General features: G+C 35.8%; 9 protein-coding genes across 14 annotated transcripts; 7 read left to right on the top strand and 2 right to left on the bottom strand.

Annotated features, from left to right (window-relative positions):
* The first annotated feature begins 3,870 nt into the window (after positions 1-3,870).
* Positions 3,871-14,822, top strand: LOC137958690 (peptide chain release factor PrfB1, chloroplastic). Of its 2 annotated transcripts, none has more exons than XM_068805790.1 (7): positions 3,871-4,062; positions 4,697-4,756; positions 6,134-6,312; positions 6,632-6,835; positions 7,486-7,701; positions 7,882-8,068; positions 14,524-14,822. In XM_068805790.1, exons 1-7 carry the CDS (start codon positions 3,891-3,893, stop codon positions 14,820-14,822), a joined length of 1,317 nt encoding a protein of 438 aa, XP_068661891.1. In that variant the 5' UTR covers positions 3,871-3,890. The 2 variants fall into 2 exon arrangements, with proteins under 2 accessions (XP_068661891.1, XP_068661882.1); XM_068805781.1 differs by having other exon boundaries at positions 6,134-6,354.
* Positions 14,823-20,344, bottom strand: LOC137958702 (uncharacterized). Its single transcript, XM_068805799.1, has 12 exons — positions 20,174-20,344; positions 19,973-20,028; positions 19,831-19,864; positions 18,458-18,556; positions 18,168-18,310; positions 18,001-18,039; positions 17,808-17,900; positions 17,620-17,718; positions 16,769-16,870; positions 15,659-15,742; positions 15,396-15,461; positions 14,823-15,097 (listed from the first exon to the last, which is right to left on the bottom strand). Exons 1-12 carry the CDS (start codon positions 20,247-20,249, stop codon positions 15,008-15,010), a joined length of 981 nt encoding a protein of 326 aa, XP_068661900.1. The 5' UTR covers positions 20,250-20,344; the 3' UTR covers positions 14,823-15,007.
* A 14,876-nt stretch (positions 20,345-35,220) lies between these two features.
* LOC137944791 (uncharacterized) lies at positions 35,221-45,547 on the top strand. Of its 3 annotated transcripts, none has more exons than XM_068790554.1 (5): positions 35,221-35,475; positions 38,567-39,691; positions 40,588-40,860; positions 41,087-41,178; positions 44,302-45,547. In XM_068790554.1, exons 2-5 carry the CDS (start codon positions 38,762-38,764, stop codon positions 45,176-45,178), a joined length of 2,172 nt encoding a protein of 723 aa, XP_068646655.1. In that variant the 5' UTR covers positions 35,221-35,475; positions 38,567-38,761; the 3' UTR covers positions 45,179-45,547. The 3 variants fall into 3 exon arrangements, with proteins under 3 accessions (XP_068646655.1, XP_068646663.1, XP_068646646.1); XM_068790562.1 differs by lacking the exon at positions 35,221-35,475 and adding an exon at positions 37,802-37,854; XM_068790545.1 differs by lacking the exon at positions 35,221-35,475 and adding an exon at positions 37,912-38,258.
* LOC137944826 (uncharacterized) lies at positions 45,547-46,106 on the bottom strand. Its single transcript, XM_068790594.1, has one exon. It carries the CDS (start codon positions 46,053-46,055, stop codon positions 45,660-45,662), a length of 396 nt encoding a protein of 131 aa, XP_068646695.1. The 5' UTR covers positions 46,056-46,106; the 3' UTR covers positions 45,547-45,659.
* Positions 46,107-46,637: 531 nt separating this feature from the next.
* On the top strand, positions 46,638-53,071 carry LOC137944812 (calreticulin-3-like). Of its 2 annotated transcripts, XM_068790574.1 has the most exons (15): positions 46,638-46,782; positions 47,513-47,620; positions 47,998-48,190; positions 48,419-48,677; positions 48,793-48,849; positions 48,946-48,993; positions 49,153-49,239; positions 49,334-49,391; positions 50,285-50,362; positions 51,112-51,179; positions 51,677-51,772; positions 51,950-52,006; positions 52,113-52,214; positions 52,632-52,664; positions 52,819-53,071. In XM_068790574.1, exons 1-15 carry the CDS (start codon positions 46,665-46,667, stop codon positions 52,828-52,830), a joined length of 1,374 nt encoding a protein of 457 aa, XP_068646675.1. In that variant the 5' UTR covers positions 46,638-46,664; the 3' UTR covers positions 52,831-53,071. The 2 variants fall into 2 exon arrangements, with proteins under 2 accessions (XP_068646675.1, XP_068646682.1); XM_068790581.1 differs by lacking the exon at positions 50,285-50,362.
* Positions 53,072-65,528: 12,457 nt separating this feature from the next.
* Positions 65,529-71,957, top strand: LOC137958674 (probable hydroxyacylglutathione hydrolase 2, chloroplastic). Its single transcript, XM_068805762.1, has 8 exons — positions 65,529-65,665; positions 68,295-68,462; positions 68,633-68,836; positions 70,041-70,164; positions 70,699-70,799; positions 70,990-71,064; positions 71,179-71,277; positions 71,624-71,957. Exons 1-8 carry the CDS (start codon positions 65,618-65,620, stop codon positions 71,768-71,770), a joined length of 966 nt encoding a protein of 321 aa, XP_068661863.1. The 5' UTR covers positions 65,529-65,617; the 3' UTR covers positions 71,771-71,957.
* Positions 71,958-73,113: 1,156 nt separating this feature from the next.
* Positions 73,114-78,760, top strand: LOC137958659 (3beta-hydroxysteroid-dehydrogenase/decarboxylase). Of its 2 annotated transcripts, none has more exons than XM_068805750.1 (13): positions 73,114-73,818; positions 74,087-74,176; positions 74,260-74,393; positions 74,520-74,690; positions 75,929-76,045; positions 76,159-76,238; positions 76,323-76,521; positions 76,914-77,031; positions 77,232-77,406; positions 77,502-77,655; positions 77,783-77,849; positions 77,941-78,426; positions 78,517-78,760. In XM_068805750.1, exons 1-12 carry the CDS (start codon positions 73,566-73,568, stop codon positions 78,123-78,125), a joined length of 1,743 nt encoding a protein of 580 aa, XP_068661851.1. In that variant the 5' UTR covers positions 73,114-73,565; the 3' UTR covers positions 78,126-78,426; positions 78,517-78,760. The 2 variants fall into 2 exon arrangements, with proteins under 2 accessions (XP_068661851.1, XP_068661845.1); XM_068805744.1 differs by having other exon boundaries at positions 77,499-77,655.
* A 10,539-nt stretch (positions 78,761-89,299) lies between these two features.
* On the top strand, positions 89,300-102,207 carry LOC137944782 (flowering time control protein FPA-like). Its single transcript, XM_068790535.1, has 6 exons — positions 89,300-89,729; positions 95,026-95,271; positions 95,438-95,527; positions 96,015-96,916; positions 97,019-98,326; positions 101,836-102,207. The coding sequence occupies exons 1-5, from the start codon at positions 89,427-89,429 to the stop codon at positions 98,307-98,309; spliced, it is 2,832 nt and encodes a 943-aa protein (XP_068646636.1). The 5' UTR covers positions 89,300-89,426; the 3' UTR covers positions 98,310-98,326; positions 101,836-102,207.
* Positions 102,208-137,548: 35,341 nt separating this feature from the next.
* Positions 137,549-143,177, top strand: LOC137944775 (probable transcription factor PosF21). The gene is made up of 4 exons (XM_068790525.1): positions 137,549-138,967; positions 141,022-141,154; positions 141,354-141,438; positions 142,589-143,177. The coding sequence occupies exons 1-4, from the start codon at positions 138,300-138,302 to the stop codon at positions 142,921-142,923; spliced, it is 1,221 nt and encodes a 406-aa protein (XP_068646626.1). The 5' UTR covers positions 137,549-138,299; the 3' UTR covers positions 142,924-143,177.
* Positions 143,178-143,511: the final 334 nt, after the last annotated feature.

Here is a 143,511-nt window from a genome sequence, read left to right as displayed (position 1 = left end):
CATATTGAATGATTTTATCTTTTTACCAAATTGAGTGAAAATCATGGCATGAAATGATTTTAAAATATGAAGGATTTCAAACATGTCCTTGAATAAAAACAACCATGTTACTCAAGTAAAATCATTAAAAAATGTAACAAAGTACATAACTTGAGAATTATTTGAGACACTCAATGAACCCCATTCATCCGAATGAACCAAGGAAAATGAACAATACCTTTAAGTTCAACTCTAGGAGAGTATGTAGTCATTTGGTGTTTGCCTAACCGACACACTTCACAATTCAGACTAGATAGAGTTTTCAAGGAAGGGAACAAGTGCTGAAGTGATGATGCTTGAATCTGTTGTGCCATATTTGTGCCCCTGACTGAGAAGTAGAAACTGCAGTCACTGGAGGCAAGTCTAAATAATAAAGGTTGTTCATGGCCTCCACCAATCACCTGCTTCGTTGCTAGATCCTGGAAAACACAAGAAGAGGGTGAGATGGTGATAGAATAATTAAACTTCTTTGTTAACTAATTGACAAACAATAAATTGAACGGGAATTGAGGAACAAATAAGACATTAGTTAACTAAAGTGTGGGAGTAGCGGAGGAGAATCCCTTCCCAAGAAATTTGGTTTGAGATACATCTGTTATGGTAACAAACTTTTCTGGTAAGCATGGAGACATGAAATGTAAAAGACTCTTAATACCTGTAAGATGGTCGGAGGTCCTTGAGTCGATAATCAAAGATGAAAAGGAGGAAGTGGTACAAGTCATACCTGAGATAGTGGTAGTGGTAGCAGTAGTGGAGAAAAATGTAGAAGTAGATACCATCAAAGTCTTTATCCTTTGTAATAGTTCAAAATCATCATATAAGATAGTCTTTTTTCCTTTATGCCACATGGTTTTTCCTTTATTCTTTCCAGTGTTATGAACCGAGTCCTGATTGGGAGTAACCCAATCTAGCTTACTATGAAGTTTTCAACAAGTGTCCACTAGATGATTCAATCGTCCACAGTGAATGCACACCTGGTTATTGGTCCTCGAAGGACCAAAACTAGCTCTACCACCTCTTCTTTTGCCTCTTCTATAATTTTTACCCGTATTCATATATCCTTCAACTATCAATTAAGGAGTATTTAATCCTTCTATGAACAATATCAACCCAACAAGGGAGAGAGGCAACCATCCGGATCTTAAAACATAATAAAGATTCACCAACCCAAGCCAAAGATGAACTAACTCGAGAGAAGAAAACTAACCCAAGCTTAACTAGCATTCATCATCAATCATACATCAAATAAAGATTCCACATGTTGGCCCATATCATGTAAGGTAGATCTTATGCCTTTCTTAAACACAAAATAGTCTTAAAGGACCAAATCAAATCTCAAGGTAACCAAAAATAGAACCTTAAGCTGAGTGAGAAAGATTGATGAAAAAGCAATCCAAATCCAGCCAATATCCTTCCTTAATCATGCACTAATTTAAGAAGGTAATTACTCCACTGGTGGGTCCACATCAGTCAAACAAATTTTCTATCTTTCTTAATTAAGAAAGGAAATCAAATCTTGCTCAAAATCAGCCTATTTCAAATAAAGGAAACTTTATTCTTGAATAAAAATGCCACTTGTACCAAAATAATTACAATCTTTGACTTCTCTTTTTGCCTTATTTATTTATGGTAGGGAATAAAGAAAAAAGGCAAGTGAGATTATATAAAAAAACTCAAGAGATCTCGACCAACTTAATGATCTCCCAAACAAGGAACTTTCCTTCTATACCTTTGGCACCAACTAGCAATAAATTAGGAAAGATATACCAGAGAATAGATTTATATGAGAAGTCTTCAAATAGACAAAAAATGCAGTACTTCTTGCTTAAAAAATCTTTCCTTTCGGCATGCAATTTTTTTAGGAAACTTTCCTTCTAAAGACAAAGGCGCCATTGTGTGTATCTAAATCAAGGTTTTCCTCTTTATTTTTTTAGAGAAGATAATCCATGAAATATCTCAACATGCAAGGTTTCCAATCTCTTCTTCACAAAAAAAAAAATTGTGGCAATTCACAAATCCTTCGTGAGTTGAACAAATTGAAACTCATCTTGCAGCCATACGTTTAGTCTTTGAGGAAAAAAAAGAACAAACATATGCACCACATTTGATCACAAAGCATGGACATAGTTAGAGAATAGCATGCCTTGATCCACAAAAAAATTTCACCAAGCTTTATAGCAACATTAATCATAACAAATTGATTCTTTTCCAAAAGACGCATGAGTTGAGCATACCAAAGATAACAAGAACTTAATTCATAAGGTGAGATGATCCTAAAAAATTCTGAATGACTCATATCATTACCCATCTACTTTTCCAAGATCCATAAAATTAGTTATCTCTAGCAAAAAATAGAGGAAAAAAACTTTTCTCTTACGAGACAAAAAAACTCGATATTGAACCTTTGTTCAACAACACACCTTTACTGAAAGAACTTGATGAAGAGCTTAATTAATCCAACAACATAATTTTGGGATCTTAAACCACTCTGATACCATGTTAGATTTAGGATCCTACGAAGAGTATAGTAAATGAAATAAGTTAATAGAGAAGAAGGCAACGAGTGAGAGAAAGGGAGAACAAGTGGGAGAAGAAGATGAAGAAGGAGAAAAAGAGGAGAGGGAGTTTGGCTAAGAGAGTGAGAGAGGAGGGAAGGAGGCTCAGGTTAAGTGACATCTTAATCCTCCCCTCAATATACTTATAATAATGAGATAGTCAATAATTACATCATTACCCTTTACCCTAAAAGGGAAAAAAAAAGGACAATACATCATGCGTCTACTCAGAGCTTATCTTCCAATAGTTTGGGGTATCTTAAATTTGGTTGAGAGCTAATAGTAAGAGAGAGGTTGAGATAGATAGGGGCCAAGAGAGCCAGTGAGAGAAAGAGAGGGGCCGAGAGTAAAGATAGATAGAGAGTGGAGAACTGAGAGAAAGAGATAAACTGTACAGGGGCTAAGAGAGAGAGAGAGAGAGAGAGAGAGAGAATGGATGAGGGGCGACGAGAGGAAATCAGAAGCTGAAGGATTGAGAGTAACGAGCGATGCTAAGAGCAAGGAGAGTGCAAGAGCACAAGGAGATAACAATGGTGAGAGAAGGGAGAGAGTAAGTGAAGGAAGAGCGAGCAAGCTAATGTGGATTATGATAGGGAGCAATAGAATTTCACTTTCCATCATTCTTCACAAAAACAAGTGAAAGTGAATTTGCTAGGTGGTCTATTTTCCATCCTAACTTTCCTTACGCACTAACACTTTTTATCATTTTCTCTAGAGAAAGCCTTTTCCCCCTCAACACTCCCGAATTTGAGCCAAAATTATCATTCTTATCAAGTTCGGATGGGTGTTGTTTTCTGATGATTCTCTCACATTTTCATGTTGATTAATTGGATTAGCTTTCATAGGTATTTTTACTCGTTGAGTTGATTCACAATGTGGCCGAGTCAAGAATTACACGAGCCTACTCTAAGGGTGGGACTCGATCCTTTTGTTATGGTCAAGTCCTTTTCGACTAGCTCTAAGTCCGACCATTGGACTGGCAAGTGTTGATCCAACTCGGCCTATTGAACTTGGATTTTAATGTGCTCGAGTTGGATCAAGTTCAAATTGAGAAACCTTGGTTTTAATTGAAATCCTTTTGAGGTACTTTCCTTTGAAATGAAGCAGAAGGGTACATTTGTCTTTTCATGAGGGCATCTACGAGACTCCAATTTGTTGCCCAAAAGAGAAGCTGAGAATTACAAATATCTAAAAAATATTACATAAAATTAAAATCTCCCAGGCAAAAGACAGAATTTGGTCATTACATAAAACTTATCCTCTCTGTGGATTCCTGTGTCGCGATCCACTCTTGGCATGGCAGTGGCCATGGACTGTGTGCAAATCCTTAACTTGCACCGCTTCTTCTATAAACCCAAAATCTCCATTAGAAACATCTGTCACAGACCTAGACTAGCCTTTCCTATTTCTAAGCAGGAAGTCCTTCCATCGAAGAAGACTTCAAATTCACTACTCCTTACTGGTGCAGGTGAGCAGAAGGCCTTTCATTTCTTTTCTCAGGAGATCAACTGTCGTCGTTTTTCAGTAGTTCTTTGTAAATACCACTATTCATTTTTTTTTATTTTTTTTTGCTGTACCTTTTAATTTCTTGTTTATTCTCACATAGAGAACACTTATGTCTCGACTACGTTTTTTTTCTTCCCTTTTTTCTGTTAGTCCATTCAAGCTTCCTTGTTACTGAATCTTCGTCTGTGCATACATTTCTTTATATTGAGTGTCAGTTGATACATTTAACTATGTCATTTGTTTCTTAATTTTGTGTATTTTTTAAAGAATTTGGATTATATATTCCACTGCCACGGAATTTATATGGTTTAGTGATGCAGTACATCCACCGCGCTTCGTCATTTAACCAAATCCTGATTGAAAATATATCGCTAATGTTGCTGCATCATGTATTTAATGTTGGAAATTAAAGTACTCAGAGCAATTACTGTCTTATTTTTTGGTGACTGGAGTAGATTCTTTATATCAACTTTAGTGGGCTTCTCTCTCGCGTATCAATTTTCTGATTGTGTTGTAAAGTTTGTATAGCATTTTGTATTATCTTGCTTTTTATCTATGAATTTTGTTCTTATCTTCATTTTCTGGTTCCTTTGCAGCATCAGGGAGCCAATCAAGCTCAGGGATCAGCACTGGAACAGATGAATGGGCAATGCAAGGTAATGCGACCATCTGATTCTCCAAACGGTTTCTTCAGTAATATAAAGATTTGCATACGTAGTAGCTGGGTCCAGTTTGCTGTTGTTGTACGTGAGTTTCTACCAACAAGAAATAATTCCAGTTGCAAAGAGTCCATCAATTTATTTCTTCAAACGCTGACTTTAATGGTTTAAATTAACCAGAATATCTCACATATCTATGAGGATACGGACTTGGAATATACCAGGAAAATGTCATTAGCGAATTATGGTAGATAAATTGAATCAGGCTTTGAACTTACTTACCAACTGAAGTGGCAAAGTACATTAATCTGTACTGAAGCTTGAAACGAACAAAATTTCTCTACACTTGAGGAAATGACCTTCTCCTCCTCCCCCTTCCCTCTTCTTTTCTCACAATCGACCCTAATGTCTCCTTTGGGACTCTACTACTAAGATATTTCATATTTGTGTAGCAACTTGGAAAGGAAATTGCCCCCTTTGGCCAGTCAGGCAACCCTTTTTAAGTCTATTTTTGTGGACTGCTGAATTGCTTTTCATCCTTGTTATCTTGCCAGTTAGAGCTGCTAATCACATTAAGGCTGTTGAGAGAAGGTTTCCATGGCTGAGATCTTCAACATATTAAGTGAATTGAAAGAAAGCTTGCATACTGAGGCAGATGGTTTCTTTCAAAATAAAAAATAAAATACAGATTGATGGTTTGACAGTCAAACAAAGTAAGCAATTGAACCTTTAGACAAGATGGTTGTGTGTTATAACTGTGGTGAGTCTTTAAGTCTCCTCATTTTGTAATCTTCTTTAGATTTTGCTAATAAAAATCACCTTTCAATAAAGGAAACACCAATTGTTGTTAAATATAAATATTTTGATGACATTTAGCTCCTTCTTGACCATATTCCTTTCTATTTCTATAGCCTCTGACATTTCTATGTAATCATAAGATCTTCAAAGGACATGTTCGTAGAGTTAATTTTTGCATGATTTTTGTTTGGATGTTTGGGGTGGAGAAAATACATTCATCATTTCCCTCCAACATTAGAGCAGCCAGTGACCCTCATGTAATCTTCCAAAAGCCCCTTCGCTCTATGGAGCCATGGATCACAGGACCTAATTCAAGGTGGACTTTGTTTGAGGACTGCTAGTGGGAATAATCATACATAGGTTAATATCAAGGAAAAAACTATAGTTATTAGTTGAGAAGAGGCTTCCTAACTTCAGGAGTCATTTTTAGGATGGGTTACGATCCTACTTTAACATGGCTCCAAAGTAGGGTGTCTATTATATTGGCCCCACTATTATATTGATCCTACTTTAACATGGTTACAAAACTAATATTTTTTTTGAATTTCTCCTTATACATAATGTGCTGTGCAACAGATTTCTATGCCCTGCGCAATGATGTGCAGAAAATTGTCGAACGAGTTGAAGAAGTTAGGTCATCTGTTGGTCTTGAGCAGTTAGAAGCTGATTTTGAAATCTTGGAGATGAAGGCAGCCGATAGCTCTTTATGGGATGATCGCTCAGAGGCACAGGACACACTTCTTTCCTTGACCGAGGTTAAAGATAAAATTAAACTTCTTTCAGAGTTCAAATCCCAGGTTTCTTTTCAATCATGTGCTCAGTCAATTCTTCTACTTTAAAATAATAGTGGTTTCTCAATTTCTTGTATCATGGTACTTGTAGCTGTTAATAAATTCTGAAACTCTGATGGAAGAACGGATGATGCATAGTACACAACATCTCTTTGTTGGCGATATTGTGCATGCTCTTTGCTGTGTCTATTTTTGTAGTTTCGGTTGATTTTTATATTAACAGTAGCAGTCCTTTTCATTTTTACAAAGTTGGAGGGAAATAAGTGAATTGAGTTTTATGCAGGCTGAAGAAGCCGAAACAATAGTAAACCTGACTGAGGAAATGGACTCTATTGACACTGGGCTTCTTGCAGAAGCCTCCAAGATAGTTCAAGAACTGAACAAGTCCTTGGATAGGTTTGAGTTGACCCAGCTGCTCTCTGGACCCTATGATAAAGAAGGTGCTGTTATTACTATCACAGCTGGTGCTGGGGGTACTGATGCACAGGTATTCTTGTCATTTTTCTACTATAGAGGTTAACTTATTTTATTATTAAAAGGACGTACTGTTCTATGGGGGTAAATGGCCATCGTGGCATTCTAATATCTTCAATTAATCATCTAGATCTTTGCATGAACTTGGGTCTTAGACTGCATTGAAATGTATTTAAATGCTTACATGAATATAGGATACTATTTTTTTTGAAAAAAACAGAATGTAGGAAACTTGAAGAACATTTTAGTGCATTTTGTTGGAATGACTGGTATTTTAATCATGACATCTTTTGCCTGAACATGAAAGAGCGTCCTGTGACCCTGTCTTCTCACAAGTATACTGAATGCTTTCAACTACCCTTTGTATGCCAAAGAATCCTACTTTTTGATTCTATATCTTACCTGCAATGTAGCAAGTGAGGCTTAAGGGCATATGTGATGTTAAAAACATAAAAATATGCTGAAGAAAATAAAAAAAGTTACACATAGTTGTTAATGCAGATTTCTGCCTTTTCCAGTTATAGGTCTTCTTGGACAGGAACATGTAATCATGTCTTGGAGCATGTAGATAAATTAGTTATATGTTCAACTACTGTGCTTTCAATGCTTCTCTGTTTCAAGTTGGACTTCTCTTGTAAGACCCCTGCATTATCTCCAGTACAGGATTGGGCTGACATGCTTCTCAGGATGTATGTAAGATGGGGTGAGAAGCAAAAGTACAAGACAAGAGTGGTAGAAAAATCATTGGGAGAGGAAGCAGGAATCAAATCAGCTACTCTTGAACTTGAAGGGCATTTGGCGTATGGATATCTTGCGGGGGAGAAAGGAACACATCGTATTGTTAGACAATCACCTTTTAATGCAAAAGGCCTTCGCCAGGTACTATGATTTCCAATTTTATAGATTGCATATGGTTATATAGTAATTACATTGTATTATTTGTGACATTATTTCAAAAAAATGTGTTTGTAATATTGTAATAACTTTAAGATTATCACATGCAGTTCTTGAGTTTTTAGTAATATTTATCCTAGTTTATTTAGAAATGTTTATCCACAGACAAGCTTTGCTGGTGTTGAAGTCATGCCTCTTCTTCCTGAGGAGTCTATGAATGTCGAGATACCTGAAGAAGACCTGGATATAAGCTACTCAAGAGCGGGTGGAAAAGGAGGTCAGAATGTAAACAAGGTTGAGAGTGCTGTTCGAATTGTTCACATCCCCACTGGCATTGCAGTTCGCTGTACAGGTTTGATTTTATGCTTGTTGACCTAGCTATGTTAATCTGTTGAGCATGATTCTTTAACCTCAGATTTAACTCAAGTATTTAAGAACTGGAAAATGACTTGCTAGCTTTCTCTTGTCATTTCACATAAAAATTGGTAGATATTTCATCCTTTTTTAAAAAAAAAAAAAAAGCCAGAAAAGGCACCTAATAATTGAATCTTACCATAAAATCAACATTGTCAAAGAAATAACTGATTGCTACTCAGGTTCAGAGCAGCAGACTGGTGCTACTTACTAGTAAAGGGTGAGTATGAATAGTACCTATTTGTGTCAGAGGACAGATCAAATTCACCCTCCATAACTGGGAGAGCTCTGATTTGCTTTTCCTTTCAGAACAGCAAATCTGATCTCACAATCAGTCATTAATGGCAATATGTACTGCTTTTTTCTGCTGAACGAAGAAAATGGCAAGGGGATCTCCTAGATGAACTATATCAGTGGAATAAGATGTTAAAAACGATTGCAAATAATGCCACGGTTTGAAGATGAATCTGCAGTGGGGACACCCATGGCATGACCTTCTTCTACCCATAAAGAAATGTTATTACTTTGTTGGGTAGTGTTAAAGAGAAAGAAGCTTCTCTATGTACTCGTGAGTGGCATAGTTGTAGTTTTTGTCTACTTTCAGCACTAAATTATCTATAGATGTGTTATGGCATTTTAGTCCCTTTATAACTATTTTTCTTATTATAAATAAACCTAAGAAAGAGGGCTCAAACACATGTGAGCTATCTCTCTCCCTCTTTGAGTTCTCACTGCTTTCTCATTGTCTACACTCAAACTCCAACTCTACTTCTCTTCTCTTCTAACTCTCAGTTCTTCTTCTCCCTCTCTTCTCTCCTTCTTCGCTTCAACCAGCTCTCCTTAAACATGAAACCCTAGAAATTAACATGGTATCAGAGCAAGTGTTCTAGGGTTTCATAAAGATGCTCTAAAGGAAGAAAACAAGAGGAAGAAAGTTCTCCTCCAAGACGACTAGAAGCAAGTTGAAGGTAGCAACAAAGCTCAGTTTTTTCCATCCTTTATCTTGGTCAGATAACTGCAGCAAGATCTTCTCCTCCCCGTGAAAAAAAATCAGTTTTCGTTTAGCTAAAGTTTTTACGTCCAAGTCAGTCCTCCAAGTATATATGTTGCCTACAGTTGAAACCTTTACAGTACTAGTTTTTTTTTTTGTTTTTTTTTATTTGCATCATTGCTTATCCAAAGTCTGGATTTTTTTCTCTCAAAAAATCACCTATATGAATTCGAAAACTCCTCTTCAAGGGTGTTCTGAAATTTATTACAATTTGAGAGAAATTCCTTGTTTATGGCATTAAAATTTTTAGTTAGGGTTTGGAGGTATTTTATACATTAGTTCTTCTAATCTCTAGAAGTTCCCAAGCAGTTTTTTCAGCCAAGATTCTGTGCCTTCCTAAGGTAAGTTGTTGTTGTTACTTGAAGTCAAGCCATGCATGTTCCATGCTACTTTGTATTTTCACTCAAAATCTGGTTTTACAATGCATTCATGTCAGAATTCATGCATGCGTTCTAGGCTATATTGCTGAGTTCTGTTTGTTAAAATTTGCTGCCTATAGTTGCTGCTATCACACCTGGATTTGTCAATTTGTTTTGCAAGTTTGTCAACATATTTCCTAGTCAAACATGGCTGAAAATCACGGACAAGTCTCCCAATTCCTTTACTGAGTTCAGCAAACATGATTTTTTTAAAACTCTTCACTATATCTCTTAAAGGTGCATCCAATTACTCTTCTTGGTCCCGATCTGTGGAACGGTTTTTAATCCCAAGAGATCTTGTTAGGCATCTGACCCAGCCACTTTCACATGTTAGTAAAGCAGATCTCTCCTACCAAAAGTGGTTGAAGGAGGACAGTCTTGTTATATGTTGGTTTATTAATAGCATGGAAGAGCCAATTGCCAAGAAACAACCAAGGATGTTTGAGACACTTGTGTGAAATTATATTGTACACCTGAATATCTTAAAAAAATCTATGATATTTTTCAGGTAATATATATGAAAGCAAGATGATAATCTTAATTAGTACTTTGCCCAGTTCAAAGGACTTCTACAAGAGTGGAAATTGCTCTGCCCTACTTTATAGACATTGCAATACAAACTAATAGAAAGAAACACTTGTTTCAACCATTTGTCTTGCCAATTTGAAGCTCTATCTTGATGTTAATAACTCACAAGTTCTTAACTCCTTAGTGACACTTTCACTTGATGATGTGCTGCTATGCTCTGAATTCCAGCCAAAAGAACTGACCCACAACCTGATCAGTCTGAGAATTCTGCCATATTCTTCCAATAAAGGGGAGTGACAACTATGGAAGAGGTAGAGGAAGAAGTTGCAAAAATATTTGTTGTGGAAGAGGAAGTAGTGGTGATTCTATTCTCAGAAAGTGCACTTATTGTGGTTTTGATAATTATGTAGTAGAAAGGTGCTGGAATCAACATGGCATACTAGATTTCTTCAAAGCTAATCAAGTTTTCACCACTACCGCTGAAGTCATCAAGGAGTTAACCCCGAAATCCTCTGAAGGTAAGGTAATTTGTGAAATGTAAGAATTTTGGTGGAGGAAGAGGAGAAAAATGAGAGGAAAAGAGAGAGAGAATTGAGAAGAGCCAGAGAAGCTCGTTTCCTAAGAATTTTTGTGGAGAAAGAGGAGAAAAATGAGAGGAAAAGAGAGAAAGAGAGAAATTGAGAAGAGCCAGAGGAGCTCGTTTCCTAGCTCTCTTAAATAATAGGTTTAGGCTGATAATTACATGAATGCCCCTATACACTTAATAAAATGTATTCTCCTTATAGCTCCCTAACTATATATCATATGTACATGAAAATTTAACCACTAACATAAATCAACTTGTAGAACAAGATTACCTAAGAAATTAAATCATGGAGGTGATGAAATGACCAAAATACCCCTGGAGGGTAAAATGACCAAAGTACCCCTGGACGTATTTTCTAACATAACTCTTACAGAAAAATATTATGATCTTTTTCTGAAATTGAAAAGTATGATGATTGCTTCAACTAGTGCTCCTACTACTTGGTATGTCTTTTATCCTTCTTTTAAATAAAAATACATCTTCATAAAAAATTTAAAAAAATACTACTAGGCATGTCTTTTGTTTTCACATGTGCTAGCCCTTCATCTTGGATTATTGATTCTGAAGTTTGTGAACATCTTATTGGTAAAGTTGGGAACTCGTCCTCACCTTCTTTTCAAGATTATTCCCCGGTGCATCTCCCTTTCCTTTACCTGCTTGGGTATTTGCCTTTACCTGCTTGGGTATTTGGCTGCATATGTTTCGTTCAGAAGTTGTCTCCCCAACCTTGTAAGTTTGATGGTCAAGCTCTCAAATGCATTTTTTTTTGGGCTACTCTAAAAATAAAAAAGGTTATGTTTGTTATTCTCCTTCTCTGAATAAGACTTCCATCTCAGGTGATATCACTTTCTTTGAGGATAAACCATATTATTCAAGTACATCTCCTCCTTTCTTTGAGGATAAACCGTATTATTCAAGTACATCTCCTCCACAGTTTCAGTCTTTTGCAAGGATATTTCACTCTATTATTTGAACAGACCAAAATATTTCATTTACATTGGATGAACAAAATTCAGATTCTATTTTAGAATCTCCTCTTCCTTTGGTTGGTCCATCAACTGTGGAGTCCAGTGATGATCCTGAGGTAATTACCTCACCACCATCTTCTTCTATTGTATTTGGCCCTCCACATGATACCTGACCTATTGCTCTTCAGAAATAGCCCCGTCCTTGTGTTAATAAACAACCTTCTATCATTTAAAAAAAAAGTAAAAATAAACAACCTTCTATCTCTCATCTTATTTCCAATTTTCTTTCGACTCATCAATTGTTTTCAAGTTGTTGTTCTATTTAGGCTGCCCTTTCTTTAGTTAATATTCCTAACAATTACGAGGAGGCTTCCAAAGATCCCAGGTGGAGAGCTGCCATAGGTGAAGAGATAACTGCCATGTATGATAATAACACTTGGGAGTTAACTTCTCTTCCTCCTAAAAAAAACTGGTGGGATGTCGATGAGTTTTTACATTAAAGCATAATCTGAATGGAAGCATTACTAGGTACAAAGCTTAGCTAGTTTCTAAGGGCTACAGATAGTCCTATGGAATTGATTATGAGAAAACTCTCTCTAGTAGCTACACTCAATTCGGTACGTTGTTTTTATCTCTTTGGCTGACAATTACCGATTGACACTTTATCAATTAGATGTCAAGAATGCCTGCCTTAATGGTGATTTATATAAAGAAGTTTATATGTTGCAACCACCTGGTTTTGTGGTTGAGGGGGAGAAGGTATGTAAAATAAAAAAATCTATTAAGGGTTAAAGGTGTTGAGGTTGATCATTCTTGTGTTTACCAATAAATCTAACCGATGCATGATTCTTATGGCTGTTTATGTAAATGAGATCATTATCTTAGGCAGTGGCATTAATGACATACAATAGGTAAAAGAGGATTTAAGCAAGTTGTTCCAAACCAAAGACTTGGATTACTCAAGTATTTTCTTGGGATAGAAGTGCTGCAATCCAAACACAGCATAATTCTGTCCCAAAGGAAGTATGTATTAGATCTTTTGGGAGAAACCAATATGCTTGGGTGTAGACCAGCTGACACCCAATGGATCCAAAGATTAAATTGTGTCATGAGGTAGAAATTGGCAAATTTAAGTGGGTGGTTGGCAAACTTATCTATCTTACTGTCACGGGACCTAGTATCTCATTTGTTGTTAATATCATTAACCAATTCATGCATCAACCTCAACAGTCTCACTTGTTTGCATTGGAAAGGGTTCTTTGTTATCTAAAACAAAATCTAGGACAAGGGCTACTCTATAAGTGTTATGGTCATACATTAAAGGTTTTGCAGATGCAGATTGGATTAATTCTCCCGATGATAGGAAATCCACCTCTGGCTACTGCATACTGGTATGTGGGAGCATGGTAACATGGAGAAGCAAAAAACAAAGTAGAGTGGCAAGATTAAGTGTTGCAACAGGATACTAGGTTGTAGCTCATGCATTGAGTGAAATGTCGTGGCTTAAATCCTTGTTGTCCAAGCTTAGTTTTTCAATGAAAGGGTCTATGCAACTTCATTGCAATAATTAAACAACCATTTATATTACAACTAACTCAGTTTTTCATGAACAAATAAAGTATATTGAGATTGATTGCCATTTTATTCAAGAGAAGTTACAAGCTGGCACAATATCTATGCATTTACATTCCCTCCAAAAATCAACTTGTAGATATATTTACCAAGGGCATTGTAGCAAGTCTTCTTCAAACTGCATGTTCCAAGTTAGGTATATTTGATGTTTATGCAACAGCTTGAGGGGAAGCTTTAATGAAAAAAGAAGCTTATCTATGTACTCGTGTGTGGCATAGTTGTAGTTTTTATCTACTTTCAGCACTAAGTTATACATAAATGTGTAAGGGCATTTTGGTCCCATTATAAATACTTTTCTTATTACAAACAAACCTAAGAAAAAGGTTCAAACACACGTGCTCTTTCTCTCTCCTTTGGTTCTCACTCCTTCCTTCTCCTTGTCTACACTCAAACCTCCACTCTACTTCTCTTCTCTTCTTCTTCTCAACTCTTCTTCTCCCTCTCTTCTCTCCTTCTCCACTTCAACCAGATCCCTTTAAGACATGAAACCCTAGAAATTAACAGGTAGAAACATTGAAAAGTAAACTGGAATGTGGAATGTAGTACACTATATAATTTTCAGATGCATATAAACTTGTTCAGCATGCTTATCTTCGTCTAGCAATAAGATTATGGCTGGTTGTAAAAGATATCAATATTGAATAATCATCAATGTTTTTCTCAAATATGATTAAGGAGTGAGAAGTCACATTTCTCTTTGGTCTATTGAGATTTTTAGGAAGAGAAAAAAGACCAGACCCTGTTCCCATAAATTAGAATACACGGAACATAAAATAGCATTCTTCCGAATATCATAATTGGCCAGGTGAACAATCATGTTGTAATTCATGATACTAGCGCCTCATTGCCATACACCTATAAATTTACATTAAATGTTTACACTCTGCATGTTTTAAAAACACTGCATTTAGAATTAATTCCTTTTGAGTTCAACAGATAATTACTGACAATTTACCCTTACCACCTCCATTTGCAAATGGCATCCAGTAGTAGATTGAAGCTGGTTTTGCTTTTTATGTGTGAAATTGCTAAGAACGATCCAGCCTTTTATTCTTAATCAAATGTAAATGGGTCTCATTCGGCTTTACCAGGTTTCATTCTTGACCATTAAAAGAAAACTAGGTTTTGAGGAACAGAAGTTGAATTCTTGTAACTATTGCTTTTAAGATGAAATAACTAATGCCTTTTCGTTTCTTGTTCAAACTGCAGAAGAAAGATCTCAACTATCAAACAGGATAAAGGCTTTGAGCCGGTTGAAGGCCAAGCTACTGGTCATTGCTGAGGAGCAACGGGCTTCAGAAATTAAGCAAATACGAGGTGATGCCGTTAAGGCTGAATGGGGTCAGCAGATACGTAACTATGTCTTCCATCCATACAAGCTTGTGAAAGACGTCCGAACAGGATTCGAAACATCTGACATTGTATCTGTTATGGATGGAGAATTGGAATCATTTATTAAATCTTTCCTCAAACACAAGTACTCCAATGCGACGACTGCTGCCAGCTGATTCTTGAGATAATTTGTATTCTTTTGGAGGTCTTCCTTCGTTCATCCTTTAATAGTTACTGTATCCAACTTAATGTAAATGAATGATCTCCTGAGTTACATGACATTTTTTCTTGAAGAATCCCGAGCTTCCTGACATTTTCCTCAGTTACATGACGAGAATATTACAATTTCTAGCTAAAACATTCACGTGACCTTCTTTTTCTGCCTAAAAAGCAATCCCAATGAATAAACATTGCCCTTATTTGCTGCAGCTTCCACTCGATTTGCGCCAACCTAGAACATGATTGTGATCAATGGAAATAAGGACTCTGAGAGTTCATCATAAAAGGAAATGAATAGGTGGGAAACGTCAAGATTTGAATCCAACTGATTCAGCTGGTAAAGTGGGTAGATAATGAAAAATATTAAGGTTCCATTCCCAGCATAGGATATTATTATTGTACAATTTCCCAATCCTGTCATGGCTTATACTATAAGCAGATAACTTTAAACTAACAAACCATTATGTCATTAGAGTAGTCATTTAGTTAAATCTATGAAAAAGTATTTCAATGCTTGAGGCAACAGATACCTTGTCCAAGAGCCAATAGCCTATAGTAGGTAAGTATTGTACCAAGTACATGACAGCGAGAACAGGCTGCAACAAGGAACAAAAAGTATTGAGCAGGTTTATGAACCATTTTCAATATGTAAATAACTAGATGGCTCTAATGCAGAAATTCAAGATGAATCTCCAAGAAGTAACAGTTACAATGATATTACATTGAAATTCTTAAATAGATTATATAGCATTGAAAACATATTTTGAGAGAGCAAGCTGATTCAATAACCAACCTGGTTTGAAATCCATGCTTCCTTCAGCCCATGTGTTGCAGCAACAATTGTTAGCTCTGCACATCTTTCTGAGGACACACGTTTCTGATAAAATAGTAAATAGAAAGAATGATTCACACAGAATTTATATATACGTCATCTTTTAATAAAGGTAAGTGACCTAAGCAATCATTCAATTGAAAGTGTTTAAAAACTTGCAAACACTGGTTATGAGCAAGTAGTGTACAACTCAAAACCACCAAAAGAATGATTTGGAGTGTACAAAAGTGCAACCTTCCTTTTAGTGAAGTTTACCACCTTTAACAAGGAATTGCAACTTCAATTTCATTTAAATGCAACAACAAGAATCCTGCATAGGACCTATTTCATCATCGTTGTCAGTGTTTTTTTTTTTTTTTTTCTCATTCCCATCTATCATATGCTAGCTCCAACCATATGGTATCCATCTTTAAGTCTCTTAAAGTTTTTGTCCATTTGTCATTTTGGCCTTAATCTACTCGCTGATCCATTAACGAATGTATTCAGAGAGCTACTAGCGAGTATATGCTACCAGGCCTGCATCAAACTTGTCCAAACCATCTGATATGGCCCTCTCTTCTCTTATCATGTTTTGACTACTCTGGGTGCTCTTTGAGATATTTTTTCAAAATCTTATCCTCCTCCTAGGTCACATATCCATTCAAAAATCTGATTTTTTACTGTTCTCTTTTTTAGACCATTTCAACATCCTCATGTCTGCCATGCTATCTTTTGAATATGCGCCTCCTCATTGCTCATCATTCTACTTCATATATAGTGACTGGTCAACAAGTTGTCTAATAGATGTTGATTTCATCTACTAAGCGTGTGCATATCAGCAGAGAAATGACTTCATAATATGAGATTTTCCAAAATGTAACTTGCCCTGTAGTTGCTAGACTTGTTTTTTGGTTAGACTCATATTATCTATATATGGATATAGTACAGTCAAATACGATGAAAACTGGTCCCTCTGACATATGAATGACAGTGTCCCTCACACTACTCATTTAGAAAAAAAAAATATGGAGCTTAGACTATTACACCAACAAAGAAAAGTGGCAAAGGTTGTGGAAGAAGGAAAATACTCACCCCAGAAACAGTATCCTCTGGAGATGATCCAGCTCCAGTTCCATTCGATGTTTCAATGGGTCCAGGACAGACAACAGTCACCTTAATCCCTTTCTTACACAACTGCAGTCAAAAAACTATTTTAGAGGTTCACATCAAAGTGCTCTAAACACTACATCCATGGCATTTGTCTAAAGTTGATCACATGTTGCAGAGGAAATTTTTGAATCACTATAAATGGTATCTAATTATGACTTAGTACAAGTACTCAAGCAAAAAAATGTTCAAAAAAAACACTTGATACTTAGCAGGCTTACCCTGATGGTGAACTCTGATATAGCACCTAGGCCATGAAGTACAACTTTCAACTTGGGGTATTGAAGATTCAGAATAATAAAAGAGAAAAATCGAAACTAAATTGTAGGGACAAGTTTGGAGCTGCAGTAACTAACAACAGGCACTACTTGGAAGCATTTCTACCAGTATCTTTCAGAAAGATAAATCTCTTATGTATTTTCTGTTTGGTCAACATTGACTTATTTGTCTAATAGATGCATTGTGCGTAACACTGTTTTATAAGGGAAAGCAGTGTACTTGAAACCCACGGCAGATATTTCCACCTTCCAGCATCAGTGATAGAAACAAATATTTCATCTCTGAAAATGGAGCCTTTCACCTTTTGCACTAGCTTCCAGGCATTAAAAAAGAACCTCACTTTATTTTTTTCAGCCAAAAATAAGCAACTTGGGTGTTTCAGAAAGAATCCTGGCAAGCAACTACTGTAGAAGTCACTAGAAGAATCCTTTAGATTATATCATTGTCATTATGATATAATATGCCTTCAAACCAGTAAAACACCAAGCTGTTTATACCTCTGATCTTAGAGAATGGAAGTAGCCATTCACTGCATACTTTGAAGCAGAATACACAGCCTGGCCAGGTGAAGGAGTTTTCCCTGCAGCACTACTTATCTGTACATAATATGTATATTTAGTAATAGAAAGAAAATAAATACCAGACAGAATCCTAATGTAAACACAATAAGAGCACTCCGACATACCACAACAAAATGACCTTTTCCTCTCTTCAACATGAATGGTGCAAGAAGACGTGTAAGAGTTATAGTCCCAAACACATTTACATTGAATGTAGCCTAGAAGCACAACAAATAAACAATGTAATTTAATAGTGTAACAATAGTAACACGAGTAAAGATTGTTAAAGAAATGAGAGCAAGAAAATGATCTTTTGACCTTAAGAGCATCCTCAGTTACATCAATTGCTAGTGATTTCTGCAAGCAAATCATGAAACAGAGAACAAAAAATAATATGACATAATCCATAATCTAGTATGATGTCAACAAAGCTACAATCTTCTTTTGTCTAGGGATAAAACCAACAAAAAAAAAAGAGCACTCACTGGGCGCTCATAAGCTGCATTATGGACCAGATAATCTACTCCAGGAAAAAAGGATTCCGCCTTCTTTACAGCTTCAATGAGAGAAGATTCACCCGAAGATAAATCCATCGGCAAAACCTGTATTCCATCAGGCACATGTTTACCTACAAGAGACCAATTAGAAGTCAGAGGAAATAAACAAAGAACAAATCCAAATATATATATATACTTGAAGATAAAGGTGAAATACCCTCGACAGTCATATTAGCTTAAGATCCAATACTTTGTACAATAAAGGCGTCAAAAGTTACCAACAAGTTCTGCTTTGACTCGCTCTAACTCAGCTTCATTTCGTGCAGAGAGTATGAGTTTTGCTCCTAGACGTGCAAATTGCTTGGAGAGAATCTCACCTGATAATCAACCAAAAGAACTTAACAGGTGTTTCCTTGTATTTCAATGAAAAAGTTCCAGTAAGTAGCTTCTGTCCTGCACAGGAATAATTAAATGATCTCTGCGGAGTCTGGTCCCACAAACAATATTACAGCCCTTTATTCATCCACCATTAAGCATGTAAAAGCTACTCTATGCCGTACAAATGAGGAGACTTGAACAAATGAACCTCTACCAAGAATCTCATTGATGGCAACCCTAGAGTGTTCAAAGGACAGCATTAAAAAGTATTCAAAAAAAAAAAAAAGATGGCAAAAGTTATTTGGATTTAGCCATTCTTAGTGATTTCCTTCATTTGCATAATCATACTGCTTAACCCACATTCCACTTACACAAAATAAGCCATTAATATATATGTTAGCAGCTCATTGACAATAACCTTACTCCCAGGTTCTCAATGCATCATGAAATGTTTTACATTTTGAGTAACCAGTCATGGCATCCTCATACATAGAATTAGTAGATTCAAGGGATAGAGTCCAAACATCCACTATTGTAACATAGAATTTAGTTAAGAAATGACAGAATCGTGTCTGACCAATACTGAAGAGAAAGATGAAAAATGAACCATGGATGAACATCAAATGGAGAAGGTCAGTGATACCACAGATATACAATAAAAATTCAAAAGTACAAAAATATGAGTACTACATACATATAAACAACTTAATATGATACAAAATTTAACCGTCCAAATAGCCAAGGTTCCAGCACCATTTGAGATCCTGAATTTGGACGAGAGCTCAACACAGATTGATAGTGAAGCTAAACAAACACAGTAACTAGTTCTATAAATAGCACATTCAACAATCAATAAAGAATGCCAAAAAATACAACGCATATCCAGCGAAGCAGCAAAATTTATCCGAAACCAATGAACAAGCATATTTGAAGTATACAGAAGGGCAACTGCAACATCGACTATTAAAAAGTCTAGGTGCAACATAAAACTGCATAGTTAAGGTAACTTAAGCCCTGAACCTACTCTGGAACAGGATTCCTCTTCTGACTCATATTAGTTGCATAAAATAGGAGGAATACACACTGGGAAACTAAAAAATCTTCAAATTTATGTATGGCAAGGTTGCTTCGAGTAAATACCAAAACAGATAGTTAAACTCAAACATCCAGAACTTCGGGTTTAGGTAACGGACAATCACAGAATAGTCAGTAATCAATCTTAGCTCGAAAAAAGTAAACAAACAAGTTAAAAAACACAAATCAATGTGCTCACCAATTCCTCGGCTGGCACCTGTAATCCAAACAACCTGACCATAATCCAAAGTTCCACCACCAATCAGGATAGCGAAAAAGTAAGACAAAAAGCTCTGTCCGATAAGTAAAGCCGGGAAGGCACGTCCACGCGACTATCTTACCTTATCTTCCACTTCCTCCCGCTTCGCATGCCCACTCCTCATCAATGTAAAATCTCCTGTAGATCAAAGCAAATCTCAGGCAATTCGCAGTTCACCCAAATTTTTAAAAGCCGAGTTACGTCATAAGAACAATTCATAGAGCACGCTGAACAAAATTCTAAAATACCGGAAAACCAGAGTCGCAGGTATTATGAACGATACCATCTGCAAAAGCAAATTTTGCAAGTAAACCGAGGAGTGAAGAGAGTCCTAGAAAGGTCAAGACAATCGAGAACATTTTCAGCTGTCGACGAAGGACGAAAAACGAATTGTCCAAGTACGTTCGCTCCACTCTCCAAGTACGAAACTACAGTTTCCCAGATGAGTATCGGATATCGGGCCTAGGATTATAGATTATATCGAGGCTGAACTCTTGTAACAATTTCTTTTTCCGATCATTCCAAAGCATAATGCAAGTTAAGTAATTAATTTATTAAATAAAATATTAAACACAATTTAATTATAAATCTATAAAATTACACATGGTTATTCAAGTTATATAATTAAATAGAGTAATAATTATAAAAATAATAATTTAATTATATGATTAGAAAATTCCCATAAGGGTAATGCTAGTTGTAGAATTGAATTGGTTTATTTTATGAATTAATTTGCATTAATCCCTATAGCATTAGGTCGGGTGTGGAACAAACTTGGGTGGGGGGGGGTGGGGGGTGGGGGGTGAATAGGTTTGTTAACTTTGTTACTAATTTTGACTTATTTTTTCTCTTAATCCTAGTTGTGTATTTGCACTTTCAATTTTTTTTATGTTTAATACAAATTTTATAATTCAGATGTACGTACAAATTATCAAAGTATATGCAAAAGTAAATACACAATTAACATAGGATTTATAGTGGCTCAGAATCCTACTTCGAATTGCTAGTCCACTCCCATGATATTTTTTCACATTATAGTACCACTATTTGTTAGGTTGTCTACCGACATTTACAATAAATTGCCTCTATTGACCAATTATAATGTTGTTGACATTGGGACTTGCATCATTCAGTTGACTATAACAACCAACTTATATAGTTAGGCACATAACTTAGACCCACAAAGGGATGTTCAACAACTAATTAGGAAATCATACCTATATCCACGCAAGGATTATAGTAGCAGCACACTTGGTAATTGTACCTAGACCCACCCAAGGATTTATAGTAGTAGCTCACTAGGCACACCAAGTCGGTAACTTAGTTGGCAAGGGATTGAAGATTAAATTAAATATTAAATATTTTAATTACTAAAATATAAAATGACAAATAATTAACAAACACACATTAACTAAGTTCATGTTAACAAAGTAGTTAATTTTACCAATTGTTGATTAAGTTCACTTTGTTGTGGTATGACTATATACTAAATTTGAACTTATGATCATGGATCTAATTTTTGAATGTGTTCTAAGTTAAAAGTTCACACAAGTAGCACTAAAAGCAATAGATTCAACAACCTAAACTTAAGGTTTTAGATTCATCTAATCTCTTAATCCACAACTGAGTTGAAACCAAGTGTTATACAAAATTTAGCTAATGTTGAATGTTTAATTTTCTAAGTTAGCTTAATTTCACAATAAATGGGTTCAAGCTTGGTGAGATAAAGTTAATTCAAGCTTTTAATTCTCATAACCAACTTGTTGATTAGTCTCCATAAATCAATTGAGTCATAAATTTTTCTTAAATTTATCAAACTTCAGGGCATTTAATTTTTAGTTTTAGTTTGAGGTTGGAGACACCTAGCTTCTAAGGTCTCAATTATTTGACATTTAACTTAAACCCTTTGATAGTCATAACCTTACTTTATTTCACATGTCTTCACACACTATAAATGAATTCAATTTATTTTTAGGCTAAGTGGTGAAAATAAAGGAACTCTCTTGGAGTGTGGATTATAAGATTTCTTGGATAAAAATACCATGTTGATTTGCACTATATTAACAAATAAGGGATTCTTAGGTAACTGATGTGACTCATAACGAGTCACCTAAAGCTACCTTTATTGGATTGCTAATAGGAATTACCAAATCCAACCACTAATACCATAAGGTAGATGATATCTAATCTCCAAGAGTAACTTCTTATGTTCTCTAGACACTTCAAAAGATAAGATGTATAATCCTTTCTTTATTATGTATTCTTGTTTGAAGCCATGAGAAGTAGGGAATGCATCAACACATGACCAAATAAAGTCACTTGTTTTAAAGAGTTTTTCTTTTTGGTCTTACCTAAGTAGGCCTTATCCCCTTGAGGCTAGTTTTTTTTAGTTGGGTATGAGTGGATCTATATGAATCTTTCATAGTAGGGGTGGCGAGCTGAGCCCGAACTTGCCTATGTTCGAGCCGAGTTTGATTTAAATATTTTGAACTCGAGCTCGAGCCGAGCCTAAAATTGTTATCGACCTCGAGTCTAATAATTTTAACCAAGTTCGAGCCGAGCTCGAGCTTCAACATACATTTAAAACTTTTCAAAAAATACATGTTAAATAAATTATATATAAAATTATATATACATTTTACATAAAATTGGGAATGATCTATACTTAAAATTGGGCATTAGGGTGGCATCGAATCCAGTTGAGTCTGAACCTTGTTCAAGCCAAGCTTGATTTAAGTATTTTGAACTCGAGCTCGAGCCAACCCTAGCCTCGAACATAAAATTATAATCGAAGTCGAGCCTAATAATTTTAACTAAGTTCGAGCTCGAGCTCTACCCGAGTTCAAGCTTAACCTACATTTAATACTCTATATAAAATATATGTCAAATAAATTATATATAAAATTATGTATACATTTAAAAAAAAAGAATGATAGAGGAGGTTCAGGATTGAATTTCAATAATGGATAAAAATGCACCAATATTAATCTTTTTTACTCCAAATGTTGTCTAGCTTGTTTTTTAATTTTTGAATTTGGCCATAAATTTACTATGGCCTCCTTTGTGCCCCTGGTTGAAACCTATATTCTAGGAAAAACTAGAAATATTTTTCTATGATACATATTTCCAAAAAAAACTTTAAATAAAATCCTATTACTATTAGTGACTTATTAGAAAATTACAAGAAATATTTTTTAAAATTTTCTTAGGAAAGTTAAATGGACCTCTTATTGCCTCTTCTAGGGAAATAAATAAAAATTAATAATCAATCTAATATATTACTATACTTATCGATAAATTTTTAATCAAATAAAATATCAAACACAAAATTGCAATAAAAATTGCCTCATGCTAAAAGTATTACAATATCAACTATTAAATACTTATTAAAAAAATTTCTATACGGTTTTCTAGCCCATCTTGGCAGGAAAATGTTCCTTAGAAAATTATATGATTTTTTTAATAAGAATTTTCAATTAAAAAAATATTTACAAAAAAACATGAGACACTAATAGTCCCTAAAAACTTATTTCTACTAAAATGCATTTTCAATTTCTTCAAGAGCCATGAGGAAAGAGAGTTTAAGGATTTTTTTTTTAACTTTATGATCTCGCACGTGCGAAATCATTTTCGCGTGTCGGGGGGGGGGGGGGGGGGGGGGGGGGGGGGGGGGAGGTGTGGAGAGTGAGGCATTATTTCTCCCCTGAACAAGTATTCCACCGAGACGACACGGAGGAAGAGGGTTACAACACCGATGTCGTCGGGGATGACGGCTGTGACGGAGGCGACAGTGACAGAAATAGAGGCGAACGCGAGGGGAGGAAGAAATTCGAATGGCCGGCGACAGAGGTGGCCAACGAGTAGCTGTTGACGGAGACAACAGCGGACAGAAGGGGCTCGGCAATGACGAGGGGAAGAAGAATTCCTCCCCCCCCCCTCGCTCTCGCTCCCGTTCCCCTGCTCCCCCGTTACCACGCTCCCACTCCCGACTCAGCTCATTAACGAGCCAGTTCGCGAGTCGTCGACCCGAACCTGGATTCGGTCAAGCTCTACTCGTTAATTTAAATGAGCCTATTCCGGATCTCGAGCTCGGCTCGATCTCGAGAGATACTGAATCGAATCGAGCCGGCACCGAGCTGAGCTCGAGCCTCTCGCAAGCATGCTCGGTTCGAAGCCACCCCATTTCATAGTGATTAAGATGGGCATGCATTTCAAAGTATGAGTTTAGAAGTCCGTATAGACATGAGTCAATCACTTGAGCCATAACCACTTAATTTACAAGAAGTATGAATCAAAACTAATCACATTACTTCTAATATCCACAACCTTATTGAAGAACAACCAATGTTATTTCCAAGAAAATTCAGATTAGATAAAAAATTAACATAATCTTTCCTTGACATGTCATTGACTAATGAAAATCTAATATTCCTCGAGCCAATGATTACTTAAAGAGATAGTTTATATAGGATTTTGATTTTCACAGAAATTTCAAGTTTAAATAGAATTTTGATTTTCATAAACTTTTAAGTCTACATAAACTAGTCAAGAATTACTATATGAGGTTAAATGATGAAATTTTCATTGAATCATTCCTCAAAACTACGTCCCATTTTAGAATCTCTGAATTGACATGGATTTCAATTATAAAGTTCCATTTGCACTATTCATGTCTCACAATCTACTAGGATGATTTGCAATTTAGAATATAGCTTGGCTTGAAGATTGCACTCCTTGCTCGAAGATCAAGAGACCATGGGTAGCCAAATTTGTTTGGGTCCCACCATCTCAACATTTGAAGACAAACTTAGTCTTCCCTTGGGAATCCAAATTTGCGTCACCCCATTAGCTTTGATCTTCTAGCTTAGCACTCAAATGTATAATGGCCTATAATTCAATATTTTTAACATGCATCATTATGCATTGGTGATGTTGTGACCTCTGGCACACTCGTCCTATGAGAATTTCTAGATGTTCTGATTTATCTAGAGGCGTGGCTTTTCCTAAAGTTAGTTTCTCTAAACCATGAGATAAGTCAGAGACTTTTCTTTTAGCTACCCATTTGTAGAATTGTAGCATTTTATTTTCTTCTTGAAGTTCTAAATCCTAGAGCAACGGTTATTATTTTCATTTATCAACTCATGAATGTTTTAATAATGGAGTTCAAAGCTATCAGATTTAGATATGAGCATTTCATTTTCTTTTCTAAGCTCTTATAGTTTGGAGGAACAATCGGCTTTCAAGGAATCAATCTCCTTTTCTAGTTTTGAAAGCAACCTTTTTAGTTTCTTATTCTTTTTTTTTTTTCATTCTAAGTGTAGCCATGGATTCATCTAGTTGTCTCATGAGTTCTTCCTTATCCAATTCCTCATAACTATCACTCTCTCAAGTCTCATCTCTATTTGAGACGATGTTTCCAACTAAGCATGAGTCTATATAATCTTCAATGCCTATGATGTCTCTATGTGTAGTGCACTTAGAGTGTGAAGATCTACATTCAATATTTCTAGAAAAATTAGATTCTAGTTATCTTGTAAATCCTTGGCTAATTTTTAAGATGAAATTTTTTTTTGCATTCATTGCTCAAAAAACTAAGTATGAGCTCCATAGCTTTAGCGTTGTAATCAACATTTGCAATACCTAAGTCATCCCAACTACAAACTATTATGGAACAGATCTTCCTTTTACATTTTAGGATGGGATGAATGGTCCACTAATGATTGCTTCCCATAATTCAAATAATATGGATTAATTTTTTTTTCTAATTTTCCATCGTTGGTATTGTGAAGTATCAAACATAGGTACAAAAATGGGATCATGACCCTCTTGGAGCATAATTTCTTCTTGGGATGCCATGAAATCAATTGAGTAACATCAAATGTAATTTTGGATTTCAAAAGATTAAAGAATGCTCTGATACCAATTGTTAGCCCATGTAACTTCTCAAAAAGGGGGTTGATTTGAGGATTTAAATAAAAAAATAGGTACTTGGAGTGCTAAAATAAAATATGATAAATAATTAACAAGTGCCCACCACAAAGAGACAATAATTTTTTCTTCACAATGTTCCCCAAGGATCCTTAATCAGGTTTACATTCAAAAGAGATTTCAGCTATCTTTAAGTCAAGTGTAATATCCAGTTACACAAGAAAACTCTCCAAAGAGATTATATCGCTAGGTTATATCTCTAGTAAGTTCTTCCTTTCATGATTAAGGTTCTAAAGTACCTCTCAAAAGATAAATTAAAAATACACGACTAAAAAGGAAAACTTAAACTTTTTTTATAGGAGAGACAACCTTCTCCTAGAGAGATCCAAGCATCTAATCCTTTGAGCATAAGAGAAGATGTAAAGGAGTTTGAGATTGCTAGTTATGCAGTGTGATTTGAGAGAGAATTATGCGATTTAAAGATAAAACTGATCTTTTTCTCTTAAAAATGGTTTGTATAAAAATTATAATTGAAAAATCTTTTGAAGTGCTTTGAATTACCAATAAATGCTCACTTAATGCTTTCAGACGAGTTTTGGAGCCTATTTATAAGATTCCCAACCAAACTAGTTGTTTTTGCCCATTTCCAAAAAAAATGCATAAAGTGTTGATTGAATTGATCAACTATCTATATGATGTTCCCCAATCTTGTTAATCAGTCAGGGCATGATATCAATGAGTTTCAATCTTTCAAAAAACTCATTGACTGATTAATCTATTTTGATTGATCAATCATGCTTTATAGAACTGACTATGCAAGATTTTGTATGATGGATTATGCAACAAAGTAACATAATTGGATGTAGAATTTTGCAGGATGAAAAAAAGGGGAGAGATTAGGGTTTATTGACCTCTATCTCCTATTTATAACTTAAACAATATAAAAATTTATATCCATATCTTTGTAGCCTATAAACCCTAGGAATTCGATTTATAAGTAGACACTACTTTCTTGGAAAATAAATAAAATCTAATTATAGGTTCTAACACTCCTACTCAAGTTGGAGTATATAGCTTCAACTTGTTACATAATTTGTCTCATAGTCCCATTAGCATATGAAGAAAATACAAGTATTTATTCTTCAACAAAAAAATTGGTCTTCAAGAAACTCAGATCTATGTGGCCTCTATGGTCTTAAACCTTCAATATTTTTGCTGCAAAATTTTTCATCTTCTATTCTTCTCTTACTTGGATGTTCTTAACCACAACTAGTGAAAATTTTCAATGTTGGTAACCTAAAAGCTTTTTTCATGGAAGTTTTCTACCAAATTCCTCATTATTTTTACTTCTTCTACTTCTCCTCCTCAATTTGGGGATCAAAAGGACACAAAGACCCAACTTGGACAAAAATATGGGAGAAAAAATATCACTCCTAGCCAAACAACAAAACTCTATACACCAGTAAAAAGAGTTTAAATTACAAAAAAAAACTCTGTTCAATTTCAAAGTAGGAAAAGAAGCCCAATTTTAGGGCATAGGGCATGAAAATGAAACTATTCACTTTTTAAAGGTAGCTCCAAAAAATCACGACTTGGGTGAAAAATAAAAAGACTTGACTTTAGTTGGATATTAAGCACATTCTTGATCTTTGTAGGTAGTGGGTCTTTAAGCATTTGTCCCTAGTGATAAAAATAATGAAGAATTGAAGAAATACTAGAGGAACCTCAAAGATGTATGTAAAATGGTAGCACTCATACTTAGATGATAGGAGAAGCACAATGCAACTCTCATACCTCCAAAATTGACTCTTTAAATAGAAGCTTCAAATGGAAGGAGGTGGATAATGCAACACTCATACTTCCAAATCATATTTCCAAATTTAAAGAAAATAAGAATGAGAAACTCATCAAACCAATTGATTGATGAGAATGACCATCTTTTATATAAGAAAAGGGGTGAAACCATTTGAAAACTTGCAAGATAAAAATAATTCAAGTCAATCAAGTGCTTAAACATTTTGTTGGATATCATGAAGCACTAACATGTTCAAGAGGTATGGAAAAGAAAATAAAACAAGACATATGACAACTTGTAGGGACTAGAGGCACAAGAATGAAGTTTCCAAAAAATAGACAACCATGCTTAGACATTGTTATAAATATAAAAATTAAAATTTTCCTAAAATAAAAAATAATATAAACTTTATTTTGAATTTGGACACTTTGAAAAAATAAACTTATTGAAAGATATAGACAAGCTTGGGAATCATTATTGTAAATATCTTATATTTTTGGTCTCTTCTTCATACCTACTAGGGTGAAGGGTATATCTATAATTTATGTACTCTTGATATCTATAAATAAAGCTTAAGGGGGAGGGTTTGGATATAATCCACAACCCTAATTCTCTCCCTTTCTTCTCTCCTCTACGTGATCACTTCTCTCCATTTCTTTCTCAACCGTCCTCACTTTTCTCCTCCTTCTCTTCTCCTCTTCTCCTCTTCTCCTCTTCTCTTCTCCTTCTTCCTTCTTCTCTCCAACACTCTAAGTTCAAGATATGATAGTATGGAATCCTGAAATCAACAAAACTTTTGAAAAAATGACTCATGTTGGTAGATACTTGCACAAGAGTTTGAAAATAAATAGGAGAGTTTGTCAAAACTATTGAATTTCTAGAAAAGAAAAATAATCTATTGAGCCTTTATTTACAATAGAGGAAACAAGTAGGATCATATTACATTTTAAAACTACCTTTGTCCTAGTTAACAGTCAAACACTAAATATTAAGCCCTAGAACAACTAAACATAAATCAAATACTAACATAGTTGAAACACCTTTAAACTGAACATCTTCTATGAGATCTTCTTCTATGAGACTCCTCGTAGACTCCATATTAAATTTGGCTCAATGAAACTTCTTATTGTGAGAGTCATGTAAGACTCTTCCACACCTGTTCTTCAACACTCCCCCTCAAACTGAAATCTATATCTTCAACATGTAACGAAAATGATTTTAAGTCTCCAAGAAAAAATATCCATATTGTGCTCCCCATGGCTTAGATATTTTGGTAACTTGAAATTTGATTACATAAAATTTGGATTTCCACATACAATAGGCTTCTTGCATGACCTTTGATTTATTTCTCTCTAGAAAAATCAGATTGAGAAATGGTTTGTTGGGATAGAAAAATAGACTATCATATCTATCTTTTGACATACAATGAGGTCTTGTTATCGATAGCATAAATTTTCCTACATTGAAACAAATTTTGATATAAAGAAATGGTTTTTTCACATATAACTAGTCTGATTAGTAGATCAAAGAGGTGTGGAATGCCAAACTGTTGGACAACCTATAATGATGTTCATGAAGTTGAAAACATATCAATTGATGAAGAAAACTTGGGATAGAGAAGTGATTTTAGTGCAAAGCCAATGATATGTCTGTGTGCCTGATCCTCTACCAAATGGGTAGTAGCATTAACAATCAACGCAACAGTTAACAAAACCACCTAAAAGACGAAATATATTTCATTAGCCAGAAGGATTAAATTATTGCGATAATAAAAATATGAACAACTCTTTAAAGTTAAGAGTAAATGAAGGGTCAGATGAATACCTGACATAAAAGTAAGATGTATATCACCAGTTCTAGGGGAAAGGGGTATAACAGTAATTTTAGTTTTGATCACCGTGTGTCTCAATTTTGAGAGAGTTTTTTTCCCTTCTTTTTCTTTCCAAGGAGAGGTCAAACTTGAGGATTTTCCGCTTAGCTATTGTAGTTGCTTTTCTAGAAGTCATTGCACTTTGTAATGGTCGGTGTTCGATTATCAATCAGGATAGAGTTTCGTGAATCCAATTTTTGGGCTTTTCTGCGTGATCCAAAATGGAATTACTGGATTTTTTTTGTGACATGTTTTGGCAAGCTTGGAATTTGTTATTTACCAAATTAGGGTGGGTTTTGTTGCCATATTATACAAATATGAGTTAGTGCAGTGCATCTCATAACTTGTTGTCATGTCGTGTTGGTGCTTTTGTTGTATATTTGGAGTTTGCTAGAATCCCGCCTCATGTTGCTATATATGTTGCACTGCATTGGAGTTAGGAACAACAAGGAAAAAACCTAACTTTGATCAAGAGATCACCATTTGTCATGCAATATAAGTGATTTTTTTTTTTTTTTTTGCTTGGGGCTTTTATTTACATTTTTTAATAGCAATGAGAAAAGAGCCTTTTATATTTTACCCTTCTTATGCTTTCATGTTGGTTTGAAAAAACTTCCCTTTCCAAAGTTTTATTTTGTTTGTTAAAAAGCTAGTAGTATTGGCTTTTAGTAAAAATGGAGGTTGACTATCTATTGTGCTTATGGATCTTTTATCACAAACTAGACTTTCTTAACTTCAAGCATGATTTAGTGAATGTGAAAGAGTTCCTCAAACATTAAAAAAAAAAGCTTTTATGGAAATGATGGACATTTTGAGAGCTGTTTGTCATGCACTTAGGCTACCAGTGGCACTATCTTGAACATGTTGACATGGTATATAATAAATTTGTAAGAGAGAGTGGGAAAAAGCATGGAGTGACACCATGGAATAAAACATTGTTGTGTATGGAGGCATATGCATGCTATGAAAATGATGAAGCAATGCATGGTTCTTTGCATGCATGCAATGAACATTACTTTAAAAAATGGCAAGACATAGTAAGAAAAGCCCTTGAACCCAATCATCCATTTGTTTGTTCAATTGTGAAAGATATTGGATTATCTCATAGAACATGCATGTAAGTGTGGTCTTAATGATGTTGTAGCAATTAGTTTGAGGAGCACCTACATTGCCGATTTATTAGAATTCCTTATCTGTTATTAAACAATCTCTCAAACACATTGTAAAGAATTTTTTGGAGTTTGAGGACAACTTTAAATGTCGATTTAAACGGGGATCGAAGAATCCAAAATAAGCATTCAATTGGTAGATAAAAAAAAATATTTGATATGTGTGTCTAAAAAAGTTCCAACAAATTTGATCATTTAAAGAATTAAATCCAAGTGCATAGGTAGCTTTGTCAATCCAAAAAATAGGAAATAATACGGGGGAAGTCAATATGGTGCATGGGCAAGTGCTTATCTTGTCGTTTCCTATTTTGTGCATGTTTTGTGTGATGAGGTTGACATCATGTGTTGCTTCTGTGGTTGTTTCATGCTACAACTTTTAGATAATACCAGTTATAGATTGGTATTAGATACAACAATATTGAAGGATCTAAAGGGTTTCATAATGACCTCCCTTCCTCCCTATACTCCCAAAGTTAAAGGTCTACAATGTAATATGCTAGTGGGTAGTCTCCCCCTCTATAGGAACTAGAGATGTGGTGAACCCTCTTGCATTAAATTTCTGGTTACACTTGTGGCAACACTTTCTATTTCTGTTTATGCTAGGTTGCACCTGTGGCAAAACACTTTCTAGTTCTATTTATGCTAGTTATTAGTATTGTACTATCTCAAGTACTCATTAAGTGTATTTATGGGTTTCTTTTCACTTTATATTTCCTTTGGGCATCAATATTGAAACTTGCACCTCCTAGAGTTTTACATTTCTCTAAAAATACTAATCTTAATGTATCTCATATTCTGTATGTTTGTCAAGATAAAACAAAGATTCAACTATTGACCTTTTTTATATCTACCTATTCATAAAAAAATAATCTAAAAAATAGTTCACAAGAAACACCAATGTATACGTTTCCTTAATTGGCTTGCCCTCTGTAATCCAACATCATATGGTTTTATTCAAATGACTATATCTTTTGTTCTCAACTCCTTCTCATTAATGTGCATTTCTTCTCTAGGAAGTTGAGAAAATTAACTTGTTCTAGAAGATTGTAGAAAAATTAGTCAGACCTAGTAGGAGACAAATTTACTTCATTTTTTTTGTAAGAGGCACCATATCATGGCAATGCTTTCTGTTACAATGTGAGAAAATTAGTGAAGTAGATATTATCTTCTAATTTTCTAGGTCATGTGCTATCAAGGGATTTTTTTATTTTTTTATTTTTTTTTGTGATCCTTTGGTCAATATGCACAAAAGAAACATGAAGCTTTTAGTTAGTAATTCATAATACACGAAGCTTCTTCTTTTGCAATTATATCTTAAATGACACATGCTTGACTTTGTACTCCAAGTCATATGTCAAATGTTTCCTTTGCCTATTTTCTAAAACATTTAGGAAGTTGACCTAATTATTTTTCTTTTTCCAAACTTGTTTTTCTTACTTTTAATCCATTCATGCCTATTATTTCAATAATGATGGTTTATGCTAAATTTATGAAAAATATAAATATTGCACTGACTTGATTATAATTGAGTACAATGCTCCTCCATTTATAATAGAGGAAACAAGTAAAAATCACATTACGATTAAACTACTCATGTCTCAGTTATAACCAAAGTCTAATACTTAAAGATAACTCCTAACACAATTAAACAACTGAACATAAATAAAAAATTAACATAATGAAAACTCCTTTCAACTAAGGCTCTTCTTTGATACACCCTTCTATCAGACTCTTCTTAGCCTCCATCATATTAATTCTGGCTTCGTTACACTTCTTGTTATGAGAGTCGTGTAAGACTCTTCTATATATGTTCTTCAACACTCCCCTTCAAGTTGGAGTTTATAACTTCAACTTGCAACGAAAAAGATTCTTAGTTTACAATCTTGATCTTCAATCTTCATTGGTTAAATTTTTTTTCATAGATGTCAAATCTTTGTCTTTTGTTCACCCCCTTTCATGAACATTTTGGTCACAAAAAAATTACCACAACATGTGGAATAAAATATTTCTTTCTTGTATTTCTTCTACTTCTCTCACTCAAGTTAGGGATAAAAAAGACATAGAGGCCCAACTTGGATAAAATACAATATGAGAGAAGAAAATCAGTCCTAGTCGTACGATAGAGCTTCACACACCAATCAAAATGGTCAATCTAAAAAAACACTCCGGTCAATTTCAAAGGCAGAAAATGGCCCAATTTAAATCACAACTAAGAGACTACTCACTTTTTAAGGGTAGCTCAAACAAAAAACTCCTCTTGTGTGAAGAATAAAAAGACTTGATTCAAACTGGACGTTGGGCACACTCCTAATTAGTTAGTGGGTCTAGGCATTACTTTGAAGAGATGAAAAGAATATATGGTAAATTGAAGAAGTGCTAGAGAAAAATAACTTTAATTGGAAGGAGCCAACTATATAACACTCATACTTCCAAATAAATCTAGAATACGATTTTCTTCTCTTTTTTGGAGAAAAAAATAGGGGAGAGTGTGACAATCGAACTGTAAAAAATCCGTTCCCAATGAAATTTTTTAATTCACTGGGAAAAACCTACTTCTCTCGCAAAACATGAAATTCACTGTGAGAAGTACATCTTTCCCAGACAATTTTATATTTTGCTACGAAAGTCTCTTCTCTCAACGAATTTAAAAAATTTATTGGGAAATTTTATTTTTACCTACCTTTTTGTTAGTTTATTATTTTTATTAATATCCAATATTTATTTATTTAATTATATATAAAAGAAACTTTTTAGAAAATTTAACATTTACTAGAAAAGTTTCCCAAAAACCTATCCTCAATTTAGATTAAAAGCTACTCACACCATACGGGAGTGAATTCCTTCCCAGGCCTTGCATACACCACTTATCACACTATGCCCGAAATCTTAATAAAAATTTAATTTATTAATTATATTTTTTATTCTAATTTTAATTTAATATCCAATTTTATTTTATATAAAAGAAGGTAAATTAACTGTTCCCAAGGAAAGACCTACTTCTCCTAGTGAAATGTGAAATTCATTGGGAGAAGTAGATCCTTCCTAGCGAATTTTATATTTCGTTGTCTCTTCTCCCATCGAATTTAATAATTTCACGATGAAAGGTTATTTTACCTACCTAATATTTATCATTGTCATTTATTTTTATTTAATATCTCCTACCGAAAATTTAACTTCATAGGTAGAAGCCTCTCCTAGTGAAGACACCAACGATTTTTTTGTTGGGAGAAAGTTCTTGTCAGCAGAATTTTTAACTTGTACTAGTGAAAAAGTTTGTTGTCAAAAATCTTATTTCTTGTAATGTGTTATGAAGAAGTTAATGGATTCTGGTATTTGAATCTCAACACCTTATGGGATTCATTGATGGATATATTTCACCTCCACATAGTCTATCAATGTTAAATTTAACTCTTCCATGATAAATTTGTTGTTTGAAGTATGGGAACTTAGAGATCAACTACTTGTTAGTTGGTTTAATGCTATAATGACTGAAGAGGCTATTTGCGCAAGAGATGGGTGGCAAAAATTCGAGATAACCATTGCAAATTAATCAAAGGTCCATGAAATGCATCTCTGCCAAACATTGCAAACCGTGAAGAAAACTGATGATCAGACATTGAACTATTATATCACACAAATCAAAGGAGTTTATGAATCTTTGATCACAACAATGTTGGCTTAATTCCTGAATAGATGATGTCGTGTTTAATAATCAAAAGGGACATTTATCAAAATACCAAATTTAAAATTTGTATTTACTTAAATAACGAATTTTCAAACTTATTTTCTAAACTATCGGATTTCAAGGTTTTAAAATCCACATGGGATTGGTCAAGTTCCTATTTCAATAAAACTGGTAATGTGCATTCAATTAGACATTGTCAAAACCTGTGACACTCTTTATTCAATGGAGGCAAGGTTGCATACGTGATTGAGAATATAAATTTGAAGGAATTCATCCCAAATCTAAGCTTATTAGTTGGCAGATCACATGAATTACAGTAAATGCTAATACTTAATAGGATTCTCGGTCCACCATTCAATTACATTTTTAATGAATCCCTTCTTTCTTTTCCAGCCTTTACTCTCTTGCCTGGACATCCCGTGCCTCTCGCCATTCAATTGCCCATGATCGGTTCCAGGGTGGACAATTCGTCAGTAGCTAATTGAACCCCATTCTCTGTCAATTCTCTTCTTAAATATCTGTCAAGGGTCTTTTAATCGAGAGCTAATTGTATTCCAATCTCATTACGATTAGGAGGAATCCAACGCCTATCTGCCGATATGTGATTCTTATCCGCGATAACCGATACGTGCACAAAATATAAAACGCCGTCACGGCTTTTCTGGAGTTCGGTTCGCCCGCCGGCTGTCCATAGTCCACAGCACACCTACAACTGAAAAGTGTTGGTTGCGTCTCCGGAGCTTCTCAGTCACGATCTCTTGTTTTATTAGCCGTTGTTAAGGTCTAATCAATTAATCTTAAACTGATGCGGTGACGCGTCTACGGCCGACGGGGTTTGACTGGTCATCTCCACTTAAAATCTCCCAGCCGTGTAAGGAATCAATAAAGTTTCTTAACGATTCCTTCTCCCATCGGGAGGAAAGTAGGATACCGGTTGTCCCGCGCCATTAGAGAAGCCTCGCTTCCTTCCTCTTGGCGTTCTGTTTAGGTATTTCTAAAAGCCCTAACATATGGAGCAAGAACGACTGGTCGTGACGGCTATAAAAATGAAGAAACCAGACACGAGCGCGCGCGCATTTCATCCAGTTACGGCCATCGGCGAGCAGTTGCAGTGACGAAGCTTTTGATGATCCGAGAGGTACGGTCTCTTTCCTTTTTCTTTTGCTGAATAGTTTAGTTTAAGAGAAGCAGATCAGTGAAACTTCGGATTGACGCCATGAATGATTGGAGAAGCCACTTTTTTTTTTTTTTTTCATTATTTCATTCCTTTTTCTTAACAAGCAAGTAGGTTTCTTCGGTTTTTTATTCTTCTGACGGGAGAAAAGCTTATTAATTCCCATAAAGGCAAAATTCAAGAAGAGAAGTTGTTGTTACTAATAAACTGTGTACACAACTGAAGTCCATCTTTGGTGAAAAAGTGTGATTAGGTAATTAATGGGCAAGCAATAATGCCTGCCGTCCTTCATCCGAAATCCTAACGGATGCCTTTTAAGTGGCCAAGTGCAGGCTTTAAAGTCGAGGTTTAATATACTCAGATATACTAGTACATGTTCTGCCTCAGTTTAGAACCCCTCTCTCCCATTCCCTTATTTTGATCTCATCCTGACCTGTTTCCATCCCTAGCTTTATCCTCTCTTTTTTTCCCACAAAACAACTGCAGTCTTCTAACCCATTTTAAACACTCATTTATACAAATAAAATTGTAATTTCTTGCCATCTTTCTTACTGGGGTCGACTGTCAAGTGTTTAATGGTATCCAAACAAACAGAACTCCAAAGTAGTCGTGCTTTTGCACAGGGAAAAAGTAAAGATTTGGAAGAAATGCTGCTAAATGTTTGATTCCTTTCTTATGTCCACCCAACCCAAATGTCTTTTCTTTAGATTAGTTTTTCAAATCATTGCTCTTTCTTTTTTTGCTTAATTAATAAGATAATGTTGTATGATTAAGAGAATAGAATCATCCACTAGCGTTTTTAAAGCGGAGAAGTGAGACCCCCAAATCATCACATACTAATGCTACCTAGTGGTTAGGAAAGAGACAAGACTCGTGGCTTGAGTTTTGTTGGTTTGTGTTTTTTTGGGACTTTTAAGCCCACAAGAAACAACTACAAATGGTAGACGCAATTTTTCAAAGACTTTCTTCTCAACCACCACGAAGGGTCTCTTTTTTGTAACCTAGAAACCGATAACAAAACCATTAGACATTTAAATAGCTCATCTTTGTATTTACTGCTGCCCTTGACTTTTTCCCAAGTGTTTATTAGAAGCAACAAGCCCGTCATGTGGCTTTTATCACCTAACTAAAAAATTAGTGAAAACTGCCTCCTTATCTATCTAGTCTTCTCACATTAACTCCTTTCTCGTCCCTTTACCGTGTGTTTGATATGATTTTGGACTTCTGACCTAACTCTTCACGTTGACGTGCCTCTTTTTGCCTACCAAGCCTTTTAAAGTTCGCTCCCTTCGTGTGGCGATCCCACGAGGATTTTTTATAAAACACTTCGAAATATCCGTATGGGGGAAGTTTCGATATAAAGGGTACTGCATTGAAACCCTTAAAAAATATTCAGTTTTATATCCATCAAAATTTAACATATATTGAACGATATACAGAATTTATGGACAGAACCGCCCTGATTATGATTCTTTCACTTAATGAGTTGACTCATCGTACGTGATGATTTTTTGAATTATGCGCGATTAAATGCTCCTTAGTCAAGTCTTTTCGAGTTTCAACTCAGGTGACCCAACTTGATTGGCCTGATCTAACTCGGATGTTGAAGAGGCCGAGTCGGTTATAAGTCTCGAGTACGTGGGTATTAGTAACGAACTGTGAACCGTAAAGATCGAGAAGTAGGCTTGTGGTCCCAACCATGTGCTTGGCCGCTTCCTCACACTTTATGCTCCTCAAGGAAAATGCATGTTTCGGTTGACTCCGTGTGAAAGCACGGACTCTGCACATGGAATCTATGGCCGCCATTCTTCGATCGACGCGTGTCACGAACCCGGACCCTCAGTTTTCGTAGCCCGCGTTTTTTTCTTTCCTTTTGGCCTCCGTGAGTGTGACACGGAAACCTTACTCTTCGGAGCAGATAAAGTAACCGGCAGTAACTAATTTTATTGATTCTGTAAAGCGCAAGCCGACGGTTCAGAGCGATCTTTTGCAGTAACTTGTAGCCATAGCAGGGATCTAAAGCGGGGGGCCCACTGGGGACCGTATTTAAATACCGCGATTTTATCATTTATGAACCATCATTAGTTTCTGGGATTAATTTTTGGAGCGTGGGAATGAATGTGAGCCTGAGCAGCGACCGTCGACGGGCGCCGGAGATGACGCCTCCGGCGGGATCTAAGGCCTGATTTGGTACACCACTGACCACATGCGCCCAGGGGGGTACCACGCATTAAGGACAATTATTTAAGTAAAAATTCTCCACCTTACGTGACAAAAATAACAGTTAATAAAACAGCTCCAGACGACTTTATTCTTTGTAAAGCTGCGTCGGGATTTTGTAAGGTGAGTTACCTGTCGCTTGCCTGCCTGCCTCCTTCCTGTAGTGTTATTATTCTTGTCCCGTTTGTGTAAAAGTGGGGGGAGGTGAGGAAAAAGACCACGGAGGAAAAAAAAAAACGAAGGGCAAATGGATGTTGTCAGATTCTAAGTTGGCTGTGTCAGATTTCTGTTAGAAGTTATTGTTAATGTACCTCAATCATGGAACTCTTGCTGCAATGATCTCGACTTCTTTTTTTCTTTTCTTTCGTTCATGTGTATCTGAACGGGATGTTTGTTATGGAAAATAACCTGGATTCTTCTTATCCGTAAAACTGATTTGCTCAGCCTGTTCATCTTGTATTGGGGGAGACAGTTGTCTCTGTTCAGCGGAATTTGAAACTCTGCCATTTCCGCACACTGGTCTGCAAGTAAGTTTTCTGCTGTTTAGTTGTCATTTGGAGCGAGTATTTTGGTTCCCACTCTGAATGTATGCTTGTCTATTTTGCGTTTCGCATTATTTCTTATTTTCCGAAATGGGTGTTACGAATATCACTTTCCCGTGCTTGCAGAAATCAGCAATGATCCCTTTCTGCAGTCTCTTGAAAAGTTCTGATTTTGCCTTGTGGGTTTCGAGATTACTGCTTTACTTTCTTTTTACTTTTCTTCCCTGAAATGGTTGTCCTGCAATAAAAATTTCATCGCGGTGTTGATCAAGACTGTCGAATTTTTTACTCAGGTATCTTATTTTTTAGAGTGAAAGAGTACTGAACAGCCGGCGCCACCATCACGAGCTTCCTATTAGAACGCTTCGCTTGTTACTCTTGACTGTGGCCGTTCTTACGGATCTGAGTTTGAAGGTTGGATTTATCGAACGGAATAACTTAAATAACTAGCTACCTTAGCAGAGTGATGCGTTTTGGGAGTCGTAACAATGGCTTCCTTGGTTCCTGGAGTTCTCTTGAAGCTTCTGCAGCACATGAATACCGATGTGAAGGTGAATGGCGAACACCGTTCATCACTACTCCAGGTCGTTGGCATTGTTCCTGCACTGGCCGGAGGTGAGCTTTTCCCAAATAAAGGATTTTATCTGAAGATCTCAGATTCTTCCCATGCAACCTATGCTTCCCTCCCCGATGAGCAGGATGATCTCATCCTCAGTGATAAGCTACAATTGGGTCAATTTATCCATGTTGAACGGCTGGAGGCGGCATCACCTGTCCCAATTCTACAAGGTGTTAGGCCGATCCCCGGACGGCACCCATGTGTTGGCACCCCTGAGGATCTGGTTGCCACTCATTCCCTATGCTTCCTCAACTCTTCTGGATCAAATCCACTTTATAAAACTTCTCCTAAGGGAACAAATGGCAGGTCACAGGCGGACAAGGAGAAGAGCAATTTGTCAAGTAATAAAGCCAGGGATCTGGAGACAAGGACTGAAAATTTTAGCCGATCCAAGTCTCTTCTGTCAAGGCCTAGTGTGCATGCGTTAGAGAAGAAAGAAACAGAGATGAGATCTAAGTCCTCACATTCAAGGTCAATACCTTCATCTCCAACCAGCTGTTATTCACTTCCTACTTCATTTGAGAAGTTTGCAAATGGAGTTAGAAACCAAACAAAGATAAAAGGGGTTTCAGAGAAGCCTAGTTCTAAGCAGGGTTTACTTGAGAAGGCTGCTTCTGTTTTCAAGGCAACCACTGCTGTGAAGAAGGCCACAGCCGGAAATTCAATTGGAAATTTTGTGATTGAAGTAGGGCCCAAGGCTTTGCGAAAAAGCTGGGAAGGAAGTGTTGAAGTAAAGGGGAGGGAGAATTCAAATCCAAGGGCAGCAAGACCTAGTAAATCAGATTCACACAGCACTTCTGTAAGTATTCTCTTTTCCCTCTTGCCCTGCCAGTCATGTTTCATGCCATAGACTGGAGATTTCTGTTAAAGCCAAGTATTTTTTTAAGAATTGCTATTCTAATTGCTTAGCATATTAACATACTTTGGGGAATTGTGCTGCCCTCTGCTCTTACTGATTAAAGAAGCATATAGCTTGCTTTTTTTCAGAAAAAATTTATCCGAATCACTCTATGCAGCCTCCTAGTCACCCGTTGAAAACTCTCCATTTAGAGGGAGTTCATGCTTTTCAACATGGACCTTCTCTGAGATTTTTTAGACATGCTGTCACCACATTTTTTTAGTGGTCTGTGTGGCTTAGAATTGCTTGTTGCTTCAGTATCCATTTTTATGGTGGGTATGAAACCAATAATCTATTCCCCTCTTAAGTGTTTTTATATTCAATTTTTTTTTAAGAAATATATTTGTATAGAAGCAAATAAGACTTCTGTGCATATTAAGTGCTTAAAATAAAACAGTGCCCTGATACTCTACTATCTTATCAGCAGACAATAGATAATATCAGCCTGATAGAGTAATTGTATGCCATGTTCTACTTTTGAAGTATTGGCTTACTTTATTTTATTTTTATGTTAAAAGATTTTCCTGCAAAATTGGTATTTTCACATTAACATATTCTTGTGAACTCTGAACAAAATTAGCATCTTCATATTAACATATTCTAATTTATTTTTTTTGGGATGAAAATCTTTCAATATTATTTTCTTTTCATTCTTGTCGATGTCAAGAGCGCTTGATTATTAACTTCTCATCTTTATCATTTCAGCCCTTTATGGTTAACTGATCCTGTCTGCCCACGTCAATGAACATTTATTTGGAGTTCTGACAAGAGCTTTAATTGATCTTTAAAATGACTAGGCCCCTAAGAAGAAGCCAGAACCTAATGACAAGGTGTCTACTAAAGAGGTAAATAGAGTTCAGACGCCCACAAAGAAGGACAACATGAATGGAATTGTGGATGATCCTGAAAAAGTCACTAAGCCACGGGTTTCTCTCGCAAAGAGAAGTTCAGGAGACGTTGCTAATGGTGCAGTGCCATGGAACTTGGTGAAGGTTTCTACCGGTAAAAGATTGACAGATGGCAGTGTGTCATGGGCTTCTCTTCCATCATCTTTAGCAAAACTTGGAAAGGTAGGCAAGGTTATGCTTCCATTATGCATACTACTAATCGCTATGATCTGCCAATCAGCTTCAGTTGAGATTTCCATGCTCCTTCAGTGGTAATATATGGCTGGTCCAGAGTGGCCAATGTCATGGGTTCTCATTAATTGAGCCATAGGGTTAGATTTTTGGCTCATCGGATCCTCGTATATGTTTTTCTTTCTTTTTTTTAATGCTAGTCATTCATGTATTTCAGGAAGTTCTGAAGCACAGAGATGCAGCGAAGCTGGCTGCAATTGAGGCCGTCCAAGAAGCTTCTGCTGCAGAGAGTTTGATGCGGTGTTTGAGGTAATTAAGTAGCAGTTATAAGTAAATTGCAACAGTGTTACTTAAGGTTACTTATGTTGGAGTTTAGCTCAGAGTGAACATTTCTACTCTTTAATGGAGCACATTTTATGAGTGTGAGATTTTTCTGGGCTCAAAAATGATTTTGTCCGCGGAGGTGATTGTATGAGTTCTCAGTAAGGCTTGCATCTATTCTGGTTAGTCCAAATTTTACACCTGACATTTCTTTCATGCTTGGCCATTTGTCTCTGTTGTTGCTTGTTGTCAACAGCGTTTTACACTTTTTTTTTTTTAATAAACATTTGTGTTTTACCATAATCATTAGATTTGTTGTCTTATCCCAATTGTTCTCTTGGTGAATAACATTATTGAAGTGCTATCTTTAAAGTAGTATGTAGCTTCTTGCCAAGTGTAATTCATGCATTTAAAGAGAAGTTTGGATTCCTTTTGGATTCATTTAACGAAAGCAATTAAGTCAAAGTGACAGATGCTTGAGGATGTCTGGCAATGTGGTTTTCAAAAGTATCATTTATTCTGTCTTATTATTTTCTCTTTCAGACTCAAATTCAAATTGTAATTCCCAGTAGTCATTGAGGATGGCTTCTATTTTTTGGCAACTTGAGATTTGTATCTTATTTGAGTGATTGGAATTACTCACCTTAAAATTGTGATAACTGTATTCATGCAAGCCTAAGATCTTGCCTCATGGACCCAAAGTTGTTTCCAGATCGGATTTTTAAACAATTGGGCATTCCATGTCCGTGCATGTCATGGGCCTTTCAAGCTGGGGCAATTATGGGTCTTATAAGAACCCAAGCAAAAATGTCAAAAAGAGGAAATTGGGATTTTATGCCTTTGTTTTTGCTGTTTATATGCTGTGATGAGTAAAAGTAAAGCAATGTTTCATTCAAGCCAATCTCTTTTTAGTTGTCAGATACAAAGCGCCATTAGTTTCTTCTTGTGGAATAGAATCACTAGATATTTTGCCTCTATTGGAATCTAAAGTGGCTCCTCCATTATTCTGATGATAGCCTGTTACACCTTTTTCATAGGTTAGTCAGCACGTAAAATTTTGGAGGAATAGGTAACTGTGATAATGGATAAGAAAATTCCACAAGGGACTGTTAAGTGTTATTATGGATCATAGAATTCCACAAGGTTGGTTGGAATGTTGCAGTTCTGTTGCCATAAGTATTCAACCTATGAAGGGTCAATTTTTGGTTTCTAAAGGTGCAGTTGATGGTTGTGTCATGAAAAGCAGGGCATTGCTACTCGTGTTGCAAAATATTTCCATGACTTCCATTTTAACAAAGGTTTATGTCAAACCTTAGAAAAGTAACTCAGATCCTGTTGCATGTTATTTGAACTTGTGTATAACGTACATGGTGCAGATCTGCCATTTCAACTTATCTAGTGTCAAATGATTCTTTTGGATGTCATTAGCGATTTATCTGCTTGTCGAAGATAAGCTTGAATTCTCTATAGGTTAGGAGATTTGTTTCATCCTATAGTTAATCTGCTAGACTATGTACTAATGCGTGAATTGAAATTGGAAAGCTCCTAAATTCCTTCAGTTGATTTTGGATGCTTTCCTTTTTGTTTTGGATATTGAGTTGTTTGGAAGCTTATGATCAATTAATTACTCAATTGCACACACCGGGAAGAGACAGGGCTTGTCTTGTCACATTTTTATGTGCTAACAAAAATCAGGAGTCTTTGACTGATGTGTTGTTCTATGTTATTGAATTTAATTATCTGTCAAGTCAAAATAAGACCCTTGGTGAGTATGAAGTTTCCTGTTGTGAATTTTTCTACTCAAGCTGTTTTCAAGGAGCTTGACCAAGGTTAATGGCATAATCAGTGCAGGGCTGGCTGTCTATGGTAGTGAATCTCGACTACGATGACTGTTTTAGCTAGAAAAGGCAATCTGACTTGAAAGGGTAAAGCCAATCTGGTTGTTGAGAAAGAAAATCAGGTAAAAGGAAGTAGAATGTAAAAATGAATCACCCATAATTCAAAGTGTGGGAGAGAGATAAAAGTAGGATAGAGGATTAAAGAGAAGACAAGAGTTTAGGGCTTGATCAACTAATCTGTTGTCCCCTTGCTGTTCCTGATCTTGAAAAATTGTAAAAATTATAACCCTCGCTCTAAACTGTGGTTAAATTATGTTACTAAAATACCCTTCCACAACTGCACTAACATTTCTAACTTTTGGTTGTCTTCAGCTCTTGTCTGTCTAAGCTCTGAAACAAAACTCCTGTTGTTTCATCTCTTTTAAGTAGCCTAACATAATGGGAAAAATCTTGATTGAGAATCCCTTTTCTTGTTTGTTTTTGGGGATGGCAATATAACCACCAATAGTTTTTGGAGTGAAGGTCCCATACAATCTGTACAAAGTGAGGAATTTTGTACAGAATGAGACAATTGTGTGGTACAAAGTCTGGTATTTTTAATTTTAGTGCAACTGAGGTCATTGCCATCCTTTTTTTTTATTTTTTATGTAGAGCTAATTATATACAGAATGTTGCTTTGGTAAAACCTAGTTTCTGTCTTGACGGCCTTTAGTTTACTGAAAAATTAGACATCCAGAATTCTTACCAATTTCCATTTTAAATTGTTGTTCACTTATTGAAGTAGAACCTTACCTTCTAAAGTTGCTGCTTGTGAACATCCTTGAAGGAGGGTGCCGTCTCTTTGATTTGACATGATCTTATGTATTTTCAACCATCGTTGGTAGTGAAAAAATAAAATTGATCTCTTTATGTAGCTTCCAATGTGGGCCACAACATGGGTTCTCACATCCATGATGTTCCTGTATCAGTATGCCAATGCCTTTCTTCTCCACGCCTTTTGATGTGAAAATTAGTGATTCGTTGCCTTACTCAAATTTGTAACACTAAGATCTTGTCATAGACTGATATTATTGGAAAAACAGGGGAAAGTTGAAGCTTTGACATGCCTTGAATGCCTGAGGAAATTTGAAAGTACACTGACATAAATTTGTTATTCTCTCTGAGTGCTTGAGACTGTTTCTTGATCCTAAATTATTATAAAGTTCTGGCATTAGCTGTTAACCAATTCCATTTCTGACTGACAGTGGTCTACATTTTTGGATTTTCTCTGCAGTATGTTTACTGAGGTGAGTTCTTCAGCCAAAGAGGAAAGCCCACAACCTGCCGTGGAACAGTTCCTAGACCTCTTTGCAAACTTGAATAAAGCTAGTCTGATTGCAGATTCCTTGTCAAAAACTGCTCTAATTGGAATATCTCAAGACCAAGAAGGTGATCCACCAGAAGAAGCATTAAGGATTTCATCGGAAAAGCAGAAAATTGCCACTTCTTGGGTTCAAGCGGCATTAGCCACTGATCTGTCACCCTTCTTGGTTTACAGAGGGCAATACACTTCTGCATCAGCTCAATCATCGGCTTCAAGTCGAAGCACTACTGGCAACCAAACAATGGTTGTGTTGGAGAGTCCTAATAAGAACACCACACAAAAGACTCAAACCAAAGGTCGCCCTTCCATCAGTTCTAAACCTGCCACCCCCACAACTCCACGCAGGATTGGGGATAGTTCATCTGCATCACAAAAACAACGGGCTCCGCCTCCGCCTCCGCCTCCACCTCCACCCGAATGGTTACGTGGTAGTGGTCTAAATGAAGCTGCAGTCCTGGCAAAAGCCTTACAGTTAGAATCCCGTGATTGGTTCTTGGGGTTTATTGAGAAGTTCTTAGATGCCGATGTGGATGCTTCGGCATTGACGGAAAAGAGTCAGATAGCAGGGATGTTGTCACAGCTGAAGAGAGTAAACGACTGGCTAGATGAAATTGTGGCTCAGAAGGAGAACAGTGGGGATTGCATCGTTCCAGCTGAGACAGTTGAGAGGCTGAGAAAGAAGATCTACGAGTATCTTCTTACACATGTGGAGTCGGCTGCAGTTGCACTAGGTGGCGGAACCACAACTCCGTCTGGTCGGAATACGGACTCAAAGGGTAACAGATGACTGGTGTTAATATATTGCTCGCAGGCGCTTCTCATCTCTCACGGGATCTGAAGTTTAGGAAAGAATTATCCTGTACTAATTTGTGTGTATATACTAAGTTGGGGTAATTAAGGAGCATCTACCATCATCGTCTCCTCTTGGAGGAAAAAGCCTCAGACGAAGGGGGAGGGTTACATGCTCACGGTAGAAGATGTTGACTGCTGTTTGGAAATATATTTTTGAAGAAAGAGATCGAGGATACAACATTAAGAAATGTATTGGTTTTGTGGAGAGGAGAAGATGTCTCCACAATTATCTAATTAATACTTGTTTTTTATGTCGAATATTAATTGATACATGTCAAATAATTGATTGGCTCTAATCGCCTCTTGATTCCATTTCTCAAATGTTGTTTTTCAGTTCAATTCAAACACCCTAGTTCCTGCCCGTCAACACGGTCAAAATCAACAATTCACCTCTTGGATGGGCTATCAAATTCGAACTAAGAAGTTTCGTAGAACATCTTATGAGCTTCAATCACTTCCAAATACCACATAGCTTCTCTGTCCGCGAAGGGCGAGAGATCGACGATCTTGTGAACCTTGATGACCGGTGGATCAGCCGGACGGATAACGCAAGCCCCGACCACCATAACGTACATTCCAACTTTCCACTCCTTGTGCTTAAAATCGTTGGGCAGGAAAAGCTCAATGACGTCGCTGCCGTCGTCGAGGAGGAAACGGTTTTGCTCCGAGGCTGACACTAGGACGCCCTGCAGCCAAACACGCTGGAAGACGATGCTGCCGAGGGTCAACGACGGCGGGGAAGACGAAGGTCGCTCCCGCGCGCTTTTCAGCTGCAGGCATAGGAGCTTCAGTGCCGCGAGGCTGTAATCCATTATTTTGCCAGTTCCGTCTTGCGCCGCTGTATCTCAGACTCTGCAGTTTGAAATTTTCATAAGGACGCGTTTCAAGTGTGGACAATGGAAAGTAGGAAGACGGAGACCCAGTCTTCTTTCTGGAAACACTCACACTTCCTCTCAAAATTACGTGAATGCCACCTCTCCTTTCGTCTCTGCTTTCATCTGTTTTAGATGGGAAGTCAACAACGAAATACGAAAGAAACTACGTTTTTCTCTATCCAAGTCATCATCTTTCTCTATCAAGTGGAATTCCAGTTTTGATTTTTTTCACATAAGACTTGTGGGTCCCTCCCTCCCCCCATAAGCGGAACGCACTGAACAAGAATTGGTCGACCATTTATTCTCACAGGGCCCACATTTTCTCATGGCTTCGATGAACTTAAATTTAGTATCTTTTTTCTAAAATAAAAAAGTCAAATTTGGGATTTTTCACGACATTGGAATCTGGGAATGGGGGAGTAGCATAGCACTCTTCCAAAAAGGTAAGGGTACTTTTGTAGTTCACTACTACCTCGGGGGCATACATATAGTGAACACCTCTATAACTGGTCTTCTCAGTCGGCATACCAGTCGAATCTGCCGGGGATGGCGGAATGTACCGGAACTTTAAAGCTGCTGCTGCTGCTGCTGATTTTTTCCCTCTGTTTCTCCTTTGTAATTGATCTCGCTCGTGCTGAAGTTATTTTCGAGGAGAGGTTTGAAGGTAATATCCTTGATTGTCATAATAAATATTCGCTTTGCTTCCTTTCCGTTAGTTTCAGGCTCACTTTCAGCTGCCGAAGTGGTGCTGTTTTGATTACTGAGAAATTTGAATGCGACATGTGTAGACCGATACCGATTTTAGTTTTTGTGAAGTTCATTTTGAATTTTTCAGCTCTTTCTTTTGATTTACTTTTTCCTCTCGAAGCTTATTGTAAAAGAACTTCCTTTCGAGTTTAGATGATTTCTTAATGGTGACAGAGACTACGAGCTACTTCCGAGCTGAGTTTTGGAACTGCTGTTTCCTTGTTCAGTTTCAAAATGGCTCGGTTTGGGACTGCTCTGTCTTTCACTGTTCGGTGTCAGAGACCTCTTTCTGAGTTCCGCTCTCGGCGCTAACCTGTATGGCAATGGTGGTTCTCTGCAAGCCTTTTTGTCCACTTAGTGATCATGCTTTCGGCAATATTTCTCCTTATGGCCACCTTTTTGTTCGCGCACTTCAAGCGACATTTATCTCTGCGTAGATTTAAGGCTTTCCTTACATTCTGTGTAGTAGCCTTGCCTTCTTAAGTATTAGAAGTCATTTGTTCGCTTTAAATTTTTGTTGACGCTATTTTTACCCGTCTCCGCCTGTTTACCTCGTACTGGATTTGAACTGTGCTAATGAATATTATATTGGACTGCATCGAAAGAAACTTCTTGCTGACTAAGAATTTTTCATTCCCATGGTATAGATGGTTGGGAACGTCGTTGGGTTAAGTCTGACTGGAAGAGGACTGAAGGGAAAGCAGGTTCCTTCAAGCATACTGCTGGAAAATATTCTGGTGATCCAGATGACAAAGGTATGTTTTCTCTTGCTCTTGAACATGTAACATATTTTACTACGTATTAATCACAAAATGATGAAAATCCTGAAAATTGAAAAAGTTTGGAGTTCTCATCCTTTAAAATGCTCAAGACGAGTGAATGTCCCTTCTAACTAAACAATATGTAAACTTGTTATAGTTCTCATGTGAAACAGGTAAGATATTTGTTTTGACAGCAGGATTGAAGACGCAGGCTTTTCCATTCTTGTTGTGCTCTGATTTGATTAATTAAATATTGAAGGATGCCACCTCTTGCTCCTTCGAACAACCGTGCTTCCTACAGCTGAGTAATAGGACTGCATTCACATCACCACTAGTTCCATGTAAATGACTGTTTTGCATACTTAATGCAGGTATCCAAACAAACACTGATGCTAAACATTTTGCCATATCAGCAAAAATACCAGAATTCAGCAACAAGAATAGAACACTAGTTGTCCAGTATTCTATAAAATTTGAGCAGGATATTGAATGTGGTGGTGGTTATATAAAGCTTCTTTCTGGTTATGTGAATCAGAAAAAATTTGGTGGTGATACTCCTTATAGGTTGGTTACGTTACTTTGATGTGTGATTGATTTTGTAACTGTATCTGTATCCATGCCAAAAAGAAAATTAAATAAATCAATAAAGCTAATATATTGTGAGATGAAGAATTAAGGCTTCTCAGCTTTGGTAGTGAAACTGAAAATGGAGTATAAAATAAGAAGATCACAAATGAAGGATAGTTTTACTGAGGAGAATTACTCACTCACTGCTAACTTCCTTTTGTGCAGTTTGATGTTTGGCCCAGACTTGTGTGGCACACAGATAAAGAAGCTCCATCTTATTTTTTCCTATCAGGGCCAAAACTATCCTATCAAGAAGGATTTACAGTGTGAAACAGACAAGCTTACACACTTCTACACATTTATTCTCAGGTCTGATGCAAGTTATAGTGTTTTGGTTGACAATAGGGAGAGGGAATCCGGTAGCTTGTACACTGATTGGGACATACTTCCCCCTAGGAAAATCAAAGACATCAATGCGAAAAAGGTTCAAGTTTATTATTTTTTAGAAGGAATTTTTATTTGATTACTTGATTCTCTTTCTCATTGTGCTAAAAAAAAAAAAAAAGATAACTTGTTCATCTGACATCTTTCTTCCACAGCCCAAGGACTGGGATGATAGGGACTACATTGATGATCCTAGTGATGTTAAACCAGAGGTATGCTGCTGAATATTGTTAACAAAATTGTTTAGTATCCATAGAAACAAGCTGTCTTGGAGAAAATTTGGCCACATAATCATTTTTTCACTGCAGGGATATGATTCAATTCCAGCTGAAATTCCCGATCCAAAAGCTAAACAGGTCCAACAACATCTTCACTCCTATTTTTTTGTTTTTCATTTTATTTATTGTTTTTTTCTTTTTTTTTTTAGAAAATGTTTCTGTTTTCATTTATAGCTGACTAGACCAAGATTTCTTTTAAACTATGATGCAAAAAGTCTTACTAGTTCTTTTTATCAGCCTGATAGTTGGGATGAGGATGACGATGGCATCTGGAAACCACCAAAAGTACCAAACCCTGCATATAAGGGGCCCTGGAAGCCAAAGGTATGATTGCTTGGGTTCATCTCTGATTCTAAACTTGTTCCCTTATGGTACTTCATCATTTTTGTCAAATGAATTATTTTTATTGTGGTAGCAGAGGATCAAGAATCCAAATTACAAAGGAAAATGGAAGACTCCATGGGTTGATAATCCAGGTATACTGTGGCCCTTTCAAAAGCGTCATGTTAAATCTTATAATTTTAAGTCGGGTGATGATAAAGGATTTCACAAACTAGTTTTGATACTTCAATGTTGTTCAGGCAAAATATGTTGCCTACTAATTGTTTCTTGTGAGATAGAGACTTTATAAATTTAATTTTTACTAGAGTTAGGTCATGTACTAATGGAAAAAGAAAGACAATACTTGGTTCAAAGAGGATAAAGGTGTTAAGTTGTAGAGCCTAATCAATGCCCTACGTTGAGTTGGTTCATGGATCGACCTTCACAGTAAGGTCATTGTGGGGGTTGGAAGGGAGGAGGGAAGCCCCCTGCCACCACTCGGTCCACGATATATTAACTACTGTTTCATTAAGGGCAGTTTGGGAATTTTACTTTTGTATCGCGGTTGCCTAGTTTCCTCTTTATATTTGGGGCACCTCTATTAGGGTTTTATTATCCGAGGAGCATTAGTTGCGGCCGAGAGAGAGGTTAGAGAAAAACAACACTTGTAAGTGTGTGTTCTCTCTTGTAAACTATTTCATCTTCATAGTAGATTACTACAGCGGCGGAAGATAGGATGTAGTCTCACCTTGAGGAAAACCTATATAAATCTTGTTGTTATTTCGTGCTTGTTTTTTTTTTCTTCCGCGATTATTATTATTGATCTTGTTAGTTTGGAATTAGGGCGTCTAATTCCTGACAAAAGGTTCATAAACTAGAAAATTTTGCCCTCTTTTTCTCTTGTGAGCTCAAAAGTCTTTCCTTGAGGGTTGCACGGTTGGTGTGTTTAGAATTGCATATCAGAATATGATTTGAAATTCTATGACCAGGATACAAATTTGCAGCTGGGATATTGAATTTTAGAGTTGGTGTGTTCTTTGGAATTTAGTTGGAAGAGAGGACAAGAAAGGAAGAAAGAAGAGAGAGGTTGGAGGGAAAGAGGAGATAAGAAGGGGAGAAGAGAGAGGTAGAGAATAGAAGTTTTCTCTTTACTCTGGAATTCTATTTCCTTTCTCATCGTGTGGAAAGTATTTCCTCAAGTATTTGATAAAAATACCTCTTCAACTGCCAAAGTAATTCTAATGCAATGGTAATTAAAATAGCACAAGCTGTAGACCTACTCTTTGACAGGTAATTGAATCCCCCCTTCCTTTGGTTTTTTTCCTGAGGTTGACACTGTTTATTCTTCCATTTTTTCTTTTCTAAATTTTCGTAGGTAGAATTTTGATCAAGATTCAAGTAGATAGTCACTTTCTTAAAAGTTATGTTCCTGGAATCTTTCAACAGTCACATGTCTTACATGTTTAAGTACATATGAGGAAAAAAACGACATTTTTTTTTGAGTAATATGTATGTCAAGTTCTGAGGATTGAAAAGAAAAGTTTTCCTTATTGAGTCAATTCGTAAGGTGAATGGTATAATTTTTTTTTTCCAGAAAGGATCTATGTTCAAGTTGTCTAGGATGTGTAGAGTTAGTTGCAGTCCATGGAGTAGATAGAATAGCTTCATGACAAGCCTTGTGTGAGATATAATTGAAGTCTAGCTGTAACTGTCTCTGAACATTTTTGGTTTTTTTTTTTTGGAATGATATATTTTCTTTGTTCGTATCTTTCACTTATATTGATGTGTTTGCCTTGACCATAAAAAATGTTGTATCATTTATTCACACTTTTAAAGAGAAGCGTTCTGCCGTTGACATTGCATTTGTTTTCACAGAGTTTGATGATGATCCTGACCTGTATGTGCTGAAGCCACTGAAATATGTAGGCATTGAAGTCTGGCAGGTAACTGTCTTTACTTTCTGGTTGTTAATCACTTCCAATATCGCTAGTGAATTAGACCTCGATCCTTTTAAAGCAGAAATGTGGCATCAAGTATCACCCAAAATGCATATAACTGCAGTCTATACAAGCTGAGTGCTATAGTTTGCAACAGCATTTTCCCCACATTCTATTGAAATTGATAGAGTTGTGTTCTCAGGCAATACAGTATCCACATCAGTTATTGATGTTATTAGAGATACTCTACTCTTAATGCACTTGCAACACTTCCACCCCTTTCTTGAGCTGACTGAAAGATTTGTCAGGTTGAATCTGTCTGAATCGGCTAGTTACCTGGATTGCAGTTGCCCAATGGGGCAAATTGAGCTTGAAAGAATATAATTTGGGTTCTGTGGTGGTTATTAGGGGATCTCATAAGTTCATCAAATAATCACATAGTGAGTTAAGCAGATTTTATTTCCATCCTCTTGTGAAGAATCTAATATCTCAGTATAATGCAGGTGAAGGCAGGATCTGTTTTTGACAACATTCTAATATGTGATGATCCAGTATATGCAAGAGAGGTTGTGGAGGACATAATGTCCTTAAATAAGGAGGTCTATACGCTTCCCTTGGATACCATAAAAAAAAAAAATTACAACAGGAGCAACTAAATAAATGTTTTTTTAACAAAAAAAAGGCAATGATGCACAGCTAACTTCAATGCTTACAAATAACATTCTGTTTATCTTCAAGATCTGCTTATATTCATCTATTCTACGTTGTTATTTCAGGCTGAGAAAGAGGCTTTTGAGGAAGCAGAGAAAGTGAGAAAAGCTCAAGAAGAAGAGGTGAGTGATTGTTAGGTTGACACAAATGTTTTTTCCTCTCTACGGCTAGTTCTACATTGTTCCCATATTGTCGACCTTTTAATTGTTTAATTTGTCAATCATGCAGGAAGCTCGAAGAGCAAGAGAGGTAGGGGAGCAGCGGAGAAGAGAGAGGGGCCACGATCGCCGGTCCCGTGATAGAGAGGACTACAGGGAGAAATACAGAAAGGTATGTGTATTGCTGTATTAACTGAAGTTTGGCTAGGCTCTATTTTTCAACGACCATGTTTTGGTGCAGGAACGTTTTATCCTCCAAACGTAACCAGCAGCGTCTAATCCATATTTGTATTAGTACATTTATAAAGATAGATAGTTCGCCCATTTCCATAAGCTTCAAATTTTCTTTTATGAAAATTTCATTTTTAAGTGTGGTGTGTTTTTCTTTGAGCTTATTAATGATGGACTGTACCAATTGGAACCTGACCATCCCAATTGGTGTATGGCCCAATTTATGAACTTAGAAGGGATGCTTGCCCTAATACGAAGTGTCCTCATAATGATAACACTTTGTAACACCTATTTTTTGGCAAGTATGACAGTTTGTAACTTGATCTTACGTGCTAACATCAAAGACTCTTCTCTGCAGCGGAGCCGGCATGATTATTTGGACGATTACCATGTAAGCTCCATAGCTTCAAACCTATCTTTTCTACTTGAAGTTGTTCTTATTTTAACAGGTTTAAGAGAGATACAAACCTCTGGTTCAAATAAACCTCAGAAAACCCCACGAGACATATGATTGGTTACTGACATTTCTGACTTGGTAATGGCAGGATGAATTATGAGAAGCTGAGTAGCTGTTTTGGCGCCGTAGAAATTTTTTATTTCCGGAAAATTAAAGAGAAGAAATGATCCTCCTTTATTTGGTTAGCATTAATCACTCATCCTGATACACCTTGATTGTTGTGAGTATCTTATTGTGTCAGTGGTGTCCATATGGTCTTTATGTGGTCTAACATGTTTGTGAGCCCTTAAGGCATAGGCTTTTTGGCCGATTGGACGTGGTTAAAAATGGACTTTTTTTTATTAGAGGTGCAATGTGAAATCTGAACGTTGAAGAGTTCGAAAGCCTTGATATTTGGGGTTGCTAATCATGGTAAAATTTGTCATTAGGAGTAGGTAAGGCATGACAGACTCAAGAATCCCTTGTTGGTGTCCTTGCGAAATAGATATACATTATTTAAGTGGAATAGAGTAAACTCTTTTGATATATTGTTCTATTTATATATGATCTTTTGGTATATCTATATAATCAGTATAGCAACGGGCCCGAGTTTGCTGACCTCGCGATTCCTATAGATACAAATCATGCAAATTGATTGAATCTTATAGAAAATCATGGGATAAAGTTTTACTTAACGAGAAAATTGTTTTCCCAAACTCATCTCCATGTTTCATCTTTAGCATATGGCGTAAAAGCTATTAGCTTTGCTCTTTTCTATTTAGTTTCTCCTTCTCTTTTCTTTTGTTTGAATTCTTTTTCTTTATCACTCTTGATGCCCAACAACATCTGAATTTTGAAGATCCATTAGTATTGATGTTGAATGATCAAGATTTTTGTCTCTGGCATCTAAGGTTCAAGTTTAGTTCCATAAGAAAGTAGTTGTTTCTTCTGAACTTTCGTTTTGTTTTTTTCTTCCTTTTCTTTTATCATCATCGTTTTTGTTTTCTTCGACAACTAATGGTGTAATCAAAGGTCGGTGCATTGATTGGGAAATACGGAACTTAGGGGTTAGACAAGGATATTGGAATTTTATGCTGTGTTCCTCTTATGGTCTTGAAATTTTGTGCATTATCTTGTATCCTTTTTTATTTTAGACTTTTATTTCTTTATTTTGGTTTTTTCTTTTGTTGCATGAATTAAGTTTGATATTTTTTTTTTGTTTGATATTTATTTTCTTTTTTGTTAATGGTTACTCACCCCTCTAAAAAGTTGTTCAAATTGAAATTTTTTTGAGAATAATATGTACAAAGATGTTGCATGAATTAAGTTTTTTTTTTTTTGTTTTATAAATTCTTTTGAATACTTATATCAGAAAATTGGTGTCCCAAGTCATCAAAACATGTTGAGTTTAATTTTTTGTTGTTTTGTTCTATGGATGGAGCAACTCCCGTGCTGGAGGTGAATGCTCTAATGTATATATGTGTGGACATGGATTGACTTATGCAAAGTTTGATTTTCGAGTTTTTCTTTGGTGGGTCTCAAGTCATTGAAATTTGTTGGGTTTAATTTTGGTTGTTTTATTCTATGGATGGAGAACAATTTCCATGCCCATGGTGAATGCTTTGATGTCTATATGTGTGTGCATGCACTAAGTTTGCAAAGTTTGATTTTCAAGTTTTTCTTTTGCTCAATATTTAGTGTTTTGAAATTTTTTTTTACAGTTGTACTTCGACTTTTGGTTTTATGGAATGGTGTAATATTGTTTTTTTTTTTTTATCTCTATAACCCCTAGCCCATATTAAGATCCAAATACAATATAGAGTATTCATTGTGTTGCTGCTTCGACTATGGTGTCATTGTTGCCTGGTTATCCCTCCCCTCCCCTCCCCTCTAAAGGCTTCTCATTCAAATTATTTGTTATGAGGCAAATACCCATTCCTCTTATTGTATTTTAATATTATTTTTAATCTCTATCAATATTTTTCTTTTCTTTTCAATCTACATTTCTGTGCACCATTTTAGCCTTCTATTTTCTTCTCTATGCTCTCTATCCACAGTGTTTAGGGAGTGATTTTTGGAGTAATCAAGTTTGTTGTAGACTATATGTAGGAGCTCTATCTTTCATCGGATCCTTTTCCTCTAAACATTTGCTACTTCAGTTGTAGTAATTATGTCATCGTTGCACTTATATGTTCCCCCTTTGCTCCCTCCAAAGACTTCATTCCAACCATTTGTTGTGAGGTGATTACCCACTTCTCTCATCCCATTTTTTTCGTTGTATTCGTATTTTCTTAAATCTCTAATATTCTATTTTATCTGTTTTTTGTTTATTTGATTCAATCTATATTTGAGTACAACATTTTAACCTTTTTTTTCAACTCTCTTCATCTGAGATTTGGGAAGCAAATATGAGAATTTCTCTTTTATGTATGAATTTAGAGTCTGTCTCTGATTTCTCATTGTTAGTACAAATTATTCACCTAAATACCTTGATCTATACACACTCATTTACACGAAGTATTATATGTACACGTATATTTTTTATTAGCTTTCTCAAATATTTTGATTTACATTTGAGTGCACCATTCTAACTTCTATTTTCTTCCGTCTTCTCTCTATCCATAGTGTTAGGGAGTGGTTTTAGGAGTAATCTAAGTTGTTATGGATTTTGTAGAAACTCTATCTTTGGCCAGGTGTTCTTCCTCTATAAATTAGTGGCATGGTTGTGTTGACTATGTCATGGTTGCTCTTCATTGTTCCCCCTTTGCGCCCTCCAATGGTTGTCATCCCAACCATTCGTTGTAAGGTAAAAACCCACTCTTTTCATCCCATTTTACAATTGTCTTTTTTTCTTAAATCTCTATTATTCTACTTTATCTGTTTGTGTTTCTTTGATTCAATCTATGTGCAACATTTCAACCCTTTTCTTTAGCTCTCTTTATTTGAGATTTGAGAGGCAAATATGAAAATTTCTCTTGTACATATGAGATTAGAGTCTCTCTCTGATTTCTCACTTCCAATACAAGTCATTCACCTAAACACCTAGGACCTACTCACACTCATGTACCACAATAACTATTATATGTGTAGATACTTTTTGTAATTAGCATTCTCAAACTATTTTGATCTTTATTTCAGTGCACCATTTTATCCTTCTTTTTTTCTTGTTCTCTCACTATCCATAGTGTTTAGGGAGTTTTTTTAGGAGTACTAGAGTTTGTTGTGGACTGCATGTGAAAACTCTATCTTCTTCCAGTTCCTTGTCCAAAAAAAATAGCTACTTCAATTGTGGTGACTATGTTATTGTTGCTCTTTGTTGTTCCTCCTTTGCTGACTCCAAAAGCTTCTCATCCTAACCATTTGATATAAGGTTAGTACTTACTCCTATTTGTCCATTTCAATATTGTTTTTTTTCTTAAATCTCTAATATTTTACTTTTTATCTTTTCCTTAATTTTTATTTGAGTACAATATTTCAGCCTTTTTATTCAGCTTTCTTCATTTGAGATTTGGGAGGCAAATGTGATAATTTGTCTTTTACGTATGAGGTTAGAATTTGTTAAGTTGGGTCCAAGGCTCATTCCAAAATGACTAGCCAACTTAGGAAACTTTTTTACCAACTAATAAACTCAAGATCTTTGTGCTCACTGATCTATATGGGACTATTCGTTAACACTCTCCCTCACGTGTAGACCCTCTATGTAGGCCCTCTTTTGTGGCACTACAAGTGGATAATTTAAGTGTAGACCTTCTTTTGTGGTACTATAAGTAGATAGTTTAAGTGCAGGCCCACATATGAGTACCCGCTTTGATACCATATTAAGTTGGGTCTAAGGCCCGTCCCAAAATGACTAGCCATCTTAAGAAACCTCTTTACCAATTAATAAACTCAAGATCCTGGTACTCACTAATCTATGTGGAACTATTCCTTAACAGAATCTCTTTCTGATTTTTCACTTTCAATATAAGCCACTCACCTAAACACCTTAATCAATACACGCTCATTTACACCATAAAAAGTTTTAAATATACACATACATTTTATGATTATTTTTCTCATATTATTTAAAAATATATTATAATTCTATTTGATAAGTTGTTGTTTATTAATACATGGTAACTTGCATGACCCAATTGATATGTTCACTTTATTAGACTAAACATGAGCATTGTTTTTAGAATTTTAATTTGCATATAGATCTACTTGAGAAATATTATGAATAAACGGATATACTATAGTAAAGGAGGTAGACAATCCCAAATGAAGCGAAAGCCGGATTACTTCATTGCTGAGCTTACCACAAATAAAAAAGTAGAAACTTTCTCTTTATTTTAAAGATATATAGCTTTTGTCATCACTACCACCAATAAAAAAGCAGAAATTTTCTCTTTCATCTGTCCCCATTCCTTTTGGAAAATATTCTCTTGCCAAAAAAGATGGAGGACCCCCTCCACTTTTGTATTTTCTTGAATTACCCACCCAAAATAAGAGTTGGGTAGGGAAGGCAATGGAGGCACTCCCCGCATTCCTTTTGTTTTTTACTTTTATTTTTAAACTGTCTATAACATCATATATAATATCTTTCTTATTGATGAGGGCAAGTCCATCGAGAGGCATTGATGCATACTTATGTAGGGTTGCTTTGCAACAATTACATTTATTTATCTCCATTTTTTAAGGTTGTATTTAGAATTTATTGACTAAATAATGGAGAGTTGGGATTAGGGTTCATTTTAATGGCCGGCTAGCTATGCATCATTGCTTTGCATTTTAATTTATTAATTAAAATTATTTTTATTCCATTTTATTTTCCCTATTTATTATTTATTTCTTATTTAAAACTTAATTATCCAATCCCCTTTTTGTGTATTTATTTTATATTCTTTTGTTCATTCATTCTTATTATTTTATATTAATTTTTTTAATTTTATTCTTTTTAGTGTTTTGTAATTGATTTTTATAATTGTCTTTCATTTTATTTTAATTTTTTTAATTATATACAACTTAATTATTCAATTACATCTAGATCATAGTGACACCTCAGATATGATAACACATTTATATTTTCTTATTATTTTATATTAATGTTTTTTATTTAATTCTTTTTAGTGTTTTGTAATTGATTTTTATAATTGTCTTTCATTTTATTTTAATTTTTTTAATTATATACAACTTAATTATTCAATTACATGTAGATCATAGTGACACCTCAGATATGATAACACATTTATATTTTCTATGTCGAATAAAAATCATATTCTATATGTATCTAACATTTCGATTATGAAATTTGTTAGAAGACAGGGTGGCATATTTTGTAATTTAATCTTATATTTCAGTCCTTCATTTTCAGCTTAGGTTAAAGGGTATTTATATAATTATTTAGGTTTGGATCAATATATATAAGTCAAAGGGGAGGATTAAGGATTCATTCGAAACAATAATCACTCCACATCTTTCTTTATACCCGACCTCCTTCCTCTACCTCTCACAACCTCCGACTCTCTTCTTTTTCTCTCCCTCAACTCTTCCTCTTTCCTTCTCATCTTCTCATTTTTTTCTCACACTTAAAAGTTCATAAAGCATTATTAATGGAATCTTATGATTCAATATATGGTATTAGAGCACAGGTCTTAGGATACCAAAGTTTGTTTATGCTTGGTTTATATAAAGTTTGCATGGGACAAACAAATAAGTGTTTATTTTGATCTATTGTTGACTTTTTTGTAACTTGAAGTTTGGAACACACTTTGGCTTGTGTATACTCCAGTTTATTGGCTTGATTATGGAAGCCTATAGGATGATGATGAGGTTGATCTTTGCCCATGCATGCAAATTAGATTGAGTTGGTTGCCATACAGTTATTTATCTCCCCTCCTTCCACGTTAGAAATAACATAACAAGTTGTTTATTTTTTTACTTTCTTCTTGGTTGGTAAAAGAGGAAATATAATGCTAGCTCTAGTTGAAAGTTGAAGCATCTTGATGAAGTTAATAAATAACTCGAAGGATACAAAGAACAGTTTTTTCTTTTATAATTTGCAAGGCCAAGACCAGGTCCAGGTACAAGGAGTTTCTTTTTGAAATTCTTGTTGGATATTTTGCTAGGTTGAGGCTTGGATGAATAGCAGGGTGAATCCTACTTTTTTTAAGTTAAATCTTGATTGGTAAAGGATTCCTAGTGCAACGACAACAATTCTTTTTCATTCGACTTCTTAAGGCAATAGTCTTGGTCGATAAAGGACACTCTTGAATCCTTATTGATAGAGGATTCCAAGGAAGTATTCGACTTCCTTTAAGCAAAGTTCTTGTTGATAAAGAACTTTCCTCAAGTAGAAGTCTAGTGGGAGTTTAGGTAGGAGATCAAGAACAACGACTTGTGAACGTTTCAATCTCCTTGTTTTTTAGCTAAATCCTTGTTGGTAAAGGATTGTATTAAAGTTGGAATATAATCTTGTTGAAATCGACGTGAACAAAAAATGAAAAGGTACTCTTGTTCATATTAAGAAAGGCAGTTCGAACAAAATTATATCAGCCTTTGTCCTCCTCATATTTCTTTGGTGCGATGAAGAAACTGATATTGTCTTTCTACACTAGCAATAAGTGAATACCTTGCATGCATAAAGTAGACATAGGGATTGTTATTGATTCTAGTACAAGATTCTGGAAGGGTGCTAACCATGTTGGGTCTCTCTCTCTTATTTCATTATTCTTTGGTTGTCCTATTGACATTCGAAGGTTGGATTTTGTTCCCCTTCACAATTTTTATTATTGCTTCATTTGTATTGTGCTCGTTGTTGCAGTCATCATAGCTACAGATCATTCAAGTTGTGATTCAAGATACACTATATTTTTTTACTATTGATTATTTGTGTTGTAGTCTAAATTCTAAGTTTTTTATTAAACACATTGTTGGACATCCTTTGTCTAACAAATAATGGCATTCATCTTGAAATGACCAAACTGGTTTGGGACACGTGTAAAACTTTACTCTTGTGCTAACAGTTTACAAAAGTTATATGATGTTTTCCAAACAATGTATAATACGAGACAGGGGAGAATTTTCAAGATCATTTTATTAGATTCAGAGACCTTATGTAAGATTGGAAGCTTTCTTAACCTTATTCCATTGACATTGCAGTTCAACAAAAATAAAAAGAAATATTAGTGGCTTCTATCTATCTTACAAATTTGAAACTATATCTTGACGTGGCTAAGACCCAAATTTTTAGCTCTACCGCATTGTCCTCTTAGATGATATTTGTACCACAATGTTTTGCATCCCTGGTATATTCTCAGTTACATTATAAACAATGTATTCCAAAATAGTGGAGGAGGTACAAACAATAGAGTCCGGGAGAGAAACAATAAAGGTTGTAGAGGAAGAGGTGGCAGGGTGACTCAAGCCTATCAAAAAATTGATAACCCAAATAGACTGTGTGCTTATTGTGGCAAACAAAATCATACAATTGAAACATGTTGAAAAATTCATGGAAAGCAAGAATGGATTATTGCTAATCAAACTTCTATTGACCCAACAGTTAAACGAGAAGGCCAGATTGAGCCTCCAAAAGGCAAGCAAATTTTAACCATTGACAATGTTGAATTACTTCAAAAATTGAAGAATATGTTTTAAACTCCTTAGAACAGAGGATCAACCTTTGTCACTACTGCAACCACCATCACAAGTATGTTTTCTTTTACCTCTCTCTCTTCATCTCCTTGGATCATTGACTTTGGGGCCTCCCAACACTTGACAAGTAATGCTAGTCTTTTCAATTCTCTATCTTCTTGCCCAAAAGAGATGTTTGTGTCCATAGAAGATGGATCCCAAACCGAGTTATATGAGATGGTATCTACTGCTGCTACACCCTCTCTTCAGACCTATTATTTAGACACACCAACAGCTACTGTGACAACAAGCTCATAAGAAATAACATTACTATGGCATAATCAATTGGGACACCCCTCATTCCCATCTACCCAGTCACGGTTTCCAACTTTTAAGTCTATTTTTTATTTACAATATGAAGTATGTCATTTGAGTAAACACCACAAGAGTACATATACTCCTTGTTCTAAAATTAAGGGTGTCACTTCATTTTCTCTAGTTCATAGCGTTGTGTGGAGACCATTATATGTTCAATTATTTCTTAGTAAAAATACTTTATCATTTCTATTGATGATTATTCTAGGGTAACATGGTTATTCTTGATGAAAGATAGATCTGGAGTTTTCTCTATTTTAAAATCCTTTTATACTATGATTTTCACTAAATTTCACTCTAAGTTAAAAATTATTCAATCAAACAAAGCCAAATAATATATTTCTAGTGAGTTTCAATCTTTTTGTAGTGATCATGACATTATTCATCAAACATCGTATGTTTACAGTCCACAACAGAATGGGTGGTGGACCCAAAAAATAGACACTTACTTGAAGTTGTTAGAGCCCTACTAAAATGTATGCATGTAGCTCATTTTTATTAGCCACATGCGATTCGCATTACATGCTTTCTTATCAACCATGTCATCTTTACTTCTCAAAAATAAGTCCCCATACTCTATATTGTTTCCTCATGATAATGTTTTTCCCATTTCTTTGAAGGTTTTTAGTTGTACTCGTTTTGTGCTTTAAACATCTCCTCACATAACAAATTGCAACCACTATCTATTAAATGTATTTTTTATACTCTCGTACCCAAAAGGATATGTATATTATAGTCCTCCCTCAAAAAGTATGCATGTGTTTGCTAATGTGACTTTTTTTGTGGGGCAATTCTTTTCACCATTGGTTTCTCACTGTCTGCAAGTTTTCCTACGCCTACTCCTGCCATTGAAGGATCCACTTGGTTCCAGTACTGACATCATTGTTATCTATCCCCTTGTAGCATCGACTAACTATCCTCTTGTGGAGTCAACAGATTCTCTTGAGTTACGTTCCCCTCCACCTCTCATTTATCTTTGGCCCTCAATATGATACTAAGCCTATTGATATTAGAAAGGAACCTTGGTTTTGCATTCAACTGTTTACATCTCACCCTATGTCTAATTTCTTGTCTACTCGTCTATTTCTTCTACTTGTGGCTAAAATGATATACTCAATGTTATGACATTGATTATGAGGAGACATTCTCCCCTGTGACAAAGTTAAATTCGGTACAAATTCTTTGTGCTCTTACTTCAAATTCTCAGTGGTTTGTATATTAACTTGATATCAAAAATGCATTTCTTAATGATGACATTGAAGAGAAAATTTATATGGATCAAGCACCTAGATTTGTGGTTGAGGGGGAGTCAGTGTGTAGATTAAAAAAATCTTTATCAGGGTTTACCGCAAGAGCATGGTTGGACAAGTTCAACCAAGCAATGCCCCAGTTGGGTTTACCAGATGTAGGGTAGATCACTCATTTTTTTTGTTAAACATACTAAAAAGGGAGTTGTTCTCCTAATTATGTATGTCGATGATATTGTCATTACAAGAAGTGAAATTGAAAGTATTATCTAGGTGAAAGAAAATCTATGTAAGGAATTCAAAACCAATGACTTGGGACTCCTCAAATACTTCTTTAGAATTGAAGTGTTGCAATCCATTTATGGTATCGTTTTATCATATAAAGATTCGGGACTCTCCAAATAGTTGATCTGCTTAATGAGACAGTTATGATGGGATGTTGTCTTACTGACACCCCTATAGACACTAATGTAAAATTATGTATTGATTCTATGGAAGACGTAGTTGTAGGGAACTATCAAAGGCTAGCAAGGAAATTGATATACCTCATTGTAACTAGATATGATATCTCCTTTTCATAAGCCTTGGAGTTGTCATTGGCAAGGCCTATAATGGATCTTGCACTACTTAAATAAGGCTTCGGGCCAGGGATTTTTATAGTAATGTCAAAGGTTTTGTTGATATTGATTGAGCAGGATCTCAAAATGATAAAATGTACCTTTGACTAATGTACCTTACTTGGAGGAAACCTAATAACTTGAAAAAGTAAAAAACAGAATATTATTGTTAGATCCGGTGCAGAGGTTGAATATAGAGATATGACACATGTGGTAAGTGAACTAATATAGATAAAATTACTCCTCATAGAATTGGGTTTTAGTAAATGTATTGTAATGAAACTTTATTGTGATAACCAAGTAGCCGTCCACATTCCCTCCAATCTGGTCTTCCAAGAAATACAAACAGGTGCCACAAACTTTTAGTATGTGTCATCTCAAGGATGTTGCTAATATATTTACAAAGCCCATTGCTTCGAAGACCTTGACTACTACATGCTCCAAGCTAGAAGTATAAGAAGTGTTTGTTTCACAAGCTTAAGGGGGAGTTTTAGAAGACACGGGTGGTATATTTAGTAATTAGTCTTATATTTTAGTTCTTTATTTATAGCCCTTAGATTAAAGGATATTTATATAATTATTTAGGTTTGGTATATATCAGTCAAGGGGGAGGATTAGGGATTCATTTGAAATCCTAATCACTGCACATCTTTCCACTAGAGCTCCTTCCTCTCCCTGTCAGAACCGCGAACTCTCTTCTTCTCTTCTCACTTTCCTCACACTCAAAGGTTCGTAAAACACTAATAATGGAACCCTAAGATTCAACAAACTTCTGTTTACTCACTTTACATTAAGTATTCATTTACCTTCTTCGAAAATTTGGTAATTGACATATCCATATGATTGAGTCCTAAGGTTTCCAAAATGATTTAAAAAAAAGTACTGAAGAGCATTTTGTACATAAGTTACTGAATAGCATTTTGTACATAAGTTATTTACAAATTTATTTATTTATTACTATATGAGATACTTGAAATATAATTTTTTAATTTCTTTTTTATTTTTATAATATATCTTTATTTTATCTTTTACTTATAGGTCTTCAAAAAACATTTATAATAAATTACTTATAATATATTTTAGGCTCTAATATTTTTTTTATTTATAGGTTATATACGAATTATTTAAACATATATTTTTAGTTTTAGTTTATTTATGGTTAAATTATGTTTTAATATAAATTTAATTTTTAATTCTCTATTTAATTTATGTTTTAAATGACATTTTATTAAATTATTTAAATATATTTTTTATTTTAAATTATTATTTTTATTTATGGTTATTGTATGAAATTATTTATTTATTTTATTTAAATTTAATTATAAATTTTTTTAAGAGAAAATAAAATTTTATTTTATATGTAATTAAAAGTTTGTTTTAACATTGTTTATATGATTTTTTATTTCATGGTATTTTAATTATTTAGGTGGTATTTATGGGTTATAATGGGTTCTAATGAAAATTGTAACATTTATTTATATTGTATTTATTTAAAATTATAAAATTATAATGCTACACTATTTTATGCTTCTTCAATTTATTTTTAAATATTAAATATATTTATTATTTTAATTCACTCTCTCTAAAAATTTGTACAAATAAAAGTATACATTTATATTGGATTACATAATTTTTACATGGATATGTTCAGATCATTTTCTCGAGTTAAATTTTTTATCTGTAAAACCATATCTTTAAATTTTTTTGCTTATGTTTTTTTGGCATTTTGGATTGTAAATATTGGTAGTGATGTAGTATAGATTTATAAATATTTTTATTTCTATTTTGAATGCATATATTTTAAGTTTATGATATTCCCTATTTATATGCATTAGTTCCATAGTTATGTTCAATTATCTTTTTATATCAATACTACTAACGTTAATTTTCATAATATGGTTAATATCAAGGATGAACAATTTACCTAGGTTTATAAAAATATATAAAATTACAACACTAAACATAAGAAAAGACCATTCAGGGTTATTAAGAGTACAATTATTATGGTTGAAGCATAGAAAGATTTAAATGGAAAAAGAACAACATCCTTACGATATGAACCAATGTAAATGTAATAGATGATTGATGAGAGAATCAAGATGAAAAGGTTAACACCTGGTAAGTGAGTAAATGGGTAAATAAACAAAAAAATATTAAAAATAATAAACATATATAAAATTCTTAAAAATTAGAAAAAAACACATAACAATATGATTATAATATCTCAAAACATTAAAAAATTATATAATCACATACAAGGTCCCCCTACATACATATAAGAAAATTACAATAATATTCTTACATAATCGATAAACAGGTAAATAAATATGGGATAAATATTATTCGTTTCCTTTCTGTTTAATAAACGGTAAAATAAGGTAAAATTTACTTGATTATATATATGGTAAGTTTTTTTCTTCCATTTCTATTTCTATTTCGGTCAATAAATAATAGACAAAAAATCGGATAATCAGATAAAATTCCCCTATATATAAACTAGTTGGGTCCGCTAGTACTTCTTTGTCCTGTTTTTTTCAGACAGAAAGAATGGATTAATTCAGTCCAAGTGTGATAACACTGGTCCATCAGGTGATTCATTTTGGTTGAATAGAACCAGACAATATAGAAATAGATAAATAAATAATTTCCCGATACTTTACTTTCATTGATACAGTTATTTATAGTTACAAAACGATAAGATGATACGGATTATATCTAAGAGAGTTTACATGATTATAAAGTTATGAATGTAGAGTTACAATTTGAGATTGTCTCAACTTCTCTTATCCATATCTTCTTTATCTTTTCAGACAAGTTCCCATTTTGGGAGGGGACAGGTTTGGTTGTGAACTTAGTGCCTCCATTTTTTGGTGAGCCTCCCCAGCCTAGAGGGGCGACCGGACCACCTCGGGCAAGTCGACCCGGATCACTTACACGGGGTCGCGCTGCTTGGGTATTAAGGGGTTACGGATGGAGTAATCCAGTCGCAGTCTTCTACAAATTTGTCACGGTAGGCTCTTTTCGGTTTCCGCGGGATTACCTGCATTGTGCGTCCACCATGATAGCCAGAGCTTCGTTCTCCATTGCCTCTTTGCCAGGCGCTAAGGTTAGTTCCGGTCCCTTGCTTGCAATGGCGAATTCATTTACTTGAGTTTCTCAAGTAATCCATATTTGGATTTTTCTGTGATGAGTTCGGGTTTTGTGTTTGCTTCTTTTTAAAAAAAAAAAACGATTTATATATTCTGTCTGTTTATGCTTCATAGTTTTCCTTGGAGATTTCCGTGATTAGGAAATAATTTGATCATGAACTTAGTGATCTCATTTAGGAACTTTGAGAGTTTAGTCCATCAGTTTTGGTACCTGAGGAGATATCTGTGTAATTCTATATCTTGGACTAGATAATCTCTTCACATTGTTTTTTTCTCTTCATAATTGCGTAGTTAATCGATCAACGCAGGCAGAATTTACCTATTAATACGTCATTAATAAACCTGTATGCATCGCAGACACGGTTTTTAGAATTATAGCCTTGTTCCACTGTGTGTTGCTGATTCCATATTAACTTTGCAAAAAGCGATGGAGCAAAGTGACTATTTTTAGCAGCTGAGAAAATAGAGAGGCAAAGTAGCAACTTATACATGGAATTTACATGCAATCCTGTTGGATATTGACACTGCCACTGCTACATATTGCACATAGAAGAATAAGATCTCGGTTTGAGGAATGATAATTTAGTCTCGTCCTGAGCTGCTGGTTATAGTTTTGAATTCCTCCATTCTAGTTTAAGTGATTTAACCTGTGCCTTTTCTCCTTTTATTGCCTCTTTTGATGTGCTTAATGTATTATAATGATACCATACAGCAAATGTTCAATGGTAAATACACTGCAAGCGGAGATGAATGAAGTGCTTTATATGGCTGGAATTTGAAACAAAGAAATAAAAGAGGATGCGAACGAAGAGCTGTTGAAAAAATCATCACAACAGCTAGTTCCTGGATTTTCCATCACTTCATGATCTCTGTGATTACTCGAATTTGGAGAATTATGGGAGCTTTTTCATATTTTAAGCTAAAGGAGGTTCATGCTTTCGTCTTCTTTGTGCTTGGTTTAAGAACAAATAGAGTTAAGTAGGACTGGCGGGCACTGGAGGTGCCACACATGATAGGTTGGTGATGTAGGGCATGGCTCAACTGTGGAAGAAGAAAACCATTCAGAACAATTGAAGATATATAGAACAAGGAAGAAGAAAAGAAAACAATTAGATGAAATTCAAAAGTTTCTATTTTTGAATAGTTACTATTTTAGGAAAGTACTCTATTATAGTACTTTTTATCAAGGGAAAGTCAGTAAATTTCTAATTTTGTTAGTTTCCTAATTTCTTAAAAAACCCCAATCGGGAGAGTTTTCTTTAGGAAAGTCTTTACTTAGTCTTTTTTATTAGTCGTCAAGTTAGGAAGTTACCAGGTTAGTAAGTTATTATTAGTGGTTTCCATCTCAAGTAGGTGCTGGAATTCTTTTCCAGCAACTGATTTCGGTATGCAAGGTCACTATTCAATTGTAATTAGGATGTTCAATCTTAGGAATTTTTTTATTGTTGTTATGTTACTTATTTTGTCAAGTCTTTGGATGTATTGGAGTTTATAAATAGGTGGATCTTCTGTAATTTTGAACATGTTCTGAAGATAAATACAAGTTTCTCTTTTTGGTTGCTGGAGCACTGTTATTTCTCTTTCTTTTTGCTGAGAATGACTTCTTAGTGACTTTTCTCTCATACTAGCTACTGCTAGCAACAAAACAGTTATCTGAAAATTCAAGTTCCTCTCTTGAAACTTGAAAAGCAGGAATTTTCTAGAGTTGAGAAGGTAGTGGTTATGTATCTCATATGCCAGCCTGACCTATTTCTCTTTTCCAGAAATTCAACACCTATCAACTATATTTCATCAGTTTTGTGGTGTTAGTTGGGGAGGGTTATTTGGGTTATCTCTATCCTCTTTGATATAGTTGGTCCCACAGAGCCTTGAGCTGAGATTCCTTTTGTAAAGGTTAGAACTTTTCAAGGCCTTTTCCTTCTGTCCACTAATAGTAGAAAGACTTATTGAGCGGTTAACATCAATTGGTTCCTAGAAGATCTCCCCGTCTGTTTGTGTTTCCATAGATTTGTTTTATGAGATCAGGGATATGAATGTTCAGCTCATGTATACATGGATCCACATGCTGTGAGAAGCCTATCATATCACTGGTGAAATTAGATGAGATTTTTAAGGTCCTCTGGATTTTTTCAGTTGATAGTGGGACACCTTCCATTCTTTTGTTGTTCTTCACAAATCTATTATAATTAATAGGGGGCATTAATTTGTGACTCTTGTTGAAAATAATCTCACCTCGAGAGTCTTCAAAGGTCATTGCTCTTGTGTCTGCTTGAAAATGATTTTAGCTTTTATGAACCTGGGAAGTCAGAACTTTGCCAGGATTGATGAGTGGAAATCAAAAGCCAGTCAAACAAAGTTCAGAATATCATGCCTTAGCTACAGTTAAGGATTCTTTGACCAAGTCAAAATGGGTTATTTTGTTGTCTTAAATGGTTTGATCATTTCTTCAAATTACATCTAACTCATTAATCTGCAGTTTAGGAGACATATTTTTTCTCAATTTGATGTAGCTCAACATGTTTCCTACTTCCAGTTACTTTTTCATTTGAACTTACTGGCATTTAAAACAATCTATTTCATTTCTAGGTGAGTGGCCCTCTTTGTGCATGGCTCAATATGAAGCATCCTCAGACAATGAAAAGATCAGCTCGAGGTTTTGGTGCATTATTTTCATTGCCTTTGCATGCTTTGCATAGGGGTACTAGTCTTTTCCACAATATCACCTGTACAGCCTCCTCTCTGGACATCGAACTGGTAAAAATAGTACTTTCTCCTCACTATTTATAAACCGACTATAAATTCAGTGCTTCTCCCTTATAACCTATCATAAGATTTCTATTTTACTATTTACGTTGTCAAATGAATGAGAAAGCTCCGTTTTAGCAGCTGGAGTTACTAATATCAGTCTCAAATGTTTTTCTCAGGTACCTTGTCTCAAGGATAATTATGCCTATCTTTTACGTGATAGGAACACTGGAACTATTGGAGTTGTGGATCCCTCCGAATCTGTGCCAGTGATAGATGCTTTAAGCCGGAAGGAACAAAACCTGATGTATATTCTCAATACTCATCATCATTATGATCACACTGGGGGAAATATTGAACTAAAAGCAAGGTATGGTGCAAAGGTATGCCGATGCTTTGTTGCTAATTTAATTTACAAAGCTTTTATACAATGCTTTTTCTCGTCCTTTTTCTTATTCTTTTTCTTTTTCTTCTTCTTCTTCTTCTTTTTCATTCTTCTTCTTTGTCACTCTCTCTCTAGTGGGGGCACCAGTATGCCCATAGGGTCCCAGTGGACCCACCAATTATGGTCGATATTTTTTATAATCCCTTTTATTCTATTTTATTTTTAGTTTAACTTTCCTGATTTTACTGGATTAGATCAGATATTGATCTTATCTGTTTTGAATTTTAAATTTGTATTTTATTTTTAGTTTTTCTTTCTTGATTTTATTGGATTTGATCAGATAGTGATCTTATCTGTTTTGAATTTTAAATTTCAATTTTAGTTATGAATAGTCTGTAACAGGATGTTGAAACTAGTTTTGAAGATGAATTAATAAAATCTTCTACTGTTTTCTCTTTTTCTCCCTTCTGCTTCTTTCTCCTCTATTCTTCTTCTTCTATTATTCTACTCGATTCTCCTATTTCTCATTCCCAATTCTTCTTTCTTCCTCTCTATTCTCTTCCTTTCTCTTTCTAAATCCAACAGTTAATCAATATTTGCACCACGGCTTGCCTTGCATCACTCTCTTGTTGTATTTGTTGATTTGTCTATATCCGCATGTGCACACTAGAAATGTCTGTGTGGCAAAATGGAGCTTAGTGACCAAAACTTGGGATATTGATGACTATCTGTCATTTCATCTTTTATGGTGAAACATTATTTCACATTGGTGTTTTCTTGTTTGAGATGTGCAAATGACTGTAATAATCTCTTGCAGTAACTGATTGTCTTTTGCACAGTAAAATAAGGACTGGAAAGAATGCAGTATGACAGAAAAGCAGTCTATGTAGGATGTCTTAATTTCATTGTCTTCCTAGATATTTCTCAATGAATTCATGAATTCTTTTTCAGTGACTTGAATAGCATTTAACATTTTATGTCACAAAAAGAAAAAGTCCACTCCCTGTTGTTCTTTGTATTTGCTTTAGTGTGCTCTTGTCAAAGATAAAAAATACACCGTTTACACGAGGTTGAAAATGAAATTATTTTATGCATTTAGCAGAGACTGCAGGTCATAGCTCCAAAAATACAGTGTTTCTGCAACTTTTGAGGGTTTTATGCGTTGCACATCTGTTCTCTAAGCTTCGTTGTATTACATGCAGGTAGTTGGCTCAGGCAAGGATAAAGATAGAATTCCTGGCATTGATATAACACTATATGATGGAGAAAAGTGGATGTTTGCCGATCATGACGTGATTGTAATAGAAACTCCTGGGCATACAAGAGGTCTAGTTCAAGTTCACCCTAATATTAGAATAAATTCTACTTGTTATTTTACAAGAAAATAAGGTGGATTTCAAATTGAAGATTTTAGTGCACAAGGAGCTTGGCGTTTTACATTTCTGTTTGTTTTAAACCCATCAAAACATGATGGGCTATGGAGGTTGTCGGCAAAATATAAGACACCAAAAGGAAAAAATGCTAAGGCTACAGCATCAATAGAAGTTCTAATACACACTAGAACTTCAAATGGGGTATTACAGCATTTCAATTTTGTGAGCAGTCTTTATCTATTATGCTGTCCTTCCAGAACTGGTTTCCATCAAAGTTTTTCTAGCAAATAAGCATGCAAAATATATTGAAGTTGGCATTCGGGCAATCATTGACACTTCAATTGAACATTTTATTCTTTTGTATCCAGTCTTTTATACGGTGATGACCTGTGCTCCTTACAAAATAGATTTTGAAAATATTTGAACATGATTTCTAGGCAGAGGTTTTGCTTAATATAGTTATCTAATCGTGTGAAAATTTGGGCAGGCCACATTAGCTACTATTTTCCTGCTTCAGGAGCAGTTTTTACTGGGGATACATTGTTCAGCTTATCGTGTGGCAAGCTTTTTGAAGGAAGTTCTGAAGAGGTGATGTCTCCTTAGTTTAAAGCTTGTCAAACAAGTCTCTTGTAGCCACATTCATGAAAGATAATTGAAAATGGTTTTCTGGGCTTCTCTATTTTTTGTCTTTCCTTTTTACTGAACCTTTTATATAACTGTTTTTAATAATCACTACATGGTTTAATGGAACCACCTTAATGCAAATGATCTGTTACAGATGCTATCATCGCTCAGAAAGCTTATGGCCTTGCCTGATGACACAAGTGTATACTGTGGACATGAATACACAATGGTATTATTTCCTTCTTTGTTTTTCTTTCTTAAGTTTTTTATAGTGTTAAGTTGTCTTGGTTTAGCAATATGGAATCTTGTAACCTTGAATACATATGGTTTGTACTCCCAACAGAGTAATGCAAAGTTCGCCCTGTCCATAGAGCCTGGAAACGAGTCCCTCCAAACTTATGCTACTCATATTGTGGACCTTCGCAGTAAAGGTTTGCCAACGGTAATTTGATAAACTCATGATAATCCTCCATATTATAACTCATCTGAGGCTAGCTTTGCAATTCTCCCGTTGCAAACTCTGCATTTGCCAGGTATGCCAGCAGTAGTTCTAAAATTATTTGAAACTCTAGCAGTAGTTCTAAAATTATTTGAAATTCTCTTGTTGGCAAATGTGTTTGGCAATTTACAATAATTGTTCTTTGTCAACTACAAATGTTCTTTATTAGTTTTTGTCCTTTGTTGATCATTTGAAAATGAAGCAAGGTGATACAAATTGAAGTACAAGAGTTGAATAGCTGCTTTTTTTTCAATCAATTAAATTGGTTTCTTGAAACAACTGTTTTCAGATACCGACATCATTGCAGAGAGAGAAATTATGCAACCCATTTCTTCGTACTTCCAGTGCAGAAATCCGTAAAAAGTTGAATGTTCCAGACTCTGCCAGTGATGCAGAGACCCTTGGAATCATCCGTAAAGCAAAGGATAATTGGTAAGATACTTGAATTTTACTTGTATAGAAGGATTGGCAAAGATAAATAGGTTTTTCATACTTCTTTTTTAAATTTAACTTGTGTAATGGTTATGTAACTCCCCTTCTATCGAGTGACTGAAAGAAAGGCTTTCCTTGTGGGTGTGACTCTGGTTTGTCATAATCAGAACTACACAACTATGATGATCTGGTTTTGTGATAATATAATTGATCGCTTCAAATCCGCACAGAGTTAATTCTTTATTTCCTCTCCTCTGGGGTATATTTGTGCATTGCATTTAAGTCCTCGATCATAATTTATTAATGAAGAGCAGTGGGCTGGAAGAAGAACAATCGCAGTGCCCTTTCTTTCCCATTTAAATTTTCTCTCACATATTTACTTTCTTTCTTCAAATCCTTTTTCTCTTGCTCTCACTTCCTGTAATCTGAGTTTCTGATATTGTCTAGTTGGTTAAACGAAGAACTTCTAAACCTTTGGCAAGGTTTCAGATCCTACTGTCTGCTTGTCTTTTAGTTTTGGACTGCCAAGAATTATCTCTTTGAATAATCGGTTTATTTTAGCTAGTGTTTTTTAACAGCTCCTTGAATAGCCTTCAGGTGGGATTTAATGATATCCAGCATTTGCCGGCAGCTTACTAATAACGTTATTTGCATCAAGCTTGTCTAAAGAGGTGGTTGTGCAACACCCTTTCGCACAAAGTCATTGCAACGTCATTTCTTCATCTTTACGTCTAAATCATTCTCGTGTAATACTTATTTGGTAAAGGTGAATGGGCTGGTCGCATCATTAGGTCCCTGATCGGTAAATTGTTGTTTTTGTCCTTGAATTTTTCTAATTATTATTATCGTTATTATTATTTTTTATTTCATTAAGGTTGATTTTTCAATTCTAACCCTGTTCTAGCGATGGAAAAATCCATCCCCACCCTGACTAGTGTGGGTTTTGGGATCAGCCATTTGCTGTAATTCTAGACTGTTGAGTGATGTAACAATTCATGCCCTTCGTTTAGCAGGTGGGGCATGTCCATGGGCTACAGTTCAGCATCACTAGAAAACCTTCCAAATGCAGTCAGTATCGTTAGTCTAAGATAAGTTCAAACCCATCTTTTTGGTAGGCAACTGTATGATCCAACACCTATTCCTTTAAAATTATCATCAGGTTTTAGTAGAAAAGCTAAATTAAGGCAGGTTGGGGACAACTTGAAGCCTTAGTCGTGCCCTGCACTCTTCAAGTGGGTCGACCTCATCATGTTTAAAGTGTATAAACATTACCGCATCATGTGGCAGAAGGTGGCGAGTTTTTGTAACAGGAAAAGATTGAAGGTGAGTGTCTGGTGCCAGGATTTGGTGGGTAGTTTTATCCAACATCCTCCTTTCAGTCTCAACTCACCTGCCGGCCACCATCAATCTCATCGCGTTTTCTTTCATGTCAATCAACCCAACTTAGCACAAATGCCGAATGCCGTCACGCGTCACAGGCACGGCAGTTAGGGAAAAAACTCAACGAGAGAGAAAAGAAAACAGCGTCCAACGGTTCTAGTGGTAACTTTACTTTGTAGGATCAAGAACGGGTCCAGCCGCTGTCTTTTTATGGAAGCTTTGAACAACACCCGGACGAACCAACTGGGTTCTTTTGTCCAAGAGATCGATGATCGATTGATTTATACTTTCGAGGACGAAATTGGAAACAGAAGGTGCCCGATGGAAGGTAGACGAAACTGTTGTGCAGTTTCCGCACCGAATGCCCTCTAAATTAGGGAAAACCGTCTCTCTGCCCCTTCTTCGTCTTCTTCTTCCCTATGGCGATCGACGATGCCGCTCCTGATCTTATTACTAAAACCTGCACGGTTTTGGGCGGTCGCACTTTCGTCGGCCGATCACTCGTCTCCAGGCTCTTGCAGTTAGGGAACTGGATTGTGCGGATCGCTGATTCGGCGCCTTCTCTGCGCCTTGAGTCCGGCGAAGAAAACTCAATTCTCTCGGATGCGATCATCTCTGGTCGAGCTTCTTTCGTACAGGTCGATGTTAGAGAGAAGCGTCAAATATTCCAAGGTAACAGCACTTTGGTTCCTGGATTGCTATTTTTGGTTCACTGTCTTGTTCGTTTAATTTAGTGACAGTTTGGTTTTACTACATAGAAATGGAAGTATCTTCTATTTGGACGAAAATAGTTACTTTGTACTCACGGTGTTTTACTTTTAAATTCTGTTAGTTGTTCACTGCCTTCCATAACGCTTGACGTTCTACTTTAAGAGAGTAATGGATTGAGGAATTGATGATTTCATTATATGAACTGTGTTTTGGTATTGTTCAATGGCAGCTATTAGAGGTTCAGCTGTGGTGTTTTTCATGGACTCGTTGGATTCACGTGACCATGATTTCTACCTGAACTACATGTGGATTGTTCAAGGTAGTGAGACACGACTAGTTTTATTCGCTGTTGGCATTGTACTTATGACGATTGAAGAGACCACTGTTGATGACTATGTGTAGGTGCGAAAAATGTGATAAAGGCTTGTAAGGAATGCAATGTTGAGAAGCTTATATATAACAGTTCGGCAGATGTGGTTTGTGGTGGTGGTCAAAGTGTGCAGAATGGAGATGAGTCCCTGCATTGCTCAGGGAAAGTATGCGTCTGGAATTAATGGAATTGTTTCTTTTGACTGCTTTGCCAAGTCTTCATTCTTTTATCTTTGTGAATGTTATTGTGAAAAAACCAATGATAATAATAATAACATTTTTTATACATTCAGCTTGGAGATGTTTTGAGTGAATTGAAGGCTCAAGCGGAGTCCCTAGTGTTGTTTTCTAATGGTAGTGGTGAACTTCTAACATGTGCGTTACGTCCCAGCAATATCTTTGGTCCAGGAGACCCATATCTTGTGCCATTTCTGGTGGAACGCGCAAAATCTGTTTGGGCTAAGGTAAGAACTGACACACTAGTCGAATTCCACGTAAAGTTTTTTTTTCTTCCCTCTCTCTTGTATGCAAGATGAATGAATAGGTAATCTAACGTGTGCTCCACCATCCAACATTTTTAATTTAAAAAATATCATAATGATGTCAATCGATGATCAAACCCAGTTGACCTGCTTTTGATTGGACCAAAACAACTTGCCTCGTTGGTTTTTATAACATTAAATTTCATCAATAAATAATGGTTAGGATTGATATGTAGCCTTTTGACTTTTAGTCACTTATCAACTTGCCTCGTGGGGTATTTCCAATGTTGAGAAGTTGATATTTAGCATAGGAATTGGAAATTTTGAAGCTATGTAATCAATTTATACAAGTCTGGAGTCTCCTGCAAGAGTTTTCAGTAGCAATGGGACAAAATGTTGGAATATAATTATCTAGCTAGAGGAATGACTTTAGTAGCTTGGAGGTGTGAAGGTTACCAAAATGCATCTTGCAAGTGTAACACAAAACCCAATATACTTCTGAAGCTATAATAACTGATAAACGTGGACCAGAGATTGTCTCATCTAGTGGAGAGCAGGTAGATGCTTTGAAGTCTTTTCAAGTTAGCCTTTTGAAATAATATTTGTTTGTTTTCTAAAATATTAATAATTTAACCTAGGTAGATGCTTTGAAGTTTTTTCAAGTTAGCCTTTTGAAATAATATTTTTTTATTTTCTGAAATATGAATAATTTAACCTGTGGAGAGCTGGCTGTTAACTCTCTGTCTCAAAAATTGCTCGAGTTAAAATTTGAAGTTAGATCTTAAGCTTTTTATGTGACTCAGGAGCCACATTACTTCTGGTTTACAGTTTTTTTTAAATTTACCAGTTTGTAGACCAAATGATGATTTACTGTTTTCATCTTGTGCAACTTGACTCTTCTAGCGGCTATAATCATATTGACCTTCCCACATGGAACAGTATCTAATACTATGTGTGGCACTTTTAATGTGGGTTAATAGCCTCATCAATGGTGGTTTTGAAGAGAAATGTGGTCAACAAACAATAGAAATAAAGAGAATGGTAGGCCACAGTTTTCATCTTGTCTGAGATGATGCTGTAGCAGTTATCAATATGGCAGGTCTATAACCGGGGTCTGTGGACTGGGGAATTTCGTATTTTTCTGCATGTATGGTTGTCTGGTACAGCTTTTGTGTTTTGGTAGTTGAGAATTGTCTAAAAACAGCTTGTTGGCACATCAGTTTATTGTAGGAAATGGTGAGAACATGAGTGACTTCACCTATGTGGAAAATGTTGCACATGCCCATATTTGTGCCGAGCTAGCCTTACACTCTGGCAACAATTGTGTGGCTGGAAAGGTACTTTCAACATTTTTGAGAAACTCTTCTGAAACAGTAGAGTCCAAGTTTCTGTTGGAAAAAGATTTAATGCATATCTAATGGGGTTTTTTCTTCATTTGAATATTTTGTAGGCATTTTTCATTACTAATCTTGAGCCTTTGAAGTATTGGGAATTCATTTCTCTCATTTTGGAAGGCTTAGGATATGAAAGGTAGTGCATTCTTAGATCTTCTTCTATTATTGCATTTATACGATAAAATCCTGAATATTGCAGCCCGGCTGAGATTTATTTCAGGCCAAAGATACGTGTCCCTGTTAAGTTGATCTGGTTTCTAGTGGCTGTTGACACTTTCATACAGGAGAAGCTTAAGCGACAAAGAAATAAAAATAGCCAACTACATCCTGCTCTTGTTAAGCAGATCTCTTCTACAAGGACCTTCAATTGTTCGAATGCCCAACAGAGTATTGGTTACTCACCAATTGTTAACCTGGAGGTTAGTTAACTTCCGACTTGGGGGGGAATCCAGCTGTATCTTCTCGTGATCCTAATTTTTTCTGTACCTTTTCCTTTTATGTGGTCTATTCAATTCTCTGATGTTACAGTTTTCCATTAACTTTTCAAGGAAGTTTGACATTTGTGAGTGGTTCTTTATTTTCATGTTTAACTACTTTTAGTTTGTCCTTACAGTTTTATCTTTCAGAAAAAAAAGTTAACAGTTAGCAGCTGCTTACAAAAGAGTTGCATGTAGATCACAAAATATGACAGCTGTGCCACTTGAGAATGCTATTTTCTTGTTGATTTAAAAGAAAAAAATTGTGACAAAAAAAGTTTGGCTTGGACAAGTGTTAACATTTATTTGTATTCATGATGATCCTGAACTTACAGGAAGGTGTTGCTTTGACTATTGAATCATTCTCTCAATTAGCTGAAGATTCACCTTACTTGAAATCTCAAGACTTAAGTCAACCTTCAAAAGCAGAGAAACTCTTAGGGAATGGAAAAGGTAGTGTTGAGAATTGCTCTTTAATATTGATATTCATCTTGCAACACAAGCATACACTTTATAATATTTAAAATGATTCAAAAACAAATCTTTCTTCCTTAAATTGATTCTGGAGTCAGTATTTCTTATCTATTGGGTTGTTGATCATAGACTCTCTTTTGCACATTCCAACAATTTTCCAAATTTTTGTTTAATTACAGTTGCAGAAATGTTATTGTGGAGAGACCAAAAGAAGACTTTTACTTGTGCACTCTCAGTACTTTTGCTCTTTCACTGGATCTTTGTTTCTGGAAGAACTTTTATCTCATCCACAGCACTGCTTCTATTGCTGCTTTTAGTCATTATTTTCATCCGCAGCATTTTATCTTCCTCAACGTGAGTAGTGCTATTTCCTTTCTATGGTTGATTTATGTTGTATGCTGTCAAGGTACAAAGTTGTTAGCAATCTGATACAAACTTTTGATTAGCAGGTTTGGTTACAATTTCGCACCTTCAGCTAAATTTGAAGTCTCAGAATCTGTAATAAAGTATGTATTTGTATCATTAGCATCTCTATGGAACACTTCGGTAGTTCCATCCTTGAAGTTATTGGCACAAGGGAATGATTTTAACCATTTCCTGAAGGTAAACATACCCGTTTTTGGTATTTTTCATGACTAGAGTAGGTAAAAACTGGACTCAGCATGTGTTTTTTATTTTTTTATTTTCATGTACTGTTGTTTGTCTTAGTTACAGATTTTGACTTTTACAGGTATTTAGTTCTGTGTATGTTTTCAAGATGCTTCTATCATTCTCTCCCACGTTGTTGATTGGTCTAGGTAAGAAATTGTTGTGGTTTGCATTATATTGTTAAGTGTTCATTGTTCTTTCGTTCAAAAACTGTGAAATGATTCTTTGTTTTCAATGCAGGGCTTTTGTTCATGTTTACTTCTTTGTATGTTTACGAGCAATATGAAGATCAAGCCAATAGATTAGAAAAGGCTACAATGGTTGGTATGGAAAAGTTAAAGGTGTCACTGATGAGGAGTTCCCCTGTTTCTTTACAGTTGTTTCTTCGTCAATATTGCATACCGGCTCATGATGGTGCCTCATGAAAACATGATCGCCAGCATTTAGATGAAAACGTGTATACTTATCCTACTGGTAACTTAAGTTTCACAAAGTGCAGTTTAGTTCGGGAGCTAAAGAATGGTTACCATGTTGAAGTCCTAGACCTAGAAAAATACAACAATGAATTTTATGTTTATCCAGTTTTAGCAAGTACATAAACCCAGTTATTAGATTCAAAACTTGAGCTTGAAATGTTACTCGAAGTTTGTACAGTTGGGATATAGGTTAACACTTATTGATGAGATCAGCTTCTACATCAGACTACAAATTAGGATTTGAATTAAGGTACCTATATTACTATTCAGAATGCATTGATTAATTAAATTTCCTCCTTTAATATGTTGACGAATCATGGCACATCTTGCTTATGTGCAGGTTAAGGTCTGTTGCAGGCAACATGATGTAGGAAACAAGTTTTAGTTTGGACCCTATTTGGTTTTGGGGAACTGACTCAAATTTGCAAATGCCTTGCCCTAGGGTTCAGTTTATGGAAAACAACTAAGGGTTCAGTTTATGGAAAACAAAATGAATTTCAACTTTAACTTGTTGAGATTTAATATCTATTTACGGATGCTTTTCCTGCGGGAGATTTGTTCTTCATGGATAAAGTTTATTAGCAATTATCTAAAATCAATCATGTGTAAGCTTATGGTTTAGACGAAACCGTAGTCCCAAAAAGTCAGTGGTCAATACTGGTGAAGCTTGTGAGGTCACAATGTCCAACGAAGTTGATGCCATGTTTAAATAAATATCTGAGGCATATAGAAGCAATTTACAGATTTCTGCTTCGACCTTCAGTCTGACATGGGAGAAACCCATCGGATAATAGACCAATTACCATCAGAAAACATACGAAAATCAGAGCAGATCCTTGAGTGATGTCAGAAGTAGGGGCTGATTATGGGCCCATTGCCAATGAACTTCCAGTACTTTAATGAACGTTTATATGCATTATTTGTGTTCGTTCTGCATTGGTCGAAATCATTATTAATTTTTATGTCTTTACCAATAATGTCTAAATCCTTATGTACTTTGGTCATGTCAAAGTGAATTGGAATTCGCTCTCACTTACTCAAAATGGTTAGTGCACGTCCACAAGGGAAAGTCAAAATGAATTAATTATGTAATTCACTTTCACTCGCTCCCTCTTGTCGTTGCTTGCCCTTGGCTAGGGGTGGCTTCGAACTGAGCCTACTCGAGTTCAGCTCGGTTCGATTCGTTATCAATCAAGCTCAAGCCGAGCTCGAGCTCTAAAATCGGCTCATTTACTTTAACAAGCCGAGCTTGACCGAAGCCAGGTTTAGTTCGTCAGCTTGCGAGCCGGCTCGAAGTGAGTCGGGATCAGTATCGGGTCGGGAGCGGGAGCGTGAGAGATCGAGGGGGGGAAAAAATTTTCCTCCCCTCGTCACCGCCGAGCCCATCCCGTCGGTTGTTGTCGCCGCCTCTACCGTCATCGACAGCGGCTCGTTAGCCGCCTCTGTGGTCGTCCGTTCGATTTCTTCTTCTCCTCTCCATTGCCTCTGTTTTTGTCGTCGCAGCCATCATCCCCGATGACAAGTCCTCCCCGGCGTCGTAACCCCCTTCCCTCTGCGTCGTCTCGGCTCTCGGCGGAAAATCTGAACCAGTAAGTTCGTAAAGAAGAAAAAAAAAAGAAAAAAACATAGCACGTGCGAGATTGTAAAGAAAAAAAAACAAAATTTGTTTTTCCTTAAACTCTCATTCCTCATAGTTCTTGACAAAATTAAAAATACATTTTGTAGAAATAAGTTTCTATGAACTATTAGTGTCTCATTTTTTTTTTAATATTTTTATAATTAAAAATTCTTATTAAATATCATATAATTTTCTAAGTAAGATTTTCCTACCAAGATGGGGTAGAAAATTGTATAGAAAACTTTTGAATAAGTATTTAACAGTTGATGTTGTAATACTTTTAGCATGAAGCAATTTTTATTGCAATTTTGTTTTTGACATTTTATTTGATTAAAAATTTATTGATAAGTATAATAATATATTAGATTGATTATTAATTTTTATTTATTTCCCAAGAAGAGGCAATAAAAGGTCCATTTAACTTTCCAAAGAAAATTTTAAAATATTTCTTATAATTTTCTAATAAGTCACAAATAGTAATAGGATTTTATTTAAAGGTTTTTTTGGGAATATGTATCATAGGAAAAATATTTCTAGTTTTTCCTAGAATATAAATTTTCATCTAAGGGCCCTACGGAGGCCATAGTAAATTTATGGCCAGATTACAAGTTAGACAACAATTGGAGTAAAAAAGATTAATATTGGTGCATTTTAATCTATTATTGAAATTCAATCCTGAACCTCCCCTATCATTATTTTTTTAAAATGTATGCATAATTTTATATATAATTTATTCGAAGCCACCCCTACGTGCAAGATCATAAACAAAAAAAAAAAAAAAAACTCTTTGTCCCTTCCTCATGGCTTTTGAAGAAATTGAAAAGATATTTTAGTAGAAATACGTTCTAGAGACTATTAGTTGTTTTTTTTTAATAAATGTTGAAAAGACATTTTTAGTAGAAATATAGGGATAATTAGTGCCTCAAGTTTTTTAAAAATATTTTTCTAATTATAATTTTTTGATAAAAAATCATATAATTTTCTAAGTAAGATTTTCTTGCCAAGAAGGGCTAGAAAACCATATAGAAAAATTTTGAATAAGTATTTGATAGTTGATAATATAATCCTTTTAGCATGAGGCAATTTTCATAGCAATTTTGTATTTGACATTTTATTTGATTAAAAATTTATCGATAAGTATAATAATATATTAGATTAATTATTAATTTTTATTTATTTCCTTAGAAAAGGTAATAAGAGGTCCATTTAACTTTCCTAAAAAATTTAAAATATTTCTTTTAATTTTCTAGTAAGTCTCTAATAATAATAGGATTTTATTTAAAGGATTTATAGTTTTTATTTAGGTGATTGTAAATTGATAGTGATATATCATTTAATTTTGTTGTGTTTGATTATTGTATGGAGTTTATTCATAATGTTATGTAGTGTATGGAGTGTTTAGACTATTTTATGGAGTGTATGGAGTGTATAAACAATTTCATGGAGTGTTTATGGAATGTATAGACAATTTTATGGAGTGTTTATGCAGGTATTATGTATATAGATTATGCCCAATTTTAAGTAGATGTCATGCCGAATTTTATGTAAGTATTATATACATAGATTATGCTTAATTTTAAGTAGAAGTCATGCCCAATCTTATACATGTATTATATATATAGGTTATGCCCAATTTTATGTAGAGGTCATACCCAATTTTATGTAAAATATATGTATAATTTTATATACAATTTATTATATATATATATTTTTTGAAAAGTTTTAAATATATGTAGAAGCTCGAGCTCGGCTCGAATTCGGTTAAATTTTTTGGGCTCGAGCTCGATAACAATTTTAGGCTCGAGATGAGGTTCAGCTTGAAGCTCGGTTCGAAATATTTAAATCAAGTTCGGTTCGAACATAGGCAGGTTCGGGCTCGACTCAGCTTGATGCCACCCCTACCCTCGGCCTCACCCTCCCCTCGACTTCTCCACTTCCACCATGCTGCTTCCCTCTCCTCTTGTCGCCCACTCTCTCAAAATCAAACCCTGTCATGAATAATTTTATTTTTTCAATTTATACTACACTAAAATCTATTTTTTTAATAAAATATTTTATTTATATATTTATTTATTTATTATATTCATGAATTTTAATACTATATTAAATTACTAATTTAAGAGTGATAATTAAGATATTGTAAAAGTAAGAATTTGATCAAGTATCTAGACATTATAAAAGTGAACATTTTTGTTCAAGTATTGTACATTTTATAATTAATTAAATTAATAAATTTATTTTAATCTGTAATTATTGTGTTAATTTAGACTAAACTAAAATCTATCTTATTTTATTAATTTAATTATTTATTATATTAATTATTTTAAATATTATAATAAATTACTAATTTATGAGTGATAATTAAGATATTGTAAAAGTCAAAATTTGATTAAGTATCTAGACATTATTAAAGTAACCATGTTTTTTAGGTATATTATTTTTTATATTTAATTAAATTAATATTTCTTTTTAATTTCAAAATTATTAACTTATTTTTAATTAAAAATTTAAATACAACTATCTTTTAAAGATTACATTTATCAGAGTATTTTATGAATAAACTCATTCTCTTGTTTCCACTACATTTTCCATTATACACACTAACACAAGAAAACACTTTCCATTGAGTACACTAACACAAAAAAATAATTTGCTTTCATTTTCCCTTTCCCTAGTTCATTCACTTTCACTTCAAAGGTGCACTAACCGCCCCTTAGTGGTGTCTCAAGCACTTAGATCTATACATCTTCCTGTAAATTGTTTTTCTATTGTTTGACTATTTGATTTTACCTAGTCTCTTTTATCATTTCGTAGTGTGAAGTACTCTCTTATTTTCTTAAAAAAAAAAAAATTGTGTGTTTTGTGTTGGAAGTATTTATTTTAGTTCAAACTTTTAAATTCTTTGTATGGTTCAAACTGTCTTACAATTTTATTTTATTTTGGTGTTTTAGGAATTACTTTCAATTCCTTTATTAGAGTTTCTTGGTTTCTTTTTGTTTTGCTTCTTCTTGTACTTTTTTTTTTATGCTTATGGGAATTAAGAAACAAATTTGGTAACAAATTGAAGATATATGTTTTAGTTTGAGGGAGAGCGTTGGAAGACCTAATTAAAGTTATTTTATTTACTTTAATTTTTAGGAAAGTTATTTCTTGTAGAAACTCATTTCCTAGGGTTTACATGTTGCAAGGACATAGATATAAATATTTTACATTATTTAGATTATACATAAGATAGAGGGATTTGTAAGCCTTAATCTTTCTTATCTCTTTTCTTCCTTCAAATTTTAACACATACAATAATAAGATAAAATCCATGAAATGGTTCCATCAGATTCCTCCAACTCCATGATGGGAAAAACTCTTTGGTGCATGGATTCCAAAAAATAATGCAAATGTAAACAAACATGTATACTTACATAGCATACAAAAAATAAATAAACAAAAAACCTAATTAAATAATTAAATAAATTTATCCCATCTCCCCTCTTGTCCTATTCCCCTCGGCATTCTCTCTCTTTCTATCTCTTCTCTATAGGAAACAGGAAGATTAGTCGGCTAGTTTCATTGGTTGCTAATGTTTTGCTTTATCTACTAAAATTTTGTTTAATTTCGTTATTTAGTGCATTTTTTTATCTACTAATATTAGTCAACTATTTTCGTTGGTTGCTAACATTTTGCTTTATCTGCTAAAATTTTGTTTACTTTTGTTAATGAGTGCAATTTTTTTTTATATTCTGAATATTTTGTTGGTAGTTTTTGAAAGCCAGTAGGAAATTGATGTTATTTCGTATGAAAATTTGGGGCTTCAGTAATCTCCATGCTCTAGCTATAGTGCTTACGTTTTTGTGGTGACTTGTGAGTGATCAGAGCTTCAACCTCCTTAATTTGTTTAATTTCTATTTTTGTTGATTCTTAACATTATTTCAGCAATGATTCCCTTTTGTCTTTCTTTGATATTTTGTTAATTTAGTGGTTGGTTGTTACTCACTTTCCTTTTGTTGATGGTCAATCCTTCACTTCCTCGGTCATTCATTGATTTTTTTTCTTTTCCTTTTGTTTTTCTAGTTACTTATCATGTGTTTTGTGTCTTAAGGGAGATGATATAATTGTAATATTATTACTTTTAGCTTCTATAAATATATTTTAAGGGGGAGGGTTTAGACGAAGTCCATAACCCTATACTTTCTCCTATTTTCTCCCCAATGTGTGCATTCTTCTCTCTTCTTTTTCCTTCTCTTCTTTACCCAATATGTAAACTATGGAATTCTAAAAAACAAGCCAAGGTTGTAAGAGAACCACATGGAGCACTCTTACACCAGCAGTGCCTATTTTAAAGGGGCACTGATAACAATAGGGCACAATAGGGCAAGCAAGAAGTGTGCTTTAAATGGGCACTTTATACCTGATAGCAAGAGTGCTTCCTGCGCACCTTACCCAATAGGGCTAGGGAGAAGCGCCTATTGCTACAAGGTTCCCATCATACTTGTTTCTTCCAACAAATCTAGCACACATTTTCTTTGTGATATGGTTATGTCATATTTTGATTGTAAATCCTCTATACCAAGGAAGTATTTGAGTAAATATAGATCCTTAGTTGGGAATGTTTTGCCTTGTTCCTTCTTTGTTTTTCTATTCCACTTTTATCGCTACCAGTCAGGACAATGTCATCCACATAGATAACAATAAGTATTGTGTCTTAGTTAGTGTGTTTGAAAAAGAGGGAGTGGTCAATTTTACATTTTTGGAAAATTTGGCCCAAAAATGACTTTGCTAAGTTTGTCAAACCAAGCCTGAGGAGACTATTTTAAACCATAGATGGATTTTCAAAGTTTGTGTATCTTCTCCCCCCTCAACTACAAAAACGGGCGTGTAAACCTCTTCTTGGAGATCACCATTTAGAAAAAAACATTTTTAATGTCAAGTTGATGAAGGTCCCATCAATTTTTTTTTCTTCATCATCTTCTTCCTCCCTTTCTTCTTCTTTTTCATATCAGATATTTGCCTTCTTTGATACCATGTTGATTTGTAGGGCCAACACATAAATACAAAACATCTCAAGGGAAGGACAAAATAGAGGAACTATAGCTCTTAGGAGATAGGATAGAAGAAATCAAGAAAGAGAAAGAAGAAGCATAGAGGGAAGTGTAAGGATGAATTTGAGCCAAGAGGAAGAGATTTGAATGCTCAACCCCATGTCTTGAAGATGCATTTATAGTTGTATAAAAGTATTTACAACGACTGCAATGCCTTTAGTACTATATGCTTCAAAAGGAAAAATACATATGTCATCTCTATGAAAGCTCTCCTTACGTAGTAGTCATGCGATCTCTGTGAAAGTTATCATTATTTACTAGCCATGCCTACACAAGAGTGTCTTTTAGCAGATTGAATGATTAATGAGTTTTCTGAAAGGTTGAAAACTCGTTGATTGTTGATTGATACCTTGATAAATCAATAGAGACAGGGAACTTAAAAATATAGCCATTATATATGGTAGATCGATTATACCTTTTCATTGATCAATCAATTTTTTTTTCAGTTTTTTGCTAACAGGCAAAAAAGGTTATTTTGGCTAGGAAACTTATAAATAGGCCCCCAAACTTGTAGATGAATAAGAATTGACAGACCCTTTTGAAGAGAAAAACTCCATATTTGGCTAAACCATCCCTTTTCTCTTCACTTTCTTTGAATTCAAAGTTTCATCAAGCTCCTATACATGTCATATCTCGTGCTTAAAGTTTTAGAGGTTGGGATCTCTCTTGGAGAAATTCTCTACTACATTAAAGTTAGATCAATTGGCATTCTAGAGCATAAAATCTAGAACATGAGTGTTAGAGTCGAATTCTAGCTAGATTGAATTTCTTGAGGAGAGATCAATTTATGCATTGGAGATTGCACATAGCTTAAAAAGAACCTATAAAATCTCTATGTATTTTCAGCTAACAGACCATATTAGTGAAATTTTTCCTAATTTATGGAAAAGAAGAATACTTTACTAATTTTTTGTAATTTGAGTACATGAACCCTATTAATAATAAAAGAAACTAGTAAAGTCCAATTATAACTAAACTATCCTTGTCCCAATTACACCTAAAGTCTAACACTTAAAGATCAGTTATAGCATAATTAAACATCTGAACATAAATAGAAGACTAATATAACTAAAATACCTTTTAACTGAAAGTCTTCTGTGAGTCTTCCTTCCATAATAATTTTGGCTTTGTAATACTTCTTATTATGAGAGTAATGTAAGACTCTTCGATATCTGCTCTTCAACGCTCTTCCTCAAGTTGGAGTTTATAACTTCAGCTTGCAATGAAAATGATTCTAGGTCTTCAATTTTTTTTTGCTGAAAAAAATTCTTATGAAATTCTTCATAAATTCAAAAACTTCATCTTTTGTGCTTCCTCTTTCTTGAATATTTTAATCACATAAAAATTACCACAAGATGTGGAATAAAATACATCTTTCTTGTACTTCTTCTTCTACTTCTCCCCCTCAAGCTGGAAGGTATCAGTGTAATTCCAACTTGAAACAAAACTTAACTGTATTTATTATCTCCTCCATCAAGGTGTCCCGAGGATAAGAACTCAATCGGATAGACTCTCAAAAAATAAGATGGGTGATGTATGTATAAAAAAGGTCAAAACCAACCTCACATGATTTCAAACAAAAGTAGTGATAATAATCACTAAAAAGGATAACGCTTGTCACTCAAAGGATGGCGATAAAAGCCCACTCAAGGGTACTCATAAAAAAATCTCAATGGACTTAAAACAACCATATGTATATAAAAAGATAAACCAACCGAAACAACGCGTAAGAGGTTGGCCCAAAGGGGTATGCAAGAGTAAAAAAAGGATAGTATGAAAAAGGTAACCGATAAAAAAGGGTAGATGGAGAATGTAACGAAGGAAAAATAATGACTTCGATAATAAAAGTGAGACTATAATGATAGAAAAATAACTTAACAAATTTGACCAAGTATGATCTCAAGATAATTTTATGAGGGTAAGCAAAACTTTTCAGAGTTGATGATGCATAAGATATACAACCAAGTAACAAAAAACACAAAACTTGAAAACAACATTGACTATGAAAACTCTGACAATTGCATAACTTAACTTACAAGTTTATGTTTCTAAATTGATCAGTCCATATGAGGAAAGTATCTAATCAAATGAATTCCTATCTGGAATAATTTTTAGATTCTGTAGAATTAAAAAAAAAACTTGCCAATGATAGACTTTCCTGAATTAGCAACACTTTCCTAAATTAAACTTTCTAAAGATAAGAGATTTTTCGAGATCAAAGAGGCTTAAAAAAAGAATATAATGTTGAAGTTAGACCAAAACTCTCTAATTAGAAGACAAATTTGGCTTAAAAATTCAGATTTTAGGAGGAAATGATACTCAATTCACAAAAATGCTTGGAGAGATCATAGGAGAGAAAATAGGAAAAAAGGAGATTTTTGACAAAACTGACCTTTGGTACATATGATATCAATATCTCCCAAAATATAGCTTAGAATCACAAAATATTTGTTGATCAAGAAACTAGATTCGTAGAGCTTTAATTTGATACCTATTTTTACACAAAAATATTCGTTTTTGAATCTTTTATGACCTCTTAGTTATCTTTATTTTGTAGTTTGACCATTGCAAACTTCAATGTGAATACCTCCTTAAATATAGATTAGATTGACATGAAATTTTCTCTTTCCAAAAGTAGACTTAAATAAATTTCATCTAAGTATAACTTCTCATTATAAAATATAATTTTTTCAGATAAAAAAAGCCGATAGATTTTAAATTTTGCAATCTGGCCGAACTGAGTACTCTTTCTTCTTTGGCTAGCTTGACCATTGACTCTTCCAAGATCAAATCTCCCTATAGAAATATCAGATTGAGAATTGGTTGAATAAGTAAGAAAATAAACTTAAAATTTTTTATTTTGATATATAATTCTCCATATAATGTCTTGTTCTTGATGGCATAAAATGGTTCAAAAGTCAAAGTTTTCTGCAACTGCTTGTACTTATCTTACAATCTGATCTTTACTGCTTCAAATATCGATTTCTCTTTGTAGAAAACTTTGATTGCCAAAATTATTTTTGGTTTAGAAAATAGACTCAAAGATATTTCCATAAATATATAGTTTGTAATATGAAAAACTAACTATGGAAGTACAAATGCCAAGAAAACAACAAGTACTACGACTAGAAAGAGAAAAAAAAATATATAGCATAGACCTAAACTACTTGAGATGATTAATCAGATTATCTCTGTGGGTTGACCAAGTCAACTCACAAAACCTACTTTAGTACCATGTGGAATTTCTGGAAAAGATAAATACTTCACTAACTTGTCGTAATTTGTAAATGAGCCCCTATTTATACTAGAGGAAAATAGTAGACTCCAATTACAATTAAATTATCATTATACCAATTATGTCCAAAATCTTAATACTTAAAGATAAGTCCCAACATATTAAACAACTGAACATAAATAGAAGACTAACATAACTAAAACACATTTTACCTGAAATTATTTTGTGAGACCTCCTTCCATAATAATTTTGGCTTTGTAAGACTTCTTATTGCGAGAGTCATGTGAAACTCTTCCATATATGTTCTTCAACATTCCCAAGTAAGGGTTCTTCGCGATGACTACCATTAGGGGAACATTAAGAGCAAAAAATTATTGTCTTTTTATGTTGTGTGTTTGTTTTTTTACTTATCTCATATTTATTTTAGCACTCAATGCGATTAAATTTTTAACTTAGAATATCAATTCACTCCCCTTTCGAGAAGCCACTTGGGCCAACAAGGGTTTGGGTTTTGTTGGGTTAGAGGGAGGCTTGTTTCAATTGACTTAGCTTGGTCAACCAAGTTTTAAACCAATTCTTGATCTTTATTATGAATGACTTAAACTGGGATTTAGGTGATATGGGTTTTATAATATGATAATCACATACACAAAACTCTTGCACTAATGTCGTTTTAATGTATTACAAAATAATAATAAATATTATAATATCATTAGAAAATACAATTGAATTATGCATTATTTCAAACATACATTCACTCAAATAAAAAATTACTGAATCACTATTATTTAAGGTAATAAAAAAAATTAAATACGAGGCAAACATCCAAATACTTGTTCTATTTAATAAATGGTAAGCCTGTGGTAAGAATTTTTGTTTTGTTTCTTATTCTATTTAACAAATGATGTATTAAAATTAGATAAAGGAATACGTATACGTATACGTATCTTTATCCCCTCCAAAGTTGGGTTTGGTCCGGTTGAATTCCCTCTCTCGACCCCAAAAAAACAAGAGCCAGAAGCAATTCGTTAGTTGTTTCGGTGCTCCAGTGAACCACCATACATCTTATCGCTCTTCCGTTTTTCTTTTGGATCCCCTAGCAACCTCGTTGATATCGGGGAGCCCTACCTATAAATACTCGTCTCTTCGTCAAAGATCGATCATCGCTCTCCTTGGCGAGTGCCGCCTGAAATTTCTCTAGTTTTTCTTTCTTTCTATTCCACCCCATTCTCGCTGTTATCTTCCTTTGCTCCGACTTGCGTAAACGTCTCTGCCTTAGATTAATTCATCCCTACGGGCGGGGAATGCCACAGCCAAGCAAGCCAAACATGTCCTCAGAACAAAACCCTAAAGGGAACAAGGATGCCGACGACGAGGAAGTTCCTTCCAACATTCTCTGGGTCGGGAATCTATCTCCCGACGTCACTGACTCCGATCTGATGGCTTGCTTCGCTAAATTTGGCGCTTTAGACAGTATCACCACGAATTCATCCAGGTGCTTCTCTTTTATCTACTTCAAAGCTCTCGACGACGCGATAGCTGCGAAGGAAACTGTTCAGGGCACAGTTATTCAGGGAAGTCCGATCAAGATTGAGTTCGCACGGCCGGTTTGTTCTCATCTTATGTTAGGTTTTTCTCATTGTAATAATACGATCTGGATTTCTAGTGCTGGACTAATCAATTGGCCTTTATGTAATTACTTTAATACGGGTTCTGTTATGATAAGGTCGGGCCGGTATATTTCCGTCATTTTTATATTTTGCTTGCTGCTTTTTTTATATGGATTTGGTTTTCTGGATTGTTCTTCCAATGTCCATGCCTCGTTATCGAAAAAATCATATTCACCTTGGTTGGATTATCGTGGCAGCGGGCATACAGCGAATGTGAAGCATCCGCATTTAACGGATAAAAACATTGGGAAGTACGAAGAGTCTGGATAATTCGAATTGTTTTTTGAAGTCGTTTAAAAAAAATTTCTATTAAAAAGAGTCCGGATGCTATAACAAGTGAATTTTCATCATTTTGTAGTTTTATTGGAATATTTTTATTAACTAAAAGATTTTTGAATTTTCTTATAAGGAATATGTACTCTTGATTGATATTCAAAAAAGTTCCATTTCAAAAAAAAAAATTCAAAAAAGTTATTATGCGTTGACATAAGAAGGTATTCTTGGTTTGATATACCACAAATAATTCTAACGTGGCCAAGAATGTGTTGCGGCCTGAATTGCTAAACTCCTTTTAATAGTAGTTGAATGTGCTGCGGTTGAATAAAAGACTAGGAAACAATGGGCTTTTAAAAGTAAAGCCCAATTTTAGGTGCATTGGGAACTACAGTATCCCTTGAACAAACCGAGGCCATAGAGTGACTTGCTTCAAACATACTAAGGTAGATTTCAATCAAAAAGCTACTTCAAGAGTGTATTTTCTCAGATTTCTCTTTGAAAGAGCCCATCTTCCAAAGAGGAGAGAAACACCTTTTTAGTGAAGCTACAAAATGAAGCTTTTCCTTAGGGGAGATTTTTCTTTTGAAGATAGGGGATGATAAATATCATTTGACAAATATATCCTTGTAAAAAACAAAGTTCCACCACATGTGCCTCATATAAATGGTGGGCATAGTGGAAAACTTACTTCTAACATGGGTTCATAAACCTTATGTGGGAACCTGGTAACATATTGTATACAATAAAAACTATCTAATATGATTCTACAAATGTGACATAGGACCCACTTACCCTTCATATTAGAGGGTCCATAATCTTGTATTTAAATTGGTTATAAATCTATATATTAATTTTATTACAAAACTTAAGGTACAAAAAGTGCATTTTTGTAATTTGTTATTAAAATTATGTCCATATCTATTATTGTGTATTTTATTATAAAATTTAAAGTAACAGTAAAAGTATTTTAGTAATTCCCCTTTAATATAGTGCACTTTTCTAAAATAGATGTAACTGAACAACATTTCTTCTCTTAAAAAGGTCTTTACACAGAAGAACTCCTTCAAAAAGGTTTTTTCAAAAAGGTGTCTACAGGAAAGGGGTGCCAAACAAAGCCTAAAATTTTCAACTTTTTAAAAGTATTTATCCTCATGGGATGTTATAGGGCATTAGACTCTGGATAAACTTAAGCAATATAATGCCCTGTCTGGTGAACAACAACTACTAAGATAATAGTTTGTCCACACTAGCCTCTGGGGAAGATGAGGCTAAAAAGATCCATAGTGTGTTTGAGGATAATTAGTTTCTTTGCTGCCTTCATGCAATAGTTCTTAAGTCATCTAGTCTCTTCATTTTTGTGGATGCGAATTGTTGGACTAAATCTACAAGTAGCACCTGTTTCACCTTCTTCTGTGAGTGAATTTATCATTTTTTGTTGGACAATGAAATGACTTTTGGAGTAAATTGACCCATGGTGGTTAAGTGCAAGTTTCTGCTTGTTGATGGTTACTTATTTACCTGGATGAATTGTGAGGCTATCGAATGAACCTATGTGTAAATGTTTTGTTTTCTTAATTTCATGGATTTGTGAGTGATTCAAATAGTAAGTCCATGTCCCAATCTAAGAGTAGTAGCCTAAGTGTAAGGAGTGGCAGATCACAATTCGAAAAAAAACTCTGGCTTTTGTTCAACTTCTTAATTTACAGAAATTGATTTGGTGCTAGTTAGGAGTGGCAGATTGCAATCTATAAAAATCTGGGTTTCGTTTGACTCCTTAACATGGCATTGTTTACTAGCACAAGTTTAATCTAGAGGATGGCACCGAGGTAAAACACGGTACACAATTCTCCTTCATTGTTATTGCTCAAATTTGAGATCCATTACATAAAATTGAACTCAAATTACCATGATATTCTCTTAATAAAGAAAATAAAAGGCTTTTAAAAAAAGAACAAGAAAGAAAGAGAAGAGAAGTTATTTTTATCGAGCACTTTTTGGGACTACTTACAAAAGGAAATTTAGAAGTTAAAGGTAGATATTCTGCTAGCAACACCATTTATTGTCGTCTGGTAGAACCTTTAATCTAAGTACTGGCTTTTCTATGCTGCAATTTTGAAGAAAAATGCCTTTCTATGTCATAAGTCTTCAAATCATAAACCCTAAAAATTGTCTCAAAGAATATGCTTGGTAGAAACTGGGATTTTTCTGTCTGCTGGTGCAAATTCTATGGAGCTGTCCCATAATAAAGGATCTGACAAATGTGTGTTAAAAATTGAGGACATTGGGTTTGCCATTAGAATGTCTTGGTAGATTTTATGGACCTCCCTACAAGTGTCAGCAATTAAATGCAATGCAGCAAAGAGGCATACATACCACTTTACGATTAAAAATAGGCTCTTAATTAGAGTTGCCTGAGCCAATTTTAATGTCTGAGCTATATGTGCTTGAGTTGTCTACATTGAACCTTTTGTTAGTAGGAATAATCTTATGCCGGTTAATATTAGGAAAAGTCATGTGGTTATTAGTTGGGAAAAGACCTCCTAGAAGCTAGTTACTTTGGGATAGACTTGGGCCAGAATTTAACATGGTATTACCGCAGGATGTCTGCCTTGTTGGGCTTGGTCTGTATTTTATTCAATTTGTATCCCATTTTTGTTATCTACATTTCAGGTCACATTATTCGCTTGAGTAGGCTTTAGACATAAGGTAGAGTGTTAGTGTGAATAATCCCATATTGGTTAATATCAGGAAAAGTCATGTGGTTATTAGTTTATGAGAAAGACCTCTTTAACTTTGGTTATTCGTTTTGGGATGGACCTGGACCCAACTTTAAGACTTTCGCGGAAGTCACTGCCAAGTCATTGTGCAGGTTTCATTTTCAGTGTTTTCTTCTGTTCTACCTAATGATTCTTTTGGCTGATTTTGCAGCTAGGCTCTGGCTGCTGGATTTTCCTATTTTATTGAGTTTTTTTCCCCTAGCAATCTTGTTGTCTTGTATCTATGTTGCCACAAGTTATTCTTTAGCTTAAATCTTCTGAAGTGAATTATAACAAGGTGGAATTGGCCCAAATGGCTGTCCACAAAGTTCGAATCAGTTGAGTGGCATCAAGTTAGTACTAGGATTTATGGTCACTGACTTCTTGATACTCTTGAATCAATTGTAAGTGGCATTAGTTGAGTTGTTACTGCTTCATTGGTGTGATTGGAAACTGGAGGCAAGTATGAGAGTGTCTCATGTCCATTTGACATCTGGATGCTTTGTATTGAAGTGTGATTCTGTTTGATAGGGTCAATCCTTTTGTGCTGTATGTTTTAGCTGCTAGTTTCAGGATCACCGTGCAAGTAACTAGTATTTAAGACCTCAGGCTAGAATCCCTACTTGTTCCAACCAATCTAAAGCATACCTAAAGTTTTTTATGGTAGATAGTAACTAGTATTTAAGACCTCAGGCTAGAGTCCCTGCTAAAGTTTTCCGTTGCTACCTACTTTTGTGCTATAGTTTTATCTCTTCCATCCATCCCCCCCTCCCCCTCTTATGAAATGTTTTTTTTGTTGTTGTAGTCTTCATTCTCTGAAATTGTGTTGGATAGTTCTACAGAAGCAATCTGAATGTGGGTATTGGGATGTGCCTTGTTTTGCAAGATAAGGCTGGTGAATTTTTAGGGGAAAAAAGGGGATGTCCATCTCTTTGACAATGTCAATAATTTCATGATGTAGAATTTGTTAGAATTTGAAACTCAGTTTAGGTTATTTGTTTTTTGTTTTTGAATAGCAGTTTAGGCTATTCATTAAAAAATAAAAAACAATTGGTGTAGGCTTCAATTATTCTCTCATTAGCAGTCTGCACAAAAAGAACTCATTTATCCTATTTAGTGCTGCATTATTTTTGTATTATTACTAATTTTTAAAATTTTCCTTTTTCAAAAAAATAGTATTTTGAAAATGCTTCATTATTATGTTCAGGAGGTGTCATGAGGTATTGCTGGGGCATATTGATACCCACCTCCCAAGTTTTGGGTATATTGTTGCGACTGGTTTTTTAGTGTTTGTCATAATTGTTTCTTAACTTCTTTACCTTTCTGAGGTAAGGAAACTACAATGTTGAAAGTTAAGGTTTTCTGTGCCATATGGATTGAGATCAATAATGAGTTCTTTTGTGGTGGAATGGCTACTTGCTAAAAAAAACTAAATTTGTGCTCATTTAGTCGTTGATTTGTCTGACAAGCAAGATACAGCTTGAGAGCAGTAGTGATATCAGTGATATCTGAAGAGAAAGGGCATATTCAATTGCTTTTGAAGCCAGTGGCTGTTTAGCTGATATTCATGTGGACCTACATTTCAAAAGAAACAATGTTGGCCAAAAGTGAAAATGTTGGAAGGCAATGTTTCTAACCCTATTTTGGAGGAAGATGCTATCCATGCTCTCTTACTTTGGTCCAACGGTGCTCTGTCTCTCTCCTCTCTCTGTGTTCAGGTTGTTATGTGATTGTGCGTTTGCCCATCTGTGTTTCTTCCAGAATTTTGTTTGATAAAACTTCTGGCATCATCATCCTCATCTCAAAGCTTTATTTGAGCTATGTTGAGATTGGCTAATGAGTCTTCTTCCTCTATTCTGCTCTTTCATTCTTGTGCTCTGTGGCTGGGTTGGGTTTATTCAAGACTTTCCTCTCAGGCCCCATGCATCCTATGTTCTGCTTTCCACTATTTCTAGTGTGTTCTCTCCTATTAGTGTAGTTAAAACTGCCAAAGTGAATTGCTCAAATTTTATGCTCTTGTGTACATCTGCCAAAGTTCTTTCCTCTTAAATTCTCTTGAAATGTGTAGTATTGATAGCATGTCCACTAGTATGTTGAGGTGTTTTGAGTCATGCTTTTTTCTTTTCTTACCTGTTACTGAGTTTTATCCTGGAATTTGATTTTGAGCATGTGCTTATAATCTTTTTATTTTTGTTTTGCAGCCTAAGCCTGGTAAGCACATTTGGGTTGGTGCAATATCTCCATCTATCACAAGGGAGCAGCTTGAAGATGAGTTTAAAAAGTTTGGAAAACTTGAAGAGTTCAGATTCTTCAGAGAACGAAATTCAGCTATTATCCACTATTATAGAATAGATGATGCTGCAGCAGCTATCAAGAACATGAATGGGAAGATTTTAGGTGGAGAGCAAATGCGTGTGGATTTTCTTAGGTCACAGCCTTCAAAAAGGGTATGCATTGTTTCGTGTTTTGGTGGCTTTGATTTCATGATATTTCTTTTATTGCACTTTTACGGTTCTAGTCTTTTTCACTCTTTCCATTTGTTAGGTTGAAAGTGTTAATATATCTAACTTTATTTTTGGTTGGATGCTGAGTATGCTGTGTTTGTTTGAAAAGGATAATTGGTCAGAATCTCGTGACTCAAGGGAAGGACAACACATCAACAAAAAGAACATTGGTCCTCCAAGTTCAACATGGAGGCAATCGGTAATTCTTTCAGGCTTAGCCTTTTGTTGATATTTGAAATTTTGATTTGGATTATTAGTGGAAGGTTGATCCTGTGTTTTATGCTAACTTTTTTTTTTTTTTTTTTTTGGTTATTTTTCAATGTTGATTACACAAGCACACTAAACCTCTTTACCCTAGTGAGACTTGTATGCAAGACCTCGTGCAAGAAACCTCTCCCCCCTTTCACATGTGGCCATTGAGCTAAAGGCCCAATCCATGCAGTTTCTCTTTGTTAGTTAACTACTATGTGGCTTAATAATAAATATACACCAATTATTTAATGACTTGATGCGTAACGATTTGATTCTTTGTGAGATTTTTTTTTAATGTGCAAAATTTTATTAAAAGAGAAAGAAGATATTGTTTAATTTGATTCTTCTGTCCTGTGTTGTGTTTTCTGTGAGAGTTCACATCTCCAATTTTGTCCTCGTTTTCACTAATAATTTATATGCTGTGTTTTTTGAAGTCTGCTCAACCTGTGGGAGCAAGAAGAGGAGATGCCGCACCGAGCAATGTATTATGGATTGGATATCCTCCTTCTGTCCAGATTGATGAGCAGATGCTTCATAATGCAATGATCTTGTTTGGGGAGATAGAACGGATCAAAAGCTTCCCTTCCAGGCACTATTCCTTCGTAGAGTTTAGAAGCGTCGAGGAAGCTCGCCGTGCTAAGGAAGGATTACAAGGCCGTCTTTTTAATGATTCGAGGATACAAATACTGTTCTCAAGCAGTGAGTTTGCACCTGGTAAAGATAGCTCCCCATTTTTCTCTGGGGTGGGAGCCCCTAGAGCAGATATTTATTTTAATGAGTCCGCTTTTGGGTCTGGGTCTCTGGAAATGTTTGGTCATTCTCGTCCAATGGGCTCAAACAGTTTTCCTGGGCCTCCTTCGAGTGGGATGCATGGCCCAAATATTGTCATGAGGCCTTTTGCACCTCAGGGTTTTGATCCACATCATGGAGGGCAAGAATCACTAAATGATTTCAACAATCCTGCCGGTTCAAATTGGAGAAGGCTATCTTCACCCACACCAAGTATGCTCCCGCCTACGCCAGGAATGCGACCTCCAGTTCGGCCTATGTGGGATGGATATGATGGGAATCTTTTCCAAAGAGATGCAAAGAGGTCGAGGGTTGATGGGCCTTCATCCATGGATAATCAGGGTGCTGAGATGTATGGGCTTGGGAATGTCCAAGTTCACCGAAGCCCATTACTTACAAGACCTCAAAGCATGGACCATCCTGTTGCTGGTGAGCAGCCAGGTGTTCCTGATATTGATTACATTTGGCGTGGTGTAATTGCTAAAGGTGGAAGTCCCGTTTGCAATGCTCGATGCATGCCAATAGGAAAAGGGATTGATTCTCAGCTGTAAGTTACATTCATATTCTCATGCTTTTTTTGTTTTTCCTTAGTACCTGTTGCTATTGTCATTTGGAAGTTGGTGAGGCTCTGATTAATTTTTTTCTGCAGTCCCGAGGTTGTAAATTGCTCAGCAAGAACAGGATTGGATATGCTAGCAAAACACTATGCGGAAGCAAATGGTTTTGACATTGTTTACTTTTTACCAGACAGTGAAGAGGATTTTGCCTCCTACACAGAATTTCTTCGTTACCTTGGTATGAAGAGCCGTGCTGGTGTTGCAAAGTTTGATGATGGGACCACGTTATTTCTTGTGCCTCCTTCAGACTTTCTGTCCAAGGTTTTGAATGTGGTAGGCCCAGAACGTCTTTATGGCGTGGTCCTTAAGTTGCCCCAGCAGCAATCACAACATCCAATTCCTCAACTACAGCAGCAGTACATTGATAGACAACCACTAGCTCCTACTTCCCAAACTGAATATGGTTTTACCTCCCAAAAGGAGGATCAACAGGCTTCACAAATGGACTATAGTAGGTTCTTGCATGAAGACTCAATGTCTCGAGCAGGTGCAAAACCATTGTTAGCATCTGGAGACGAAGCTCGTTCTGTTCATCATCCTGGGTCTGCAGATTATGCTGGTGGCAATCCTGGACCAACTCCCCCGGCTGGAGTTTCCTTGACGCCTGAGCTCATTGCCACATTAGCAGCCCTTATCCCTGCTAATGTACAGTCTCCTTCCACTGGTGGCCAAGCACCTTTGAGCTCTTCTGTGAGGTCGGGCCCACCTCATGGGTGGAGACAAGAAGAGCAGACAAGTCATCCCCTGCAGCAATTTGGGCATCAAATCACAAGTCAGACACCTCTGGTTTCTCATTCAAGTTATGCTGGTGGGGGAAATGGTGTTGAACATCCTACTCAAGCTATTCTGGGTGGTTCACAAGTGCAAGATCCTTCTCAGATTGTGCAACAAACAGCGGGAATTCCTGTTAGGCCAACAAATAGTTTTGTAGCCCCACCTCAAGGTGCTCAATATGCTGTTCCATCACAGGCCAGTCAACAGTATCAGATTGATCCTTCTCAAAATTCTCAGCTTGTGGGATTGGCCGGCTTGTTTCGCCCCCCTGTCCCTCAGCAACCTAAGCCTGCTACTTCATCCACTGCAAACCAACAAATGGGGATTGGATTAGTAACTGATAAAACCAGTCCTGAATTCCCTAATCAGGTGCAACAGCTGCAATCTGCTCTCTCAGGTTCTGCACAGGCCCCACCAGACAGTGAGGCAGATAAAAATCAGCGGTATCAATCTACTCTCCAATTTGCTGCTAGTCTCTTGCTACAAATACAACAACAACAGCAGCAAGCAAATGCTCAACCTGTGCAAGGATCTAGCAATCAGCAATGAAGAACTCTATTTGCCAGGTATTTATTTCTTCACAAATTTTGGTTTTTTACTTAACTTTATGCATTCCATTTGTTGTATGTTTCTGGAGAGTTCATGATAGAGTTCTCTTCTTGGCTTATGGAACATGTCTATTTGACGTCCAAAAAAAAACCTAAACATTCATTTTAACTTGAGAAATGGAATGACTATGTTTAGGGTTATAAGTAGACAACACAAAATGATGAAGGCTTTTGTACTCTTATAGTGGGAGATCTGTTATAATTGGTCGAAGTCCTCTAATTAGGTTAACAGCCCTGAGCAGCTATTTTTGTTCAGCATTTTGGCAACACATTAATGAAACTTTATCAAGAAGAATAAATGTTGTCAGAAGATGCAACTTTTAGAGGTAGGGTTTCAATCTGGCACTCCAAATTTTGGGTGCTACATCCTTAAGTTGACCATCTTTTTTGGTTGTAGCTTTTTCATCTTTGAAAAAAATAGAAAAGATAAAAAAATTAAGAAAAATCTAGATTAAGCTTAGTAGGCCCTGAAGTCAACATTGTGACAATTGTCATACAGTATTTGCACCTAACCTCTTAGATGGATTTGAACTACTTAAGAGTTATCTGTGTAAACCTGTACACAAGGATACAACTCATATTTTTAACATGTCCTACCTTGTACATGTTGTGCTGGATGGATGTGTTTATTTTAGATATTTTATTCCTTTTTGTTCTTGATAGTGTTTTCTGCTGCATCTATAATTTATTATGTTGATCATAGTAAGCCTGACACTTCTCAATTGTCATGCATTTCTGAGACTTTACATTCTTCACACATAAAAACGGTGTGTTGAGTTCATTTGTCTATTTTTGTTTTAATAGTTGCACTTCTGTTGATAGGATGCTTAAGTGCTCTTTTCTTTTTAGTACTTTGATCTTTATGTAATTTTTTTGGGATTGTTTGTCTATAATTACTGTTATTGAAACTCAATAAGAAATCATCATTCAAAAAAAAAAAGAAAAAGAGAAATTCTATAGAGCAGTCTGAAAATAGTGCACTCAATTACCGTGTTCCATCTGCTCTTTGGATCAACTAAGGCTATACAAAACCACCACCATTCGTTTCTACATTTGTAAAGGCTATTTAGACTCACTGAATATGGTCTTGGATGTAGAGTATCAACTCTTACACTAGTTTTCATGATCCTGCTTCAAGTTTCGTGTAGCTAAAATTTGTTACATGGAAGAAGTAATGGTCGTTGAAAATGTTGACCTTGTTCTCTCAAAAGACCCCCAACCCACCCACCTGGATAAAAAAAGGCCACTGCTTAAAAGTGTATGAACCATAGGAATTCAAAAGAAGATGTGTCATAATGTGAACGTGCAAACTGAAAACCAGCTGTCCCTGTACTTGGTTCTCTCTTCTTGAATCTTGAACAATCAGTGAGTATAAAGTTCCCATGATCTTATGGTGCCGACGGTTAAGCAAGTGGAAGAGCTAGAGCTATTTTCTTAATTTGGATGAAAAGGTCCGCCCATGAATTGGTAGATAGTGATTCTACGTATCTCTGTCTGGTTATTGGTTGTATGAAAGAGTTCTGCCCCATAAACTTGACCATTCTCTTATTACTCAACATTAGTATAGTCACTTAGAACCAAGCCGAATTTATGTGATAGCCATCCACTAAATTCGACCATGTAAAAGAGTTTAGGCAACAAATTATATAGCTAATAAATCTAGTAAAGAAAGCGCAATTGAAGTAGATTTATTTGGTCTGGTAAGAACTAGCTTTAATTGATGCCCCCCAAGTATAATGCATAATACGTTTTCTAGCACAATAGATTTGAATGGCATGATCCTTAGATGTCCAACATGATGATCACGCAGCTTTGGCCTTATCCTTTAGCTACCGTTAGAGGCATCTGGTATTTTTGTGAAGATCTAAAAGGTGGTAAAACTGAACTACCAATGGCAGGAAGTAGGATAAGTGTATACAAGAATTTGGTGCCGTAGCTTTGGAAAGAAAAAAAAAGCTTCCAGCTTGAATTTGAAGATTGTGTTCTTGTGGTGGGGGGCATTGAGGTAAGTTACTGTAATGTACTAGACCGAATTTAGGTTTTAATTGTTTAACAATCTTATTTAAGCCTCTAACAACCTTGTTATGCTCAGAACTTGTCTACTTCCTCTTTGAATCAAGTGAGATACTCCAGTCTGTAGAATGTGGATCTGCGTTTGCCCACTTTCGTAATGCAGATAATTATTTGAAATCATTAACTTCGAAGTGGCACCCCCCCCCTGCCCCCTTTACCCCGCTAAAAAAATTAATAACAATAATCGAGTTGGTTCATGAAACGTGCTCCAACATAAAACGTATCATGAATGAATACAATCGTTAGTTCTTTTCTACTGAATAAAAAGCATGTCAAGATGATCATATTATAGATTCTTGTTGCCTATGCTTACTTCCCTGCAGCTTAATCTAGGTTTATTATTCTGTGGTTTCACGAACATCGTTTTATGTTTGTAGGTTGGTAATGGATGGATAAACCATGTTTTTGAACTTACTACTTTCCCCTAGGTTAGTTTTCTTCACGCTTAGAAACTGTTGGAAGATACCTCGAAAGATGCGAGGTAGGTGCGATTTTTTCCTTAACAGTGATCATGATTTTTAGGCAGTTTTCATCAGGGTTTAAGACAAAACCCTATTGGCGAGTCGATTTCCAGACTCCGCTGCTGATTGTTAGACATTAGCGATATTTCTTTCCTTCATTGGACCCTGAGGAAAATTCTGAGTCTGGGTGCAGCAGTGTGGTTCACCCGCATTGTAGATCCAAGATGGGGTTGGATAGGCTCGCAGTTATATTATGTCACTAGAATGGGAAAAATGGGAAGTCGATTTCCTGTCGGTTGGGCTAGGAATGGTAGTTTGCTAGTTAATCATGAACCGCGGTCGTTTTGACTAATAATTATGCGGCTGGGTTTGAGAGCTCACTAATCAACACAGTGCTCCCTGTCCAGCCAGCTTTATCTCCCTGACAACGTTACACGCTGGAGTGTATATCTGAATCTACCTTTACAATCTCTCTGCCCTTGTTTGAAGTCAGGAAGCGACTATATATATATATGGTGCGAGAGCCATCATCATCTCGTCATTTCGCACACTTGATAGGATATTTTTGTGTGGGGGAAGCTCCGAAACGTCTCATTCCAAGATTATATTATTCCCTGGGGTAAACCAAATGGTAAATTCAAACGTCACTCCTGTCCGTTATTCCAAGACAATTAGCCATGCCTGTTTTCTGAAAAAAGGTCCAGGAGAAGTAGCTATTCATTTAGATAATGACCAGGCTTCTGACATTTGATGGAGGCTAGTTAATTTACAAACCCGGTGGAGAAGACGATCAATTTGTTCTCTATCATATTTGTCAAACGGGCCTGTACACAGCGGTTTGTTTATTTGTTGTCTGCCGACGTTTCTTTAATCATATGTGGGGGCTCTGCTTCAGTACGTTTAACGTTGCGTCCAATGGTGTCCTGTGTGTAGGTAATGTGGACCTAAAGTTGGAGGTTTTCGCTCGAACGTGAGACGTGAAATAGACCTTTTGCGTGGTAATGTTTCCACAGCCGTGGAAGATGAATGGATGTGTATTTTTTTGTTACTTTGTAGTCGTGTTGGTTGATGTTGGATTATGACTGTTGGGCCATGCCGAGTTCCCACCTGAGCGGACGTTCGACTGGATCACTGTCAAACACCGAAATTATCAGACTGCAGACGTGTTTTCTTTACAATGTAAATATCTAATTTTTCCAGATATTACAGCTTTAAATTCTTCTGGCTTGTTAGGCCGTCGGCCGAGTACCCAAACAAGGTGGGATAAAAAGGTGAAAGGGTTTAGTTCTTTACAGTTCGTTGCACTCCGAATTTCGTCTTTCCATTTTACAGTCAAAATTAGGCCTCCTGTGAAAAGCACGTACATCTTCAGGGATTCAGATAGTAGATATAGCAATTGGTGAGCAGTAGTCCGTAACTAACACCGATGCTTTTACTTTGTGTCAGACTCAATTATTTTCCAAGGACTTGCCCCTGTCTGAGCGTGTTTGCCTGAGTCATGGGTCAACTTGGGCATTCCAACTCTATTTTTTTTGGACTTGAGTCTTGTAATTAAAGAAATCAATAGTTTATTTACATGGTTCTTTGTATGATTGGGTGTCCCATGGAGTGTTTAATATAGACAATAAGGAACAAAAAAAAAAATTTGATAAACGCATTTTGTTTTAATTTTTTTATATTTTTATTTCTGATATGAATTGTATTTCCAAGTAGATCATCTCTGAAATTTATTTGGACAAATATGGCACACCCCTTTATGAGAAGGAGAGAAGGAGAGGAGGGTTGAGGTTAGGAGTGTCAATTTTATTGATCTACCTAATTTTCTATTATTTATGTATTAAGTGAATTAACAATAGAAAAAATCTTAGCCAATTAGATATTTAGATAATTTTACTAGATTATATATTTTAATTTACTAAATCTATTTTCAAATATAAAAATCATAAATTATAAAGAAATAAAATCACATTATAATATATAAAAAATTATAAAAACATATTATTATACTCAAATTCATAACATAATCATTCAACAAGCTTTTTTACACAAATATTCAAAAAGAAAATTTCATTAGAATCATGTAAATCTCAAATATCATTGGTAAATCTTTAACAAAGATAAATATTCCGTTACATAACCCTCTCTGTTAAGTATGAAATTTTTTAAAAGGCAATTTATCTTTGCATATTAACTAAAATATACCTGTAACACTCTCATGTAAATGGAAAATATTTGGTTGAACTTGAAAAAAGAGAGAGAAAAAGATTAAAATAACTACCAAAACAAATGAAGTCGAGTATGTAGCTACTTAAACAAATAGTATATCTTTGTAAGTCTTGATACAAGCAATCAAAATTACACTGAGATATTGAAAAGGCTACACTATTATAATGTTGAAGATTGACTAGAAATCAATGCTTAGATTCCAATAGGAGAAACCTCTCTAAAATTTAGATATTACTAAAAATACTTAGAAGAAATAAATTACTAAAGAGAAGGATATGACGTTTACTAGACTCAAATTCAAATCAAGACACGGCAAAAGGTTTAACTCATCATGTATCAAATAACTTATCAAAACAAAAAAGAAAAGAAAAAGAAAACGAGGATTAAAGGTCTTTCAACCTTTCCTACTCTTGCATTGGGATATAAAAGGAATATGTTTAAAGATTCCCACGTGTGTAATGGTGGTATGACTAGTATATAAGAACTTTCATAAAATGTGGTATAAAATTGTTATTCTGCAAGTTGATCATTTTGATGAATATAGCCTTAAGAGTATTGTAATCATTGTAAACATTTTTTCACAACTATAAATACAAGCTCAAGACATAGGGTAGAGATTCAAGTCTCTTCCTCTTTGTTCAAATCTATCCTTATGCCTCTCTCTCTCTCTCTCTCTCTCTCTCTCTATTCTTCTCTCATCTCTTGGGCCTTTTCCTCTCCATTGGTTTCTTCTCTCATCTCTCCCAAGAGTTAGAGTTCCTCTATTTTCTCCATCCTTTGAGGTCTCTTGTGTTTATATGTTAGTCGTAGAAGTTAACATGATATCAGAGCAGGCAAAGATCTAACATAGAAAAGGAGAAAAAAGATTGAGAACAAATGGAGGAAGAAGAAGAAAAAGAAAAATGGAGGAGTTTTTTATTTTTATTTTTAGTCTTACCATAAGTTGCATATGTCAAATTATATATTATTGGAAAGATCTTGGAGCTAATTTCTAACTAAAAAATAATTTTTGCAATCAAAGTTTTTTACAAAGAGAAATTGACATCTGAAATATTAAAGGTCAAGCAATAAAAAAGTTTTAAGGAGCAGCATAAAACCTCAACTTTTTGAGCAATTTATATCAACATGATTGAGAATTATATTTAAAAAAAACTATGCCAGTCTACTTTCTATCTAATAAACTATTTCTCAATTTTATCTTCCTAGAGAGAGAAATACACATTAGAAGAATCAAATGTCATGTTGGTAGCCTGTTGCATGTGAAAATTTGAATATAAGCTCTTTTTTTTGTCGTTTGCCCTCCCCCTTACTCCTTTATTTATGGATTTGAGGGCATAAAACTCTAGTACATGAGGGTAGTAAGGGGACTTAAAAGTTTAATATAATCACATCTCCATGCAACTCACTCTCTAAATTACATAAGATGTCATTATCTTCTTTAACACTCCCCTCAAGCTTGTGAAAAAAATCATAAATTCCAGCTTGAAACATGTATTAGAGAGAGGTTTTGCAGCAATAGTCTTTGTGAAGATATCTGCTAATTGATTATTAAAGTGGATGTATTGCATAGATACCACATCAACTTGCAACTTTTCACGAACAAAATGATAGTCTATCTCGTTATGCTTTGTTCTTTCATGAAATACTGGGTTGTTTGTAATGTGTATGGTTGCCTGATTGTCACAATAAAGTTGCATCGATTTATTTTCTTGGAACCCCAATTTAGACATGAATGATTTGAGCTACAATAGTCCACTCATGACATGTGTCATTGATCTATATTCTGCTTTTGCACTTGACCTTGCAGTACATTTTGTTTTTTGCTTCTTTAGATTACTAGATTACCTCTAACAATTGTACAATAACTAGAGATGAATTTTCTTGTCAGAGTGATTCCGTCCACTCTTGTTAGAGTTTGTGGTTTGAGTTAAGTACTTGGCTTTCCGCACCTTAAACGGCTAGTCTTTTTCGGGTTGTATTGGCTAGGTATCTGACTCAGAACTCCAAAGTTAAGCGAGCTTGGGTAAGAGTAATTCTAGGATAGGTGGGAAGTACTCTTGCCTAGGACTTTAACATGGTATCAGAGCTAGGCACGCCATGGCCCCCGTTCGTATCCCGTGAGAAGCGGCTCCAGAATGGGCAGGGTGGGTGTCAGAGTGGTTCCATCCACTCTTGTTAGAGTTTGTGGTCTGAGTTAGGTACTTGGCTTTCCACACTTTAAACTGCTAGTCTTTTCGGGTTGTATTGGCTAGGTATGCAACTCCAAAGTTAAGCGAGCTTGGGCAAGAGTAATTCTAGGATGGGTGACCTCCTAGGAAGTACTCTTGCCTAGGACTTTAACATTTCTATCATTTGGTGTACCTACGTTTGCATTTGCAAAGTCTTCTATGTCTGCATGTCTTTGACTCTTGAATAAGAACCCTTGACTAAGATTTTTCTTCAAGTATTGAAAAATCCTTTCTAATGTTTCCTAGTGAGTTTGTTGAGGTCAATACATAAAATGGCTAATGAAATTGACTGAGTAAGATATATCAAATCTTCTACCCGAGAGATATATTAATTTCCCAACCAACCATTGGAATCATCCAATATCAACATCACTGCCACCTTTAGCACATAATTTAACATTGGGCTTTATAGGTGAATTGGTCGGCTTGCACCCTAGCATTTTGGTTTCTTGTAACATAACAAGAACATACTTTCTTTGTGACATAACTATGCCATATTTTGATTGTAGAACTTATATGGCCAAGAAGTATTTGAGAAGCCCCAAGTCTTTGGTTTGGAATTTTCTATTCAAGACTTCTTTGATTTTCTGAATTCCATTGTAGTCACTACTAGTCATTACAATATCATCAACATATACTGCCATGAGAATCTTCCCTTGAGTGATATTTTTGAGAATATTGAGTGATCGCTCTCACATCTTTTAAACCCGAGTAGAGTGACCACCATAGTAAACTTATAAAACCAAGCCCATGGGGATTGTTTGAGCCCATATTTGGCCTTTTGTAACCGACATACCTGCTCTCCCCTCAACCACATACCCAGATAGTTGAACCATATAAACTTCCTCTAAAAATCACTATTTAAGAAAGTATTTTTGATATGCAATTGATATAGTTGTCATTGAAAAGTAACCGCGAGAGAAATAAGAACACGAACAAATTCATTTTGGTTATTAGTGAGAATGTCTCATCATAATCAATGTCAAATGATTGAGTATACCCTTTAGCCACCAATCATGTTTTATGTCGGGCAATAGTCCCATATGGGTTATATTTAAATGTAAAAACCCTCTTGCAACCTATTGTCTTCTTAACTTTAGGAAGAGGAACCAATTTCCAGGTAGAATTTTGATACATGGCTTGAATCTCTTCATCTGTGGCAGCTCTCCAGTTGGGATCTATCGATGCCTCTTCATAATTACTTGAAACCTGAGAAGAGGAAATAGAGGACAAAAAAAAAAACAATATTAGAGGACAAGTGATGACTATAAACAAAATTAGAAATGGGATGTGAAGTGGATAGTGGATGAGTAGTGGTACAAGGTTCTTTGCAAAGGGTGATACAACGAGTATCATATGGTTGGCCAAACACAAACTAGAGAAGAGGGAGGAGAACTTACCTCAGGAGCATCGAAAGACTGCATAGGTGAGTGGTCAACAGGAGGAGAGAAAGGAGTCTCAGGTGCTTGCTCCTCATGATGAATGTGATGATCGACAGGCACACTTGGCTTGGGCATACCTGTAGATGGTGAGAAACCACAAAGGGAGCTAGCCGAGAAGTACGATTGGTCCTTAAAAAACATAACATGAACGAAAATATATGTTTTCTTAAGAACATGAGAGTAACACGCATAGTCTTTTTGAGTTGTGGAGTACCCCCAAAAAATAGGCTTAATGGCTTTGAGATAAAATTTGTTTTGATGTGGTTCCGTATTATGAACGAAGGAGGTGCATCCAAACACATACACACACATGTGAGAGGGGGAGGGGGGGAGGGGGGAAGGGGGTGGGGTTGTAAAGGAAATGGTGTTGTATTAGGGAATAATTTTTAAAAAGGTGTTTGACCATATGAGACACTAGATGGCTTAAATTAACTAACAAACAAGTTGTAAGAACCACATACGACCAATAAAAGTGAGGGACATTCATAGAGACCATGATTGTCCTACCAACCTCAACTAGATGCATGTTTTTTATTTTAGACACACCATTCTGTTGTGGAGTGTAGACACAGGAGGATTGATGAATAATTCCATTTTCTTGATAGAGATTTTCAAATTGAGTAGAAAAATACTCTTTGGCATTATCATATCGGAATATCTGAATTTTGGTATGAAACTGAGTTTCTACCATAACACAAAGACATTGAATATAAGTAGCACCTTTGACCTTTCTTTCATCAAATATAACCATGTTACCCTAATGTTGTCATCCATAAAAATTATGAAATACTTAGATTGAGAGATATTCAGAACATTAATAGGTCCCCACACATCTCAATGAACTAAAGCAAATGGTCTTGAAACAATACTATTTTCTCGAGGATAAAAAGTAGACCAATGATGTTTCCCAAGTTAAAAAAATTCACATGATAATGTTGAAATTGAACTAAGAGAAGAAACTAAAGACTTTAACTTGTGTAAAGAGGGATGACCTACCCTATTATGCCATTGTTGTGCCTCTTTAATAGTATCTTTAACAACTGCCACATTTGAAGTATGTAAGAAGTAAAGAGTCCCTATCTCATAGCCTCCCCCGATCACCTGTTTCGTCTGGATGTCCTGAAATACACAATAAGATGGAAATAAAGTAACAAAGTAAATAAGTCTTTTGTTTAATTGCCTGATAGACATAAGTCTAAGAGGAAACTATGGTACAAATAAAACATTAGTAAGTGAGAGGGAGGAGGATAAAGTTGAAGTACTAGTGCCTTGAATTTTTGTTTGAGATCTAACGACAATGGATACAAACTGATTTGTAGTACATGGTGACACATTTGACAGGTTATGTATGCGACCAGTGAGAAGTTCAGAGGTACCTGAATCAATTAACCAAGATGAAGAACTACCACTAGAATCTGAGAGTAATGAGAACACACCTGAGGTGGCAACAATGGTTGTAGTTGCATTCTAAGGAGCTGCCATAAAGCTCTTGAATTTCTGAAATAGTGTATAGTCTTCATTTGACAAGGTTTTTCCCTCAGTGGATTCATTAGAAACTTCATTGCTTGCAGATGTGGCAGAAGTGAATACTTGATTTGCTTGATTTTCTTTGAAATAATCCGATTTATCATGTAAATTTTAACATTTATCAATTAGATGATTATTAAGTTCACAAAAAGTACACCCTATTTTGACCTGGATTTGAAGAGGAATTAAAGTTGGAATCACTTCCATTTCTTCCTCTTCCTCGACCATATATTTTACCACCTCTTCCTTAATTGTTATTCCCCCTTCCTTGGGTGTACGTAGTAGACTTTTCAATTTGTTCTTATTGTGAGGAAGGTGGCTTGGCTGGTACCCTAATCAATGTTGCACATACATAAGTAAAGGAGGGTTTGGCAAAGGGGCTCAATACCTAAATCTTTGCAACCTCTAAATAGGGTTGCACACATTCAAGACATATTGCTGAAATATAGTCTTCTCTTTGCTTAGCTTGGGTGGCAATTTCGGTTGAGCTACAATCCACTCTTGAAATAAGCAATGTAGCCTAGAAAAATAATCATGAAGGGAGCCTTCACGCTTTGTTTTTTTTTTTTTTTTTTTTTTTTTTTGTAAAAAAAATATATCATAATTTTTTTTGTAACCCATCAGGAGTGGAGTATAATTGTGAGCATGTTTCCCAAATATCCTTGGCTGATTTGAGATGGAGGAAGTTGTTTGCTACCACCTCTTCCATATCATTGGTCAACCAACTTACTATCAAGGTGTCTTCTTTTAGCAACTTATGATAAGAGGCCTCATCTTCATGTATAGGTGGCTGATGTAGATGGCTAGAAAGATCTCTAGTGATAAAAAACCGTTTTAACAAATTATGACCATGACACATAGTTGCTCGGGTCCTTGAGAAGAATTGTGGTGATTCTCAAGGGGATGAGTGACTTGAGAAATCGGCCATGTTGGAACAAGTTTTAATGCTAGAATTATAATTTACACACATTTTTTTTTAAAATTTCAATGACTTTCTTGAAAACAAATTGATCAAAGACACAACCAATGGCTGAAATTGAAGAAACAAATTACACAACTTGGCTTGTAAAGAAAGGAATCATCCAACATAGACCATGCAATACAAGGGGACGAGCATGTTACACAGAGAACCTATGAAGCAACTTAAAAAAACAGAAATTTGATTTATAAATTCCAGCACTTAAACCAAAACTTAATGCTGAAAAAACTGAGTATTAGACCATAAAATCACACCATCCTTTAGATCTAATTGACCTCCAACCATGATCAATGAATCTTCTACATAAGCCCTTCAAACCCTACTTAGGGTTTCATCAACTTGAAGAGTTAACACAACTCTAATCAAAGGTAGTTTGGAACTGACATTTTCAGGACTATTTTAAAATTAGAAAAGTTAATTTTTGGCATAAAATTCGTAGCAAAAAACATCAGATATTATCAACTTGTTCAAAACACAAAATATAATAATGTTTTGGAGTATAATGAACTCGATTTTTGGAGGAAGCATACATGGGTGTTAAAACGAATTTTTTCATAATTGAAACATGAATTAAGATGGTTTAAGACATGTACCGAAGGATTGGACACATTTATCTGAAGATACCTTGCTGAAATTTTTGAAAAATAACACCTTTTCCTTTAAAACAAACCACATTTTCTGCACATGTTGGAGCAAGCTTTCCTCCTTGAAACTCAAAATGATTTTGACCAGATTTAAATCATGTTGGAAGATGAGCCAAAGCCCACTCATCCAAGTGTGATAAAAGATGGGTTCAATCCCATAAAACCAAAGAAGACTCACACATCCAAAAGAAGTAAAAGAAGGGTTCAAGGCCCACAGGCCGAAAACAGTGATGGCAGGATGGTAAATAAAGAGTCATCTCATAGATATGATATTGATGTAATTAGTTGAAATCCTAGGGGTATAATTGTAATATTATAGTTTCATTAATCTATAAATTGAGCTTAAGGGGGAAGGGTTATGCCAATAAGTTCATAACCTCTTCTTCCTCCTATTTTCTCCCAATGAGTGTCTCTCTCTTTTTCTTCATGAGTTAAATCTATGGAGTCCCGAAAATCAACAAGGTATCGGAACATTGATTTTAGGACTCGTGGCTATGGTTTTTTAGAATTCCAATATTTTTTATTTTTTTCTTTTTACGAAGAACAGTAGTCATTTTCTTTATTCTAGATTAGAAAATGAAGAGGCGTCTCTCTCTTTCCGATGCGGTTTCTTGAGAAAACACCTTCCGCCTGCCCCCTTGATAAAGTTATCGAGATGAAGCACTCAATTGCTTCCCGTTTCATGGCCGCAAAGGTACTAATTACCTTGACCTTGACGGCAACATGGTCAAGGCTACCGAAAAGAACAACCCCAACATGTGAGGCCAAAGTATTTGAGCAGGATGTAGAGGCTGACCTTTGGGAACTCGAACGACGAAGTGCTCGTTGACGAGCCCGCGAGATCATTTGGCAAGCGGGAGTTGTTCTCCGTCGAGAGTTTCTAGTTGCGGGGAGAACCTTCGACTGGATCAGAAGAAGATAAACCATCTGCATCGCTAGAGAAGACGACTCTGGTTCTATTTCTGTTGGAGGACGAACTCTGCTATTTGGACTTTTATTGCGTCATTGATTTGGTATTTTTTGGTTGATAAGACCACGGTGGCCTCTCCTTCTTGGAATGCGATATTCGCGGCTGCATTTACCGCAATTATCATCTTAATTGGCATTGCATCTACCATCTATATCTCGGTGATTTCTGCTTCGGGAGGACGATGACTTACTGATTTCAGAAACTCAAACTAGAAAGTTTCTGGTTGACTCGCTCTTCGCTGGCGAGGATATTTTTTGCTGGAAGTCTCCCAGAATACAACGACATACCTGGCGGAAATATTTGTTGCAATTCTGTAATCCTTGCTTCTTCCCGTAGTTGTCTCTGATATTATCTTATTACAATCAGCTGCTATGAGATTTATTTCTGGAAGCATTTGATAATCTCGTACACTCTCCTCTTTATATTCACCAGTAATTAGAAGATAAATTACATAAATGTGTCTCTCTCATGAACTAAAGATGCCAGCACTATTCCAAGTACAATAACAATATCTAATGGATTAACTAAGTACCCAGAGAAAAGAGGGACTATACCCAAATTACCCATGAGCGAGCAAACCAAATTGTTCCTTTTGTTTTTTTTGAAAGGATAAAACCAAATTGCTCCTTGGGCTATGTTTTTTTATGCTCCCTGTTAAACCGGAGCATATATTATCAGACAACCTTAATTTGTTATCTTTTCTTAAAGAGTCTTGGTAAAGAAATCATCGTACTAGTTCGTTCATCTAATATGCAGAATTGTAATCTTACAACTCAAAATAACTTCTTTAATGAAGTGATAATCTATCTTAATGTGCTTAGTTCTTGCATGAAGGACTGGGTTACTCGTAAGAAAATTGTAGCTTCATTGTCACACCCCATTACCATGAGTTTTTTCACATCAAAACCAAATTTTGTCACAAGGAATTTCACCCACATCAATGAGTCATGTCCTTGTATTCAGCCTTTGCACTAGACTTTGCTGCAACCATTTGCTTTTTATGCTTCCTGGTCACCAGGTTTCCCCCAACAAAAGTATTATACCAACTTGTGGACATTAACTTGAGGACAACTTCCCTGATGTGGGAGTAGGCTGAGGTCACTGTGAATGTTCCACTGATACTAGGCTTCCAAATTAGCTTATCTGACACTCTCCCAGAGGATGGTACCACTGAGACTGGAAAGAAGCGAGCAGAAGGCAATAACTTCCTCATCATTCAAGCTCTGGCGGAAGATAAGACTCCAAGAAAGATTACTCCAAGATTTGGCTACTAAGCATGAAACGTCCATAGCAATCCTGTACAGTCTTGGGTATACCTCAGAGAGGGGGCGGGGACCGCACCACTCGTTGGTCCAAAATAAAAGAGTCCTCCCGTTTCTTGAGTAGAAGGAGGTCGTAGCCTTGAAGGCTAGAAACAACTTATAAACGGATTTCTAAATCAGGGATAGATGGAGAGGAGCGTCTCCCTCTCTCCACCAGTGCCTTTGAATCTGAAAATAGTGGCACACCATATTTCTCCACAAATTTCTATGGTTGGCATTGAGGATCCAAATCCACTTACGCAGGATGGCATAATTCATATCCTTTGTAGGTTGAATGCCCAACCCACCTCTATCCTGAGGCATACAAATTTTCTTCCAACTGACCAAATGATATCTGAATGTGTCTTCAAATCCTCTCCAAAGGAAACAACGACGAATAACATCTATCATTGAGCACACAACGGCTTGACACTTAATAAAAGATGGGAGATAATTTGTCAGGCCAGCCAAGCAAGACTTTAGCAGAGTGAGTCTACTCGCTGTGGATAGGAGTTTGCCCCGCCAAGTTGCAAGACGCTTCTCAAATTTCTCAATAAGGGGGGATAAAAAGAGGGGGAGACCCAAATATGTAGCAGGCGTATTCTCAAGAGAGCATCCCAGGAAATCAGCCATATCTCTAAGCTCAACTCCATCTATAAAATATCCTAGTAGAGGTTTTCCTCCAATTAATATTCTGATCCGAAGCCAACTTGAATAGATCAAGAACAACTCTCAACTTCTTATCTGATCCATAGTGCCCGTGCCAAAGCAAATAGTGTCACCCGTAAACTGAAGAATCGGTATGTCAAAAGCCGTAATATCCGCTATGGGGAGAAGCCACCCTAAACCCTTGGCCGATTAAATCAGAGATGAGATATATTCTGCCACCACATTAAAAAATAGAGCGTACAGGGGGTCCCCCTGACAAATGCCCTGAGTACCCTTAAAAAAACTACACACTGTACCATTAAGAAGCACCAAGTAGCAAGCCGAGGAGATGCAACTTTGAATCCTGAATCTCCACTTAGCACCAAAACCCATTCTTTCTAAAAGAATATCAAGAAGCTTCCAATTGACTATGTCGAATGCCTTTTCAAAATCTAGCTTGAGAACAAATCTGGGGAGCTTCAAGGTTTTGTAGTGGTGCAAAAGTTCATGACAAGCCATGGCAGAATCCAGGATGTTCCTCCCTTTGATGAAGGCACTCTGCCCTTGGTGAATAGCAATCAAAAGAACCGCTCTGAGATGATTGGCAAGAAGACACAAATGATGCTCCCCTCTTTGTAATTTATGTATTCTCTTGTTTATATATATATGTCTTTTTCAAAAAAAAAAAAAAAAAAGAAGACACAATGATTTTATAGGTGCTGGTGGTGAGACTGATAGGCCGGAATTCTGAAGGAAGCTCTGCCCTGACTTTTTTGGGAATAAGGTCAATGAATGAAGCCCCAATACTCTTGCAAGCAATGCCTTTGTGGTAGAATGAGTGGACCATGCGAGCTATGTGTTCACCGATGAGGGGTCAACAGTGCTGGTAGAATTCACCATTGAATCCGTCCGGGCCCGAAGCATGATCCAGAAGGAGCCCAATTGTAGCTTTCTCGATTTCTCTAGTAGAAAAGGGGAGCTCAATAAGACCAGCGTCTGTAGCAGGTATGGCCATAAGATTAATCCGTTGAAAAAAGGGGCGAACTGTCTGACCTTCAGTGTAGAGATTTACAAAAAAGCTCACCAAATTGTTAGAAATAAGGGCTCTGTTCGAGGTAATGTCACCATTGACACAAAGCGATGTGATATGATTGGCTATTCTTCTGGCAGTGGCAACAACATGAATTTTTTTTGTATTGGCATCCCCTCCGAAAGCCATTTGAACCGAGCTCGTTGCTTCCAATGTACTAGATCACAATGATCAAAGTTCTACAACTTCCCCTTGAGAGCAAAGTGCTGAGCCGATTCAGTAGAGGTTAGGCTTCTAAACTCCTCGTTCGCGTCAATGATAGCCACCTGAGCAAGGGCGGAAGCTTTCTCCGCTGAACGAGAGTACTGACACTCGAGGGCCCAAGAGTACAAAAGGGGCTTGAAAAGCCTGAGTTTCACCAGGAGGAACATCCGCTAGCCCAATAGCAACAATCCTCCTTCAAAAGGATTGGATTGAAGAATCAAATGAGGGGTCCTTGATCCAAGCATTGTTGAATCTGAATAGCGGGGCCCCCCAACTGCTGAAGTGAGTGTCCACCATGATCAGCCAATGATCAGAGACAATCCGGTTAAGCACTTTGTTCGTAGCATCACTATATAGCCGCAACCAATCTTCGCTGGCAAGAAACCTATCAAGCTTTGAAAGCACAGGGGGGTACCTTCCATTGGACCAAGTGAAGGTCTTCTCGGATAAAGCAATTTCATCGAGCTCCCAGCTACCAATGAAGTCAGCAAAGAGCCTCATGGAGGTAATAATCCTCCTAGATGGTGGGGACTTCTCATGGTAGAATCGGGTCACATTGAAGTCACCGGCAAGCAAAAGTGTTACAAGCCATCTCTGATAGCCCGACAGAAGGTCGTCCCAGAAGAGATGTCTCTCGCTATACCTAGAAGGCCCATAGATCCCCACGAGACACCAAATGCTGCCTGAGCACTTGTCTCACAGCTTCACTCCCAACTCATAGCTTCTCCGAAAGCTATCCACCACCTCAATGGCGTCAGTATCCCAAATGAGAAGGATGCCACCCGCCGAGCCAAGAACATCCACAGAGATCCAGTCAAGCTCCCTCAGAGGCCAAGAATCACGAACAAAGCCGAGCAGAAGAGACGCCACCTTAGTCTCTTGAATGCTAGATTTAGAAGAGGTAAGGAGGCTACAAATAGACGCACACCACCGCGATGAACCAATTCCACAAATGTTCCATGAGGGCACAATCATTGATCTTTTTGCTTTTTCTTTGATTTTTCAGAGAGGTGGTTGTACCCCGGAAGAGGCCCTGTGAAGACAATTCCCATCATTTTTGCTAGTTCCACAATTTGCACCCAGGTTTCTGGGTCGTACTTGTGTTGCTCGGGTTGAAGCACCTCTACAAACCTCTGAGATTGTTCTCCCGATTCCGCGAAGACGAAAAGGCCCGTCTCAAGATCTCGAGGGAGGCGAGCTTGAGTACTTGGTTCCCACTGAAGTAATTTATGCGGCTGCCCTCTGTTTCTCCTCTGGTATGTAGCTATGGTGGGTTGAGGGGGATTTTGACAGCGGTCTTGAGGAGCATGCACACTAGTCCCAGACTCAGCTTCGGAATGATATGATAAGGGGGAGAGGTGGGGTGGTATATGCTCAGGAGGGTGATTTCTGGGGTGAAAATATTGGGGGATGCTAGATTTAAAGGGTTATCCAAAAGACAAAATTGCATCCATTTCACCAATGAATTTCAGCCACAAATTTATTTCTTGCCGGCAGGTAAAGAATTTAGAATATAAGTCAGAAAGCAGTCTTATAAAAAAACACTCTATTTCTCATGCTAGGCTCCATGCTGTTCACTTGTGCATTCTTTTTTCCATCCAGCGAGAAGTGGAGAGGAAGGGTCTCTTGAATGAGATGATCTTTTTCCCTTGGTTCAAGATAGATCTCAACTGCCCTAGACCACAGTAAAAAGTTTTTATCATTCAATCCAGTTTAGGTAATCGGAACATTAGACAGATCTTTGTCTTCTTTATTAGAATTTTCCAAAGAAGTAACAATCTCACTTGAACTTGAAGAGTCCATCCTTCAGTTTCAACACACCAGCACACAAACAAACCTAATTTAACACCAATTAACTCACAATTCCATCCACAAACAGTAAAAATAATCTAAGAACAGAACTCTTATATAAATATGACCTGAGCAGTCCATTTAGTCTATCTTGGGTAGAGAAACATCACAAGAAAACTTCCCTCTGACTTTAATTTCAGCAATGATATCTCAAATCAACTGTATACTAATACAATTCAGCACAAACAACACCCAATCACCAAGAAATAGAACAAAAATTGTCTCAAAATCAGAGACCTGGAGAGATGCACAGGTTGCTTTCCAGGCCGGAAAGGCACAAGATGCAATTTAACCCAACGAGGGGAGTAAACCATAATATGTGGATCAATTGTCCACTTTAATCAGCACTTGATAGGTTGTGGCACAGTATGAAGGAAAGAAATACTTGGAACTCGGTACACCTAGAAAAATTGAATCTTGATCTCAGGGATATTGACACAGCTAGTGAGAGGAAGAAAAATCTAAGAGAAGACTCACCAGATGGTCGTTTCCTGCTACCTTTATAGACTTGAGTGGATTAGAAGAGATGTGAAGAGAGTGAAGGGAGAAAGAGATGAGTCGTGGAGTATTGGAGGCTGCCGCAGAAGAGAAGACAGCCCAGATTAGAGGTCAATCCTAATCTCCTCTTTATAATCACTCAAGCAATTGGCATTTCAGTCTGTTGATTTGACGACCATGTCTAGAATATTGGTTGTCCGCCGCTCGAATTCAAATCGAGATATCAATTATATATTCTGAATCAATAAATAAAATAAACAGAGACATAATTAGCTCTTCCTTATTTAAATTTAATTATAATTTAATATATTAATAATCTATAATTAATAAATATAAGCGACTTAATATTACTGATAAAAATTGAATGATATTATTAATCAAGATTGTGTTATTATTTGAAGCAGTAAATATTAATATTAATTAATTTGATAATATTTAGTTGTAATTTAAGTATATCGTTACAATTGCAATTTGTAACATATTATTTGAATTTATAAATTAAAAAATACCTTACAATTAATTTAATAATATTTAATTATACTATTATCATTAATATTTAATAAAATAAATGGACATAGGCATAGGAGATACAAAGGATTCAGAGTTCACATAAGCCAATAAATCTGATACATTTCACAATATGGTATCGGATTTTTGGTATCTAATACACATCGGGTTTCTAGTTTGCCCAAGGTCTCACGGTTGGTCATGAAGAAGAATACCAAGACAACACACAACTCATGCACAAATTACCATTTTTATAGCATAATTAAAGACTCGAATGGATTAATAGTCCAAGTCTTAAGTTCCAACTTAGCGAGTTAGCTTATGAGTAGGGGTGACATTGAGCCGACCGAAGCTCTAACATGTGTTTGTATTTGGTTTTATTTGAATACTTAGAACTTAGGCTTGGGCCTAAAAGTTTTAATTGTATTTGAGCTCGAATCGGAGCCGGATTCGAGCCCAAACCTATATGTAAAACTATAAAAACAAAAAAAAAATAAAGAGAATATTGTGATGAATTTAGTACCATTAAACTGGAAACTATCACATAGCAGTCTAAGACTTTGTAATAGAGCATAAGAATGTATAATAATAAGCTTAATAGACCTAAAAGAAATAACAAGTACCTCTAATAATAGTGTTTATTCTATTGGAAAACAATAATATTAGATATATAGAGACCCAAAAGGGCTGAATAATCGATCATTTTGAGGGTTGAGGTAAATAAGAATAATTATCAACCAACCAAAAAGGGAATTAACGAGAGCAATTAGATTAAAGGGTTTAGTCCAAAACTTGATATGATTACATAAAAAACTTAGAATAGAAAATCTAAGTCTTTCCCTATGATTCAAGTTGTTTAGTCCAAAACTTGTTTCGACTCAATTGTATCCTCCAATGACTTAATACCCAACTCCCCTGACCTTCTACTTAAGTCGGTCATATAACCTTCTACAAGATACATATGCATTGTGCCAAAAATAGCATTCAAAAAATTACATAAAACAACTTAAAAATGTCTTCTTTTTGAGTTAGAAGACATTCCGTCGAAAACCCTAAACAGAAAGTCAAGCAGCTCCCTACGGCTCTAGTTGCCCAATGCAAAATCCGATACAATGAGATGAGTCAAAAAATCAATGCCACTATTAATATTAGATATTTAATGTGCTAATATTTATTATTTTAGAGTTATCAGTTATTATTTCTACCAATTATTGATTATTATTTGCTATAATTATCGTCTTTTTTAAATAATATAAAAAATTAAGAGTTTTATCCATCATAAATGTCATATATATGAATTAATTAAATTAATATTTTATTTATCAATTATATACTCATAATCAATAAATAAAATAAACCGAGACATAATCTGCTCTTCCTTATTCGTTTTTTAGGTTAATTATTTTATTTTTTTATTATTGCTTAAATTTAATTAGAATTTAACATATTAATAATATTTAATTAATTAATATTTAATAAACAAATTATTGTTACTAATAAAAATTTAATGCTATTAATAATCAAGATTGTGTTATTATTTGAAGCAATAATTATTAATATTAATTAATTAAACAATATTTGGTTGTAATTTAATAAATATTATTTAATAATGTCAAACACAAAAGGAAAACATATTTGCATGAATTAGAAAGCCCAGGCCCAGACAGCAAGAGAGAGTGGTGGAGCTTTGGCTCTCCCCCCCCTTCTTCTAGTTATCGGTAAAAGGACACTCTTCGCCGGAGACGATTAACGGAAAAATTCAAGACATCGACGATCACTTAAATTGAAAGCTGATTACTGTTAAGAAAAAGTCATTTAATGCTTGAAAAGTATCTTCGGCGTCTCCTGAATCTCTTCCGCGTGTCCAATTCGGTTGACGGAGACACTGATCTACTTCGCGGAAGGACTCATTTCAATTTTGGAAAAGTCGCTGGATAGCAATTTCAATTGAAAACTGACTCATATGTCTCGTCTCAGTCTAGGAAACTCACTACACGGTGGAAAATCGTCTTCGCCTATAAATACGCTTCCCCATTCAGGTTCAGGCTCACTCCACTCCACTGCTAGTTCCTCTTCGGCATTCATGGCTAATCACCCCGCTGTTTCTCCTGTGCCTCCTGTTCCATTGATCGATACTCGCCTACTTCCCCCAGGAGAACCTCTCTCTTTTGATATCTCCTTTAACCCTTCATGCCAAGCCCCGGTCCACGCTCCCACGGCAGTCATCTCAATCTGCCATCGACGCAAGTTCTTCTATATGGGTCCTATGCGGGAGAGAGGCCATGTTAATCAAGTTATTTTCCATACACCGGCTGTGTGCTTTCGTCTGCCGCTTTCCTTATTGTTCGATCGGAGTCGCTGGCAAAATGTGGCCTCCGGAATACTGCACCACTTCTTCTTCGGCTCCGAGGCCTACGCCCAACTCCTTCGACATCTCTATTTTCTTGGAGCTGATTGGGCGGAGTTCGCGTTGAGGCATGGGTGTACGAGGTTGGATGTGGCGGTTGACGTGAGTGAGAGGACCGAAATCGACTTTCCGCTACCGATTCCCTCAGACCCTGAGTCAATGCCGCCAGTAGAAGAGGCTTCTGTCGGCCAGAACATGAAGTTCAAGGAGCTCAGCGAGATAGCTGCCGGAGAGACGTGCGCTGTTTGTTTTGAAGAATTTGGAGGATCGACGAAGTCGGTGACGGAGACTTCATGCTCGCATCTTTTCCACACTGACTGCCTCCTTCCTTGGTTGAGCAGAGCGACTACATGTCCACTCTGCAGATCCTCCCTCCGACTCCCATGATCCAAGTTGAAAGTTGATTAGTTGGTTAGACGAATCGAATTCTTGTATGTTATTTTTTATGTAAAAAGATTGTTGATTCTACAGAAACTTCTTATGTGTATCCGCCACCGTGCAAACGAAACTGTAACACAACTCCGCTTTGTCTATCTGTAATAAATTGATTAGATAGGAAACAGATTCTACGAGTACTCGATATCTGGTAACGATAGTTTTCTGGGTAATTGATCTTATCAAACACACTCCTCTGTTTTGATGATTCGACTTAACTACTGGATAGCTGGTTTCGATAATTTTCTGGGTAACTGATCTTATCATACATACTCCTCTGTTTTGATGATTCAACAACTCCTTTCTTTCCGAGTTCCTAGCTTTCAGATCAGAGAAGGCAAAGAAGTTAAACGGATGTAAGGAGCGGAGTTAAATCTATCTTTAATCAGCTTAACCCCATTTTGAAAAGTGAGTACTGTACCTGCTCTCGTTAAAGAAAGTTCACGGTTCTCAACCTTGTTGAAATGGTGATTACAGTAGCTATCTTGTTATGGTCGTTGGCTCAAAGAGTCGCATATTTGCGCTCTGGGGAGAAGGGAAAAGGAGGTCTGTAGTAGACCTTCCTCCATGAACAAGCCTTGCTGGGTTTGCTGATCATCAGGAACTTCTCCCTGCATGACAATGGAAACGGGACTTTTTTTATGATCTGTTTGAAATCCGTTTTCCATTGAGTGATGTATGAGAAAATCTCTCTCTTTGGTTTCTCTTTTGTTTGTTTTTTGGGTTTTTACCAAATTATCCTTTTTAAAAAACTTATTTTATGTTATTTTGAATTTATTTTGAAAAATACCCAACTTTGACTGGTCTACTATACATATGTATAGTCAAAAGTGATACATAAGCTTTGACTGATTACATGTCACCACGTCATCACCACGGTATGAGTAGATAGATACATCGACTTCCATGTCACTATTCTGACATGTCATCTGCCAAGTAAGACGCCGTGTCATTAAATGACAAAAAATTTGAATAATTTTTTTTTAAAAAAATCAAATTTATAGATACACTTTTTATTACCTGATTTTTAAAATCAAAATTTTTTTATTCATAAAAAAGTGTATTCATAAATATTATTTAAAAAAATTATTCAATTTTTTTGTCATTTATTGATGTGGTGTCTAACCTGGTAGATGACATGTGGGAATAGTGACGTGGCAGTCGATGTGCCTATCTACTCACACAGTTTTTATGACGTGGTGACATGTAAATTGTCAAATCTTATGTGTCACCTTTGACTATACACATGTACAATGGACTGGTCAAAGTTGGGTATTTTTCAAAATAAGTTCAAAGTGACGTCATTTATTGAAATATGTTTTTAAAATGGGTAATTTGGTAAAAAACCTTTGTTTTTTCCATAATTTCTTCTTGTTATTTTGATTTGAACTTATTTGTGTGCTCCCATAGTAGCTTGAATTAGGGGTGGACACGGGTTGGGTCAGTGTCCGGTTTTCGAAAAATCGAAACCGACCCAGAAAAGGCATGTCCCAGTAAATTTTATTTAAATCCAAACCCATCTTGGTAAACCTGACCCATTCCGACCTATCCTTACCCTATTTTATATTCCTGTGTCATTCCTTTAGGTTGGGTCTGGGAAAATCCGTCCACAACCTGAAAGCTGAAGGTTTTTTTTTTTAGCCGCATCCACAACCCACAAGGTGAAAACTGAAATTTGAACCTAGGGTTTTTGGGTTGGGTCAAGTTAGGTTCCCTATGAAACCCAACCGATGCCCACCCCTAACTTCAATGATGCTATTAATGGGGAGAAATACTACCCATTTCTATGATTCTTGCTTTTATGTATTTACATATATTACAGATTAGACAATGTTTTGGATTTGTTTTTGTTTATTTTCCTCTTATTTAGTTATTTCTCTTTAAATGAGTTTATGTTAGTTTTGCTTCCTCTAAATATGAAGGTGTGCACGTACTTGTGTGCATGTAGAAAGTATTTGGTCGAAAACCCTAAACAAAAGAGTCCAGCAGCTCCCTCAGAGTTACCCAATGCAAATTTGATACAATGCGATGAGTAAAAAAATAAAGCAATGAACACATTGTTCTTATTATTAGCTAATATTTATTATTTTGGAGTTATCAATCATTATTCTACCAATTATTGGTTATTATTTCCTATTGTTATTGTCATTATTTTATATTATATACAAAATGAAGAGCTTTATCCATCATAAATGTCAAATTAATATATATTAATATATGAATTAATTAAATTGATATTATTTTGTCAATTATTTAACAAATATATCAACTAATATTCATAATCAATAAATATAAAACATAAACATAACTTGCTTAATTTAATTATAATTTAACATATTAATAATAATATATAATTAATTTAATATTATTTTGTTTTAATTAAATATCTCATTACAATTGAAAATAGTAACATATTATGTAAATTTTAAATTAAATAGTAGCTTTAAATTAATTTAAAATATTTATTTTGACTAATTATAATTAATTTTTAATGAAATAAATGGACATTGCAGATACAAAGGATACATAGTTGAAATGAAGAAAAATACCAAAAGAACACGGCTCATGCATTAAATACATTTTTACAGCATTATTAAAGACTTGAGTTTATTTCAATCCTGAGAGGGAGGAAGGAGCATAGGTGGAGGATGAGGCTCTCCTGTAATGCCAACAATGGCCAACAGATCCGACAGAGATGACATAGAGAACAACGGAAAGAATATGTTAGATTTCAAGTTCACACTAGATCGAGTTGGAAAATCGCAGATTTTGGTGAAGAAACTAAGAGAAGAATGGAAAACTAAGAGAGCCAGTAAGATTAGGGTTTTCTCTTGAAATACATTTGATTTAATACTGCTACAGAGCTGACTGAAATCAATCATACAAAAAAGCCAATTAACTTGGCTACAAAAACAATTGAAATCAAACATACAAAAAGGATACAAAGATTTTATAATAGTTCATAATTTAAACTCAAGTGGTTAATTCAATAAGAAAATCAGCCCGTTACACTCTAACGGAAGAAACTCAACCAAGATTGAGTCGTTATCATCCAACTGGTTTGAAATTCAAAAATCATCCAAGAGGCAGACTCCAACCTCTGTGGTGGAAGATAGGCCCAAACCCGACCAAGGAAGACCCACATATCTAAGAGTATTATAAGATGGGTCACACGACCATCAAGGCCCACAAGATGGGCCCAAGCACATAAGAAGTAGGACCCACCATGATTTCTACAAGTTGGCATACGTAAGTTGGAAGATCAAGAAAGATTCACAAAGGCATCTTTATCTTATGGTCACGTCCTAGAAGAGTTCTAGTTTGAGTTATGTTTATCTTTTATCTATATTGAGTTATTTAATTATGCTAGGACTTATCTTTCAGTGTTAGAGTGTAGGTGTAATTGGGACAAAGGTAGTTTTATTGTAATTGGACTCTACTACCTTCCTCTATCTGATCATAATAAGTTTATGAAGTCAATGAAGTATTTCTCTTTTCTATAAAATCAACATGGTATCAAATCAGGTTATGTGAGTTGACTTGGTCAACCCACAGAGATAATAAGATCTTTTTCTCTAAACCCAAAACCCTAGGTCTAGGTTCGTAGTTATTTTTTTCAATCCCTAAACCTATAGTTTTCTTTGCGTTTTTCACCCCTATAATGAGATTTTCATATTGTAAATTATATATTGACGGAAAGATATTTGAGTTTACTTTCCAATGAAAATTTATTTTTTCCAATTGGAGTTATCTAAAAAGAGAAATCAATATTTGAATGAGCGAATGTCAGATTGCGAAAAAGGTTCGAGCAGCAGTAGAAAACTTCAACTTCAGAGGTATTTTATACTATCAAGAACGAGACTTTATATGGAGGTATATATATCGAAATAAATATCTGTAAGTATATTATCTTAAATATTCAACCAATTTTCAATTAGATTTATCTACAAAGATAAATCGATATTTGAAGAAGCAAAGGTCAGATTGAAAAAAAAAAGGTTCGAGCAGTAGCAGAAATCTTCAACTTCTGCGGTCTTTTTATGCTATCAAGAACGAGACTTTATATGGAGAATTATATATCAAAATAAATATTTGTAAGTATATTTTCTTACATATTCAACCAATTCTCTATATGAGTTTTTGATAAGGAGATATTGATCTTGGAAGAGTCAAGGGTCATGCTGGAAAAAAAAGGAGAAACAATGCTTAGTTCGGCCATATGACAGAGACCGAAATCTATCAGATTATTTATCTTTTGATAATTATATTTCATGAATAGAAGTTATACTTGGATGAAAGGTATTTCAGAAGGAGAAAAAATCATGTCAATCTGATCTATATTTAAAGATATATTCACATTGGAAAAATCAAAAGTCATGTTGGTATTCTGTTGTATTAAAAAATCCGAATTTATGCCTTTTGTTTTGCGTCACTGTTTGAGTTGTTATATCAGGAAAATATCTCACTTCTCCCTTGTTTGAGGGCTTATTACTACATCTATGTTATTTGGCCTTATTACTGCATCTATGATATTTGGTTCAAGCTGGGATCATCGCCATTACCTCCCAGTTTGAGGGGGATAAGTGGAAGAAGTACAAGAAAAAGGTATTTTATTCCACATGTTGTGGATAAGTTTATGTGACCAAAATCTTCAAGAAAGGGGGAGCACAAAATATGAAGCTTCTGCATTTAAGAAAAAAATATTTATATCGGATTATGATTATTTCATGGGTCCTTCTATAAGGTTTATTATTTTGGTTCGTGTTATATGAGTTGGAAGATGGTCGTGTTATATTCAATTGCTATTATGTCTCTTTGGATGAGACATTATTATTGAAAAAGAGGTGGCCTCAGTACCTTTTCTCATACTATACTTTATTTGACTCTAAAAAATATCACGGTTGGGACACCATGAGAGTCGGTGCCCGGATTTAGACACCATGATAAATTTAACTCTAAAAAATATCACAGTTGGGATACCATGAGAGTTGGTGTCCAAATTGGGACACCAATATTAACAACCCCCCCACCCACCCTCTTGTAATGGTTTTTATTTCTCCTACAACATAGAGTCGTCCTGTGGAGGGACACGGTGGTGGACACTTCATAGCAATACCGATAGACACACTACCTACAAAAGACGGAGTGTGCCCTACATCCAGCATTAGGACTGGAGTATGGAGCAATGTCTTACCGACTAGAATTGATTTTTACTCTCACTTATATTGTGCCAGCAGAGCCTCATGGAAGGATGCAACAGCGTGAGGGGGAGTGTTGGAAGATGAAGGCATATTGGAAGATGTGTCATTTTATACAAAAAAGATTTTATATATCATTTGCAGCAAGCTGAGAGTTCATGTTGTTCTCTCACCCCCAGCTTGAGGGGGAATGTTGAAAGATAGGCCCAATCCCACATGACCAAAGAAGGCCCACATATCTAAGAGTATTATAAGATAGGCCCAAGCACACACATGACCAAGGAAGACCCACATATCTAAGAGTATTATAATATGGGCCCAAGCACATAAGAAGTAGGACCCACTATGATTACCACAAGTTGGCATCCTTATCACATAAGTTGGAAGATCAAGAAGGACTCACAGATGCATCTTTATCTTATGGTCACGTCCTAGAAAAGTTCTAGTGTTAGTTATATTTGTCTTTTATCTATATTGAGTTATTTAATTATGTTAGAACTTATCTTTCAGTGTTAGAGTTTGAGTATAATTGGGACAAAGGTAGTTTTATTGTAATTGGATTCTACTACCTTCCTCTATTATAAATAGAGGTTCATGTACTCTGATTATAATAAATTTATGAAGTCAATGAAGTATTTCTTTTTTTTATAAATTCAACACTCAGTTTTCATTCAAAGTCAAAAACTAATTCAAAAAGTTCTGTCATGATTATTGGTATCTTACTATCTTGTTTGATTGTTGATATCAATCTTGGTGTGATCTTAATGGTTCCAGACATCCGCCAAGAAAACTGTGAATCAGACAACCAAGAGATATGAGTTGAAGCTAACTGTCATCGTGTTGCTTAATACATAATCCTATAGCCTCGTTGGCATCTTCCTTATTTTTGGATGTTTTACTTCAAAAAATAGGCTGACATATGCTGCTGCTGCTACGTTGTTTGACTTCTACCTGATTTTTTTTTGGTAATTTTCTCTAATTGATAACAACATCAAGTTGCTATTTTTCACTCGACTTCCATACCAAGCTAGGCGAAATTATCTCATGACTCTCTTATTGTTGCTATGTTGCAGAAACAGGAGCTCCATTGCCTTTTCCAGAAACTCCTCTGCTCTATTGTTCCACTATATTCAATATCGTGGGGAAGATTGTTAGGAATTAATCGCCCTAATTCCAAACTAACAAGAATAATAATAATAATCGTTGAAGAAAGGAAAAGAAAGCACAAAAACAAACAACAAGATTTATATAGGTTCCCTTCAAGGTGAGACTACGTCTTGTCTTCCACCGCTGCAGTAATCCACTATGAAGATGAAATAGTTTACAAGAGAAATCACACACTTACAGGTGTTTCTCTATAACCTCTCGGACTGCAACTCGAGATGCTCCTCGGATTTAGAAGATAAAACCCTAATAGCGGCTCCCCTCAATTATAAAGATAAAATTAGGGCAACCGTGATACAAGAGTAAAATTCCCAAACTGCTATTAATGAAACAGCATACAATATATCTGATTCACGACCAACTCAGCATAAGGTGTTAATTAGGCTCCACAACTTAACAATCTCCCACTTGGAGACTAATCCATCATCAATGTCTCCTCTACAGCGGCACTAGCTTCTCAATCCTCATAGAGAAGTCCAACTGAAGTTGTACACAACTTCAGTTTCTCAATCGTAATAGTCTTTGTTAAAATATCAGCCGGATTTTGACCCCCTTGAATGTTTTCAAGTGCTAAGATTTCATCCTCCAAAGCCGATCTGATGAAGTGATTACGTACCTGTATGTGCTTTGTTTTGGCATGATAAACAGGATTTTTTGCTAAATGAATAGCACTTTGGCTGTCACAATACAACACATTCTTCCCATACTTGAGACCTAATTCTTCCCAGAAAGACTGGAACCATACCATCTCTTTGCTGGTTTCGGTCACGATCGCCTATTCTGCCTCAGTAGTAAAAAGATCGACTATCTTCTGCAATTTAGAGACCCAACTAACTGTTGTACCACCCAATGTGAATAAATATCCAATGGTACTCTTCCAACTATCAATGTCTCCATCCATGTCAACATCTACATAACCTTATAATGCCAAGTCTGACTTTCTAAAATATAGGGTTGAGTCTGTAGTGCCTCTCAAATACCTGAGAATGCACTTCACTGTTTCCCAATGTTGTTTACCCGGATTACTCGTATATTTGCTCACAACTCCCACTACATGAGCTATGTCAGGTCTAGTACACACCATGGCATACATGAGACTGCCAATAGCAGAAGCATAAGGCACATTGGCCATGTTGGCTCGTTCCTGCTCTATAGAAGGTGATTGCCCGTTAGATAGTCTAAAGTGACTAGCTAAAAGAGTACTCACTGGTTTTGCATCATTTATGTTGAACCTACTCAGCACCTTCTTTACATATTCTTCTTGTAACAGTTTCAAGACATCAATGTCCCTAGTAATCATCATCCCAATTATTTGTTTTGCGGCACCCAAATCCTTCATTGTAAACTTCTTGGAAAACTCCCTTTTCAACTTATCTATTTCCTGATTGCAAGCACCTGCTATCAACATGTCATCAACATATAGTAGAATAATGTAGGAGTCATCAAGTTTGTTCACATAACAACAATGTTCAGTCAGGCACCTCAAGAAACCATTACTATTTATAAAGGTGTCAAACTTCTTATACCACTGTCTTGGAGCTTGTTAAGACCATACTAGCTTTTTTGAAGTTTGCACACCATTTTCTCGTTTCCTTGTGCTTTGAAACCCTATGGCTGCATCATGTAAATTTCTTTCTCTAAATCACCATGAAGAAAGGTTATCTTTACATTCAACTGCTCTAAAGTGCAAATCTTCATTTGCCACTAGTCCAAGCATTGTTTTAATAGTAGTCAATTTCACTACTGGAGAGGAAATCTCAGTGTAGTCAATGACTTTTTTTTTGTTGAAAGTCTTTTACCACCAGTCTTGCCTTGTAACATTTGTTGCCATCATGTTCATCTTTTATTTGGTACACCCATTATTCAGCAAGGCCTTCTTCCCTTTTGGTAACTCAGCCAACTACCATATCTGATTGGATAACAATGAGTCCATCTCGTCCTTCATGGCCAACTCCCACTTGGTTGATTCATCAATTTGCACAACTTCATCATAACTCTCTGGTTCACCTTTATCAGTCAATAAAATATAATTCAGTGCAGGGGAGTACCTCTGTGTTGTTCTGCTAGTTCTGGCAGATCTCCTGAGTTCAATCACAAGATTGTTCTGATTTACTTTTGTTGGTATGTTCTCTTGGTTTTCTTGAGCAATATTCTCCATCTCAATAGCTAGAAGATCTCTCAACTAAATCATTTCAGACTTCTTGGTTTCATCACTTATGCTCTTAGACTTTGTTCTCAACCTGTCTTTATACAAGGCACCTTCATTGAAAATCGTGTCCTTGCTCCTGATAACCTTACGACTTTGGTCATCCTAAAAGCGATAACCAAACTCGGTACCACCATCGCCAATGAAAAAACATATCTTAGATTTAGCATCAAGTTTATTTCTAGTAGCAGAATCAATATGAATATAAGAAACACAACCAAAAACTTTCAAGAAAGAAAAGTTTACCTCTTTGCCGCTCCAGACCTCTTCTGGTATTTTGCATTCCAATGGTGTTGTGGGACATCTATTGATCAAATAGGCAGCAGAGCTAATAGCCTCAGACCATAACATCTTTGGTAATCCAGTATGTAATCTCATGCTCCTAGCACGCTTGTTCAAAGTTTTGTTCATCCTCTTAGCCATACCAATGTCACATAGTAGTTAGAATCTCCAAGGGAAGTAACAGCTGAAGGCCCCCACACATTAGTGTGAACCAACTCCAATTTTATTGTCTTTTGTTCCTTTTTGGCCTTAGAAAAGCTAACCCTTTTCTGCTTGCCAAAAATACAGCCTTCACACAAACTGTTGTTTACAGTTTTCAACCTTGGTAGCTTTCCTTTGGATTGAAGCACTTTCATTCCCTTCTCACTCATGTGACCGAGCCTATAATGCCACAAGTTAGAATCAATAACAGCATCAGCAACTGTAACCGTGTCTCTGCAATTGGAAGTGATGTAAAAAATTCTAGTTTTAACTCCTCGTGCAACAAGCATAGATCCCTTTGTGACTTTCCAGGTAACGCCATTAAAATTCACATTATGACCTTCATCATCAAGTTGCCCTACTAAGATCAAATTACGTATCGGTTTATGTACATGTCTCACCTTGTGAATCTTCCACACTAACCTGTTTGTCATCCTCAAATTGACATTACCAATATCGACAATATCCAAAGGTTTTTCATCAGTAAGATACACCTTCCTGTGATCTCCAACAACATAATTCTCCATGTTTTGACGATGTGTGGTGGTGTGAAAAGAAACTCCAGAATCTAACACTCAAGAGTCAATAGGGCTATCAATCGACAAGAGTAAGTCATCTTGTACTTCTTCAATCACTGCATTTGCAGCATCGTTTTTCTTTTCATCCTTCTTTGGTGCTCTATAGTTCTTCTTTATGTGACCAGACTTGCAACAATTCCAACATTTCACATTCCTTTCGAATTTGGACTTGCTTCTACCATTCCTTGACTTCCCTCTACCATTGCCCTTGTTGGAATTCCTCTCGAAGTTCCTACCCCTAGTATCGATACTTAGGGCAGAATTAGATGCCACTAATGTATGTTTTTTAATTAAATTGAACAGTTTTTTCATGAGATGTACCTTATTATTTGTAGAAAGCTTCTCATGCATATCAGACAGAATCTTCGTCATTCTCATTGTGGTTTTCTCTGATGTCACGTTATGAGCGACATTCTTCAATAGTGCCAACCGGATCATTCCCCTCACTTATCTATCAAGGAGATTCTACTCATTATCTTTCATGCCTTCTGGTTTCATATCCAGAAGTGGTGAGTGCAACTTTTTACTGTACAGATAATATTTCATTAGCATCCTCCAGAACGTAAAATCCATACCCTCAAACTCGTTGATTCCAAGTGCTCGTCTTTCTCCACTAGCCATTGCTCTCAATCATGAGCCTGGATCTAACACCACTTGTTAGGAATTAGATACCCTAATTCAATGCTAACAAGAGTAGTAATAATTGCATAAGAAGAAAAAGCAGGCATGAAAACACAAGATTTATACAGGTTCACCTAGAGGTGAGACTACGTCATGTCTTCCACCGTTATAGTAATTCACTATGATGATGAGGTAGTTTATAAAAGAAATCGCATAAACTCAAGTGTTTTCTTTAAATTGTCTCAACCGCAACTGACGATCCGCATACCGACTCAACGTAAGGTATTAATTAGGTTCCACAACTTAACAAATAAGCAACCTCAAGAAGGCGTCTATTTTTTCTTTCAGCAATACTATTTTGTTGTGGTGTGTAGACACAAGAGGGTTGGTGAATTATGCGTTTTTTCTGGCAAAAAGATTGAAACTTTGTAAACAGATATTCCTTGGCATTGTCGGAATGAAGAATCTTTAAAGTAGCACTTGACTAAGTAGACATCATGGCACCAAAGAAATTAAAAAGAGATAAGACTTTTGATCTCTCTTTTAAGAGGAACAACCTTGTTTATTGGGAGAAGTCATCCACAAAGGTAACAAAATATTTAGACCGGGAAACCTTGGAGATATTCATAGGGCGTCATATATTAGTATGAACTGAAGAAAATGAGGTAAGACTTTTGGTTTCACTCGGAGGAGAATAAGTACTTGATGGTGTTTACTCACTTGACAATTTTTGTAGTTGAGGCTTGAAATAAACTGTAATGTAGGAATAATCTATTTGAATGACCGAAGGGAAGGATGTCCTAACTTATTGTGCCACTGAAGAGTCCCCAGAGTTAATGATCTAGGATGAAAAGGTAGTTGAGACCATACCAGTTATAGAGCTAGCAACATTAGGATAAATCTTATTGGAGGTGGTCTGGTTGTTTGTATAATCCATCAGACGCTTTATCTTTAAAATTAGTGCAAATTCTTCGAAAGAGACAGTCTTCATCGTGGTGCGAGCTGACACCAATAATAATCCAACAATAAGGGTAATGAGACACAATGGGCATGTCAAGCTGGGTTAAGATACTGAGTACAGCCAACCAAGGTACCAAGTGTGGCCGAATCAAGTGACCGAGTCGAGCCGAGTCAATATACCAATATTGCTGAGGCAATAGCCTAATTTAATCTGAGTAACACCGAATCAAGAGATCAGGTTGAGATGGCCCGAGTCAAGATGGTCAAGTCAGGCTGACTCATGACTCCGTGTTGACCCAGTCAGAGTCAACCCGAGTTAACTCAAGTAGAATAGTATCAGTATATCTCACGAATCTGGTCACTGGTTCTTCACTCTAATGCACGATAGAGGACCTTGAGTTCTTCACTCTAACACTTTCACAATAGAGATATCCTGATAGAAATAATATCGGAATAGACCTGGCAGTAGTGGTGGCTTCGAACCGAGCCGACTCGAGTTCGGCTTTGTTCAATTCGTTATCTATCGAGCGCAAGCTCTGAAATCGTCTCATTTACCTTAACGAGCCAAGATCGACCGAAGCCACGTTCGGTTCGTTGGCTCGTGAGCCGGCTCGCGGTGAGTCAGGATCGGTATCGAGTCGGGAGCGTGAGCGAGAGCGAGGGGGGGGGGGGGGGAATTTTTTCGTCGACTGCCTCTGTGGCCATCCATTCGATTTCTTCCTCTCCTCGCCATTGCCTCTGTTTCCGTCTCCGCCATTTCCGTTACCGCCGCTTTCGTCGCCACCGCCTCCGTCGCAACTGTCATCCCCGACGACAGGTCCTCCCTAGCATCGTAACCCCCTTCCCTCCTCGTCGTCTCGACGGAAAACTAGAACCAGGGGAAAAATTAGGAAAGAAATAATCTCCCCCATCCCCCGTGCGAAAATGATTTCGCACGTGCGAGATCATAAAGTAAAAAAAAAAATTGCCTTAAACTCTCCTTCCTCATAGCTTTTGAAAAAATTAAAAATACATTTTATAGAAATAAGTTTCTATGATCTATTAGTGTCTCATTTTTTTAAAAATATTTTTCTAATTGAAAATTCTTATTAAAAATCATATAATTTTCTAACTATGATTTTCCTACCAAGATGGGGTAGAAAACTGTATAAAAAAATTTTGAATAAATATTTATGCTATAATACTTTTAGCATGAAACAATTTTCATTGCAATTTTGTGTTTGACATTTTATTTGATTAAAAATTTATCGATAAGTATAATAATATATTAGATTGATTATTAATTTTTATTTATTTCCCTAGAAGATGCAATAAAAGGTCCATTTAACTTTCCTAAGAAAATTTTAAAATATTTTTTTTAATTTTCTAATAAATCACTAAAAGTAATAGGAATTTATTTAAAATTTTTTTTGGAAATATGTATCATTGAAAAAATATTACTAGTTTTTCCTAGAATATAATTTTCATATAGGGGTACTAAGGAGGCCATAGTAAATTTATGGCCAGATTCAAAAATTACAAAACAAGCTAGACAACAATTGTGAGTAAAAAAAATTGATATTGGTGCATTTTAATCTATTATTGAAATTCAATCCTGAACTTTCCCTATCATTTTTTTTTATGTATGCATAATTTTATATATAATTTATTCAAAACCTCCCCTACATGCGAGATCATAAACAAGGAAAAAAAAGTCTTTGTCCCTTCCTCATGACTTATGAAGAAATTGAAAATATATTTTAGTAGAAATGTTTTTCTATAGACTATTAGTGTTTTTTTCAGTAAATGTTGAAAAGATATTTTAGTAAAAATATTGGGACCATTAGTGCCTCATGTTTTTTTGAAAATATTTTTCTAATTATAATTTCTTGTTAAAAAATCATATAATTTTATAAGTAAGATTTTCTTGCCAAGATGGGTTAGAAAACCGTATAGAAAAATTTTGAATAAGTATTTGACAGTTGATGATATAATACTTTTAGCATGAGGCAATTTTCATAGCAATTTTGTGTTTGACATTTTATTTGATTAAAAATTTATCGATAAGTATAATAATATGTTAGATTAATTATTAATTTTTATTTATTTCCTTAGAAAAGGCAATAAGAGGTCCATTTAACTTGCCTAAGAAAAATTTAAAATATTTCTTGTAATTTTCTAGTAAGTCTCTAATAGTAATAGGATTTTATTTAAAGGATTTATAGTTTTATTTGGGTGATTGTAAACTGATAGTCATATTTATTTAATTTTGTTGTGTTTGATTATTGTATGGAGTTTATTCATAATGTAATGCAATGTATAGAGTGTTTAGACTATTTTATGGAGTGTATAAACAATTTCATGAAATGTATAGACAATTTTATGGAGTGTTTATGGAGTGTTTATTCAGGTATTATGTATATAGATTATGCCTAATTTTAAGCAGAGGTCATACCGAATTTTATAAAAGTATTATATACATAGATTATGCTCAATTTTATGTAGAGGTCATGCTCAATCTTATACATGTATTATATATATAGGTTATACCCAATTTTATGTAAAATATATGCATAATTTTATATATTTTTTATTTTATATATTTTAAAAAAAAAATTAAATGTATGTTGAAGTTCAAGCTCGGCTCGAACTCAATTAAAAATTTTGGGCTCGAGACGAGGTTCGGCTCGAATATAGGCATGTTCGGGCTCGGCTCCACCCCTTCCTGGCAGATTAACCCAGCAGTTATAGAACCTTCCGAACTAGTTTTCGGCTTCGAATGAAACCGAGGTTGAAGTCTGCCACGCGCTGGATGTGGCAATGCTCCAACTCAATCTCAGATGATTTTCCAAGATAAACTTTCGTTAGCGTATAACGTGCTAGATGACAGCGGTGCCAATGAAGAGAGACATCCAGAATTAAGATGGATGCTGGTTGTTGATTCCTGAAAATCTGACTGATGTTGTGATTGAAGATGAGCCAGTGAAGGTAAAGAAAGTTTCCAATATCTCAAAAGGCAATCAACCAGCGGAAGCTCAAGATAACTGTCCAAAAAAATAAATGTGTTGTTGTATCTGATTCAATAGGATCTTCCATGAATAAATCACGTGGAATTTGATTTCTGGCAATGTACATATCCAAGCCACGCAACACCAAAAATCAAGCAATTTTCTATACAACTACCGTCAGACATAATCCAATAGAATGCCAGATCGTCCAGAGAGCAAGAATTCAATCAGCGAAGTTCAGTAGAGTACCAGTCAATCGACTGATTATCATGCTACGTAATAATCTCTCAAATCTTCCAGTAGCAGAATCCCAGGTCGATCAGAGAGAGGAGCATCTTGAGTTCAGGCGGAACTTCATCTGAATTGGTTTTTCTCCGATAGCTCCCAAAGTTCGACATGAACGGAGGGAGAGTTGCTAGGCAAACCAGAACGTGGGTATCTAGAGACACGATGGCGGTGGCAACACCAGTTAATACCGATGTAAGCGGAATGGAAGAGAACCCATTCCTAATACCGATCTTCATTGATCAAGATTTCTCAGACGCTGTCAACTTTAGAAGAATGCTCTGGTGCTGAGAAAAAAATACACTATACTGCAACACACACACACACCCTTAACCTTTATTTAAAGATGTCAAGAGTATATAAATTATAAATATACCCTTACCCTAGAGAGAATGAAGAAAAGACAACGAACATAAGATATTTACAATAATGTCACCTAAGTTTGTATATGACCTTCAACACAATCAAACATATCAATTCTAACATGCATATAAGGTAAGACAATCAAATATTTCAAAGAATAAAGTCTTTGAAAAACATGACGGACTGAGTTTCAAATCTCCAAATCAACCTCCAAAGAAGATTTCAATATATAGGAATTTTTTGGTATGGGTCATGGTCACTGCAGCATGCTTTTCTAGAACCATGAAATTTTGAAAGGGACATTTATACTCGTGTAAATTTACCAATACCTTGAAAAATTAAAGAAAATACTTAAAATTATTGGGTTTTAGCTACTATAGACAATGGTAGGTAACTTGAAAAGTTTGGTGACCTAACTTGGCCAAATTGGGGCTTGAAAGTTCTTCTCATAGTGTTCTTGGTCATAAAATTGAATGGAGTGTGGCATTTGAATGCCTATCTTTCTTCTACTTGCTTGGGTATTCAGATGCCAGTGGGCTTTCGTTCATAACTTGTTCTAACAATTTAATTTGTTCAAACAACTTTCTTTTTTCTAGTCTTTGGGCCACAAACTTGATTTTGAAAATTGTTCAAACTTTACTTGAAACATAAGATAGTTCTAAATATTTGTTATCATCAAAATTTGATGGAATAGGATCTGCCTAGAAACGGATTGGTGTCAAAGCTAGGTGGTTCTGGTCCACCTGGGTTAGGTTCCATCCACCCCTAGTCCACTGATGGGTTAGGTACTTGGCTTTTCGCACTTCACAGACCAGTCTTTTGGGTTGTATTGGCTAAGCGTTTGACATTGTATCAGAGTTGGGCATCACGTTTCGCGTTCGAGTCCCGGGTGAAGCAGTAGGGAACGGGAACGATGGGTGTCAAAGCTGGGTGGTTTCATCTACCAAGTGGTTCCGTCCACCACTGATGGATTAGGTATTTGGCTTTCCACACTTAAAAAACCAATCTTTTGGGTTGTATTGGCTATGCGTTTAACATGGTATCAGAGATGGGCACCACGTTCCGCGTTCGAATCCCGACGGAAGCGGTAGGGAACGGGAACGATGGGTGTCAGAGCTAGGTGGTTCCGGTCCACCTGGGTTAGGTTCCGTCCACCCTGGTCCACTGATAGGTTAGGTATTTGGCTTTCCGCACTTAACAGACAGGTTTTTTGGGTTGTATTGGCTAGGCATTTGACAGTTGGAACTTCAACTTGATTTAAACCTAAACAAGATGGTCAACAATTTCTTTGCGACTAAAAACTTTTTAATTTACTAAAAATGAATACATAAGTGATTAATGATTCAGTATCTCAAATGTTTTAATATTTAAAGTCAGTTGAACCATTTTGAACTTTTCCTTTGAATTAATGAACCAATAAACAAGTAAACTTGCATCAGACTTATAAAAGTATACATCATTTATCATTGACTTACATAATCAAAATATTATTTTTCATGCATATTCTTATATTATTATCCAATACCAACCTTTGTTATAAATTTATTGTATGTGTTGTCACGTGTTAGTCAAAAAGGAAAAAGTTTTGTAACACTTCAAGGTGGAGTAAGAAAAACGGTTTTGACACTAAAGATGACCTCATCTCTTAGCAGGTAACCAGCAAATCCCGTAACCGTTTTAAATATGCAAACAGTTTCTCTGAGTAACATGCATAGACTCACCTATAAAAGGATTGGCTTGGTGCCTTTGAGATTATAGACGAATTCTCAGGTTTGTTTTTCACTCTTTTTTTTCACGAATTCATGTTATATATTGTAGGTAAATATCAAGGTTTTTTTTTGCCAGGTTTCATCACAAATCACATTGAGATCATTGGAGAAGTACTGCATTTTTTTATTCAGAAGGATAACTATGAAATGAGCAACAAAACAAGCTTCAATGGCAGAATAGGGTAAATCGTCTTAGTTTCCTTTTCCTTTCCATTGCATATTAATAAGCATTGCATCAATTATTTAGTTAAGATAATGTTAAATATTTCCAACTACTATAGATTAAATCGTCGTAGTTTCTTTTCCCTTTCTATTGCATACTAATATGCATCCCATCAATTTTTTAGTTGACATAATACTAATATTTTGCTATTTTAGTTTGTTATCGTTGATATAATTTGGAGATGAATATGCACATGCATGTGTAGGTGAATGTATTATCCATCTTATTTTGACTGTAAATAATATATATATATATATATATATATGTATATATATACGTACATACATACATACATACATACATAATTCAAAGGTAAATGACCAAAAAGTGAATGTATTTTGGTAAAGTTTTTAAATTTTTATTATTAAAATAGACATAATTGTTGAATATTTAAACAAGACCGTTATAAATTTGAAAAGGAGAAATATTTTATAATTCAAAGGAATATCATAGCAAGGAACAGCTTTATATCATTGTTATTCATGTTTATTAAAAATTATAATTATACTAATTAAAAAAATATTATTATTGCTCTTTATTTAGTTTATTATATTAATATATGGCTCTTCTCCCGCCGTTTTCTCCTTCCTTAATTTCATACGCGGTCTGTCGCACCACCAAATCTGACAGGTAAGTGGGCCCCATCTACCGGTTTTCTGCCTTATTGGACCGGTCCAAGAAGCGTGATTCGTCGAGCGCGACCGCGGCATTGAGCGGCGCACCGACCTACCCGCGTATGTTAGCTAGGGGCACCATTGCTGTATACGGAAAATTGTGACGGGGAGATTTCGTACAGGGCGGGGCAGCTCATGCCGTGGAGAAATTTCCGTTAATGCGAAGCTCGATTTAATGTTGGTTCTGTCTTCCAAATCTTAATTCTCTTTCTTTAATGGCCAAAATGAGCAAGTACATTCACACTTGAAGGGCGACACTCCGTGTCTTCTCACAGAAGCCTTGGCTTATATATATATATCCATCTTTTCTCTGCGTCTCCGTGTTTCGATTTTGTTCCCTTTGAGGATTTCTTAGCTAGATTTCGTTTTATACGTCGTAACCCTTCTCTCCGGTTCGAGAGTTGTTTGTTCTATTTTATTTGTTTTTCAGCTTAGTTGGAGCTTGGATCGCTGTTCTTCTCTTTTTTCGTTTTGTTCGTTCGTGTTTGAGGTCTGTGATTGCTTGGGTAAATGGTGCTTTCGCTAAGCTGCTTGGCGTTGATGTCATTGTGATTCATTGGGGTTGTATCTGCTTCGCGTTTTTTTTTTTCTGAGAAATCTATTACAGGCGGGGATGGTTTGTTAGCTATTCTGTTGATGCGGCGTTTTCCTGATGGTTAAAGCCGAGATCTGCTGATATTGCTAGTGGAAATGATTTGGAGTGTTTGAATATTTTTTTGTTTGGTGGTCAAAGTTCTCCAGTTCGTCCTCTGTTCCGTCTGCTATTTGCCCATTTCGGCTTTCGACGTGGAATTAGCAGCTCCGATGTAAAGAGAGCTGTCTTACATTCCTCGTTTTGGGTTTAAATCTTCACTTTGCTTGCGGTTCTGCCTAGGGCTTTTGGTAAGACTATCCTTTCCCTTATCTGCTCTGGAGCATTAGGGTTCCGAATGGACAGGGAAAAATCACCAGCCCATGGAGGAGGGGGCGGCGGAGGCTTACCGCCTCCCTCGGGCCGCTATTCTGGTTTTCCTTCGACAACTAATTCGTTTACTTTGAAGTCCGATGCGTCCCCCTCTTCAGCTTCAGTTACAGCGCCGGAGTCTAGCCATTTTGGGTCAGCTATTTCTCCTGAAACCAGCCGTTTCAGTCATGACATTAGTGGCATGCCTGATTTCCCCCCCAGAAACCGTGGACACAGGCGGGCTCACTCTGAGATTCTTGGACTCCCAGATGACATTAGTTTTGACAGCGATCTTGGTGTAGTTGGTTCTGGAGATGGACCTTCTCTGTCAGATGAGACTGAGGAAGATCTCATCTCCATGTACATTGATATGGATAAGTTCTCTTCTTCTTGTGCGACATCCGGGCTGCAAATAGGTGGATCGTCTGGAACAGCTAGTGCGTTCGCCGCTCCAAGTGAGAATGTGAGCGTAGGTCCTAGTGAGAAGCCGAGGGTCAGGCACCAGCACAGCCAATCTATGGATGGGTGCACTTCAATCAAGCCGGAATTACTTGTTTCAGCTGCAGAAGGGGCTTCTATGGCTGATACAAAGAAGTCTATGTCTGCGGCAAAGCTTGCTGATCTAGCCTTACTTGACCCAAAACGAGCAAAGAGGTATGTTTTCCCTGGGTGCCTCTCGGGTTTCCATAAAAGTCGCAGTCTGGGGCTTAAATGGTTGTATAATAGAATGACCCATTGATAGGATTGAAGAAAATTGGAATGGTATTTGAACATGTTCTTGTTGCTTTTGCTCCAGTTATATCTACGCCTTCTAGTGGGAGTAGAGATCTTTTGTAGTTTCAGGAAGCATACATAAAATTCTTCTTATTATACAGTATTGTCCATTTGTCGATATATTAGACTAAGTTGACTACTCTCCTTCTTTAGTAGCATTGTAGTTGTTGACACTAAATCTTCATCATTATTGTTGGCTACAAGACCCTCTTCCATTTCTTGGTTGCCCTTTGTTCCACTATTTCCATCAATGTCAGCTTGGTCTTACTCTATTTCTTGTTGTTTTTTATTACTTGTGCCCCATCTGGCTTGAGTGAATCGTACCTGAACCATTCTAAAATATTCTTTCAGGTATTTGCTCTTGTTGGTGATACTCATTTAAGTTTTCTTGAAATTTATTATTCCTGTTTGTCTTTCCTAGTTTTTCTGCGTTCCTATCTCAAGGTCTTCAACTGTGCCATTCTCATCTTCTATTAATGATCTTTACTCACTCTTTGACTTTCTACTATATAAACCGAGTAATGAACCATTTTTGTTACCACGAGCTTCCAATGTCTGCTTGGTTTTGCTGATGGATTTGCTAAAGACGGCGAGGACCTCCAACCCTCTGTTTGCATGGTTCACAATTCTTTTTGCTCATTTGTCAATGACTTATGGTGGCCTACTTGGCTGTTTGGTTGAAATTACTTCATGTCATGACTCCCCGCACTCACCCCCAAAAAACCCATCTAGAATGATCCTTTTGTATTTGTAATATATCTTAACATTTTAAACCGTTGTCAAAACATGATAGTAGTTTAAGCAACAGAAGAGGTATAGTTCTCTATACCCAATATTCTTCAAAGATTACTGCCCCTGACATATGGTTCTGTACCTAATTGACTGCAAAGATAACTCCCTCTGACATCTAGTTCTCCTGACCTAATGGACTGCAAAGATAACTGCCTCTGACATCTAGTATTCCTTACCTAATGGACTGCGAAGATAACTGCCTCTGACATCTGGTTCTTCTTACCTAATGGACTGCCAAGATAACTGCCTCTGACATCTGGTTCTCTGTACCTAATGGACTTAAAAGATAACTGACTCTGACATTGAACCTGTGTAGTCTTTCTCCATGTAGAAGTTCTTTGTTTGTTGGACAGTAAAGAAAGACTTGTTGTGGAGTTAACATCGCTCAGGTTATGTGTCCTAGCTTGCCCATTTGGACCACTTTAAACTCCATTTGCTTGTGACTTTGACTATGTATTTGTGGAATGCCCATTTTACAGATTAAAACTTGCTTCAGTACGGCAATTATTTGTTCTCTGTTCATTCTCAAAAAAAATAATATAGTTGTTCTCAGTTGAAATCCTTGGTAATCCTCTGAGAGAATTATTCTCTTTCATATATTATTTGTCGGTGTAGTTATTATCTGTTCATGCTCTCTGTTACCTGCAAAGTATTGCTTTCTCCTTTGGTGAACCTTTGTTTTTTCCTTTTGGTGAGACAAGGATCTCCAGAAGCATGTTGCTCATAAGAAGAATGATTAAATCTCTTTACAATATCCATTACCCTTCATTTTTGTGTATCGAGCTTCCTTTTTTCTCCTTTGTTTTCCAATTTATGGAGGAAAAGCATGCATTAACAACCTCTTTTTTTGAGTTAATGTCTGTCTGTGCTCTCTGTTTACCTGCAATGTATTTTTTTTTTTTTTATGAAAGTGTGTATATTGATAAAAGAGAGAATTACAAACCTAGTTAAGGGCCTGGCCCCACAACAAAGTGTTTAACATCTTCTTTTTTTGAATGTTGAACCCTTTACCCTGGTATGACTTGAACCAAAGAACACTCTGTAGAAGCTGACCAATGTGGCCATTGAGCTAAACCGCCAATGCACCTTGTTTTTTTCCCACTATTGAATATAATCTTGATTAATTTGCCATGCTGTATCAGGATCTGGGCAAATAGACAGTCAGCAGCGCGATCCAAAGAGCGGAAAATGCGCTATATATCAGAGCTTGAGCGCAAAGTACAGACACTTCAGACTGAGGCAACCACTTTGTCTGCGCAGTTGACAATGTTACAGGTACTTGTGTGCCCTATGCACTGAATTCGTAAAACTACATTTTGGCCATAAATGGTTAATCAATGCGTAACAATCTCTCTCTCTTTCTCCCTCTCCCTGCAACCCTCTTTTCGATCTTTTTGGCTCTGTTTGAATGTGTGTTATTAGTTTGTTCTCTTTGAAGGCCTGTATGAATTTTGTCTGTTGTGTACATGAACAGAGAGATACAACTGGACTGACTTCTGAAAACAATGAGCTGAAACTGCGTTTGCAGACCATGGAGCAACAGGTTCACTTGCAGGATGGTAAAGGTTTCACCTCATCATTTTATGCATCATATCTGAATTATGTGATTACAATTTCCTGTAAGCAATTATATGAGCAGTCCAGTGCCCAGGATGAAACATACTATGTTTACTATTGGTATTCCCTATCATTTTGATAGTTCTTGGTAGTTTTGTTTACTGTGGTTCTGATTTACCTCGGAACCTTTACCAGTGTTCATTGCAGGTGACACTGGTAGGAAGGTTTTCATTCACTGTCTTCAAGAAAATGCACAAGCAAAGATATGATATAAAAAATTCACCTACTTGTTTGAATTTCATATTTGTTCGTATCTTCCCTAGGCTGATTTTTTAATGTTGATCAACATTGTATCCCAACAATGTTGAATGTTTTCTCGTGGCTTTGAATCACAGAAATTACAAAATGTGCAAGTTGGTGATTGTATTATTGCTCAATATGAATTTATTTGTTTCTCAGATTGACCATGATGACTAGGATTTTACTGTGAATTATTCTCAAGTCCACAGTTAGTATGCCTCTAAGAGTGGGTCTTGCATTCATGCTTACCAGTAACCAATGAAAAAGTTCACATGAAAAAAGAAAAGAAGGGAAAAGGTTTCTCAATCTTTCAATGCAGATCTCCTTCAAATGGCATTTGCATGTAATAGTTTAGAAATCACACATATATGACCTACTTTAGATTATAGAAGGAAGCTAAATTCCTGGTTGGTCAGCTTTTGTTTTCCTCGGAAAAATTCTCTTCTTCTTTAAAATCTTTGAGTTAAATAAAACAAATCTTATTTTTTAGTAGTAGTATCACAGACTAAGATGCTATTTCATTCTCAAGAAATGATCATTGTGCTGAATGTCATTGTTTTATATGACTTTCTTAGAGCTCTGCTCCTTAACAATGTACTTGTACAGCCTTACTGTTTGCAAATGTGGCTGGTCACCGATTCTTTCACTTCTCAAGAGATTATACTTGATTGACATCCACGATATCATTATCCCATGACACATGTCTCTTGTATGTTTTATTAATTCATATTAGTTTTGAATGCTTATTTACGGTATGTGAGTTTTCTTGTTAATAAATACTGCAGAAAAAAACTATCAAAATTTTGAAAATATCCTTTTTGATTCATGTACTTACTGTGTCCGTGGTTGTAGCTTTAAATGATGCATTGAGGGAGGAAGTGCAGCATCTGAAAGTTATGACTGGCCAAGTGATGTCTAATGGTGCGGCAATGATGAATTATGGTGCTTCTTTCAGCGGTAGCATCAATCAACAGTTCTATCCACAGAACAATTCTGTGCACACTCTCTTAGCAGCACACCAACTGCAACAGCTTCAACTCCAATCTCGGCAGCAGCCAACTATGCCTCATCTTCTGCATGTGCCAGTTGACCAGAGGCACTCTGAGGTGAAAATTAAAGGCGGCCCTCTGGCATCCCCAAATCCAAGTGCAGTATCAGATGGTAGCAGCTCTACCTCGAAGGAATGAAGGAATGAGACGGAGAACAAGAGGATCAGTAGGAACTGGTTGAGAATGCTGCAACGGATGCTGCCCAACTTCAAAGAATGAAGCCGGAACCTAGCTGGTCAATCTCATGGTCTGCGTCTTATCAGTTATTTACTTTGTAGGCTCAGATAGGAACTTTACTTGTGCAGTAGTCTCCAAACAGTAACTTCTGCATTTCAAGTATCTGGTAGTCTTAGTATCATATATAGAAATATCTTGGAGTTTTTTATATTTTACTATTTTATTCTCTTATTGTTATAATGGCTGTGTTACTATTTTACCGTTTTTTCCCTCTTCTTTCTCAAGAGGGACCTCGGCCTCTCTCGGAAGAATCTTCAGGTTTCTCTTTTTGGTTGCTCGTGCTCGCTGGTATGAACCAGTAAGAATCATGTTGAAACCATTTGCCTTGCTCTGGGTTTATTACCTCTTTGATAATTGAAGATTGCAGTCATTTCCAGTCGATCAAGTTCGACTGCTCTCTACTCGTAAAGGGGTTTCAAATGGGTGTAGCCGTTGTCTTCTTATTCGTTCTTTTGCTAGGGGAGTTTTGTTTATTTATTAGAATCCATC

This window comes from Aristolochia californica, unplaced genomic scaffold, assembly GCF_029961685.1.
Source record: "Aristolochia californica isolate CCGP_79_NKW_82.1479 unplaced genomic scaffold, dmAriCali1.0.hap1 SCAF_1, whole genome shotgun sequence".
Classification (NCBI taxonomy): Eukaryota; Viridiplantae; Streptophyta; class Magnoliopsida; order Piperales; family Aristolochiaceae; genus Aristolochia; species Aristolochia californica.
Note: the sequence above shows the minus strand (reverse complement) of the source record. Positions and strands in the feature narration are given on the sequence as shown.

Coding starts and splice junctions, on each gene's coding strand:
- LOC137944791 (XM_068790554.1), top strand. CDS start 38,762: ATGGCTTCCTTGGTTCCTGGAGTTCTCTTGAAGCTTCTGCAGCACATG. Junction 40,861..41,086: donor CTTTAGCAAAACTTGGAAAG/GTAGGCAAGGTT, acceptor CATGTATTTCAG/GAAGTTCTGAAGCACAGAGA. Junction 41,179..44,301: donor AGTTTGATGCGGTGTTTGAG/GTAATTAAGTAG, acceptor TTTTCTCTGCAG/TATGTTTACTGAGGTGAGTT.
- LOC137958690 (XM_068805781.1), top strand. CDS start 3,891: ATGGCAGTGGCCATGGACTGTGTGCAAATCCTTAACTTGCACCGCTTC. Junction 6,355..6,631: donor TTTCAGAGTTCAAATCCCAG/GTTTCTTTTCAA, acceptor AGTTTTATGCAG/GCTGAAGAAGCCGAAACAAT. Junction 6,836..7,485: donor CTGGGGGTACTGATGCACAG/GTATTCTTGTCA, acceptor TCTCCAGTACAG/GATTGGGCTGACATGCTTCT.
- LOC137944782 (XM_068790535.1), top strand. CDS start 89,427: ATGCCACAGCCAAGCAAGCCAAACATGTCCTCAGAACAAAACCCTAAA. Junction 89,730..95,025: donor AGATTGAGTTCGCACGGCCG/GTTTGTTCTCAT, acceptor TTTGTTTTGCAG/CCTAAGCCTGGTAAGCACAT. Junction 95,272..95,437: donor GGTCACAGCCTTCAAAAAGG/GTATGCATTGTT, acceptor TTGTTTGAAAAG/GATAATTGGTCAGAATCTCG.
- LOC137944826 (XM_068790594.1), bottom strand. CDS start 46,055: ATGGATTACAGCCTCGCGGCACTGAAGCTCCTATGCCTGCAGCTGAAA.
- LOC137958674 (XM_068805762.1), top strand. CDS start 65,618: ATGATAGCCAGAGCTTCGTTCTCCATTGCCTCTTTGCCAGGCGCTAAG. Junction 68,837..70,040: donor AAGCAAGGTATGGTGCAAAG/GTATGCCGATGC, acceptor TATTACATGCAG/GTAGTTGGCTCAGGCAAGGA. Junction 70,800..70,989: donor TTGAAGGAAGTTCTGAAGAG/GTGATGTCTCCT, acceptor GATCTGTTACAG/ATGCTATCATCGCTCAGAAA.
- LOC137958702 (XM_068805799.1), bottom strand. CDS start 20,249: ATGTTCTCGATTGTCTTGACCTTTCTAGGACTCTCTTCACTCCTCGGT. Junction 17,719..17,807: donor GAAAAGGTCATTTTGTTGTG/GTATGTCGGAGT, acceptor TATTATGTACAG/ATAAGTAGTGCTGCAGGGAA. Junction 15,743..16,768: donor CAGAGGATACTGTTTCTGGG/GTGAGTATTTTC, acceptor CTATTTTATCAG/AAACGTGTGTCCTCAGAAAG.
- LOC137944812 (XM_068790574.1), top strand. CDS start 46,665: ATGGCGGAATGTACCGGAACTTTAAAGCTGCTGCTGCTGCTGCTGATT. Junction 49,240..49,333: donor AGGGGCCCTGGAAGCCAAAG/GTATGATTGCTT, acceptor TTGTGGTAGCAG/AGGATCAAGAATCCAAATTA. Junction 50,363..51,111: donor AAGAAGGGGAGAAGAGAGAG/GTAGAGAATAGA, acceptor TTGTTTTCACAG/AGTTTGATGATGATCCTGAC.
- LOC137944775 (XM_068790525.1), top strand. CDS start 138,300: ATGGACAGGGAAAAATCACCAGCCCATGGAGGAGGGGGCGGCGGAGGC. Junction 138,968..141,021: donor GACCCAAAACGAGCAAAGAG/GTATGTTTTCCC, acceptor ATGCTGTATCAG/GATCTGGGCAAATAGACAGT. Junction 141,155..141,353: donor CGCAGTTGACAATGTTACAG/GTACTTGTGTGC, acceptor GTACATGAACAG/AGAGATACAACTGGACTGAC.
- LOC137958659 (XM_068805744.1), top strand. CDS start 73,566: ATGGCGATCGACGATGCCGCTCCTGATCTTATTACTAAAACCTGCACG. Junction 74,394..74,519: donor CCCTGCATTGCTCAGGGAAA/GTATGCGTCTGG, acceptor TTATACATTCAG/CTTGGAGATGTTTTGAGTGA. Junction 77,850..77,940: donor CACGTTGTTGATTGGTCTAG/GTAAGAAATTGT, acceptor TTTTCAATGCAG/GGCTTTTGTTCATGTTTACT.